Source organism: Strongylocentrotus purpuratus, unplaced genomic scaffold, assembly GCF_000002235.5.
Source record: "Strongylocentrotus purpuratus isolate Spur 01 unplaced genomic scaffold, Spur_5.0 spur5_contig_823, whole genome shotgun sequence".
Lineage (NCBI taxonomy): Eukaryota > Metazoa > Echinodermata > Echinoidea > Camarodonta > Strongylocentrotidae > Strongylocentrotus > Strongylocentrotus purpuratus.
In genome coordinates this window covers 316,779-460,957 of record NW_022145528.1, presented here as the reverse complement: position 1 = coordinate 460,957, position 144,179 = coordinate 316,779, and the positions used below count along the sequence as shown (strand labels likewise).

Genomic DNA, 144,179 nt, shown 5'->3' with positions numbered 1-144,179 from the left:
ATTATTTCCCTTTTTATTTTTGATTAATTTGGATTGGTAACTATTTATATCCGTCCTCCATTCATTACCACAAACTATTTCACTGGGCCCAACAGCTTTACAAGCTTGCTTTTATGTAATGTAGGTCCCATCATATTTCTCTCAGTTAAATCAGTACTCTATATTGACCACTTATCTTTGTGTTATTTATTATGTAATATTGATTTTTATTTTATCACACAAAAAAACAACTTGTACTTTATTTTGAAATGTATATGTAACATGAGAAATATGAAAAAAAATGAAATGAAATGAAAAATTATTTCATACTTTTACAATGATTCACATGCGATGCCCCCTCATGTGACTTTCATCAGAACATAATTGTTATTTATTATGTGTATAAATTTGTGTATCACGTTTTCCTATAATATAATCCACTACTTCCAAAAATTGAATGAAACATTAGAATGTTAACGATGTTTCAAGAGCTTCTGTCAATTAAACTTTTAAAAAATGTTAATGATGAATTTACTAGAAAAAATGTAGCATGCTTTTCATTGTTGGTTTTAAAAAAAAAGACTTATTTTTCAGTGATAACACATACCGGTATGGTTATTATCCTAAATTCCTAACTATAATCAGCATCTTCTCAATCAACTGTGAAAGCGGCTTCTAATTGTAGATAATTAATTGCTTGTAGAATAATTTAGAAATGAGGGATGGTTTGCTAGCTGAGCTCTTGATAATTGACACAATCGTTTGAGTTATCAATCAAATGTGAAAGGGGCATATCATGGTAGATAATTAATTAGCTGGCACACAATTTAGTCAAGGTTGTACAAAATTAATTGTTTGCAAAGTTGTTTAGACATGAGCGATGGTTTGGTAGCGGGAGCTCTTAATAATTGACAGAGAGATCAGAAAAAAACATGGGGAAGGGACACATATCAGGTAGATAAAGACTAATTAGAAGGCAAATAAATCGATGAAACGCTCGTTTAATAATCATGCCTTTCTCATTCAAAAGGAGTAATCACTTCCATATATACATTAAAGTCATCTTACTAATGTTTATTTTAAAGGTACTATGTCCCTTTTGCAGCCAACCTCAAATTCTGTAGAACTTTGCAGGAATTATGAATATGTCATGTATGACCTATCTGTGAAATTTAAACGTTAGCAGTGTCCTCATATTCAAATTATGCAAGGAAACCCGTTTACTTGCTAGACTTCACTGTCAGACACTATTGAGTGACTGACTGGCTTTTTTTCTTCTTTGGTAATAACATACATGAAAAGAGTTGTAAAGGGTACATGAGCATTTGTCTACATCAATAACCCACTTCTTGTGATGGCCAAGATTAAACTGATTGAATCTTTGCGCAGCACAAAACGTATGACCATTCGATACAATTGTCTGAAAATCAAGACTATTACTTTTGGGCTCTATAGCCCTAAAGTCGATTTGACAACTAATAGTTGTTATTTTCCCGCTTGAAGAAATTTTCAAGCCCCACCTTTTTTAGGGAAGTTCTAAATTAGTATTATCTTTCAAATGCAGTTGGAATTTAACTTTTTCATTTTTTTGGCCTGCAAATGGGACATATATGGTGGCCCTGAAGGGACATCGCGAAAAGACTAAATCGTGAAAAATATGCGATAAAATTCACGATATCGTCAATTTTATCGCATATTTTTCACGAAGAAATTCACGAAATCGTCAATTTCTTCGTGAAAAGTTCACGATAAAGTTCACGATAACACGATATCGTCAATTTCTTCGTGAAAAATATGCGATAAAGTTCACGATAAAATTCACGATTTCGTATATTTTATCGTGAACTTTATCTTAAACTTTTTTCTCCTGGCTTGGGCGCTTCGTAAACAAAACCAGCCCTAGCTTGATTGACATGAATTTGAAGACGATTAAATATTATGACGAGACGTTTTTACGATGATTTCTGTGAAAATGGTAGGTTTAACTTCATATTATGCTCTAGAGTCTATTTGTATTTTATCTTTGACAAGATAGGGATAAAAGTAATTGCACAGCGGAAAAATTACCCGGTATGCAATGGTCTAACGTTAGACTTAGAGATGCACTGTTTTTAATTCCCATACATTCATTTCCATGTTGTAATATCTAGGCCCTATTGAGTAATGTAATTGATCTAGATCTAGGCCTACTTTTATTAGTAGGCCTACGAACTGGCACACTCAATTTATCAAACTGAGTCAACAAAGACTGATAGAGTCCATTGCAATAGCACACTCGTACTCGTCGACTAGACGCAAACTGAGCTGAGCTGAGCTGAGCTGATTCAATTCAATGAAAAGTTAGATCTAGGCAAGCACCAGAGCTAGATCTACAAATCATGATCATGATTATAGATAAATCCAAGGGATCGTTTAACAATGTTAAGTCTCACTCTGAGATGCAATCATGCATGGCCCTAGATCTATGTGTTATTTATAATATTACTATGTCTGTGATACAGTGTAATAAATATCATTATTTTATGACATGATTAGGGGCGCTGGTCAGAGAATGAGGATCGTCTGCATAAACAAGGATATCCTAGAGTCGTAAAAACGGACAAATTGCCTTCGCGAACGTCTTTTTTTCATCGGCACTCTGCGGGTTTCAGGTTCCCAGCGCGGGCATCAGGGCATGCAAAAAAACAGATTCCTTGTAAGAAAATAACCCCAGTCTCCTTGGCGCTTGTTCAGAAACGTATCTAAAATTTGAGCTGTAACTCCGGCGTACTGGTGGGGGGGCTTGGGGGGGCGCCAGCCCCCCTCAAATAAAATTGAACCATGACTTATTTTCACAAGTAATGTATAAATGTTCGTGATATCATATGATTTTCAACAAAATGCTATAGTTTCTCCATTATTTCTTGCAAACTGACCCATTCCCAAATAGCCAGGAAGAGCATGTATGTTGTTTATTAGTCACTAAGGGCCTGATAGTGGCCACCAACAGTAACACTAATTCCTTACCAGAAGCTACTGTGCAAAACACGGTACTGTCGGGAGATAACATGCTACCCACCACTCGGGCTGAGCATGCACAGATTTGCGAACGAGCGTTCAATACTTACACCATGTAACACTGCACATATACCCTTAAGGGGCCCATGCAGTGGGGGGAATTGAATTCAGACAAGATTAAGAGTAGAGAACGGTATAACGAATCGTCTTAATCTTTCTCTAATAATTAATGAAACACAAAAATGATTTCAGACAAGGATTAAGAGTAATAATGTATTAAACGTCTAAGCTTCCGCGCTTAGCACGGGAGGGGGGGGGGGGGGAACTGAATTCAGACAAGGATTAAGAGTCGGGACCGGTACAATGAATTGTCTTCTTTCTCTAATAATTAAATTTAACGTCATAGCTTCCGCGCTTTGCGCGGGAGGGGCGAAACAAGCTTTAAGAGTTGAGAACAGTACAACGGATCGTCTTCTTTCTCTAATAATTTAATGAAGTGTAAAAGCTTCCGCGCTTCGCGCAGGAGGGGAAAACTGAAAAATAACTTAGTTCCTGGCCCCGGGTTTAAAGGGTAAAATTTGTAGACATTTGGACATTGACATTTTTATATTTGTCGGTAATAATATTGGTGGCTCGTTTTGTCGGTAATCGGCGGCCTCTACACCCTCCCCCCCCCCTCCCCCACTGAAAAAAATCTAGCAACGCCCCTGATAACGACACAGTTTATACACTCGAGATAATTTTTGCAAGTACTACTGGTGAAGTACCGACCACCGTATTTGTGCATTGTGCGGCATCAAAGCATCATTTATACAACTTCTCACGACGTGACAGATCACTTTTCTCTAACTTCTAACTAATCAGAGGGCCTCTTTTTTCTCCATGAAGTGCCGGTGGACATTAATGCGCCAAATGTGGTTCTCAAATTGCAAAAGATCCCTACTCTTGGAAGGGGTAGGAGAAAGCAATTTTACGTCATATTACTCCAGGAAGTGCCTGAAAATGCGTCTAATTTGGTTCTAAAATTGCAAATGCTTCTTACTCTGGGAGGAGGCCAGGACCCCCTCCCAGACCCACCCCCTGCTTGGTCGCTCCGCTCCCTCGCCGTTAAAGCCTCGTTCTGTTACTTCATCGTTTTACATATATTTCACCCCATGCCATTTTGTGCCCCCCCTCCCCCCGGTAAGAAATTCCTGGATCCGCCACTGATGCCCATACCCCATGAGCTTCAGGGGCTTTGCCCCTTGAACCCCACCGGGGCTTTGCCCCTAGACCCCACTTTGAGAAACGTAATTCAGCGGGGCCTGCATGTTAGAGTGGGGTGATTCAGATTTTTTTTTTTGTCAGCCCCCCCCAAACGTTTTTGCTCATTACGCCACTGCCTACTATAACATACCGGTACCCAAAATGAGGTAAATATTCATTAAATGTCCAAATAAGATCATGAGTTAAAAGTCATTACCGGTATGTTTATTACCTGTTTCGTGTCAGTTTTTTTTGTTATTTTTGGAGTATTTTTCGGAAAAACAATGATATTACTATACACTTTTTCTCAGGTTTCACGGCAAACCGCTGCACAATACAAGTGCATATCGATGGTGAGTTGCGGGCGGGCGCACGACTGTGTGAAGTTATCTACCGTAATGAGGATCCAAGACATAACTTCACACAGGCGCGCATCCGCCCGCAACCCACCATCGGTTTGCACTTGTATTGTGCAGCGGTTTGCCGTGAAAAAGTGTAGGTATACTGATATCATCGTTTTTCCGAAAAATACTCCAAAAATAACAAGAAAATTGACACGAAACAGGTAATAAACATAACAACTTTTAATTCACGATTTTTATTTGGACATTTAATGAATATTTACTTCATTTTGGGTATGTTTTGCCAGAGTTACGGGTCAAATTTTGGATAGGTTTCTAAACAAGCGCCATCTTCTTTTATGGGTTGTCCGTCTTCTCGAGGATTTATCGCCCCTAATGTGAAAGTCTCTGTACAAACTTAAGTCAATGTAAAATGCATCAATAAAAACATTGCGGAATCCGTTTTTCGCATCACCAACGCGCGGATTGGAAATTGGAAACGTCTGCGAAAATGCAGATGATCCTTATTCTTGTACCAGCTTCCCTACTGAATATTGAAGCCCTAAACAAATTTCGCTTCAAAATGATCATGAAGTGGCTCAAAAAAGTAATAATCTTTGAGTGACCGGTTTTACCATACTTATTTTCCTGAATAGACTAGGCTTAGGCCCTAGTTTATAAAAACCGTTAGGAAAACGCAAAGTTTGATTTCGATTTCCAATCATAAATAACGTGATAATCAGACAGACGATTGGCTTGTAAAAGTCACGGGATTCCTGACTGACCTAACAGAGGCTAAGCTAAAGGTTTAAAATTATGATTGCAGCATGAGCTAAATCCATGATTTTGTTTCAGAATCTGAGGCAATGTTACCGAGTCACTTTAAGTTAGATCTATATTACTATTAGGTATTCACTAGTCTATTTAGCGAATTACGGCTAGCACCCAGGCCAGGGGCCCGTTTCTCGAAACCGTCATAAGTCTAACTTCTTGACCAAATCAGCTTTAGTAAGCTACTTGTCCGCTACATGTTTCAAGAAGACCTCTTTGCCAAGATTAAGGACAACATCCTGACTAAGTACTACCGTATGTATTTATGACGCCTCTGACACGGTTATATCTCTGTCATAAACTTGATAAAAACATAAGACTCATAACTTTTTAGTCGATGGGCAGCGAACTCGTAGTCCTACGATGCATGAAGTCTAACCGTAAACGCTAAAGGGTAATCCAATCACAGTGTGATTATCTTACAAAAATTCATCTCTTGTAGTAAAAAAAAAAGTGTTATGATGTTTTTCTTTTTCTTTTATAATGTGCAAAGTTTATCACTAGATTTTGTTTGCATATGTTTCTTTTATTATTCATTCAACAGATTACCTGGTTGGCATTCATACAAGCAAGCCCTACAACTTGTAGTACAACTGCCATGTATCAACACTCCATACAAACCAGCTCAGGATGATGGGAACTAAGCTGAATGTATCCTTATTAAGTGTATGCGTTGAAATGATAACAAAATAAAAATTATCTTAGATAATGACGGGTTATAGATTGCTAAGCTGCTGTTACAGACACTGATGTTGTTTCCCTTCATATCCCTCGCATTCCCTTCTCTTTAACAACCCCTGGGGGCTGGCCTAAGATGTTGTTTTCTTTATGAAGGAGTGTTACTACAGTCGAACGACTGGTAATACTTTTCTTTTAAATTGTCCTTGCTAAAAACCTAGTTGATACATATGATAATATAGTTGGGAGAATTCCGGAATTAAGCAGATCATTTTTTCAAATTTTGATCATTAATGATAGCCTGTTTTCACTCAAACTTTCAGATTATCTTTAAATGTATATCAAGCATTGAAGTCACTACCTTATCACCATTTTCTATCATCTGAACAATGTTAACAAGAACCTTAAATGAAGCTTGCACAAGAAATACTTTTATTTGTAAAGGTATGAACTAGAAATGTCCAATAGACACCAGTTTAAATATAAAAAGGACTACTTTATTTTTAAGACCTGTTAGAATTGTCAATGGAGAATTGGGCAGTTACCCTTTTTGTTTAAAAGTTGAAATGCAGTGTACATGTACATACCACATGTATGCTCATCTAAAGGTCTGTTAAAATGAGATCTGCTTACTATTCATAAGGACCGCTATTCATTAGGACCTCTTTCATAAGGACCACTATTCATAATTTGAGAAAAGGGTCATTATTCATTAGGGTCATTATTCATACATGTAAGAACCGCTATTCATAATCGAATAGGAGGGTTGCTTTTCATAATGTGAGAAGAGGGTGGCTATTCATGATGCGGAATGAGGGTCGCTATTCAAAATACTAGAAGAGGGTCATTATTCATAAGGACCGCTATTCATAAGGACCGCTATTCATAAGGACCGCTTTCATAAGGACCACTATTCATAATTTGAGAAAAGGGTGATTATTCATTAGGGTCATTATTCATACATGTAAGAACCGCTATTCATAATCGAAGAAGGGGATCGCTATAATACGAGAAGAGGGCGGCTATTCATAATACGAGAAGGGGGTCGCTATTCATAATACGAGAAGAGGGTGGCTATTCATAATACAATAAGAGGGTCGCTATTCATTTTAATTAATATAACCAGGCGCTGATCCAGGGGGGGCCAGCGGGCCTTGCCCCCCCCCCCCCCCCCCAAAAAAAAAAGAAAGAGAGAGAAGGAAAAGAAGGGAAAGAGGGGAGAAAGAGAAAGAAAGAAGAGTTGCAAAAAGCCCTTGCCTCCACCCCTTCCCCCACCCCCCACAACGGGGGGAAGGAAGGGAAAGGGAAATAGGAGAGCTAAAAGGGAACAAAAAAGAGGAAGAAAAAAAGAAGGGGAGAACAGTTACAATTTTTCCCGCCAATAAGGTGTAGATCGGGGGGGGGGGGGGGGGGCTCGGTTTATTTCTAATTCGATACCGGTGATTTACAAATGCTGCTGAAATGACATAATTTTCAGAGATTTTTCCCTCAATGTTTAGTAAATTATACTTTTTTATGCGTTTGTTGGAAAATGGCAAATTCATGAAGAAAGAAAGAAAGAATAGTGACCTGCCTTTGTCACAAAATAATAAGGTATACAAATATGCTCATCTGACTGTAATTATTGCCCAAAGCCCCTGAGCTTCAGGGGCTCTGCCCCCTGGAGCTAACCTAATTTGTGTCCTGTCAATGTCACAAATAAGGTATCAAAAGATGCTAATCTGACCGTAATTTATTGCCCAAAACCCCTGAGCTTCTGGGGGCTCCGCCCCTGGACCCCACGCCAATTCGTGACCCGTCAGTGTCACAAATAGGGTATAAAAATATGCTCATCGATGGTAATTTAATGTATAAAACTCCTGAGCTTCTAGGGGCTCCACCCCTTGACCCCCGCAGGGGCTTCCCCCAAGACCCCACGCTAATTTATGCAATGCTCTACCTAATTTGTACCTACCCCCCCCCCCTCACCTACTTTAGAAACGTTCAGCGAGGCCTGCATGTAAGAGTGGGGTGGTGCGGATATTTTTTGTCTATCCCCTTGACGAAAATTGTTGGTAATATGTACTTGTCCTAAGGGAATGCTGCAGGGAGGGTGGGCCGAATGGCGCAGCGTGGTCGGACTGATTGGGGGTAGGGGTGATGTACATTATTGTAGCACGCCTTTTTGTCTCGCCTGCGTAGCAAAAAGCGAGACATAGGCGCCGCTTTTCCGGTGACGGCGGCGGCGACGGCGACGGCGACGGCGTCAACATCAAAAACTTAACCTAAGGTTAAGTTTTTGAATTTTTAGTATAATTTTTAAAGTATAAGTTCTTAGTCAATTAAACTTTGACTATAGGGTAATCAAGTATCCCCAATCATGTGAGTAGAATTTCAGATCACAAAGTCAAGGTCAAAGGTCATTTCAGGTCAACAGACTTGGACTATGTTGTAGCATCATCATCGAAAACTTAACCTAAGGTTAAGTTTTTGAATTTTTGATATAATTTTGAAAGTATAAGTTCTTAGTCAATGAAACTTGGACTATAGGGTTATCAAGTCTCCCCAATTATGTGAGTAGAATTTCAGGTCACTAAGTTAAGGTCAAAGGCCATTTAAGGTCAACAAACTTAGACTTTGTTGTGGCATCAACATTAAGATTTTCAAAATGCTTCTTCTTCGTTATTTTTCAACTGATTTTGATTCTGATTGTTTCATATGATAGGGCTAGGAGGGAATTTAAAATTTCTACACAGAATCGTGAAATTCATTATCTATGCTAATTTATGCAAATTTATTCGAAATCACAAAAAAGGCTTCTTCTCCTTCATTTCTCGACCGATTTTGATTTGGTTTGCTTTATATTGTAGAGCTAACTTTGGTACACTAAACATCTGCACAGAATTTTGAAATTGTTCTCCATTAATTAATTATGGTAATTTATGCAAATTTATTCCAAAAATAACAAAAATTGCTTCTTTTCCCTCATTTCTTGACCGATTTTGCCTTATCTGGTAGAGCTAAATTTGGAACAATAAACTTCTACACAGAATTGTGAAATTTTGCTCCATTGATTATTTATGGTACTTTATGCAAATGAAATGAAATTATGTCCTTTCCAGGGCATCGAATTTCTATTTTTTGACCAGTTCAAAAGTGTACCACATAAAATTTACGATATTTGTTGTTGTGAGATGCGGATGAGCGCTACGTCATTGACGTTCTGGTTTATCATATTGAATTGCGTTATGCAGGCGAGACCGCCGAGAGCGTTTCCCTTGTTTCTTTATTTCTTCAAAAATGTTTGTTTTCAATAAATGTTTTCGACAAATATTCAAGGCCATGTATCATTCCCCCCCCCCCATCGCTATGCCACAGCCATGGGAGTGGGGGTGTCCCCTTTTCAAAATTCCCCTTGTTATTATTTTGTTTGCTTATTTAATTTTTATGAATAACGACCCTCATTCCGTATTATGAATAGCGACCCTCTTCCCGTATTATGAATAGCAACCTTCTTCCCGTATTATGAATAGCAACCTTCTTCCCGTATTATGAATAGCGATCCTCATTCCGCATTATGAATCAAGCAAGGTTACCACTTCTATAATATTGGCATCAAGAGAACTGTACTGGTATATTGGTATGCTTACGAGTCTTAATGTTCTTTTAATCAGGAACAATGTCACAGACCTAAATGTATGACCTTTGAAAAATTTTAAGTCATACATATTTTCAAGTCATTGTAAATGTGCAATTCATTTGATTTCAACCCCAAAAGTGTTCTGCAATACTTCACTTTATGTGTAAACCATTGGTAGGATCTTAACACATGAGTAACTAGTATTCCAAAGCTAACCTCTTGATATAATAGATGTGAAAACAGTTATTTAGTGTATATGTGGATGCTTTTCTAAGTTTAAAAAAAAATAGTTTTGCTCCTTGATTTCACAAATTCTATAATGCACAGTACTTTACCAGATTGCCTCTTACGGTAGCAGGGTATTCATGGAGCATTATCGAGATGGCATCAGGAAGAGAGGTATGAACTATGAAACAATTTTTGTATACGTGATGTTTTTGTATTTGTTATAATTTTATTCATGGATGTACCTAACCCGAAATATAAATCTTTCAAAAACCTGGAACATTTCTTAATAACATAAAACCCACCTTCATGTATCATTGCTTTGAATGGCATGCTCATAAAATATCTGATAATGCTATTGCATAATTTTAAATCAACTGTTGGGGCCTCCTAATATTATTATAGTATATATTTAATTGTATTTAGGGTTTAAACTGTGATATATTTATCTTTCCCTTTATAGTGTTCGGCAGGTGAAGCGCATTTGTAGAATCCTCAGACTTCGACGCCACTGCCCAGAATCATCTGAGCATGACATTGCCCGAGCTATTTGTCCGATGCCCTCTCGCCTTATCCTTGCTGATCACACTGTCCAACACTGCAATGTCATCAAGCTGCTCGGAGTGTTTATGCAGTCCAATATCAAATGGGACACTCATGATTGATGTCCCATTTGCAGGCCAAAACAAATGAAAAGGTTAAATTCCATGACATTTGAAAGATAATACTAATTTAGAATTGCCCTAAAGAAAGTTGGGCTTGAAAAAGTCTTCAAATGGGCCAATAAGTAACAGTCTTGATGTTCAGACCATTGTACCGAATGGTCATCTGTTTTATGCTGCGCAAAGATTCAATCAGTTTAATTTTGGCCGTCACAAGAAGTGGGTTATTGATGTAGACAAATGTTAATGTACCCTTTACAGCTCATTTCATGTATGTTATTACCAGAGAAGAAAAAAAAGCCAGTCAGACACTCAATAGTGTCTGACAGTGAAGTCTAGCAAGTAAACGGGTTTCCTTGCATAATTTGAATATTAGGACACTGCTAACGTTTACATTTTACAGATAGGACATACATGACATATTCATAATTCCTGCAAAGTTCTACAGAATTTGAGGTTGGCTGCAAAAGGGACATAGTACCTTTAATATGAGGATTTTTTTTTATTTTTTAATTTTGTATATATATATTTTTTTTTGGGGGGGGTCTTTAGTAAAGATTAACTTTACTTTTATACCTCCGGCACATATTACAGCAGGAAGCATTAAGGTTAATTGTTCAATTTTTCTTTGAAAAAATACATCAGTACAACAAAATTTAATCAAATTTGGCAGGGATTATTCATGAGAAATGATAGGTTGTTGAGGTACCTTGCCCCTCAACGGAACCCCCGAAAATGTCCATACATGTATATAGCAATTTCTTTACTTTGACTCTAAAACTTAATGCTGGCACTCAATAAAATTTGACATTTTGAGAGGGGATCTGAATTTGTTTGTATTGATTACCTTGCCCCTCATGAGGACTCGGGGGCAGTGCTCCCCTAAGGGTCTCAATTGTGGAAAATTATTACTTTTAGGTCTCTTGTACGTAGTGTTGCCAGATGTTTATGCATGGGGGGGGGGGGGTATATTAAAGAAATAATCATCTGTGGTACATTTTCGATGTAGGTACCCAAGGGCACAAGTGATAATATAGTAATATAGTATAGTAATAATTGATGTGGCCACTAATTTTACAGGCTCTGTTAAACACAAGGTCCATTGATCTCTTGTTATACATGTGTATGTTGTAATAAAGGTATTGAAATGATATTGATACGCAATTATGGTTCAAGGGGAAAAAATACTTGCGTTCATTCCAAAGTTTTCTCTCCACTATTTATACATGTAAATTGTTTAGCAATTGTTCGGCTCTCACATTGCTGAAGCAAATGGTCATTTGATGCCATATAAGATACTCATATGTTTGCAATTTTCCATTCTCAAATAAGCAGGGGCGGCGATCCCGTCCCCCCCTCAATTTTTTAAGGGGGGGGGGATCATCCCCCCCTGAAAAATTGAAAAAGTGAGAAAAAAAGTGTATAGCAAATACTGACTAAAGACTGTAACAAACTTTTAGGCTCTGGAGGGCCCTAGAGTGCAGCGTTTAGACAAATAAAAATGCAAAAATCTTCTCGCTCTGGAGCTACGCTCCCCCGCATAATATTCTTCGAAGTGTACAGTAAATATTCTCGAAAAGTGAAGTGTGAAACAGGTATATTGCTTGTTTTTATACTATTCTTTTGCTAATTAAAGTATGTAATTTGTTAATACAACAAAACTTCAAAAACCTGTGAGGTGATAGTCACTTCCGTAACCTCTACCCCTCTCGTTCTCTTTGCTCCCTCGCCTTGGCGTAATGATGAGGGGGGGGGGGGCTTGGGGGCAATTGCCCCCGTGATAAAATTCAAACTTGATTTATTTCTAACTCGATACCAGTGATTTACAAATGTTGCTGAAATGGCATGGCTCTGCCCCCTGGACCCCACCAGGGGCTCTACGACGAGCCCCTGGATGCTCATCTGACCGTTATTAAATGCCTGAAACCCATGAGCTTCACGGGCCTACGCCCCTGGACCACATACCAATTTACGCTCCACTTGCTATGCTCGCTTTGCTCTACCTAATAAAATACTTTAGCCTCCCCCTCTATGAAAAACGTTCCGTGAGGCCTGCATGTACAATGTTAGAGTGGGGATGCAGATTAGTTTTCTCCCCCCCCCCCAACGTTTTTGTTCAATATACGCCACTGCTCCCCCGTCCTTCGCATTTCGTCCCCCCCGGTCATGAAAAGAAATCGCCACCCCTGCAAATAAGCATTACCGCCAATTATGTTATTAAATGTACTTCTGTTTTGTCTTCCACACTAAATAGATGGGCATTTTTAAGCACATTTTTTAAATGTTCTTGAAAATCTATTACAAAAGCTGTGTGTATCAACTACAGATCTATTTTCCTATGTTCATACTTGTTTATACAGTTTATATTAAAATAACCTAACAAATGTTACCATAATCATGTTTGGTGTTGGTTATTACTTCATGTGTCAACAAACACTACACGTTTCAAGTGTAATCAGTTTTTGAGAGGTTTCAAGAAATGTAAAGTGTTAGCAGCCCAAGTTTTGTGGCAAAAATTAACACACACTTCTGCAAATATTTTTTAAAACAAATATGTTTGAAGATGAATATTGATGACAGAATGCCCTATTTGAGTTTATTGTTGTAGGCAGAAAACCCCAATTTCAGTTTCTTAAATTTTGCAGTTTTTGTTTCAATATCACTTTATTAACAAACATGATTATAGTACATACACTTGTATAGATACTACAAGTAGAAAAGAGAAGAAGCCCAGGTCATGTTTTATTATTAACAATGCAGGGCTAATACTTCATATTATTCCTAATGGAATTTGTGATGCATAATGTAGACAAATATTAACGGACACGTTTAACATATCGTCTGTTTGGGGTCACAAGGGTCCTGACTCCATGTCAAAGTAATACAGATCAATGCCACTGTGGCTCCAAACAGACAATGCATTCAAAATTAATAAATAGAATTTAGAAACGATATATGTGACTGATATGTGTAAATTACATTATAGAGAGAGAAAACAAATTGATTTTATCTGAACTCTACATTCATACAAAAGCTGTAGAACAAGTATGAATGATGAATTAAGCATAACAAGAAACATGACCAAGAGGAATGATAGGAAGCAGAATGAGAAGAAGAAATAAGAATGAGAGAGGAAAAGGGGGCAGAAGAAGAAAGAAAAGAAGAAAAATAGACAGAAAGAGAATAAAAAGGGAGAAAAGAGAAGAAAGAAAGAAAAGGAGGGGATCAAGAAACAGGAAGAAAAAGAGTAAGAATGTGGAATATGCATTTATTAAGACTTCAGAAGGCTGTGGCCCTCCTAACATGGCTTATCCTTAGAGCAGTATATTGTAAAGGAAGAAGTTACTGCAATCTTTGATACGGTGTAAAATACGTTCAGAAATTATACAGACGTGTCCTTGTAACAAACACAATCAAATAATTGGATCAAATTACCATAAAAAATGAGTGCTTCAGAGCATGTTTGTGGCTTTTTGAAAAGATGTTGCTGCATATAGAGTTTTGGCAAGAACTGGATTAGGAGTTGAATGATCATGATCGATGATCGTAACTTGGTCAACATCCCAATTAATTACTAATTTAATTCTTCCTTTTCTCTCTACTGTGATTCACGAGAGACCAGACAGCTATAATACAAAATAGTGGACACAAGATATATCATTTAAACCATGAGCGTTTATTCAAATCCGTGCTAAAATCTAGCCAGGAAATATTCCAATAACAGTCACATGTTAACAATTAAGGTAGTCTATTTATAAAGCGAAAGACTGCCGCTTTTCAAATTACACTACATTATCATCAAACTTGTCGAATGCGTTGATGTTATTGTCAATGATGATGAACCGACGATGTCAAAGAAACAATTAGGGTCTATTCTGTTGATGACGACAAAGGTAGAGTTTTTGATGATCTCGAAGAAACAAGATTTGACGATGTGGAAAAGAAGACCGAAGTTTCTGACGATGTCGAAGAAACAAGAAGAGACGATGTGGAAAAGAATAGCAAAGTTTCTGACGATGTGGAAGGTAAGCGTAAATCCTGATCTTCAAACAAAGAACGGAAATCGACAGTGTAAATATACATACTGGGGTTTGTATACTGTTAAACAGAAAGATGGCGTGGTCTTCATACAAAGAAACGATGTCGATGATGGCGAAAGTAAAGTTATCATGATGATTATGAACAAAGAAACGAATGGTCGATGTCAAAGGTAGAGTTCTGATGATGAATGAAGACACGGAAGGTCAATGTTGAGGATAAAAAAGGAAAATGGCGACTTTCAAACAACCAAAATAAGGTTTTCAGCACAAAAGTGATGATGCAGGCAAGTCAGTCAAACTGTTGCTTTATTGATATATTGCCGAAACAACACAATACAAAAGAAATATCACTGGATACTGAATGGTGCCAAATCGAGGAGGAACAAATAAGCAAAGGTCCTCCCGTTACCACTTTCTCCCATTGCCAAACAGTACTGTTGATCAATTAAATCCAATTGCGTCACATCTATTTCATGCTTGTAGTCAGTAGTTCCTGCAATAATAACATAAAGAATACATTTTTGATTACACAGAGAAACAGAATTTAGACAATTATTTGGCAGAGAGATTTTCAGGATTGAAGACAAGTTTGATTTTGCTCCAGAAGTTTGGATCTATCACTGCATCAGTGTCATAAATTATCAATTATCTCCAAGCTCCGATACAGTTTTACATATTGTTAGTGTTACCACGGTTAACAGTCCGTGTCTGCATGCATGGGCCTGGCCATGTACAATTTTTGGTTTATTTTTTAAATAAATATCTTTCAAACCCTGCTCTGCAGTTGCAGTACCATCACTCTGGAAACAATATTTGACCTAGGCCACACATACCAGCATTAGTGTACTTTTTTGTATTACCTCTATTGATTCTCAACATTTTAAACAACACTGTACAAAACTCAACTGAGATCACTCAAAATAAATTGGTACTTTAGTGACAATTGATGACACCTATATAGCAGTAAAATAGTCTTTTCAACTAACCGATGTTAGAAAAAATTCTTTGAAAATTAAAATCGCGAGTCTACTGTCAAACTTGCCGATCATATCAGCCACTTCGTACTCATTGTGTCCACGAGTGTGTAATTGTGTGCAATCGATTGCCCTCTCAGCACGTATGCAGCGCTATAGAGGTCTACTAGTGCTACTATGCTTGGGGTCCAGACAACTCGCCACAAAGACAACCCGCCCCAAGACAACCCGCCACAATACCCTGGACATCTCGCCACAATACCCTGGACAACTCGCCACAGGCGAGTTGTCCATGGTGGGGTGCCTTTTCGGACAACTCGCCAGACTTTTTTCCCCTCATGATTTCTAGATCTAAAATCCCTCATCTTCATGATCTTAGATGAAATTGTCATTTTATTTGTTCATTATTCTTTTATAAACACTGTCATGACAGGAAACATGGAAATTGTGAGTATTTTGAGAGCTGTTCTAAAGAATAAAGATGATTTTCCTTGCGCTTGCAACAAGACCCGCAACAAGAATCTATTTTGGACTGTGCGAAACTAACCTAGAAAATCTAGAAATAAACCATATTTCAATTTTATTTCGCGGGTCAACTGCCCCCTCCCCCATCAGGACGCCAGTGCTTCCAGTACCCTTTCATGAATTCCTACCATTAAAAATTATCAGAAGAGAAAAAGGACATGTACAAAGGATAAAGGGGCCCTTTAGGGGAACCTGAAAAAGTGAGGGCACAGTGTCCCCCCCCCCCCATGAAGAATGCCGCCTCTGACGAAACTAACCCAGAAAATCTAGAAATAGATCACATTTCAATTTTATTTCGCAGGTCAAATAACCTCCCCCCCCCCCCCCCCCCCCCTCATCAGTACACCAGTGCTTCCAGTATCCTACCATTAAACAATTTCTGAGACAGAAAGATGCAGCTGCTATAGACCTCGAGATCTAAATACCAAGTTATCCCAATGATATGGCGATCGTACGCCTTCGGTTTGTCAAAAATATATTATTGTTGCAAGGGAAATCAGCTTTATTCTTTATTCTTTGTAATGACTGTGTTTATAAAAGCACGAAAATCATGAAAAATGACAATTTCATCTAAGATGAGGGATTTTAAATCTAGAAAACATGAGGGGAAAAAAGTGTGGCGAGTTGTCCGAAAAGGCACCCCACCCTGGACAACTCGCCTGTGGCGAGTTGTCCAGGGTATTGTGGCGAGATGTCCAGGGTATTGTGGCGGGTTGTCTTGGGGCAGGTTGTCTTTGTGGCGAGTTGTCTGGAATTCCTATGCTTTACTGGAATGACCTAGGCTAGGCCCTAGCTTAATTAATAATTCATGTTGTTGCAAGCATTGAAAAAAATATTAAAAATAAAATGTCTGCCAATGCAATAATCACTGGAGCCTATAGTCTACATGTAGGTCTGCATCAGCTGCATGCAGCTAGCTAGTGCACTAGACCGAATTTTCTGTCTCTCTCGTTCGTTAGCCTCTTATTGGGGTAGGGTCGGCTCTCTCTAAAGTGAGAGCCGACCCGAGAGCCGACCCTACCCCAATATGAGAGGGAGCCGACCCTACCCTAATAAGACTTAAGAGGCTAACGAACGAAAGAGACAGAAAATTCGGTCTAGAATGCACTAGAATGCTACTATTATATTCTGCTAGCCGCTGCTACCTATTACTTATTAGTATTAGTTCTACATCGACTCTGTCAGTCTTTGTTGACTCAGTTTGAGAAATTGAGTGTGCTAGTACGTAGGCCTACTAATAAAAGTAGACTTCTAGGCCTAGATCTAGATCAATTACATTACTCAATAGTCTATTACAACATGGAAATGAATGTATGGGAAAAAACAGTGCATCTCTAGATCTAACTGTTAGACCATTAATTAATTGCATACCGGGTAATTTTTCAGCTGTGCAATTACTTTCATCCCTATCTTGTCAAAGATAAAATACAAATAGAGCATAATATGAAGTTAAACCTACCATTTTCACAGAAATCATCGTAAAAACGTCTCGTCATAATATTTAATCGTCTTCATTCAATCAAGCTAGGGCTGGTTTTGTTTACGAAGCGCCCAAGCCAGGAGAAAAAAGTTTAAGATAAAGTTCACGATAAAATATACGAAATCGTGAATTTTATCGTGAACTTTTCACGATAAAGTTCACGATATCGTGAATTTTATCGCCAATTTTTCACGACGAAATTGACGATATCGTGAATTTCGTGAATTTCGTCGTGAAAAATTGGCGATAAAATTCACGATATCGTGAACTTTATCGTGAAAAGTTCACGATTTAGTCGATTCGCGATGTCCCTTCAGAGCCACCATAGACTTAGTACCTTTAAAGTCAATTCTGAAAGGAGCTGATCATTGTAGATAATCAATCACCTTGCAGAAATGTTTTGACATGAGTGATTGTTGTACAAAATTAATTGTTTGCATAGTTGTTTGGAAATGAGTGATGCTTTGCTGGTGGGAGCCCCTAATAAGTGACACAGAGATCAGTAAAAAATAAAATGGCCCTAAACCTATTCCCAAAACCCAATTGCATACCTAACCCTATCCCTAAATCTTGAATGAATTAAAGTCCAGAGCAATTGTCGCTGGAGCAATGTTAGATCATCAGTTAAAGCATAGATATAGTACATCCATGGTCAAATCTGTGCAAAAAATGCTTGAACAATTAAGGAAAGAAAGGCCTCTTCTTGAAGTTGGGCCTTGCAAACGATTCATCGTTCCCCTGCACGAGTGCGCGGAGATAACGAATGTGCCCTGCTAACGTCTGCTCTTAATTAGTAAAACATCCATCATTCTTTGCGATCATCAACACAGCATGACTGCTGCTCGCTTGGCCGGCATGTGCTCTGTTCTCATTCACGAAATATGTACGCTGTAATTTCGTTTCATATTAATGTCTTGAGGAGGTCATACATACAGTATGTACATGTACATGTATGTTTAATGGTACCAGTATACTTGAGTTTAATATACAGAGGCTTTCTTAATGTTGTGTATAAGAAGGGCACCATGTAAGGTTTGGAGTTACATGTAACTGCTTATCAGTTTGAGGCATATTATTGGCGGTCGTTATTTTGCCTGACTGCTAATAAAGCATAAATGCTTGTACATGTAAGTAAGCAACCAGACGGCCAACGGCTTTAGGTCCTCTCCGAGGGACCTGGTAATGAGGATTAATGCCTTACCAAAGGGCACTAGCGCATCGCCTTGGTTTCGAACCCGGGTCACCAGATTACAAAAACACTACCGACTGAGCTATCGCGCCTCCTTAGATTATGCAAATGAAAGCAGGCTATTCTGAAAATCGTAAATGCTATTTCAATATTTCATGTATAAAACTGAAATGAATTACATGCATTACAGTGTATTTTGAGGCTTTGTCCCCCTTATATATGGTTCTTTGGTGAACTTTGCAATTTTTTTCAGATTAACCGCTACCTTTTTTCTTTTTCTTTGTAGGCTAGCCTGTTAATCACTATACACAACCTTACTTATACAGTGTACATGCACATATAAACAATATGGTTCTTTTGGGGGTGTAAACTTCACCGGTTTAGAATAAAGAAAACAAATATGGATAGATACACTCAAAATTACTCAGGGATTGAAAAAATCTTCATGTGAGTAATATTCCTATTACAATAGCACACCATTCCAGACTGTTTAGTGTTAAAATCCATTATACCCAAAATACATACCCTAGTAGATTTTTAAAAATCCCTCGTCGCAGCAGAGTATGGTAGATTTATTTCATCATAAAAATAACCATGTCAAGCATATTACTAAGACACTTAAGGGAAATTACTAGTAGGGAAAAATGAAATGAGAGGGGGAAAGAACCTGTCTTCCAAGTTGAACCACTTAGGATTAATGAAAACCATTTATTATGCTGTCAAGAGCAATTCATGACAAAATGAGTTCACACTCTTAATTCTACTACATGTAGTGTTTTCCTCTGATCTGATGAGAACCGTTATAATATACCATACAGCATGTGCTTCTCAGGGCAGTTCGTCGGCCGGCTGGCAGAAGGGCGTTAGCGCCCAAGCGACTCAAAAAAACTACTTTCCGAATTATTCGCTTTTAAAGATTTTTTTTACATTTAAACTGCTTTCCGTCCCGCAAAATTGGTTTAAAACTTTAAAGAAATGTTATAGTAGAACACGGCCACAATTATTTTGGGGGAAATAAGTCAGTTTTTAAAAGTTTGAGGCGATTTAGTGCTAACGCCCTTCTGCTTAACATTTCATTTTTTACCTAAAATTCGAGCTAACGCCCTTCTGCCAGCCAGGCGACGAGTTAGTGACAAAATAAGTTCACACTCTTCATTTCACTGCATGTAGCGTTTTCCTCTGATCTAATGAAAACTAATATGCTTTCAAGGGCACTTCATGACCAAAACGAGTTCACACTCTCAGTTCTACTGGCTGAAAACATTCTGTATTATGGATCAAAATACAAACAAGCATTCAGAGAGAAGCTGTACTTGTAGTACAATACAGTTTCCTTCAGTGGTTTTTTATCCAAAGAAAGTAGAAAGGTGGACAAAGGATGGGATACTATTAAAAATGGAAAGAAGATAAATCATATTCAGAGAAATAATGAAGTCCCGATACAAAGGAAGAAATTGATGAGGAAACTAAGAAATATCTAGAGGAGGAAAAAAGGCAGATCATGGCAATAATTTGAATTGAGGATGTTCAAAAAGTAAATGTAATGTAATGTGCACACAATCATTTATAGGAACAGTGTCCCGTTCAGCGTACAACAACATTAAGCATTATACCTAGCACAGGGGGTTCATTCATTATCTGAAGAAGCATAATAACGTCCCCTCATACAATATCACATTCATTTACGGCGTCTCCTTTCTGATAAATCAGTCTGATGGGTGCAATTAATGAAAGCGAGACGACTTGAGCTCGATCGAGATCCACCATACCAGCAGCATGCCCCGTATCTCTCCGTTGTATCGAGTACCATCAAAATTCTAACTGCATTCTCAAGTTGCATATATTTTTATCAGTTATTATTTATGAAAACATTATCCTCGAGTGTGTTTGTTTCTGCGGTTTGGATACACAACATTGCTTTCACATGCAGATTTATGACAATCACAGTAGGACGACGGCCCCATAGTTGTCCAGTTGTTGCAACAAAAAAAGGCTACGCTTGTAGACATGAAACAAAAAATATTTCCATTCAATGACGGCAGTTTCATATAGCCTTCTAGATAATTTAATGAAGCATCTCCTATGCAACTCCCTAGGAAGGTGGATCGATAAAACTTATTTCTATTGACTTTTTTTACTTTCAAATAGGTTTAAGTTTTCAATACTGGTAACCTTTATTTACAGTATGAGCAAAGTGTCCATTATAAACAATTACATGCACTGTATGTAAGTGTATGAAAGTATGACGGATGAAGCTGCTTTGTTATAAATATAAGAATATTCATGGCTACTTCCTTGACATCTCCTCCGTTCTAAAGTTTAAGATCTATTATCATCCAATCTTCCATCCAATCTTCATTTTAATGGACCTGGAATTGATTCTAGATTTTTACCACATACATGTAAATGTATGCCAGCCTTTCTATTTTTTAACGAAATGAGAAATGAGCATTTCATGTGAATATGTCTAATAGGCAACAACTCCTCCTCCTCCTCCCCCTTCTCCTTCTTCTTCCATTTCACTTTAAGGGAGCAAGTCTTCAATTCAGCCATGATATACATGTACATGTAATATGTGTTAAAAACTTACCTCTTGGCTGGAGCAGATTAAATGGCTTCACTTTAGATTTCTGCAAAGATTTAAAAAAAATAAAAAGGAACATGTAGAAATATATTTTATAATGAAAGTCAATATCTGATTAACTTGTAAATGAAGATATCTAAGTTGCTCTTTTAAAGGGAGTATAGCATGAGGAGACTACGTGTCTTTCCTGTGGCCTGACTCGGGCATCATATGACTACGGACTACGTGACCGCAGCAATCACGTGCGTGCGAGAACTTTGGTCTGTTTCGCAAATGCTAGCGCGCGCTGACCATCTAGAGATTAAGTCATGACTACCGTTAATCAAGTCCATTCGTTTACATGCAGTTGTCCAAAAGAAGACGGTAGACGGCGTTAACCAGTATTTGCCAAGCTATACTCCCTTTAAATGACTGTTCAAATATCTTGTTTCAAATTTGTGAATATATATTCTTCTTGCATTATTTCATACTGGAGGCTAATAGTATAAAGTATTACTCAGAAGTCATCATCGTCATCCCCATTACATTCCTCCTCCTCTTCCTTCATTCCTCCTCCTCCTCATCAATCATCATTCTCGATAGACGTTTCTACATGAAAGTCATCATCATGATTATCATCAGACCTCACCATCATCATCATCATCACCACCATCATCTTCATCGCCAAAATCATCAACACCACCATCATCTTCATCACCAAATTCATCATCACCACCATCATCTTCATCGCCAAAATCATCATCACCACCATCATCTTCATCACCACCATCATCATCATCACCATCGAAATCATCATAATCATCACCACCATTATCATCATCGTCACCATCATCTTCATCACCACCATCATCATCATCACCATCAAAATCATCATAATCATCACCACCATCATCATCATCATCATCATCATCATCATCATCATCATCACCACCACCACCACCACCACCATCTTCATCATCATAAACCTGTAATATTCAAAAGCAAGGATTTATCAAGTCCTACAGGGCAACAAAATGAAATCAAACAAAAAAGATTTTCCCTTTCTGTTCATACCCACTCTGAATGACAGGAGCCTGCTATTTGTTCAGCTTCATAAAAAGTTTGACAGGCAAATGCTTTTAATTCCAAGGTATATGATAGATGATCAATGTTTGTATTATTCTTTGAGTATTGATCATAAGTCTCAAGTTTTCATTTATTTTTAGTTTCATAAAGATTTATGACTGGGCTAGGGAACCCGTCCAGATAATGTATAGCTCATCCTGAAACTCCTTTGCGAAGATGTCTGATAAATATAGTGACATATCATAGCCTACTTGCCAGTTGTTTGGACAATAGTTTGACAAAAATCAAACTCTTATTCAATCGTCATCTGCGATAGAAATACAAGAAATTTCAAAACTTACTTTCATTAACGGATTCAGTCAAATCAGACAAATATAAAAACAAAAGCATTATCACAAGTACAAATACGATCATCTCTCCTCCCCCCCCCCCCCCCCGCCAACTCCCCACACACAGTCTCATACACTTTTTTTTCTTCAAATTCTTTAATAAAAGAAAAATGAAGTGGTATCATCATTTCTAATAAATTGAATTGAAGCATGGAGGCAAGACTAAATGACATTTTAGTAGGACCCACAGGTTTACACAGCTGCTGATGCGCTGCTCCAATTCTGACAGACTGAATCGCAAAAAATCGACCAGAATTTACTTATAGCGGATGCAATTGGAGTGAAGGATTGTGATTGGATCAATAGGCCTGTCATCATCAGCTCGAGATTGCCAAATAGCCCGCTAATTCTGATTTGGGAAATAATCCTGAAGTTATAAATCGCGTCTTCAAACTTGAAACTCAAGCTCAAGATATTTTGCTCGGCGTTTCGCTGATAGCACAAGTCTTTGGGACTGGTGAAGACGCACTGGACAAACAGCGGGATATTTTACAAACTAGCCCAAGATATCTTGGGATAATTATCTCAACCAAATATCCCACTTCAACTTCGGGCTGATGAAGACGCAAATTAACTGGACAATTGGCAATCGGGATAGTTCAAATAGCGGGACATTCGGCAATCTCGAGCTGATGATGAAGGCCTATAGAGCATCGGTCGTTGGATCTATATGACCACAGATAGCTCAGTTGAATTAAAATTGTAAATTTGACTCAAGAGTACTCCTGCTTGAAGGTAACTTAACAAATTCTGGGTCGATACTACTACTACTATGACTGTCTGCTCAATCAAATGTGGTAAGGCAGTATAAGTTGCTCTCAAAAGAGTCAATACCGTACTAATTCTTTTTTCACTTAACAGAGCAATTTCGCTTAAAAGCATAGAAAAGGCTCAAAGGGGTGTGCGTAAAATGTAGTTTCATTACTCAGAAACTAAACAATTTTTACAATCCAGTTCTAAATTTATTTATTTTGAAGTCAGGGAATTCCAGAAGTCGTAGATTTAGAAATGTTCCTAATTGAACCCTTTTACCAGGCTCACAACAATTTGATGCAAATGCTTTTTATTTCCGACAACTAAAACCAAATCTACTCCGTGAGTGGGGAGGATCGGTTGAAAGTGACAAGATAAATGCTTTTTATTACGAAATGCCCCGCCTCCTCATGAGCCAAACCAGGTCGGTAAGTGCTCTTGAATAGATTGAATACACCGCTGAAGAGGGGGAGTAACTTTATTGAGAGGCAGACTATTATGACAGAATCTTCTTCAATCTCGCTATAAATACTCTTCTTGAAAAATCATCACAGCCTTCCTTTTATCATTGTGTTAATGGTTCATGTGTATGTAAAATAGGATTGCTTTATTTTTCTTTTTTTCTTCCTTCTGTTTGTGAACTAGTTCATGAGAAGCTAAAGCTAAACCTAACCTAAACTAAATCACAAGTTCACAACCTTATAACTCTATATCTCTGACAAAATAAAAGCCCACAGCTATCAAATGTCAGATCATCATTATTGCAGCCTTACATGAAAATCATAAAGTGTACATAATGTACTTACAGGTGTATTGATGCAATCTAATATTGTTACCGGTAAATAAAATATTGATTTTTTTTTTCTTCTTCTTTTTTTTTCTTCTTTTCTTTCTTTCTTCTTCAAGAAATGAAGAAAAGGTGTGAGGGAGGGGGGGGGGGGGCTTCAATGTTGCAACCGCCGTTTATTATTGCCCCTCTCTCTCCCTTGGAAGCAAGACACACACTCATGACTCTAATGAATGAAAACAAGAATAGATAGATGTCTCAATCAGGAACATGAATTTCCTCCTCGGGACACAGAAGGGCAGGAAATTTGATTAACCAACAAGATGAAGTACATCCTAGCGGCATCCCACCTGTGAAAGTTAGTTCCCATCTCTCAAGGGGAAGTGCTATTGATTTAGGACCTACTTTAAGACGTGATTATAGCAAGAGTATCCAGTGGCTACTAAAGTCAGTATTAGACCTGGGGGGTGTTTCACAAAGATAACAAAAAGTCGAACTTAACTCTGAAGTTGGACTTAAAAATTATAGAGAGCCATTTGTAGCCTTAAAATAAATAAATTCACAAGCGAAAATTCTAGTATTTTACACTTTTAAAAAATTCCACATCAAGAACATGAAATCTCCTTGATAATAGAAAATATGAAGGATTTGAATCAACATTTTATGCCTATTGAAATAACTTTTACAGAATATTTTCATAGGTGCTAACGGCTTTCCATAATTGTTAAGTCCCACTTAGAGGTAAGTTCAAATTAAGATCTTTGTGAAACACCCCCTGGTCACTATTGAATCGATCATGCCAAAATATCCAATGGAACATTGACGGTGATTTTATTAGAACAAGCTATGGACATGATCATGCAATGTACAGTGTAGCGATAGTATTAGACAGAGGCTTTTGTAATTTCTGTAACGATACAAGGAAAAAAGAAATCGTAGAAGGATTTGAAAAAATGAAAAGACTTTAAAACATCTTGACTAGAAGTCTAGAATCTAGAAATTCAGTTCAGATACAATAGATTGCCACAAGGAGAAGATGTATTACCTCATACAGTATTTCCACTCGAGGCCTAGCCAAATATAGAGGGCTTGGTAACTGATACATGTATTAACTGATCTCTCATAGGGACTGGTATTAAAGAGGGACTGGTATTAAAGAGGAACCAGATGGCGAAGAGGTAACATTAAACCCGCAAGTTTCCGTCATCCACAAAATGCGATCGTACATGAAATATGAAAAGAAGTCATGATTTGAAGCACTCTTTTACTGACACGTCTTCCTTCTTCCTCTTAAAGGGGGTGTAGCATGACAGGACTACATGTACTGTACATGTACGCTGAGCTGCCAACCTTGTGCGACCAAAAAAAGGAATCATGATGGCAAAAAAAAAGGAATTCATAAAAACAAAACTTACAACCATGCCTGACCCACTTCCAATGCAGAAATGTTCATTCATCATGCTGTTTTGTCCATACAAGCAGGTAATTTTTTTGGTGGTTATTTTGGTATTATCGGCATTTCATTTTTTTGAGAATATTTTTCTCTTCGAGTATGTTTTAAAATTAGTTTTCTATTGAATTTGTGATCAAATCACCTTTTGAGGGCAGTTGTTTCACTAGCGGTATGTAAAAAAAAAATAAAAAATAAATAAAATAAAAAAAAATAAATAAAAAAAAAAATAATTAAAATAATTATTAAAAAAAGTATTTACGAAGAAAAAAAGTTATACCGTAATTTGGAAGGGAAAACGGAGTAATTCCGGCAAAAAACGGAATGGTTGGCAGCTCTGTGTACATGTCTTTCCCGTGGCCTGACTCGGGGCCAATCGGGTATATACAAAATGTATGACTACAGACGACAGGACAGCAGTATTCATGCGTGGGCAACATACGCGAAACCGAAGCGTGAGGAAAACTTCGGTCTGTTTCGCGAACACTAGCACACGCCGACCGTTAATCAAGTCCATTCGTTTACATGCAGTTGTCCAAAAGAGGTCGTAGATGCCGTTAACCAGTATTTGCCGTGCTACAACCCCTTTAACATGTACAGTGCTTGGTCGACAGTCCAAGTTACATGCAGGGTAAAGGGTTAAAGGCTTCGGAGCCACATGTACCTGTCCTGTATGTACCCTACAATGTACAACAACATTGTTATGGGGTAGCATACAGTACTACTGAAGATCTACCGGTAATCCACTTGAAAAATGCCATTTGAGGGCCATTTCACACAAGCTGAAAAATGATATTTGTAAATCGCATACAACACATATGTATGAGGACTGTATATAAAAAAAGGTGTGTAATACAAGTTTAATACAGAATGAGAGATGCTGTAAATACAGGCGAAATTCATGGGAGGGATTTTAAAAGTGACAGTTTACTTTAAAATATGAAACAATGCCAAAACCCCAGCTTCAAAACTGTTGCACACGTACAGTGTGCACACGTACATACATGTATATGTACATTATATGACATTTGTATAGGCCTGAATAAAATTGCATTCACTCTTATTCATTGGTTTTTTCACATTTCCTTTGGTCATCTAGCTTTGAAAACATCACCTTTATACATGTATCATGTATGTACATTGTATATGTACATTTATTTATTTATTTATTTATTTCTGATATTTATACAGGGTGGCACATATCACCAATTTGGTGGTCTTTCATGAGGCCCTGTTTGGTAATAATAAAACAAATAACAGCATCAAAAACAAAATAGATAAATACACAAGCATACAAACAGGTAAAATACAAATTAATACATTACATACATGTTGACAAGGAACCTTCACGAACATATCGTACAATGTACCGAAACTGGACAAGGAAAAATATTAGTTTTCATGCTATTTTCCAAGGATTTATGGTATCGCTTTCGGTGAAAAGGAAGTACTTTGAGTAGCACCAGCCAAAAACTACAGAAGAAGTTGTGCATGTAGTTTCTATATCAGATGGTGTGATGCTTGTACATGGTTAAGATGGGAAAAGGATCTATTTCAAAATCATGTTCAATGACCGACTGTATTCATTGTACCTACAGGTATGAGCAATTCAGCATACATTTCACATGTATAATACAGATACATTATGGATCAACAGTGTATAAGAAACTACACAGAAACGAAGGGAAAGACATCCCCCCCCCCCCCTGCAACCCAGTTAAATATTCTCTTTTATTATTAGCAAAAAGAAAAGGCGAAGAAAGGGGAAGACAAAATTAACTATTTTTCTCCAGCAACAAACACATACCAGCATGCATGCACATGTATTTTTCCCTTAGAAATCCTGCAGGCCTCCAAAGAATTGTGAAAGGGTTGGTCGTGATGTGTTTTAATGTTTATGGACTGCTTTATAATGTTTTCATTTTCCAATAGGAAGGGGCCAATGCAACCACCCCCTTCCCCCTTTACCTTCAGTGATATACATGTGACTGTGAGGAATGCTATAGCAAGAAGCATACAACATTCGCTTTTGTAACTCATGCCAAATATATTCAGATATGGGGGTGGAGGGGGATTGAAGAAAAAAAGCACCTCCCGATCCCCTGATGTGCCTAATATAAATACATCATCATGTACACATACATTGTGTATATAAAGCAGCCTACAACATAAATCAGGGATGCCAGTTAGAATTGATCAGAGGGCCTGAAAATCACCTAAAATGAGCTATTTTGTACACAAAAAACGGCCTAAACTATGGTCTGAAATTAACTTGCCAGGGCCTGAATTCAGGCTATTGCCTGAAAACTGGCATCCCCGATACATGTAGGTACATGCACATTGTACATTACTAAATAGAGCCTATATTTACAGTTAATGTACAAACTTGGCTTATTTCCTGGTCAAATCTTGAACACACCCCTTGAAAAAGAACGCTTTTGTTTTGCATTCCTCTTGAAGATGCTGTATTTCCCTTCAAATCTAACGTTACATGACAGTAAGCTTTGCATGGCGCATCAAGGAAACCTCAAGGGCCGCAGGGCTTAGAATAATACCGGGTGAGACTTCCTTGTTGAGGTTATTTGTTTCAACATACAGTACACACAACAACGTAACAATGTCCTAGGTACTTAAAAACACACATGTAGTATCGATCGTGTAAAAATACAAGCCTACAATGTTAGTTAACATACCCTGTGACTGTGTATATCAAATAATATGCAATATACCAGTAATCACATACAACCACACTACATTTTAAAGCCCCGCTGTACTACTTATAGCTACTTGCGCCCTCTATATATCAAACAATGAAGAATCAGTGCCTATTGGTCCCCCATGATCCCCTTTTTCTCATGTTAATTGAGAGCTGATTTGATGAGATAACCACTTGTCAGTGACCTTGCAGGGAGGTCTAATTCCCCCTGGCCAAACTAGTACAGATGGGCTTTAAACTACATAGTACATGATGTGTATCCCTGCCAGAGCAGCAATAATATAAGGCAGGTATTTGTTTTGATATCTATAAAATGCACCCTTTGAATAATTGGATTTTAATTTTTAAAGTGTCGATATTCAAACTGAATGCTTGCATTGACAAACTAAACTGAAACATGTAATGGACACGGCCAAGAATGGTGAGCAAAACTGAGTTGTTGGTTTCAGTATTAAGTACACTCATGTAACAATGTCCAAGGTACATACAGATGTACAAATACATTGTACACTGTATACTGTTCAAGCAGTATCGGTCTTGCAAAATGTTGTTTGGAAGGTACAAAACTGTATATTTTATAAAGGTAATAGATTCAAATAGGATGCTAGTATGTGGACACCTACCGTACATGTATTATTACAGCCCAATCAGAGTAGACCTAAATAGAAAATACTTGCACCCCAGAAGACCAGATAAAATAATGCTTTTCTAAACCTACATGTATTCATCTTTTTTCCCAATCCCGTTTAAGATAGCCCAATTCCCTTGTACCTTGCTATGAACCCCGAAATGCTTGAAGGCCAATCTTATGCAGCTGACAGAATATATGACTGGTTGCCTGCACCTCAGAGTAAATACATGAGGCCTGTTTTCATTGGCTCAAGTTTGTCAAATAACCCACAATTTTAACTATCCCGATCGCAAATTAACCAGTTAATTTGCGTCATCATCAGTCCGCAGTTGCAATTAGCAGGATGTTTGGTCAAGAAAATATCCCAAGAAATATTGGTCGTTTCCAAAATATTCCTCTATTTGGGAAATAGCAGGCTAATTTGCACCCGTCCGAGCTAGTTTGTGATGAGCGTATTGGTCTGGTGAAGAGGCAATTTCGAGCTTCTGGATAATATTCAGAGTCTGAAAATAGTGGGTTATTTGGCAAACTTGAGCTGATGAAAACAAGTCTAGAGTATAAATTAAAAACATGTACATGTAGTTCTATCTAAAGAGTACTCTCATCAATTCTACGGCCTTCTCTCTTGCCTTCTTCCCTCATCCTCTATCATGCCATTAGCATAGATGCACTCCAGCAAAAAGCAAAACTGATGCAATTTGTAATGCATGGGACTGAAGGGGACTAAAAGTATCCTGGAGACATGGACAGAGAAAGAAAAGTGAATGAAACTTAAAATTTATACTGTATATAACAACTAATGCATATTCAATGCCAATTAGCAAAGAAAGTGCTCTTACTCTTTTACTTTAGGATTTCTCTATCTTAGGGTTAATTATTCCTAACTCCCTACTTGTTAATTTGTTGGGCCTCTTCATCAAGCATAATCAATATCTTATTAATAATTGCTAATGTTGAGAAAAAATATATTCCAAAATTTGGAATATAAAAAAGGGAGTAGTAGATAAAAATGTAATAGAGATGTAAAAAAAGACAAGGAAAACGGATACATTTTCATCACAAAGGGATAAGTAAAATGACTCTTCTCTAACTATCATCATCCATTATCTCAGTTGGATGTACAGGCCGCTAATATACCTTCTTTTGAACCCCAAAGTGCTCGGGGGCCCAGTTTGCACCGACAGAAATATGCCTGCGTCTCAGAGTATACATAGAGTCTAAAGAATACCCTCATTAATTCTATGGCCTTCTCCTCTCCTGCCCCCTCTCATCCTCCATCATGCCATTAGCATAGATGCGCTCCGGTAGAGTCTCCATCTTTAGATAGATGATGAAGTATGGAGCTCGTGAACTGCACTGTTTGCTAACTAATTCTCCCTCATGCTTCCCTTGGGGATATGGAGAGTTCCTTAGGTATGAAATTCACAACTTGAGCAAACTCGAAAACATCCATCATATTTTGGAACTTGATCATGTTGTTAAAGATGAATCTGACTTCTGGTCATGCGATTGCATCGTAAAAGAAACATTGTGGAATCGATCAGAAAAGGTTGATCATCTAGCATATAAGTCTTGGTGTGTACTGCAAGGTTCTGGAATCATCAAAATGACAAGAAATTTGGCCCAGTCTTGGTAAAGTTACAAACACTGTACACAGAAAGATATTTATGGGACTACACAAACCTGTGGCGTAAGAATCCGTCCCGATTTTTAAGATGTTACATGCCATATTTTCAATATATTATTTAAGGCATTTGAAGAGCCATGCTTTTCATAGAACATTTTTCATCTGATGTACTTCCACACTTGCATTTATAATACAATGATAACACTTACAAATAATTTGTCACCTCTTCCCAGAACTCAACCTTCTCTTTAAGTACGTTGTTCATACAGTAGATAACACCAAGGGCCTGGTAAAAGCACAGCTTTTGGTCAACCATAAATCAGGGATAGCATTTTTTCAATTTTAAACGCGTTTAAAAGCACATGCCTCCATTTTGTACGTTCTAATATTAATACACAGTGTAAATCAAATTGTGGGCAAATCAGAAGTGGATGAATTTCCGCTAATTAGATTTGTACAGTGCCGGGGATGAGAGAGAGCGGGCAAAATAATAACAAGGAGCATTCATACTGCTAGCAAAAACCGTAAGTACATGTTGTTTCTCACATTCTAGAGTTTTGTTGGAAGGTACAAGGCAAATACCCATAGATGCAGCGTGAAGCCTGCATAGAAATACCCACCTCTAGAGTGTTAGTTTTCAAAACTCGAGCCGAAACTCTAGTCGGTTTTGGCAGGGTACAGGTAAACGGTTGCTCTCAAATCATTGGATGTTTGAGGATTGCTTTACCTGACTGCTAAGTAAGGAGGCATGTACATACATGTATGCTTGTAAGTAAGTAACCAGGGGACAGACAGCTTTAAGTCCTCTCCGAGGGACTTGGTAATGAGGATTAAAGCCTTCACCAAGGGCAATAGCGCATTGACTTGGGTTTCGAACCTGGTACATTGTAGCTACGAGAGTACGAGACGACTGCTCTACCACCTCTAGGAGATTGGTGAGGTTATACTTGTTCACTTCTGAGCTATATCCATGGGAGTAGCGACAAGTTGCACATGCACACTACTAACAAAAAAATCTGAATGCTTTGATGGGCAAGCAAACACTGACAGTTTTATACAGGTTTTTCCAGTAGTGTAAACGCAGAGCTACCAAGTGTCATGCAGCATTTTGAGGGTCTAAAAACGCTCTCACGCACAACGCGCGATTAAAAAAAAAACGCTTTACGTACGTTATACCCCGAGTCATGAAAACGTCACGCATAGCTGATCTTTGAACTTGGCATTTCTGTAAACGTAGTTTGTAAAACAATTTTTTTTTTCAAATTGTTTTTTGCAGTGTAAATGAGCCTGAAGTTTGACCAGTCCAAGGTCACAGAATTACATTGATGTCTGTGCGCAACCACGATCCTCGTTCGAAAATTGATTGAATAATTGCGAGTATGATTGAGAGTAATCTGATTACCTGTGAATACTGTCATTGCATCAATGAATTAATCTTCATGAAGATTTGGCTTAATGTTATTCTAAAATTAGAAGTTGCATGATGGTCTGAATATCGCAAGGCAAAAATAAAAGCTACAGTAATAAAAGTGTGATTGAGTACATGAAATGTACTTTGATGGGATGTCAAGGTCATTTCACAGTGTACTGTAAATAAGCATAAGTGGATGGGGAAGGTATCAAAATTAATTTCTTGGGGGAAATTTCCCCTCGTTGAACATTGAATTATAAAATGGCAAATGAAAATATAAATTAATGCTAATGAATTGAACCGCAAATGCATGGTTTTTAACCTAAAGTGGCTGGACAGTATACACTAAACCTCGATAGTCAAGTTGTACAGTATAGGCTTACTCTCTTATTTCCACGTCAAATTTCACTCCAAATGGCGTCAGCTGGGAGTCAACTCTATTCCTAGTTAAAGTGACACGGATTCCGAATCAATTTGACTCGGATTGTGTGACATCAGCTGAGAATTGACTCAATTCAGAGTCAAGATGACTCCTTTTCCGTGTCACTTTAACTAGGAATAGAGTTGACTCCCAGCTGACGCCATTTAGAGTGAAATTTGACGCTGTGGAAATAAGAGTGTACACATTGCATATTTATATTTATATAAAAGTTTTAACCTACAGAGAAACTCATTAACAGGAGGCGTTTTGAAAAAGTGCTAAACGGATAAGCTGCCCTTGAACCCTCTCTTTATCTCTGGCTACCCTCTTGCCCCTGCTGCCATAAAATTACAATAAACAAACAAATAAGGAAAATGCATCTTTAAAACAAAAGAACAAAGGTAAGTATTAAACAATCACAGAAAGTTTTTGGAAACCCATGGCCTACAAAAGTACACTTTAATACTACACCTCCCCCCCCCCCCCCCCCCCCCCCCCCCCAGCCACCACCACTCCACTAAACAAAAACAGCCAGAAAACAAGACTAGCACAAGGAATATATGGAGCACTGGTAACTAACTAACTACATATCATCACTATCAAGAAGACTGGTGTTCCAACACAACATCTGTCAGCATGGGCCCATTATTACGATAGCCATTGGTTTCACGCAGTAACAATCTAATTATGTAGTACGATTCTTGGCTTCTAATGAAGGAACCCCTCCCTACAAGAATGATGAGGGTTAGAATATCAAACTTGGTTGGTTACATGTACAATGAAGATGTCGAGGATCATTTGCATATTCTGTATTCATTGCTAAACCTTACAATCTGCTCAAAATATACAAAACTTTATATAACTTATTCCAGGATTGCATTGTAGATCCTTATAAAAGGATCACTTTAGCTAATTCTCGTTATCAAACTGATTCAGTAATAAACAATGTACAGCGTATATCAGGATGTACATGTATATTACTTTATTTGAGACGTTTTCATTTCTTTTCAACAAAACCTTTGCCTGCATGTACATGTATGTGTATGTTGTTCAATCACTCTATCTTTTAACATCCAGTTTGGACCCTTAAATGTTGCAGTGAACAAAATAAGTCAAGACGAAGGAAATTTTTCACTACAAATGCTGATTCCCCCCCCCCCCCTTCTCCCACAGCAGTTCTCTTCATAAGAATACATTTTAAATTATAAAGTCTATACAACACTTTGCAGACTCTACAGCTGAGGGGAAATGATATTTAGGCTGTAATTTGAATTCGAAGACAAACAACCCCAGTTTCCCCCGTCTATTAATGGGGAGGGCCTCCTCTTGATATTTGGAGGCAAATTATGGAGATATTTCCAAAATGTGATCAATTTAAATTGCTCTGACGGGCTTGTGCCTATCAGTGTGTGAAATGCAATTGTGACAAAAATGGAATATCTGCCAATATGGCGCCAGGAATACAGTACCGAGTCTATTACATAGTGTCTCTGTTGCATTCTAAGCATATGTATAGTTTCTCTGTCATTGTCTCAATGTTAACTTAGTTTTCCTCATGATCGACTCTGTGATAGGATTTTTTTTTTCTTCAAGATTCTGCATCAACTCAATATCCCTTGATTGATTTGTAAATATGACTTGAAGTGTAGCCCTGGTTGACTCAGTAAAAACTGCAGGCAAATAACTAGAAGATATCGTTGTTGATGCCTGTTAACATACAAAATTATTTTGTTTGATTGTTTTAAAAGGGTTGAAATGACTGGTTCATTTATAAAAGGTAATTCAGAAATCAGAAATGAGCATCGTTTTTTTCATGTCATGTATTCATTTACTTTAAATATCTTTACCTCTCACTTCCTTTCTCTATTAATTTGTTAAACAACCATCAAATCATCTCCCATTGGCCCCTTGTTATATAGATGCTCATATAAATATAGTCATCTTCTACTTTAATCCTCAATATTGAAATATACATGTACATTGTATACCGGTACAGCCTAATACTTCTTAGATTGAAAAATAAAGTTTTTCTCAGACCATGATTTTCAATACATGTACAGTTAATGCTATCTAAAAAATGAAGAATATAATAATACAAAACAATACTGCACTGTAGTGTCAGTACATCTCTCTGGTATATTAAGTATATTTATTTAAAAGTGTAACACCTAGTAATTAAACACCATCACTGTAAAACCACACTAAACTATCCCTTCACTGTTCATTAAACCGAATCAAATCAAAGTATTACCACTGTTTTAATATGCCCTTCAAACCATGTGATTAAAATTCTTCAGATGTCCTAGAACCAAGTACACCAGCCTGCTGGCCTGGAGCGCCACTTCTCTTTCATCAAGCACTGGTGGTGTGTGTTTCTCTTTGCCAGATCTCCCAATTTGATTCATTCCCAACATGTATAAATAGTCTGTCATCTGATTCTCTCTCGTCCACTCTAGGCCTGTCCTCATCAGCTCAAGATTGCCAAATATCCCCCTATTTGAACTATCCCGATCGCAAATTATCAAGTTGATTTGCGTTTTCATCAGCCAGAAGTTGAAATTAGCGGGATATTTGGTCAAGATATTCATCCCAATACATCTTGGGCTACTTTGCAAAATATCTTGTTATTTGTCCTGTGCGTCTTCACTAGCCAAAGACGCGCACTATGCGTGAACGCTGAGCAAAATATCCCGAGCTAATTCTCGAGCTGATGAAGACACGATGTGTAACTTTGGGATTATTTCCCAAATCAGAAATAGGGGGCTATTTGACAATCTCGAGCTGATGAGGACAGGCCTTCTGGGTAGAGGGTTTTAATGAGATTGCAGGGTTGAAATTTCTCCAATCACTAGATGAAATCGCTTCTCCAGGTCCGCACAGTAACTTAAAGGTATACACCAATTTTGGAAACGCCCCCCTCTCAAAAAATGAAATGGAAGCTCTTGTTACCGACCATGTGAAAGAATATGTTTTGACTAATCTGTGATGATATATATTTTGCCGAGAAACCGCCTCCTAATTGACATATTTGGTAAATTATCATATCTATCCGGCCTGGATAGATCGCATAGTCCCATATAAATATTTCTGTGTACAGTGCTTGCAACTTTACCAAGACTGGGCCAAATGTCTTATCATTTTGATGATTCCAGAACCTTGGAGTACATGCTATATGATCAACTTTTTCTGATTGATTCCACAACGTTTCTTTTACAATGCATTCGCATGACCAGAATTGATCTATACATGTACAGTACCTTTAAAGGCCCCCATCAGTGTGAATGTTATCGTTTCTTATTGTGTTTATTACTATAATGAATATTATTATTGTAATTGATATCAATGTCAACGTGATCAACATCATTAATATTATTTTGTTTATTTTTGTTTCTTAATTGTAATGTATATTTGAATAATATTTTTTCTTTATTTTCCTTTTTTTCTTCTTTCTTTTTGTTCTTCCTTTTATTGTTACACTGCATAAGGGGTTCATGATCTCCACATTTTCATTATTACATTGAAGAATGATAGATAATCTATAATTTGATGAATCAAAAAGCCAAAAGATCAAGGCTAACACGTGATAAGATTAATTGTTTTAATCCAAGTGATGAGCGAAAAAATCACAAACTGGGGGCAATTTGGGCCAACGACTCTTTTTAAAAGCATCTGAAAATGATGAAGAGAATGCTACTTGAAATGGTACCTAAAAAAGGGCCTAAAAGTTGCTAAAACTGCCAAGTGGTCAGGATGATGGAAGACGACTGGATTTTTACCCCCTTACAGTACTTCCACCACTTACAGTGTATTATGGTACAGAGTTCTGTCAGTGTCACTGCAACAGACTGGCCATGCACCCCCATCGTTACATAAAGTTTCCTTTAGTGAATGGAATCATAGATTGCATTCCCTTCATTAGAAGGCTATGAAGCGCTTAATTCCAAAAGGAGCTAGATCCACTTTTGATGAAAATTGAGTTATTAATATCAGAACTTTGTTCACTGAAGTACCCGTCTTTCAACACAATTATTTCCTAAATTTTGGAAGCAATTATGAAAAAATGCACCTTCTAATATCACTTTTCCTTTAATAGACGCCTGTACAAAATCTGGTAAACAATTTCTTTTTTCTCCGAAGTTAAAACAATGGATTTAGCTCCTTTTGGAATTAAACTCTTCATATTATGATGCAACAACAAATTTAATACGTCGGTAAAGAGACTAAAGCAAAGGCTAATTCAGATGTGATGTCGCAAAATCGCAGCAGCGCTACTGTCAGTAGGCGCTGGTCTGAGAATAAGGATCGTCCGCATATACAAGGATCGTCTTCGTAAACGCAGACAGACAATTGACTGTGCAGAGCGAAATGATGGTTCCTATTTTACAATAATGGCGAATTGAAAATATGAAACTGGCACAGCAATATCTTCATAAACAATGACAAATTCAATCGCAGATTCTAGATCTAGATCTACAGTAGTTATACGTATACAGTTCAACTTAGCCTTAGGAATAACATGACAAAGACTCATTCATTCACACAAAAATCTGACACCCTTACAGGCGAACCAAACCAAGCACAACACAGTCACACAGGCCAGGCACAGAAGGCAGTTCAGCTCAGCCTAGTCCCTCGCCAGCAAGCGCTAGGCACGGCCACGGTTTCGCTCATTCCGATCCCAGATCAGTCGAGTCACGAGCTCGCCCGCTCTACACTACATGCACTGCGCTGCTCACACATAAAAAAAATAAATAACACTAGAACTCACCTTGTAACTGCAGATAAAACTTAGACAAATTTCGGCAAATTAATTTAGTTGGTGAAATCAGCTCCTCTGAAATATATATAACCGTTTTAGTTATAATAAAACTGCAGTCAACGATGGAAACACGAGGAAAACAAGGATAACTTAAGTTCAAAGCTTAATTTCCGGGTTCACTCGATCTAAGATTGGTTGAACATCGCGTGTGCTGCAGATGCTGCTAGCTAGACGAACGGCGTTCGCTGTATAACATGCATGGTGAACTAGCAGCACGCGCACACGCTAATTTCTAAAACTCAGCTAGCTGTCGGCCCTCAACGTCCTAGGCCTTATATTCGGCAGCTCCTTGAAATTCTGGATCCGAGATCTGAAATCTATAACTTGTGCAAATAATTTGTCATTTTTTTCTCTCCAGTGTAGTGCAGCAGATGGCAGATTATACTGGTTAAGTGGATATGAAGAAAAGCAAGGTACCGTAACTCATGCATGATAATATCATGTATCAGCTAGCCTAGAACTTTAGTTTTACTTTTACTTTTATTTGCCCTGTTTTATTTTAGAAGTGACAAAAATAACCGTCTGCGTCTGGTAATCAGGTAGCCTAGACCCTAGGCCGAATCTATGGGACATCCTTTAGCCTAATAAAACTAACTTTCATTAGACCTAGATCTAGACTAGACTTAACTGTTTTTATAAGCTATTCAAAATTAACTAATCACGCTAATCCTACCAACAGATTGGAGGAGTCTCAACTCAGCGGAACAGCCGTCGATTTCATTAGGCTAATTACTAATACTAGTCTAGTCTAGGCCTAGACCGAAAGCTTCAGTCTCTACAATCGTCGGTTGTTCCACTGAGACTACGTCTGGCTCCACTAGACCTCCGGTTATAGAGACAGAACGACTGCCTATGCCAGCCTGTGTTGAACTTATTCCGCTAGATTTTAGCCGCTAGGCCCCTCCCACAAACTTGCCACGGCCGTATAGTTATGCCCCCAAAATCCCCCAAAATGTCATTTTACCTCGTTCATTTCCAATTTTAAATTAGGCCTAGGCTATAATACATCGGTTCCACTTACTAACTTGATTGATATAATCCGTTTAATGGTCCCTTTTAAGGAAATTATCGGTCAAAATCGACATCCATGTTGAAAATCTTGCAAGCCGTGTTAAACTCTCGCTGCCTTCAATCTCATCCCTTCTAGTCTACGCCGAAGGCAAAATGATTATGAAGGAAAAACTGTGCGCCATCTACACGTTCGTAATGGCGTTATCACAGTTTTTCCTTCATAATCATTTTGCCTTCGGCGTAGACTAGAAGGGATGAGATTGACGGCAGCGAGAGTTTAACACGGCTTGCAAGATTTTCAACATGGATGTCGATTTTGACCGATAATTTCCTTAAAAGGGACCATTAAACGGATTATATCAATCAAGTTAGTAAGTGGAACCGATGTATTATAGCCTAGGCCTAATTTAAAATTGGAAATGAACGAGGTAAAATGACATTTTGGGGGATTTTGGGGGCATAACAATACGGCCGTGGCAAGTTTGTGGGAGGGGCCTAGCGGCTAAAATCTAGCGGAATAAGTTCAACACAGGCTGGCATAGGCAGTCGTTCAGTCTCTATAACCAGAGGTCTAGTGGAGCCAGACGTAGTCTCAGTGGAACAACCGACGATTATAGAGACTGAAGCTTTCGGTCTAGTCTAGGCCCTAATATCACTTTAACTTTAGTTTATCAATAGGCCTAACGTTAGGCCATAGAGATTAGATCTAGTAGATCTAGTATAGACCTCTATATCTCAATGGCCTAGGCCTATCAAAATTATCATTATCAAAGTTCAGACTCGGTCAAAGAGTCGAGACTGAACTTGAACTTTGACAGTTTGACTTTGTAATGAAGGCTAGCCTAGAGTAGTAGAGGCTAGACCCTATGGGCCATGCTCTAGAGTTAAGAGGGTAGGGTCTAAGTTAAGTTACAAATTATATTTTTTTAAACTTGATTTAGATTTTAGGCCTAGATCTAGATTTCGGTCTAGATTCTAGAACTCCAAAAAGTCAAAAACGCTTTCTCTTTTGCAAAAATTGATTTGCGCCAAAGTGATGCCTAGACATTTTGTTGGGATTAGCGGAGTGAGAGAATAAATTGAATGTATCAAATGAAATGCATTGCATATGCTTTTTGCAGAAGCTAAGTCACACGCACACACACACACGCGCACAAATGTTTTTTGATATTCAAAAGTTGATATTTGATAGTTTATGTGTGGCATGATTAATTTTGTTAGGGATGTTATTTGGATCTGCAAAGACCGAATTAATAATACCCAAATCCCAATTGTTTTAGATCTATTCAAACATCACACAAGCAACTTTGGCGCAAATCAATTTTTGCACTCTCGCAAACAATGCCTCCTGTTCATCCAAGCGTGAACACCACACAAAAATGATACCAAATGATTTGGGATAAAACACTCTTTTATATTAAGATGTATAGACCCTAGGCCTAATCATTTACTGTACATAAATTATTTTTTAAATAATTAGCAATTTTCTTCTTCTAGGTGTAAACTTTTTTTTGGACTCACACTGTAGTTCAAATTAGGAGTTCAGTCAGCAATTGTCACTGGATTAAATATTAAATTTATGCTGTACAAACTACAATCTGACCATGCACTATCATCCTTTGCTTTCCAGGTAAAAGCAAGGTGCCTATATCAGCCATCAGGAACTGATCTACAGAGCGGAACTTTGACAGACTGTATACATCGTGTGTCTCAGAGAGTAAAAGTGGATTGAATGCCATGGCTCATCACACAAGTCCAGAAGATTACTCGGCCGACCTTAGGTACTTCTCATCTCTTTTCATCAAGGAAATACTGAACAGAATCATCTCAAGCTCTTCATCCCCATCATCTCCCACCCAGCCAGTGGTCTGTGATCCTGCTTATTCCTACATAGACCAGGCAATTCCAGGATGTGACAAAGATAGTGCGACTAATGCCGACAGAATGGTGAATGGTGCAAAGAGACTGCCTCTAGCCAAAAGGGTAACCTTTGGTGAAGATGTTACTGTTGTATGTTATGAACAGACTTCTGAAGGAGAAGATGAGAGCAGAGAGACCAGATTTTTGATGATGGAAGTTGATCCAAAGAAGGAAACTGTCATTGACAAGAAAGAGGAAGATGTTGGAAGTGAGCATGATGATAGAGAAGACTCCAAGGAAGACAATGCAGATGGAAATATATTGAAGAGGAAGTGCATTAGCAGTGTCTTGATAATGGAAGTTGATCAAAAGAAGGAAACTGTCATTGACAAGAAAGAGGAAGATGTTGGAAATGAGCATGATGATAGCGAAGACTACAAGGAAGCCAATGCAGATGGGAATATTTTGAAGAGGAAGCGCATTAGCAGTGTCTTGAAGGATGACTTCTTGATTCCCACTAAGGTCATGAATTCTGAGGTAGGTTCTCTCTTTGGTCACCAGAATGAAAATGGGGCAGAAGCCCATGGGAGCCACTTTCACAGGAATAAGAACATAGCCAAGGTAGAGGCCGACCAAGCAGAAGTGGAGGCCAACCAGTTGGTCAGTAACCCATCTGAAGTGGATAGTACAGTTCAAGGTAATCCAACAGCTGATTCTCTGTGCCATGATGATGATGATACTGTCTTGAATGATACACTTCCAAGTAAACTGTCATCTTCAAATGATGACATCATCGATGATTGCAGATTTGTACTGCAAAGCATTGTGGACACCACCCTCCATCAAACAGTGCAGAACATCAAGTCAGATGAGAACTTCGAGGTAGAGGCCGACCAAGCAGAAGAGGATGCCAACCAGTTGGTTAGTTACACATCTGAAGTGGATAGTACAGTTCTAGGTAATCCAACAGCTGATTCTTTGTGCCCAGATGATGATGATACTCTTCCAAGTGAACTGTCATCTTTAAATGATGATATCATCGATGATTGCAGATCTGTACTGCAAAGCATTGTGGACACCACCCTTCATCAAACAGTGCAGAACATCAAGTCAGATGAGAACTTAGACGGCACTTCAGATACCACTGAACAACCACCTATCAAGAAGATAAAGCTTGCCCTTCCATCTGACCTTCGAACCTCTAAGAACTCCTTTTCCAACTCCCCTGGTTCAGGCCCAGTCTGTCCAGAGGAAATGGAATCTTCTAGCAACCCATCTGAAGTGGATACAGTTTGTAGTACAGTTCAAGGCAATCCAACAGCTGATTCTCTGTGCCAAGATGATGATAATACTGTCTTGAATGATGCTCTTCCAAGTGAACTGTCATCTTCAAATGATGACATCATTGATGCCCTTCCATCTGACCTTCAAACCTCTAAGAACTCCTTTACCAACTCACTTGTTCCAGGCCTACTCTGTAAAGAGGGAATAGAATCTTCTAACAACAATATGCCCCACCTTGTCGACACATCTACTGCAGATGTAAAACAACTGCCTGTCTCTGAGACCACAAACATCAAAGCATGCAGTATAAAGGCCACAGTTTTGTGTGATGACCTTAGTCTTGGCCTATCCTCAGAAAAGGAAAGTGAAAATGGCGACGGGGTTCTGCAAGGTGCTTCAACTGATTCAACTGGTGTGTCTACATCTACCCCTGATGTGATGGCCGATGAAGATAAAGACAGCACAACCGTCATGGAACCAGCAGGAGTGTCTTCAACACTTCTTAAAACAAGCAATGTGAGAGAAAATGACAACCTCACATCCAATGATGACCTTTCGGGAGAAGTTTGTCCGCCCACATCTTCTCAAGATGTGGAGTTAGGTGAGGACGTCCTGAACATCACATCCAAGGATGAGTCCAATGCTTATTCAAGTATTCTCATCCAAGATTTGTACCTTGATGATTCAGTGGAATGTTCCGAACAATCAGAAGCTATCAAGTCAGATTTCCATTGCAACAAAGAAGATGTTCGGCTCCCATCTTCAGCCGATGTAGAAGTAGTAAGATCAGAAGATGTCTATGTAGATGCCATAGAGCCATCTCTTCGAGAGGATATTATGCCTTCTCCTGGATCAAGTGGTGATGACTTCACCTGCACCTTCCAGAAGGCATCCCAGGTGCTTGCCAGCAGTCAGGATGAAATGACTTGCTGGCATGAGTCGAGGAAATGTGATGACCTGTCACCCGAAGACCTTGATCTTATGACAACTGAAGATCTGCAAGTAACACCTTTTGTCTCGGTCAGACAAGAGACGGTGGATGAGGTAGTCGTAGGTGACTGGAAAGCTCTCCCTGATGAAGATGACAGCATGTTAAAGGTACCAGAGATACCTGAGGAAGGTCACCCTGATATCGGCCAAGAGCCACAGATCAACCTTCAATACGATGATAGTAAAGCCAAAGAATCACCTATGGAGGATTCTGAGCATCAGTTCCTGCAAGTTTTGGGGCTGTCCCCAAAACAGAAAATGAATAAATGTGAAGAACAGAGGGAATCTTGCCACAGTGCTGCCTTACCAACATGCAAGATGGACACTGAATTCAAGGATATTGAAGCGAAAGAAGAATATGACCCATGTATTCCACTGCTACATCCAATATCTGGATATCTTGGATGTTCACTAATTGAGAATTCTAGGCGGCTTAATTCCACTTCAAAAGTGGGGATCGTCGCAGAAATGAACAGGGCTGAACTGCTGTACGGGAACCTTGAATGTTCGCCAATTGAGGGTTCTGAGATGGAATCCTCTTCAAGTTTGGAGACAGCTGCAGAGCTGAGCAGGGACGAGGTGAAAGTCAACAATGACCAGACAGTTCCTTCTCTTCAGACACCTGTACAAGACAATCCCTGCATTGACCAACTTCTGGAGTTGGAAGAATCCATCTTCACTGAACAAGGTAATGATGCTTTTATAACAGTGGCATATCCAAAATATCTATTTTCTCCCTGAAGTACAATTTTTTTCAAATTTTCTTATGCAAAAAAGTAAATCTTTCTTGTGTCTTTAGGGTCTAAAAATACAACTGGGGGAGGGGGGGGGGGGGGAGGGGGTTGCACAGTGAGAGGGTTCAGTCATTTGTTGTACTCCATACATGTAAGTACTAATGCCAGATATGCTTTTGGCGGATGGGGATTGTGCGGGGGAGGCTATACTGCCATTTTGAAGTTTTGCTCGCTTTATGATAATACACACTTTTACATCCAAGTCCTATTTTTTTGTGGAAATATTTCATTCACCATGTGCGTCTGTAAACAGTTCTTTCATACTGTTTAGATGCCACCAAACTTTCTCTTTTCATACATCTTTTGCTCTACCGCAGTATGCATCAAATAACAATTACACATGTTTGACCAAATTAGGGTGCGTTCAAGCGATTTTTAAAAAAGCTAGAATCACAAAAATGAATCACAAATTAAAACGCCGTTAAAAAACATGGTTACTGCGGGAGAGCATTCAGGCGATTTTTCATCAACGCTGATTCCTGCTCAATTTGAGCCCAGCCACTGACCCAGTTTGACCCAGGAAGTATACAGTAGGTTAACTTAGCCGCGTGCTTTCTGAATTTGTTTACTGTCGGCCAAACCGTAAGCCGGCCAGGATAATGATGTTATAGAATCATGATTGAGATCTCCGTCCGTTCAAGCGATTTTTAGTGAACCAGGAAACAAAATGCATCTTTTTCACTGTTTCATGTTTGCTTTTTGAAACACGTTTATTTTTACAACCAATGAAAAATCGCTAGAACGCAACCGTGTTTTAAACTAAACTTCTTTGAAAACCCTGTTTCTAGGGCAAAAAAGTGTCGCTTAGAACGCACCCTAAGAAAGGTACATTTAATTTATCAAAATTATTTGACTTTTTTCAACAGATGCCAAGCTCCAGGATGGTCCAATGAAACAAAGCATTCCTGTCCTAGAGGAGGCACCATATATTGAAGGTAAATTACTAAATTGACATTTCTATTACCATTTTCAAGTGAGTGATATAGAATATGTGAAAGTACCTAATATTCCTTTTTTTCCATTTTTAAAAAATCTCTCTTGCTTTATCTCTTACATTCTCTCCTTTTCTCTCTCTCTTTCTTTCTCTATGTATCTACCCTCTCTCATTCTTTGATGGTATCTTTATATGCACATATTCCAATCTCCCCCCCCCCCCTCTCTCTCTCTCTCTCTCTATTTTATCTACCATATTCATATTTTCATATAATGAATCTAATCACGAAACACACATTCATCACAACAATAATAGCATTGACACCTATCCCCACTCTCATATTTTTTCCATTTTGTTCAGACATGGAAGTTAAATTTATTTCTGATCATCTCCAAATAGTGGTTTAAGCTAGTTCATCCTGTCGTGTGAATGGCACTTTTTGTTATGAAATTCACTTTTTGACACCTTGACACAACTCACTTGCATTATTTTTTTCCGTTGTGTTCAGACATGAAAGATAAACCTATTCCCAATCATCTCCAAACAGAGGTTTCAGGTGGTTTACCGCATCGCGTGTGAATCATGCTTCATCATGCAATTCATTTTTCTCACTATTATCCCCTTTGACACCTAACCCATCTCTCGTCATTTATATCATTGTGTTTAGACGAGGAAGATAAACCTGTGTGAATGATGATTAAATATGAAATCCATCTTCCCAGTCATAGTCACACTGATGCCTAACCCACTTTCATTGTGTTCAGAATAGAAAGATAAGTACATGTTAAGTCCCTGGAAGAAGAAAAAAACACTAACCCACCTCTCGCCGTTTATTTCATTGTGTTCAGACGAGGAAGATAAACCCATTCCGGATCACCTTCAAACCTTGGGCCAGCCCGCAGCAGGTGTTTTCCTGTGGAACCATTCTCTTGCGGATCCGTCCCTGACACCCTCTCTCACGCCGGATTGTCAAAGCAACCTTCAACACGCAGGTAATGAGATTCTTTGAAGAGAAGGTCGAGTTCAAATAATCTGTGACACTGCTCATTCAATTTATTCTTAATGCATGTGGATCATGTTCATAGCACTCCTGTCTCATGGAGATAGCAATATTTGCTCCGGAATTATGCTAAAACTAGAGTTATTTTTAATATTTAGACCAACTTTTATTTATTCTTAATGCATGTCGATCATATTCATAGTACCACTGTCATATGGAACTAGAGATACTTGCTCCGGAATTATGCTCATAATTTTTGTAAAACTAGAGGTATTTTCATTATTTGGGCCAAATTTTCATACCATGCTAGGTGTAGTCTCATGTATGTACTAATAGCTGTGTTCATTGTTTTTCACTGTAACTGAATTTAGGCAAGAGTGATGATTCTCTTTCTCTTTCTCTTTCTCTTTCCCTTTCTCTTTCTCTTTCTCTTTTCCTCTCTCACTCTATCACTATTCTATTCTTCCACACTTAATCCATACATGCCAACTGTTCAGATTAAAGAGGAACATTCCTCTTTTTGGGAGAAGATAATTATCATTTTAATGCAGGTGTTCCTCTTCCTGTACAAATTTGTCTGTAGTATTGAATAGGAGAGTTAGGATTGTTCCTCTTTTTTTTGAAAATAGCATAATTTGTACAGATTTCTGATTTTCAAATGTTGGCATGTATGTTAATCTGTGTCCATCCTATGTTCTCTGTTTCTCTTGTATGTCTATTTTTCCTACTTTTTAATGTTTACATTCAATATTTTCCATAACTCATTAAAGGCCTCGTATTTTCCATGTTATTATCTCCTTTTCACGATGTCCAAACAGATATGAAGACATATTTCGTGTTATCTACATCAAATCATTTCATGAATCTTGAGAGAAAGGAAAGTTACCGTAAATCTCTGTGTATAAGGCGCACTTTTTTGCCGCCGAAAAAATTGAAAGTCGGGGGTGCGCCTTATACACAGGTACAGAAAAAAAAAAGTTTTTTTTTTCTTTTTAGTTTTTTAGTTTTTTAGTTTCGATTTATGGCGCTATGCCTGGCAATGTCTCCCAGCTCAGTAATCAGTGTGTTGACTCACCACAATATAACAAATGGTGTACCACAAGGTGCACCGTTGGTACCATATTTACTCTTTTGTTTTTAATTTACATTAATGATCTTACACATTCTTATAAAAACGACATTGTTACTATTATTTGTGACAAGTTCACAAGCACAAATCAGCGCCTTCAACTGCACCTCGATGTAAAATGAAGGTCCTTCCCCGCGTGGGTTTTCGGTAACAAAACAACAACAAAAACTTTTTTTTTTTTTTTTTTTTTTTCCCAAAATAGGGGTGCGCCTTATACACAGGTGCGCCTTATACACGGAGATTTACGGTAATCATATTGCACTGTAACTCTTTGATATTTTGACAGTGTCAGTTATCACCTTCCATTTACCTGTAGATAGATTATGCAACATGGCCCAAGTATTAACAGCTTACATTGTTCTATGAAGACACTGATTTTTGTTCTATACAATGTTTTTTGTACTACAGCAGAAAACCTCAACCAAACCCCGCCCATTACCCCGGTGCGCTCTCTACCAGTATGTCAACGTAAGAGAAGGGTGGGGCTCTCAAGACGCCAGCTTGTGTACCCACTGCATGCAAGAACATTCTCAAGAAAATAGGAACACACCTTCCACCTGCATGACCACGCCCAATATCCTAGTACTCCTTCTATCGGTGTACCAGCATTGGAGGAGGTTATAGGGCTCTCTAGCATGTCTATCCATTACCTGCAAGCCCTCTCAAGAAAGTAGGAACACACCCGACCACACCCACTACCCCAGGAAGCGCTCTACCGGTGTACCAGCATTGGAGGAGGGTGGGGCTCTCTAGCATGTCTATCCATTACCTGCAAGCCCTCTCAAGAAAGTAGGGACACACCCGACCACACCCACTACCCCAGGAAGCACTCTACTGGTGTTCCAGCATTGGAGGAGGATGGGCTCTCTAGCATGTCTATCCATGACATGCAAGCGCTCTAAAGAAAGTAGGAACACATCCAGCCACACCCACTACCACAAGAAGCGCTCTGCCAGTGTCTTATCGTAGACATTAGTTTGTCTACCCCTTACATGCAAAGTAGAAACTTACCTTTGTATACTTATGTATATAGCTGCAATGGGAGTCTAGAATATGATTCTTCATGCCCTTTAAGATTCAGAATGATGAGTTCTTTTTCAGCTTCTGCTAATTTTGTTGCTCAGAAATGTTGAACTAAGGCCTAAAAAAAAAGATGTTGTATCGCCCTTTGCGACCGACCCAAAAATCTTGAAATCTACGGTCAGCTTTTTAAAACAGTTTTTTGTTTTTACCGTTTTTTAGGAAAAAAATGTATCAAAACATTCAAAACTTAGAAATATCAGCCCAAAGAGGGAGTTAAAAAAGATTTCCAACCGACCGACCCATGTTTTGGCACCCAAAGGGCAATAAAACATCTTCTTCTTTTTAGGCCTAATGGAACAGCACTAATTTCTTTTGTCCTACTTCACAAATCATTTTCTTAACCAAGCTAAAAAGAGAATGCAAAATGTGCGTTTTGTTTCAAGTGGAATCAAGTATATAATTTGAATGCATGTTTAACAGTCTTTAATGGTGATATCAATGTTTCCATTTATGTTTTCACCACTGTGGTCATTTAACTTATGTACTGTAGAAATGCACATTTATAGCATTCTTATATGTTTGTGCAAATTGTGTAGTATCTATTAACGTATATATATATATATAAATACTGAGAATGTACATATAGATTTATTTACGTCAGATCTGTTTTACATGTAAATCTGCAAATACAGAGTAATATATATTAAGAACACATACATATAATTTATTATACTAAATGCCAGTTCTATTTCTAGTTCTATGAAAGAACCTGATATAGAGCCGTAAAAGGTGTTTTGTATTATATTATAATGATACATACTTGCCAAACTACTGAATATTCTTTTCAATATGTATATTTAAAGCAAACAAAGATAGTTGATTAGCAATATTGTGTTATAGAATATTTATTCATACAAACCACTACCGGTATTAATTTGTCAGTTTTAAATTGACATTACAGAGAGTACAAATGAGCCTGTTCTTTTCTATCAACTGTAAATATATGTATTTGCCTATATATTGATCGAGGTCATTTTTGGAGGTCCTGATATATTAAATTTTTATGATACATTGGATTTCTTTTTCTTCTTTTTTTCATTTTGTAATTTCGATTTTTAGAAAAATAGAAAATAGAACTTTGGCATTGGAAATATTAAATGAATATTCAAGGCTGCCAGTTCATAGTACAAATAGCTGCGGCAGATCATAAAACTCTCGCAGGAAATAGAGATATTGGCACATGACTTCCTTGTTTCACAACCAGCCACAAAGAACACACCTGCGGGGTCTCTGCATCGGACCAGGATAAATATGATGGATGAGTTTATAATATGACAAACGGGATCGTTTGTCTTTGCCCAATCCCTCTCTCTCTCTCTGTTCCTCCACGAACAAGTTTGGCCAACCGCGGCAGGTGATGATTTTGTGATGATACAACTGAAACTGATCGGTCTCCTTGCTTGGGTGGTGTTGTATTTGTATAGAAATCTTTAAACGTGTCGAGAGAGTACATTTCGATTGTTCTTTAAACCGTGAAGACTTTTTTTAATGTACTATTAGAATATTTTGCAGTATGATTGTTAATTTCATATGCTGTCTTATTTTAATATTGCATATTTTCATATTATAATTATAACAGCATCATTTACTCGTACGTTCAAAACATAACAGGGGCCTAGTGTATTTTTTTCTTTCTCCTCAATCTTATATTTTATTGCAATATGCCAGTATCTTTGAAGATATAACATTCCTCTTTTAAAGCGTATTGAATTTGAAATTGATGCTGCCCATTGTTTACTTTTCGAGGTGACAGATTATACAAGTTAGTCATTTTGAAGCCTACTGACTTTTGAAATGTGGAGCTATTGTTTACATGTCGATATGTTTTTAGTGCCCCTTTTTAACAATGGAAACCAAAGACTATTTGTGTTTGTTGAAGTTTTTAACTCCGTAAAGATTTATTTATTACTGATTTTTTTTTTTTTTTAAAGATTGCTTAGAAATTATTGTTGCGCCATACCAAGAGGACTTTTATCTTTGAATAAAGGTGTGAAAAGTTTAAAATAATTTCTCTTTTAAGGACTTTGTTTTTATTGCAACAGGAGTGATGTTAAAGAGCAATAGAGGCTGGAAAAAGGGAAAGGAGAACAAGAGAGGAGAGAGATAAAGGGAGAAAGAAAGACAGAGAGAGAGACAGGGGAGAGGAAGGGAGGCAGAAAGACCGAGAGAGACAGGGGAGAAGAGAGAGAGGAGGAGAGAGAGAGAGAGAGAGAGAGAAAGGAAGAAAGACAGAGAGAGACAGGGGAGAGGAGGAGTGAGAGGAAGAGACAGAGAGAGAGTGAGAGAGAGAGAAAGGAAGAAAGATAGAGAGAGAGAGACAGGGGAGAGAGAAAGGGGGAGTTTCGATATATATATCTTATATGGTATGATGAAGTAATTCTTGGAATGATCGGAGAGGGGGGGGGGGGGGGGGGGGGGGGGGGGGGGGGGGGGGGCGGTACATAGAATGCACGGACTTGCTGAAAAACAGCCATTGGCTGAAGCAAGTGATCCGTGTTGAAATAAAATAAAATGAAATGAAATGAAATGAAATGAACAAGCTGATTTGCCATCCGGATTGGAGACATTAAAAAAAAAAAAAGGTGAAACAAATCATCAGGTTTACAGCCAAAACCAAAAGAAATTGAAGAGTTGCAATCGATAGTTGAGATTGATACCAAACCAATTTTTTTACAAAACTATATGCATTTAAAAGGCGCCAATGTGAATCCAATTGTAAATACAGCGCTTTGACGAATAAACGTCTGGACTTTTTATAAACACATAATATATGTACAAGGTTTTCTATCATATAGATTAAGGAAAACTTGTCGGTTTGTGAAACTGAGTACCGTGCGGTCATAAAACGATGTTGGCTTATAACCGAGAGTTACTTTTTATAATATTCTGGATAATTGTATAATGCCAAATGAAAACCGATACATGATAATACCACGCAAGAATAGGCAAGGTTGACTTTTATATCAGATTTAAAAGTAATAAATCAAAATGGGAAAGTCGATTAACTCTTTCATCGTAGTTTATTAACCAACGAGTGGGCACCTTCTCTACTTTTTGCATAGAATAATGAAGTACAACATTTGGTATACATCAGTGCAATAAAATAAATATATTTTTCAAAACAAACGAAAACGTTACTCTGTTATTATAAGTTACTATGTATATTGCTGTTCTAAAGTTATTGTAGAGTCGACTCAATTATCGCAATTAATTTACAGCCGGTGTTTATTGCTATAATACACTTTTCCACGATCTGACATAAGGCCTTAAAAAAAGATCCTGTAGGTGCCAAAACATGGGTCGGTCGGTCAGAAATCTTTTTTCTTTTTTCAACTCCATCTTTGGGCTTACATTTCTCAGTTTTGAATGCTTTAAAACATTTTTGTTTTCTTTAAAAAATAAATTCTTTTAAATGCCGACCGTAGATTACAAGATTTTGGCGTCGGTCGCAAAGGGCAATACAACTCTCTTTTTTGTTAGGCCTAAGGGTGGAAAATGTTTCAGTAACTAGACTATTGCAGAACAGACACATTGCAAGGGACAGAATAATTGTAATACTTGAAATATCGAAAATGCATGGTCACTTATACATTTTCACATTTGAATACAGATGTAGTAGGCCTAATCAAAGCTTTAGTGAGTGAGGAATGGCATTTTTAACGTGTTTATGCATGACATTATTAACGGTAAGTAGGCGAAGGAGGTTTATAAATATCAAGAACGGAATAATATTCTATAGGGGGATGGGATGGGGTAACTTCGGGCCCGCAAGTTCCGATAATTGATTGGGGGGGGGGGGGGGGGACTGGTGTGATATTTCCCAGGGCTGAGACTTTGAGAATCGAGCCCAGCAGAGTCGCTTAAAATATTTTTCCCCTGATAATTCTTACTGGAAAATAGTATTTCGGGAATACTGTGGAACCCTCCAAAATAGCTCATTGACTTTGATTACAAAAATTCCCTGACTAAATTTTTTTGTTCCTGTCCCTGTATCCGAAAATGAAAAAAGGGCAACGTACCGAGGGTAGGGGGGGGGGGGGGGCTTCAAGAGAGACCCCCCCCCCCCATAAGGCCGCCCCTATGCCCCTGTTATCACATTCTTGTTTCTTTATAGCCTACACGCTGATTATCATAATTATAAGACATCGCATCCTTAACTGACTATTTTAACGTTTACAATGATCTCCTTAGGTAAACACATCTGTTCAGAAGAGGAAATCTTTGCAGATTTTTGCCGGGTAGGTCTATATTGAAAACTCCAACTATAAATTGTACTTCGCATGCATTTATATCGTCCGATCTCAGCTAGGGGGAATAAGCTGAGGGCTTTGCATGCATACTCGTGTCAATGAAATAAGAATCGACTGATTTGAGTGACATTGGAGTAGCAAGTTTCCTATCCATTCTACTGTTACATCGGCTATGCGAGTACGGATTATTATCCGGAACCGAATGCAACCATTTCACGATGTATTTGTCCCTCGATGTTGTCTTGTCACTAAAAATAGTCGGCAGTTGAATTACAGTGGATAGAACTTTCGATGGAGATCCGGTTACCCGTTCCCGAAATGTAACGTCGGTATCCGAATACGTAAACGTGCGGTCCCAGTTCTGCGTGATGGTTTCGGCTGTGTTCGGATACCATCGGACGTCGCACCGAGTCATTTTGGCCGATTTGCGTTTGACTTGCTCCTCTCGCCGATCGCACATCGGCGCTGGACTCGCCCTGACTCCGGGAAAGTCCGGCAACTTTCGGCTATTCTTCGTAGAATGGACGTATCTGTCTTCGCTATTTTCAGCACCACCCCTGCTGGTGAACAACTGCCTGTATTGCTTGTATATCATGTGTGCCGTAGAACCTTTTGTTGGTGACGTTGCCAAGTTACATGGTGGCAGCGACGTCGGTACGTTTTCCGAAGTCTTTCCGAGCGTTTCGGCTGTTTTCGGCGGATCTTGGTTGCCGAGGGGTGCTTGGATGTTCTCGCTGCATAAGGAGTTGACATGTTGGTTGTACATCTTGCGAGGGGTTCCGTGAAATTCTGAAATAAGGGGCATAAATAATAATGAAAGTATTAGTAAATATCACAGATTTTTTGTAAGAACAAAAACAAGTTCATATCGTTGTCATTGATCATGATTCCATAATTGGCGGCAGGAGAAAATAAGTTCTATTGCCCCCCCCCCCCCAAAAAAAAAAAAAAAAATCACTTTAGAACTTTCGATTAACTCTGTCATTCTCAATTGTTTTTCTTTCAAAAATAATATTTCTTCCGTCTCTCTCTGTCTCTCTTTCTTCCTTTTCCCTTTTCTCCACCTTCGTCTTCTCCTATCCTGTTGTCTCTCTTATCCTTCCACCCTTCTCCTCATCTATTTCTCCTCTGTCTTCATTGTATCTCTCCCCTCTTCAATATAAGTTTCCATCTTTCTCTTACTTATCTTTCCTCTTTTCATAATTTCTAACCTAGCTGATTGTCTTCTCCTTCTCCATCTTCCATCCACCTCCTCTTCTTCTTCGATTCTTCCTCCTTTATCATCTCTCCTTTCCATCCATTCTTTGTTCCCCATCTTCTTACTTTTCTCAGTGTTCTTCTTGTTCTCTTCTCCTCTGACTCCCATAATCACCATCTTCACCATCATCACCATTCTCTTCCTCCCCCTCCTTACCGTCATCTTCCTCGTTTTCCTTCTTCTCTGTCTCCTCCTCTTCGTTATCAAACTTGTCCTCAACATCACCATCATCGTCATCACCACCACCACCATCATAATCGTCATTATCATTACCACTACCACTACCACCACCACTACCACTACCATCATCATCACCATCGTCATCACCACCACCATCATAATCGTCATCATCACTACCACTACCACCACCACCACCACCACCACCACTACCATCATCTTCGTCCTCACCACCACCATCATAATCTTCACCATCACTACCACTACCACCACTACTACCATCATCATCATCATCGTCATCACCACCACCATCATAATCGTCATCATCACTACCACTACCATCACCCCTACCATCATCATCATCATCGTCATCACCACCACCATCATAATCGTCATCGTCATCACCACCACCACCACTACCATCATCATAATCGTCATCACCACTACCACCAAAACTACCATCATCATCATCGTCATCACCACCACCATCATAATCGTTATCATCACTACCACTACCACCACCACTACCATCATCATCATCGTCATCACCACCACCATCATAATTGCCATCATCACTACCACTACCATCATCATCATCGTCATCACCACCACCATCATAATTGTCATCATCACTACTACCATCATCATCATTATCATCACCAGCCACCCACCAAACGCTTACCTGATGCATTGAGGCTGTATCTATTGTAGGTATCACCATATTCGATGGTCGGTAGAGTCAGGCGGAGGGTCTTTTTTTGAGCCTGTTCTCGATCGCCTCCTGCACCGCCAAACAAGAAGTTGCTGTAACTTCCCAAGATTTGCGTACTGAATTGGGCCGACGGGTACTGAATATTGGTTATTGCCGCCATTTTAGACCCTTCCTGCAGCTATTATCCAGAATCAGTCTTTAATGAAGATTGGATTCTCCGTCTCGAGAGAGCGAGATTCCGAAAAGCGAAATACCCTTCTGATAGATTCCACCAAATTATGAATGAAACTGCACTTCTCGCTCCTCGAAATACACAACGAATTGGATTCGGAAATTATCTGTAACCAACAATTTTAATGTTTAGTAGCTATCAAAGGCGCATAGGCCTCTGGTGAAATAGAGGTTGTCAATGCTTTCAAGTCAAAACTCGCCTTGTGTGATTTATCACTACAATAGCTAATCCTAATACAACAAAATCCTTTACAATTTCCCAGGAATGTCACAACAAAATCAACAGAATTTACAGCAAAACACCTTATCAGAAATATCAAAATCATTAACTGTCATCATCGATGATTGCGAAGGCTTCCATGAAGAGAATCGGTAAATGCAACAACAGAGAAGATAATTCTAGTTGAGACATCCAACTCCCTGCACAAGTATTATGATATTTAGCCGGATCCGTCGTCATGAAACTGGTATTAAAACTTTTTCAGCACCTGCGTGTATGACTGTCGCTGTTGTATTTTCCACACGGCACCGAAGATGCGTTGCTAAGCAACGCCACGGTTGGTGATGTTGCAACCTTTCCCCGCAGATGAATTATTTGTGGTATTGTAATGTGTTGGCGTTCATGCACTTATGCCAACTTGGCGCTATGAATAAATTGAATACTTTTGCCTTTTCCAGCTTCCATGTATATTCTAAGCTATTAAAATTAGTTATAAGGCATCATTTTCACTATAGTACTTTTCACCTTTGCCATCATCATCACTTTCCTTCTCAATCTCACTTTCCATTTTCATTTTTTTCATCAAGCATATGAATTGTTTTTATTTGTACTTTTGCCCGTTCTAGTACACCATTTTCACTCGTTTCTGTGTCGGACTTTGTCGTTTTTATTTATTCATATTCTTCTTTTCCCCTTTCGTCTTTTTTCATCTCCAGAGCCCCGTCTTACAAAGGGTTGAGCGAGAGAGAGAGAGAGAGAGAGAGAGAGAGAGAGAGAGAGAAATAGAGAGAGAGAGAGAGGGGGGGGGGGGAACCATCTAGAATTGTGGCATAGATGCCCCCACCCCCGTGACGCCAAATTCGAACATGATGACGCAGTTTCGGCATCATTGAAATTTAATTTATCAACTTATTTGTTTAAACCTATGACTATCACCCGAACATGTCCTTTCACACCTGGCTTGACACCGACTACCATAACATCACTGATGCGACCGGTTACCATAGCAACACGTATACGGATGACGACGATGATGATGCCATGAACTACCAGGAAGAGATGGAGATGAGCTCTATTTTCTTGTTTACTAATGATCACTATATTTGATAACTGCTATCATTTTATCGGAGATTGCATACCTGCACGTTTTTGTCAAACCTTTTTTGCTGCATCCCCAGACATGTTTGGTTTTTATTGAATATCTGAATAAATACAATACATTGAAACCTGTCTATAAAGACCAACCAATGGAGACAAGAAAAACGGTCTTTATAGGCAGGTGGTCTTCGTGTTCAGGTGCCTATAGTACACGTTTTAATGAGAAACCATTTTCAAGGGAAACAAAAATTGTGTTTTTTGTAGTTTTTTTTGTTGTCAGTAAAGCAGGTTTGACTGTACAACACAAACTTCTCAGATTTGGTCGCATCCCAAATCATTCCATGTGGGAAACTGTTTGATGGATATTTTAGGAGGCTATACTGATAATGGAAATTATGAATACCAATCCATTACTCACATTCAAAACAAAGAACAAAAGAATTCCAATCAAAATCTCAGATTCTTGGATTACACTCATTGTTAAAACTCAAACGAAACTTACTTTCAGAAAATCGAGGTCGCATATTTTCGATTTAGAGATCGTTTTAATCATAATTTTCTTCATTTTTATTAATTTTATACTGCCATCAAGACCATTATAGTCAGAGACCCGGAACTAAAGGGGTCGAAGGGCCCTTTGTTAGTAATGTTGTTAGCAAGAAGCGTAATGAACAAAAGAAGAAAGGAAGAAAAATAAAAAGGACGTGGAGGAGGAGGAGGAGAAGAAGAAGAAGATGAAGAAGAATGAATGAGACGAAGGAGAGGAATAAGAAGAAGAAGAAAAACAAGGAAGGATTAATGATTGTGGCTGCAGTTTCTTTCTGAAGCTCTTTTAATTCAATTTCGTGTTTCTGAATAGCGCCATCTCTGAATGAATGGTTGCCCCCTTGAATATTTTTCTTTCTTCATAGAATAAGTTGTCGATATCTTTCTCTGCTTAACTTATTCGCAAAGGGACGGGATGTAAATGATACGGAAGAGGGTAGGGGTGGGGATTCGTTCCTATTGTAGGCCACAAGTTGCCCAATTAACTGCTACTAAGAAATATGCTAGACGTGTTTTCAAGAAATAATGATCGATTTGTCATCATAATTATGAAGCAGAGCAGGACAAAGAAAATGAATATAACATAAGCCAATTATTGTATACTTGTGTACTTTGTATTGTGGTTTAATGAAAGATTTAAAATTGACGGCGAGTGTATTTTAATTTTAATTTTTCATTGAACCATTTTTTTCCTTGATGTTAGAATGTTATAAATCAAGGAAATAATTTGATTTGTGTGTGCATTTAAGCTCTAGAGGCCCTCTAGTGTTTGTTTATCTGTGGATATTATATTTGTTTGTACTCGCCATGACATTTTACAATAATATTTTGCTCATGTTTGTTTAAAGTCTTGAATTTTGGACTTTGATGGAATGGCGTATTGTATTCAGAAAATAAATTTTATTTGATATGTGAGATAAATAAAACAAAATTAAAACAAATCTCTCTATCTCTCTCTCTCTCTCTCTCTCTCTTTCTCTCTCTCTATACTTGTTTTTATCAGGGTATTATCTCTAACCGAGATGGGGAGGGGTCGAGACTCAAAGAGGAAGGGGAATTGGAGAAACTGAGAGAAGGGAGAAACTTATGAGAGATGGGGGCAGAGGGGAAAGAGGGGGTGGATATATATATATATATAAAGTGTAATATAGAGAATGGAGTAGAAGTTTATGTTCGTAGATACAGAAAGAAAGGACCATCATATTTTGTGAGAAACAGAGAAGGTGGGGGAGGGGGGGGGGGGGGTAACGCAAACGTAGAGTTACCCACAGATTTCAATGTCTATTTTTCTTGTGGGATCTCAAATATATCATCAGCGCACCAGACGGAAGGAAGCTATAAGCAACCAACCCCGCAGAGATGGTTCCCCTCCATTAAAACAAGATTAAGCAGTGTGTCGCTTAACAATATACTCAATAAACTATCACATCGTTACCGATGCATCTTTAATCGATAATTTGCCTTGTGCTTCCCCGCTGGTACTATTCAATATTCAATGCTCTGTGTGGACATAGAATGAAAGGAAAGAGTAAGTGTAATAAGTGTAGGCCTAATATGAAAGCCCACCCGCGCGTGTTACACTGATACACTCTCTGTTGCCGTGGAACCAATTATTAGGGGACCTTTTTGATCGGCACTGTATAGACCCCCTCACAGAGTACATACAACGGCTTTCTCATATATATCAAGATTCGGATCTGCAGGAATTGGAATAAAGTAGACGAATTGCAATCAGCTAGTACAACTAAAACAACAGAAGTAGGGAAATATACTCCAACGAGAAAATTTGTTATACTCCAACGAGTGATGTACTTTCGATGTGTCGGGAAGACCGTCCCGTCCCGGCCCGGCAGACATAACTTTCTCAAGTTATGATGGCGCTGCATTTTGTGACAATCAGGAGACTTGAGAATACCTTTTCTTTGTGCGTCTTTTCAGGTAGGTTCAACGTATTTTGAATATTATCTTCGATACGTAAACATAGACCTACATGTATTAAAGATGGCTTAATTTCCAAATTTAGATGAATTTAAATATTTTCGAATTATATCGCTGCATTTTGGGAAAGACTGTACTCAATATGATAACCCTACATTCTGATAAACAAATGCTCTTACGATGTTATCTCATCATAGTTCATTGTCAAGTCTTTTATTTACTGTCAAATTTCGTTCAAAAACGACTTTGCGTTTTCTGTGCGAGATAATACAGATAAACACTGAGAAATAAAGCTTAACATTTGCACACTAAAACGTCAGCATAACCGGAGCTTATAGGGTCTAAATTAAATTGAATATTTTAGGGTTCAACTTTTAAGAGTTGCAATTTTAAATATGCTTCCTTAACCCAGGGGTCAAATTATAACATTTTAAGCTTGAAATGTACACCCTTTTACATGTTTTATGAATGCTGATTTTCATCTTGGTACAAATTTAGAGACATGCAGTCTAAGAGAGCTGCACCCATTACAAGCTTTAATTTTTCTTTATGGCTTCCTTCGTTTTGTCAATATATTTGTTGTTGTACATGATACATGGAGTACCGATATATATATATTGTATTTGTTTATGATTGTTAATGATTCAGAAATAGGTTTGACTTGAGTAGAGTTGAATTGAGTCTTCGTGATTGAATGAGACGAATCTGGTTGGTTAGGCATCTAAAGTTTGCTGCTCGCGAAAGATGGTTCTGTTATGGATAAAACATTGGAGACACGAATAATATTGTGGTAGAGTTTCATAACAGGACCCGATCGAAAGAAGTTAGAGTAGTACTTGCTGAAGTTGACTTGCGTTAGTTTTATACCAAGCAACTGCCATTTTATGTCATGGATTAAACAGTGGAGACACGAATAATATTGTGGTAGAGTTTTAAAACAGAACCCGATCGAAAGAAGTTAGAGTAGTATTTGCTGAATTTGATTTGCGTTAGTTTGATACCAAACAACTGCCATTTTCTTTTTCATCTTTATCACGTTTTGAGTGAGTTCGATGAGAGCGGGATTACCATTGCTACGGGTTCAATAGATCAGCCGGCTATGGGGGGTATTATTTGGAAGACGTAACAATAGGAAGGGGTGATAAACTTGCTTAGTCTAGGGAGCTCAAACACTGAATGGAACAAAAACTTTTACGAACATCTACAGCAAATAATTTCGATAGACGACATTAATTGGAGAATCGTTTCCTTGTCCATCTGGAATTCTGGATACATGGATTGTTCGGGTAATTATATGGTCTACCTGTAATCGTGTAATTATTATGTAAACGTACATTGTACATTGTAAAGCGCTTTGAGAGGGCCTTCGGTCCTGAAATGCGCTATAAAAGAACGAACTATTATTATTATTATTATTACCTCCTTAATTTCTTTTATGCCAAGTCTGAATTTAAATCGATTAATGAAGTTTGGAAATGGATGATTATCAAATATCTTTGTATCAAATTATTTGTCCGAAATTACAAGAAAGAATATTTTAATTAACTGGTTAACCGCCTACAGCACTGCAAATGTTTTAAAATCTCCCCTTTTTTAAAGTTAAAATAAATAAATTGATATTCATAAATAAAGTCCTGGCTGGCAACTTTTTTATGGTAGATAGTTGTTTTAAACATATTTAGTCAAAAGTATTTCGTTTTTTTTTTCTTTGGTAAAGACGAAACCTCGCAGAGTTAATACATAATATAGGAGCAAATCTACCAAAAGGTGATTATCTGCCTAAAATCTCCATGCATTCGAATATTTTTTGCTGGAAAATGACGCTAATATACCGCTAAACGGTGTAATCATACAAAGATTTTACGTGATAGACGGGAGTACGATAAAAAGCTTACTCAAATTGGTGTGGTCTGCGTTAAATTTATTAAATCCGTTTGCAAGATATAAGTTGCATTTTCCGTTCACGATTTCTGTCTGCTACAGAATACCAGCAGTGTATATCAAGGAAGACTAGATCCAGACAATGAAAGACACAAGAAACTAGTGAACCCGAACAATTTATTGATGAGAGTCTCATCATGGACAATGATGTTTACACGTTTCTTACAATGACCATTGAAAAGGCAAAGCCATGGATTGATAATAGTCATTGCCAGACGGGTCTAGAGGGGTACTGAGAGGGCGGGTGTGTGTGTGTGGGGGGGGGGGGGGGGGAGGGGGAGAGTAAGCCGCGACGGATGAGGAGAGACAACTATAGAAGGGATAATAATGGGACTTCGGAGCTGTGGTGGTTGAAGTCAATGGTCGAGTAATAGGGGCATGGAGTACACCCCCTCCAAAAAAAAAATCGAATGGCGAATTTGTTAAAAAAAATTAAACACACCAAAAGACAAAAATAAAAATGAGAAAAATACAAAGAAAAGAGAGAAAAAGAGACCGTGAGGGCATGGTAATTATGAAGATGATTACGACCCTTCCCATACACGAACATAATACACCCTGCCACCCGAAGGCCTCGTTTTCTCGCATTAGTAAGTCCAATGCTGTCCCACCCCCTTAACACCAGTGCCCTTCAATGCCTCAAAATTTGGCTACGCCACTTGTTCCACCCTAACCATGTTCCAACAGAGGTTCCATGAACAACACTTCTTTGGAAAGGCAGAAGAAACAAGTGGATGACCTCCTTCATGAGAGGGGGTCGATAAAGGCAATTGATTGTCCAAATTTTCCTTGAACATTATTGTTCATGGTGGAAATATTCATGAGCTTTGGCTTTGGAAACCTTTTCATCTTCCAGATGTTTCCACTGGGTCCATAGAAGTAATTCATAATTGTAAAAGTCCTCTCGAGTCTGCTCTGTACAGCTTTGTTGAAGAGGCGATCGAGCTAATATTCAATTTTTTCGAAGCTCATGACATGATGATACTTTCAATATTTTTTGTAATAAGTTTTTCCTTTCAAACATTGTATTTCTTATAATTGTCGTGTGATAACTCAGTAATTGTGGACAAGAGGTTAGATTTATGAAGCAACCACAGCTGTAGTTGCATTAAGTGGTCAAATATGCTGCAGGATCAAGGGGAGGGGGGGGGGGGGGGCTGACGATTTGGTAATAATATAGGCCTATATGTCAAACTGGGTTTTGCCCGGGGGGATGTCCCTTATCGTTTTATATCATAATGATCCTATATTCCGTTTATTTTCCCATTATTCAAGTTCCCCACTTGATTAACTTGAAAATTATTATAACTATTGAACAGCTATCATTGAGTGAACAATTTTATGTTGTTATTATATGCAAATATGTAAATCCTACATTACCAATCATGTTTAGCAAATTGTTATTCAAAATATAATTGCTTGGTCGACCATTTCTGTATAGGCAAATGCTCAATAAAATGCTATTTTCTTTTAATAAGTAAAATAGCATCGGACAACTACAGATATTCATAAAGGTTTGCCAGCTATTATCATCATTTCCTTAAGTCACAATAAGAAAGGAATAGGAAGTTCCCGGGCGTTAAGGCAAAAATCCATATTTTGACACCTTTCTCACTACATTATAACGATCTCTTGACTCGTCTTCCAATCAACATACCACTCGAGACTATTATAACAGCGCTCTACTTTCGCTTGATTAAATAGGTTAAACACCTAGAGTGCTCAAAAATATCGATTTTCATCTTGAGGCAAATTTGGAGTACCTATAACTTCAGCCCCTTCGAGTCTTCATTGTAATGCGCAAACGAACGTGTATGTTATTGTCTTATACCGCAACCCCAGTCAGACAGTTGCGACCGATACCGGACCGATAAAAAACTGAACATAAAATTTATAATATACACCGAGTAGCCAAGAAACGATCGGTCACACCGAGACCGTTCCCAGATCGAACACAAACTTACATTACTCGATTGGTGCTGAATCAGTTTGGAGTGATATCTTGGTCACACCAACCAAAAAGACCGACCTCACATCGACTATACACAGCGTTCAAGAATTTATATTACCACAAAATGCCCCAAGAATCGGTCGGTTATGAATTATGAATTGGCCATTCTCGTAACGTAATCAGATTCAATGCACAAATAAATGTTAAGTGCCTCGTTATAAATTAGTTGACAAACCTTTGACAAAATGATAATTGTATTTCAAAAGTCAGAATCCGAATTGCATACATAACGTGTTGGTCGGACAAGTCATAGCAACAACAATTAGGCAATTCGCGTTCTGATTATTGAAATTCATATAAGTATTCCTAACAAGCGAAATACATAATTTGTAACAACAAGACAAAGATTTGTTCATTAAACTTACATTACGGGAATGGTCTATTGGTTTGGCGGTGTGCCTGAGGTACTCATGTTGTGGTCTGTACCGCAAAAGGGTCGCTGGGGTCAAGCGTGTGGGACCGCGAAAGGTAACACGGCGTTGCCACGACGACGGGACGCTGTACGGCTTTCATGTACATTGTATTAGGATTCATGTGCACGGTGGAATCATGTACCATCGATTTTTTTTATAAACAAAGAAAAGGGATTCGGTGCTGGGGCAGGGTGTCAGCTTTCACTTTTGTTCCCCAGTATATGACTATAGTGGAAGTTCACCGGTGGGTTCTTTTGCGTGGGAATAATTTATGATCAGAGTTCGTCGTCATGTCTCCAAATCTCTTTGGATCTAAAGTGCTTCAAAAAGGTTAGAGTTGGGCATTTTTTAATGATTTATGTCAGAGGTCACATTTGTTTTTAAATTCTCTGCGAATCAGGGTCATAATATTTCTATATTCTTAACTTATTACATCGTTGGACTAATTTGTATTCAGAGATCGTCATCGCCATCATCACAATCAGTTATCTTTTGGATCTATAAAGATTCAGAGCTGGGATTTAAAAAGGATCGCATTTGTTTTAAATTCTGCGCGAATCAGGGTCATAATATTCAATATTGATATATTCTTAATCTATTACATCGTTGGATTAATTTGTATTCAGAGATCGTCATCATCACCGTCATCATAATCATATATCTTTCGGATCTAAAGGGATTCAGAGCCGAGGTTCGAGTTGGGATTTTAAAAAGGATCGCATTTGTTTTTAAAATATTGTGTATAACAATCTGACATACTTCCTTTATATTCCTCTGTTCATGAGGCTACCATTGGATTAATTCATGTTTTGAGACCGTTATTGTTGTGACCTACGTATTATTTGGATCTAAAGTGATTGAAAGAGATTACATTCTAATTTCTCATGCGTCATGATATTTATATCTTCCTTTATTTTCTACTTTTCTTCTATTGTCGACGTACGAGTTGCGAGCTTCAAAGCCGATGTGCGAATTACGATTTAGTAAATAAATCGGAAGAATCATAATTGTTTTCCTTAGAACCATTCCAGGATCATAATATTCATACTCTCTATACTTATACCTGTGAAATATCAATCGTTGGATTAGTTTGTGTTCCGAGATCGTCATCAACTTTTTACTTCATACTTCAAAGAGGTAGAAGTTTGGATAATATTCTTCATACCGGAAGCAAGTAGGATATAACTTTTGTTTAAAGTTCGGCATAATTATAAAAATGTCATGAGTCATGATGATTATGTCTTTTCTATGGCTATTTAGTCCAAATTGTTTTTGTTTTTGTTTTTTTACTCACCGTGTAGGTAGGTAGCTTTTTAACTTTCTTAGAGAATATTTCAGTCTAGGTCTAGGCCACAATAGACAGGTTTAACTGTATTTTGTCCCATGCCTCACAGATTATTTGAACTATTTTAGTAGGCCTATATCCCGATGGTTGCACATTATAGGCATATATACCTTGGATTAGACTATCTATAAATCAAAATTTTAATTTTAATTCTAATGTTATGGGTTAGATGGATTTTATCTTATTTTTCGTTCGTTTGTTCTTTCTTTCTGGACCACTATGAATAACAGAGCCATCCTTATAACGGTCTACATAGAGCAATCCAATCGTATTCTGTTTTAAGAACTATTTATTTATGTTAATGTTATATATGGAATACAAACTCAAATCAAACCTGTTTATTGTCTATTACATTTCATAGTTTACAAATTTAATAAATAGATCCCCCAAATACACACAGTGTGCCTTGGAAGGCTGTTCTGTACAATGATGTTCATGATACAATGGAGACATCACGGTAAAAGTAACACTAATAGAATATAGGATCAACGTGGACATTCTTCAAAAGATAAGGCGAAACTGGGAAATCTCTTACTCTGCTTTATTCTCTTTTTTTCCTCAAGAATAATATCCCCATTTCCCCCTCTCTCTCTCTCATCCCTCTCTCAGTAGTTCCATTATATCTCTTGAAAAATAATCGTAAACCTAAGTTGCAGATTAGCAGACTGAATGGAACTAAATCCGCGTGATCCGATCCCACATCGAATTCATTAAGTTGTTTCATTAAATCGTTTGTGCAATAAAAACATGATTAAATATGTATAAACTCTTTCCAATCTCTCTCATCACAGACACAAATCTAGAAGAAATCCGTTTAACTCTCAATTAGTTGCAGGCATACAATTACATAGGCTGGCTCTGACTTTAGGGCTGAAAGGGATATTTGAGTTTTGGTAGAAAGTTCAGTATTAATCAAACTGAAGTTTAGTAGACAAACTCTTCACCATTACATTAAAAACTCATAAAATTATTACTGCACCATGCTCGAAAGGTATAAACAAATTACAAACGACTTAGTAATAAGCCTGTTAAAATTAAAAAGAACCGGTAAACCACATGAGGGCATTCTGTAAAAAGTCATTGGTTTTAACCATTTCGAAAAACGAAATTGGGAATGTATGTTTTGTTAAAATAATGATTAAATAGAGAGATCATCGACAACTATTTAAAAACATCTGTTTTAAAAGTGTAAGCATTTTTTGTGTCTCTCAACGGCTGGTTCAAAAACTATCATATATAAAAATTAAAAAAATTGTGGGACCCCACAAAATATAAGATTTCCCGGCGAAATTCGCTAGATTGTAATTCCAATCCATTTACTTTGCTTTTAAGTTAGCTCAGATCAGCTTTGCCATGCCATTTATCATTCAACTTTCCCGTTTTTGTATTCTCAATTTGGATTTTCTCATTTTGTTTCAACTCCAGGTGTTTTTACGGAGCTTATGCTAACTTGACATATCTGCGAGGAAAGTCTAAGAGTCAACAGCAATAGCCGCATCGTGATACGCACCGGGAAACCATTCTTTCATCGTCATCGTCACCACCATCTTATAGTTATATTCCTGCCAACAGTGCGTGACATCATTACTGGAATGAATTCCTTTTGGGGATCGCGTTGACTACTACTTTTGAAGAAAGTTATAATAGGCCTTCTTTTGTTTAGGCCCTGTTGAAATACTTGCATCGATCATGGCTACAGAGGACAAGCAGATTCAGTACAGTCCTCAGGTAACACCGCGATCAGCCGCTGGGTCAAACGGTGATGACGAAACAGGCGAAGAGGTCAAACCAGAGGAACAACAAGTTCCGCAAGAAGGGTTAACCCAAGCCGAAGAAAATACGACCACTGAGCCGAACGAGTTTGAACTTCCATCGGTAACAGGCAACGATGTTGAGACTGGTGGGTCCAAAGTCGATGGCCCCAGCGAGGCCAAGGAACAGATCACACTCGTTCTTCCTTCAGTCGCTGGGTTGGTCCTGCACCCAGAAAAGGGCGAAGTTGGGAATGATGGACTCACCGAGAGCGTCATTCTCGATGATGACAATGAGGAAGAACTTCACCTACCGCACATTGAAGTCAGTCAGTCGGGGAAACCTTCGGGGGAGGCGGGCCTTCCCACTTGGAATGGCGACGCGGAATCGCCCACCATGCAGCTGTCCCAGAAACCGCGAAGGGAAATTACCGCCGAGAACGCGCATCCGAAGTGTTTCGGGAACGTCGGCGCGGCGGGGTTATCGCGTGTATTCACGTCCGGCAGTTTCTGCCCTGAACTTTCAATTCGCGCCATGGCTCCCAAAGTTCCATCTAACGACCTGCCTGTGGAATACAAGCCCTCACTGCCGAACTTTAGAGAGAGAAGCAAACATGTTGAGAGGAGCAGGACAATTCCGGATATGCCGCGGAGGCAGAAAGATACCTTCAAGATGCCCGAAATACGGTCATCAAAAGTGTCCCTGTTTGCGCGGGACGGCGAACGAGCAAAGAATCTTCAATTTGGTCCTGCTTCCACGTGGAACTTGGACCGGTCTAGGACTGATATGAACGGGAGCAAATCCAGGCTCCGCGAAAAACTTCAGGAAGAGCAGAAACGTCCAGAAAGCGAAAGCGACGAGTTAACGCCATCGGAATCGGGTGAGATGGGACAGAAGATTCATCAATGGTTTAAGAAAGACCGCAAGAAAGATTCGAAGAACAATGGACACGGCAACGCTAGGAACTCAAAACGCTCAAAGAACATGTGGGACGCTGGAATACAAACGCGCGTACATCGAGGACTCGCCTCCTCCATGATCAAACCGAACGAAAGTATAGGGAACTATTTGAATGATGTAACGTCAAGCCGGTTTCCTGAAGTCGAGACCCGGCAAATCGTAGCAACGAAATCATGAAACGGTACAAAGTTAAGCATTACTCATTGCGTTGGGATATTATGCATGTTGCACACGAGGCGTTTTGTGGATTACGAACTACTGCACGGTGCGGCCTTAGGTCCATGCTCTAATTATTAACGTGCCACGTACCAAAAGTAAATGCACAATTGTCATTGTTCTTAACATAATCTGAAGAAGAAAACAAATCTTTGGATGGCTTCTGACAGTGCAAGGTTAGCTCAATTCGAGCATATTGTTTAACTGTTTCATTACATACTAATACGCAATCATTGGTCATTTACGTTTCTTACAGTGGAATATAATTTGCTAGAATTTTTTTTAAACATGGATTTAAAGTACTCACCCGAAGAAAATTCACTGATAATTATGGACAAATTATATATGGATGGAAAGATTTTCTCTTGAAAGACACGAATAATTTGCTGAAAATTAGATATCATGGAAAGGCGTAAAATGCAATTTTGTGGCTAGCAGTGTCTCGCATGTGACGTCACGAATCTTGACGCTCTACGGAGGACCGCTGAAAATCTTGATCTCAAAATTAACAGTTTTGAGAGATGATTACTGCGGACCCCAAACATATTTTGAAGAGGGTAGTTGTTACATTCGATCAGTAAGGCTTCCCCTTCGCAATGGTATTAATTTTGCATCAATGTTCAAAACACTTTTGATCCTTCAGGTGACTACTTTAAGCACTTAAATAATACAACGCACATAATTTTGTCACTCGCTCTTCTCTTGCCACGGGAATGATGTATTTGGATGATTGTCTTGGAACTATGGAATTTTTATTTATGCTGTGGACCTTTCCCAAATGATCTTGTGATCTCAAATTTCAATTACTACTCGTGGGCAAGGCCAAGGTATTTTTTATTCATATATAATTATTATTGTCATTATCATTATTATTAATATTATTATTTTTTGTTTTTTGTTGGGGGGGGGGGGGGGGGGGGGGTTCTCATTTTGATGTCCCATATTCGTTACGAAGAATGAATAAAACTTCTAGCAAACAACATCGCAAGTGGCATTTTTCTTGATGTTAAGTCTGGTCCGAGCTCTATCTAGTTCAATACAGTGTGACCCATTAAAAACGGACTAGCATATTTCCAATAATGTGGGGCGAAAATCACTGGTACCAGTAGATAGAGAACCTGTTTCGATGTGAAATGTTACCAACATTGCTAAAGTCGGTTGAGTATCTTTTTAAATCATTATTATTATCATTTATTCATTTTTAATTCTATACCCATTTTTTTTTGCGAAACAATGTCGGTGCCATCTACCGGCAGTACCCCTTGCAGAAATGATTTTAGGAAAAAAAAACCTGTATCAAATTTGTAATTGTTGGTATCATTTTTCATGCAAAATGATTCTCTTTATTTTGTACCCGCATATTTGACCCCACATCAGTGGAGGCACGCTTGTACGTTTGTATTGGGTCACCCTGTACAGGGCTTTTAACTGGATAGGATCATTGGGTATACTTAAACTTTAGGTTTTTTTGTAACATAATGGGGCAAATTACCTTGGACTTTTCCGTAATACGTTTTACAGATAGGACAGTATATGATTATGCATGTACATATAAAGTCTGTTATGCTGTAATATTGAAAAGATAACATCGCAATAGAGTCGATTATGTATAACGATTTGATGTAAATGGGGAAAAGTTTTGAAATACTAGATCTCACTTGATTATGCTGTGTCCTTTATCTCAATAAATTATTCTAAAAAATTTAAAGTTAATTCTCTACTAAAAATATATCCAGTTTTAGAGGAGTTAGGCACTTAGTCGAAATCATGAAATAATCATATCTGTAATCATAATGGTATAATATTATGTCTGCATTGGTCTAAGATATATCCCTTTGCCATAGTGTAATATGTGACAATGCATTGATCCTCTCTTACATTTTTTCTCATGACCCCCCCCCCCCCCATTTTTCTCTCGCCCCTATATCTCCCTCTCCCCTCTCTCTCTCTCTCTCTCTCACACACACACACACCCTCTCTCTCTCTCCCTATTTCTTTCTCAAGTTCTCTATCTTTCTCTACATCTCCTACCTTTCTCTCTCCCTCCCTCTTCCCTCCTCTCTCGCTAGCTGTCATTGAAGTTTTAATTTACATTCAGTATTTAAAAAGATAAATTGACAGTTCATAACGCTGTACGTTTCTACACCCGTTTTTTTTCTTCAGTTACACAAGGGCTTTAAGATGTCAAATGTACCAAGTGACATTGCTGTATAACTGCACACTTTTGTTTCATTCAGCTTCATCTTGCCTTTAACATTTGTAATCTTGCTTTATAATGAGGTACTATTCTAATACTCTAATTGATTTGAAGTGGATTTGTGGAAATGACGTCTTTGCTCCAAACTAATTATTTTTGCCAGTATTTTTTTCTTTCTATTAGGACCTGAATTGAAAGTGCAAATAAAAGTTCTTGTGATGATAAATAAATTCTGGTGTTTGTCTTTGAATAGTAATGCATGTTTTGTGAAAGAAAATAAATATGTCATGATTGAAAGTAATCAGAAGTATGATTAAATCAATAAATACAATTATTTTGAATTATATATTTTGGCACCAAGGCCATCTCAGAGAGAGAGAGAGAGAGAGGGGGGGGGGGGGAAAGAAAGATATCTATATATATAGAGAGAGAGAAAAAAAAAAGAAAGATATATATATAATATATATAGAGAGAGAAAGAAAGATACATTAAAAAAATATATATCGAGAGAAGATATATATATATATATATATATATATATATATATATATATATATATATATGTGTGTGTGTGTGTATACAGAGAGAGAATGTGGGTGTGTGTGAGAGAGAGAGAGAATGAGAGGGGATCAGTAAAGGACTGGGGAGAGAAAAAGAAGGTACCGCGGGAAAGAGAGATGAAGACAGATAGTCAGGAGCAGGTTTACACAGGATGAGGGGGGAGAAAGAGAAAGAAAGAAAAAGAAAGAGAGAGAGAAAGAAAGAAAGAGAGAGAAAGAAAGAGAGAGAGAAAGAAAGAAAGAGAGAGAAAGAAAGAGAGAGAAAGAAAGAGAGAGAAAGAGAGAGAGAGAGGGGGGGGGGTGGGGGAGTTTAGGACACTCTCACTCTGAGTTTCTATTCACATCTCCCGTTCGTAACTGAATACACATGTGATGTGATGGATACAAAATCTTTTCATTGTGCGAAACTGCTGATAAAAACCCTGATAAACCAGTTTACTAATGCATTTAAATTGTACCCATACTCCATTGACAGAGAAGGCGTTTCTTGACCACAAACTGAGGTTTTCCAACATAGCAGCAAGCAATTTACATGTATGCCATGTATATTTCACCCAATGAATTCTGCCAAACAGAACACATGAACAACATCGTTTGTCGAACATGGTTGTGGGAAGTAACAGTCCACAAATTGTATGTAACTATAATAATCTAAATGGTCTATTATATCAGTCACTCATCTATCATCAAGGCAAAACACATGAATTATTACTAAAATGACTTTACAACAACAGGGGGGGTGTTTCACAAAGACTAAGCTCGACTTTAAGTTGGAATTGACTATGGCGGGCCGTTCATGCCCGTTTCCTCTCATCATTTACTGGCATTTGTCTCTCAAGGAACGTACAAATCCTGGTCACAAATCTACAGTTTCAATAATTCATTATTGAAGGATAAGATATTATCTAAAGTTTATAATGGTGAGAGTAAACAGTGGCATGAATGGCCTGCCATTAAAGGGATAGTCGAGTTCTGTTGCAGAGGGCGCTAAAAAAAATAATTCTGTTGTGAGATAATGACAAACATATAATTTAAAAGACAAAATCATCTTTGTTTGATCAAAATCTGTTCAGAGACGGCTGAAATATTCATAAATATAACGATTTCTAATACTTGTGTACCACCACAAATATTAGATAATTTGAAAAAGCTGTTTGAAAAAACGAAACAGCGCCTTTTACGTCGTATTTCATCCAATACCAATATTGGCTTTTTTGTTGGCATTTTTGTGTTGGTTATATTACGCACAACCAGCCGGCCCAGGTATTGTTATTTTTAATTAAATAATTAATCAACGATCACCATATTTTTTTGAAAGTGGAGCTGAATTGGTATGATCGGATTGGCTAAATTTCACACATTTTGGGGTCTTAAATTACCTTCATAGCAATTTTAGGTTCTAAAAGGGCACTAGAAATGTCATAGATAAGAATAAGAGCAATAACGATGCACTTTGAAGGCATTTGCGGTCTGAAAACAGAACTCAACTATCCCTTTAAGCCCAACTTAAAGTCGATCTTAGTCTTTGTGAAACACTCCCCAGAACAGAAGGATCCCGCTGCACATATAGTGGGCTATATCTTGAAATAAGTCTCTATATTTTCCTCATTCACAGCAACACAAACCTGAAGACATACCGTAAATTTACAATAAAAGTTGATAGAGCATTCAATTTCCATAGACAGATTATCCATTTGACATTGGTTAACAATATCTTTCAAGGTGCAATATTCAAAGTTAGTTAATGAATACATTACTACAATAAATGTTAGGGAAATATTCAAGAATAATCTTTTACAGACAAAATAGAGAATATAGGAAAATATTGAACAATGTAATAAACTTAAAGATTTGAAAGCTGCATGCATTGCTCATCAAAAGTAGTTTTCACTTGAAGTACCTAGCTAATGTACCAGATGTACAAGAAATTATTTGCTGCAATGACAATTTTTCAAACAGTGAATCCCTTTAATAAACAGTAATATCTAGTCATAAACAATGTAGGTAGATATGTCAAGCAGCATCACAAATAAGATTAATGAAATAACACCATGTGTTAATTAATATCCATAAAACAATACATTGTTCATTTGTATTTGTAAATTAAAGCTCATAAACCCAGATGATCAAACATAAATTTACTCTCCAGTTGTAACAGCCACCGGGGCTCTGTCTTATACAAAGTTGTGATGGTCCAAATCAATCACAAGTCCTCAAATCAATCGCAAGTTTGCAGTCTCCTATCTCTTATGTACATAGTTGCGATTGATATCAATCGCAAAAAAAAGTAGCTATTAATTGCAACTTTTTAAGAGATGAAAACCTTCATAAGTACAAGTTCACCGACATCCCATTGAATCATGTTTAAAAATTAATATATGTATTTCAATGGGATGTCAGTGAAATTGTGCTTATGACAGTTTCGTGAATCGCTACCCAGGCGGACATGTGCGCTATATAATAAGCCATAATTACTATTATACGGATAGCAGCAATTCTACGATATTAAGACACACGTTTTAACATCCTATTCAGTCTTCGCAGTACATATACTGGCTAAGAAAGAAAGAAATGGATGGATTGATAAAACACTTTTACAATGACATTTGTTTACTATAGTTTACTTTGGGCTAGGGTTAGGGTTAGGTATATTGTTTGGTTCATGGCTGCGGTTTGGAAATGGAATATTGTAGGACATTGACAATAGAGGGATTTTGCCAGAGCATGTGTTGCACAACCGTTTGGAGGCACATAATGTACAACAATGTAAATATACAAAACAGGGTAGTCCTACTTAAAATAAAGGATACTTTATCTTGACTTGGGTATATATGATATGCTACTAATTAGGGTAGACCTCCTAGAATGAAAGAAAGTGAGACATTTCTCTTGATTTGGCTACTAAGCAGAGTGGACCTCCTTGAAATAAAGAATATTTTCTCTTGACGTAGGGTGTAACAATGTAAAGTTTGCTGGTAATTACAGCAATTCTCTTTTAAAGCCTGTCTGCACTAGTTTGGCCAGGAGGGATTAGACCTCAGTGCATGGTCACTGACAGGTGATTATCTCATCAATTCAGCTCTCACTTATAACATTAAAAAAGAGGATCATGGGGGACCAATGGTCACAGATTAGGCATTGTTTGCTATATAGAGGGCGCAAGTAGCTAAAGTAGTACAGTGGGGCTTTAAATAAAGGATATTTTCCCTTGACATAGGGTGTAACAATGTAAAGTTTGGCTGGTAATTAGAGCAAATTTCTTTTAAATAAAGGCTGCTTTAATTGTTTTGATTGCAAGGGTGATGAGGGCATGGTCAAGATGGTATCACTGGAATGTGTAACTGGGGTTGGGCGTCGCCCCGCACCACTGACCTACGAACTTCAAGACATCCTGACACTCAGTGCTGTGTGACATCTGGGGAAAGAAGACAAAAACACAAGGATAAATTCATATTTTCTTTGTTATTTTTAATGCGATCAACAAGTTTACTTATGAGATAACGAGATGGTGATGTTAAAGAGAAGGTTCAGTTCTGGGGAGAGGTGGAAAATAATTTGTGAGCGTTATCATTCTTATTATGCAAGTGTGGAAGAACATCAGATAAAAATTTTCCCTGAAAAGCATGGCTCTTCAAATGCCTTAATATTCTAAATATGACAAAAGCTCAAAAATGAGGCTTAATTTTTATGAAATATGTTTGTGTAGTCCCATATACATCTTTTTGTGTACAGTGCTTGTTACTTCACCAAGACTGGGCCAAAGTTCTTAACATTTTGATGACTCCCTTACAGTACACATTAATAATTATATGCTACATGATCAACTTTTTTCTGATCGATTCCACATCGTGTTTTTTACAATGCAATCACATGACCAGAACTCAACTTAAATCTTTAAGTGTCTGTATCTCGACGTACAAAATCATACCTCATCGATATTTTCTGTAAACATAATCGCACAAACACACAACCACCTGAAGCATTAAACAAAATTACTGACCTTTGTAGCCATAAGAAACTTGTTCCAGTCATCTTTGTTGGCTGCCTTGTCGGGGCGTTTGAAATCCAGTTTGTTACGCAGAACAGGGTAGCCTGAAAGGTGAAATAGAAAAGAAAAAATGAATGAGATCTAACTGTTGATTCTCTGGAATGACTTTGAGAGGATGAAGTGACACGTAGTTCCATTTATTTATTTTTTAAATTTATTTATTTATTTATTCATTCCACATTTTACATCGAAAAACAGTTTAAATTTTATTTATTGTTTTTATTATTATTTTTCATTTATTTATTTATTTTATTTTTTTTTGTGTGGAATGCATATATGTAATACCCCCAAAATTCAGCAAGGTAGAATGTTGCACTGGACTGGGATATAGTCGAAACTTCGATTTGATTTAGCGTTATCAAACCTGACCTTCATGTATCATACCAATCCTATAGAAAGTGAGTCTCAACTGATACCTAAATTGGCAAAGCAGAAATTTTATAGATGCTGCTTGTAAGTATCGGCTTGCATGGTGATGTAGAAAAATTACTGAGAGTCCTTTTCAGGACTCCTCAATCCTCCCTCTCTCTCACATGGTGCACCCGCAAGCCTACTGCAGAAATTTTATATTCTTACCTTACCTACAACATGATAGTTACCTTGAATTGGCAATGCATGTACATTCTTTAATTTTGTTGTCTACCTGTGATGATGTAAGTTAAATCTATTTAAACTGAGATTTGAAGAGATTTAAGCGGGACTGCACTACTTGTAGCTACTTGCGCCCTCTATATAGCAAACAATGCTTAAGCGGTACCCGTTGGTCCCCATGGTCCCCTTTTTCTTATGTTATTTGAGCGCTGATATGATGAGATAACCACCTGTCAGTGACCATGCTGGGTGGTCTAAATCCCTCCTGGCCAAACTAGTGCAGATGAGCTTTAAGAGAACTTAGAAGTAAGGACACCTGGGGGGGGGGGGGTGTTTCACAAAACTTGTCATCAGTGACAAATGACAGTTTTTGTTATAAGCTACTGAAATCCTTGCTTCTGATTGGTTATCAGCAGGTTTGTCACTGATTTGTGTCATTTGTCATTGAAAAAGTATTTGTGAAACAACGCGGCGTTGTGGCGTGCCCCTGTAATCCAGCATATAACGGAAGTTACAGACTCATTCAGCCGAGGACGCAGGTTCAAAACTGAGTCACGTCTTTTGGATGATGACGTTAAAAGTCGGTTCCCAGACGTAAATAATCGAATCTGATTGATACACGTCTGTGAAACCCCAATACACACACACACAAACCCCCGTTTTCTTACCTGTAATGACACAGGGTATTGATTTCATGCCTGAGTTGGCAGCGACCAGGGAGGCCACGTAGGTGTCTCTCTCGTCTTTATCCAGGACCTGTTCTACCTGCTGGTCCATGGAGATGGACAGGACCCACTCTTTCACCTCCTCACGAAGATCGTCCTGCATGTAACAAAATAGGATATATTGTTTCATTTTACAGTACTATTCTAACCCTTCTGCACTCCCATTTTGTTAAATAACTGACAAAAACAAATTTTCAAGTGATAACTGTTTTTCTTTTTCTTTCTTTTTCATCTTTAAAGAGAAGGTTGAGTTCTAGGAATAGTTGAACAATAATTTGTGAGCATTATCATTGTTATTATGCAAGTGTGAAAGAACATCAGATAAAACATGTTCCCAGAAAAGCATGGCTCTTCAAATGCCTCCATATTCTAAATATGGCATGTAACAGCATACAAATCGGGACAGATTTTTATGCCAATTTTTGCGTACAATTTGAAGGCATTAGTGAACTGGTTTACCGTATTTGCCGGCGATAAGGCCGCATAGGCCGCACCCCCAACTTTGACATTTCATAGAGGGAAAAAAAAAGAAAAAAAAAGAGAGAAAAAAAAACGGACCAAACAAAATAATTGTAATTTTCTCGTAGAACACCCTTTTTTTTTTACAAACTGATACCAAATTCATCAATATTCTTATAAATTTACAAGAAGTTTACCTAAAAAATGATCGTAATTTAGCAGATCTTCATCGATTTTTGAGCTAGTACTGTATCGCACGCAGATTTGGTATCCTACAATACCCCTACCATGTGCGGTGTAATCCGGAATTGCGTTTTCGACCTGCGCAGTTGTGTTGCGCGGCATCTGCTAGCTCCCTTCTTTTTCTTTTTTGGCGATGCAATGGTACAGACTTATCGATCTAGATCTATCGCCAGATTTTTATTAGAAAAATAAGTTATGCTTTTTTTTTGTCCTCATGTCAACTATGCATCATAAAATTGTTGGTAAGTTGTGTGGAGTTATTCTAGAATTGTCCTGTACCATTGTCTTTCATCCCTGTCCCATATGTCCAAATGGACGTGCTGTTTTGACGGCTGAATTTTGTTGTTATAGCGTAAAGGCCACATCCCGACTTTTTGATATTTTTTCTTGCAAAAACAATGCGGCCTTATCGCCGGCAAATACGGTATTAGGTGATTTTTTTTTATCTGACTCCCACCTGACTCACCAGGGGCGATAGTGAGAGTTAAAAAAAAGGTTTTATAATTCCGAGCATTTGCTCAAGGTGTTCAAGCAGGTCATGCAAAAACGGCACCTCACCCCCATAATTTTAAACTGGATATACATCGATCTTGGGCCTATTATAAAAAATCAACAAAAAAATCAAGAAGTTATCAGGTCTGCTCAGGGGTTATGTAATATCTTTGTTTGATCTGTTGTTGGTCTGGGCATCATCCCACAAAATGGTCATAAGTACAACTTCACCGACATCCCATTGAATCCTGTGTTAAATTTAGTACACACGCTTTAATGGGCCTCATCAGTGTTACTGAGGTATTATTAATTGCCTGGTTCATGTAGACAGGTAAAATTCACACTATTGAACAAATGTTGGAACAGGTAGTTTCTTTTTCTTTCAGGCAGGTCAACTCACAGCGATGTGTTGTTTCTCTGGGAGAGGTACTTCAAATGGAATGTCAGTATCCTGAAAATCAGTGTTGTCCAGGATATCCAGACTGCCTTCTTCAATGGCCTGAAAAAAAAGGAAGGAAAAGATTTAGCATTAATTAATGCAAGCTTGACACAAAAAAGATAGAAGATAATGTTTTGAGTCTTTATAAAAAGGCTGTTCTTTGATTTTGTAATATTAGGGATCTCTTAATCATAAAGGAAGTGGTTATGGTATCTTGGGTTATCAGATACAAAAAGACAACCCCTATTACTACAAACACACTTTTGAAAAAAGACATTAAATTACTGATTACAAGTCGTTCTTGAGATATCGCGATAAGAAGGCTACATCTAGAATTTCAGAAATTGACCTCTGTGACCTTTCACCTTTGACGTATTAGCCCAAAATCTGATCAGATTGTCTTCCTATGGTAATACATATTATCATCAAGTTTGAGCCTTATATCTCTAGTGGTTCTAGATATTTGACCAATGACAAGGCTAACAGTTGGAATTTTAGAGGTTGAGTTCTATGACCTGTGACCCTTGATGTTTGACCTAGTTACTCCAAAATTCAAAGTAGATTGTTTTCCTATGGCCATACATATTATCACGAAGTTTGAGCCTCATATCTCTAGTGGTTCTTTAGATATTACGATAACGAGGCCAACACCTGGATTTTCATACAGTTGACCTCTGTGAACTACATGTATTACTCCAAAATATAATCAGACCGTCTTCCTATGGTGATACATACTATCATCAAGTTTGAAGTTCATATCTCATGTGGTTCTTGAGATATTGCGTTAACAAGAAAGCTGCGACGTACGTATGGACAACCCTTGAAACAAAATGCATCTGGCACCACCGTTGGTGGGCAGAGGCATACAAAAATTACCCAAACTTACCTCGGTCAGATCCAAGAACCTGTTGAGGAACACAAAGGCCATGCTGTACATGTTCTGCGCTCTGGCTTGAACTCCGGCTTCGTAGAATGCTTTGTCTGCTGGGACGTACATATTATCACGAAGTTTGAGCCTCATATCTCTAGTGGTTCTTTAGATATTACGATAACGAGGCCAACACCTGGATTTTCATACAGTTGACCTCTGTGAACTACATGTATTACTCCAAAATATAATCAGACCGTCTTCCTATGGTGATACATACTATCATCAAGTTTGAAGTTCATATCTCATGTGGTTCTTGAGATATTGCGTTAACAAGAAAGCTGCGACGTACGTATGGACAACCCTTGAAACAAAATGCATCTGGCACCACCGTTGGTGGGCAGAGGCATACAAAAATTACCCAAACTTACCTCGGTCAGATCCAAGAACCTGTTGAGGAACACAAAGGCCATGCTGTACATGTTCTGCGCTCTGGCTTGAACTCCGGCTTCGTAGAATGCTTTGTCTGCTGGGACGACGTCACTGTGACGTAAGAGAGCTATGGAGAGCTTAGCTGCTACGGGCTCCTACATTGACAAGGTCACAGGGTAGAACAGGAGTGGATGAATTAATGATTTAGAAAGGAGATCTCGTACAAGAGTATTGCCAACCCTGGGGCAACTACCCATAAGGACAATTGTCCCCCAGTGAGACAACGATCCACAAGGACACCTACCCAACAGACAAACCCAATTACCTTCAGGAAACTCCAACGGGTGGCATTAAATAAAGGGCTAGATACCTGGAGGTTTTGGTTTAGAAGGCAGCCGTCGGAAGTTGATGATGTGGATAATTGTCAGAATGGTCTCAAACCCCCCATCCCTCTTGCACCCCCCCCCCCTCAGGATAAATCTATATATCCCCACCTTCACCATCTTCTTCTGAGCCACCCCCCCCCTCACCCATGACCCTACCCCATTCTACCCCACCCCCCCCCTGCTCCTTCAATCACCATATTCTTCTTTCTTACCAGATTCTTCTGTGCCATGCAAGTACTCTTGACATCGTCTACCACCCACCCCTCCTCTGTGACCCTACCCCATTCCACCCCCCCTCTCCTCCATGACCCCTACCCCATTCCACCCCCCCTCTCCTCCATGACCCCTACCCCATTCAACCCCCCCCCCCCCCCTCCCTGCTTCTTCTTCATCATCATCCTCTTTCTTACCAGGTTCTTCTGAGCCATGCACGCACTCTAAACATTGTCTCACCCCACCCCTCCTCTGTGGCCCTACCCCTCCCCCCCCCCTCCCTGCTTCTTCCATCACCATCATCCTCTTTCTTACCAGGTTCTTTTGAGCCATGCATGCGCTCTTGACATTGTCTCAACCCCCCCCCCCCTCCACCCAATCCTCTCCTTCATGACCCTACCCATTCTACCCCCCCCTTCCCTGCTTCTTCGATCACCATGCACCCTCTTTCTTACCAGGTTCTTCTGTGCCATGCATGCACTCCTGTTGGCATAGTAGTGGGCGACGGTTAGCATCGTTTCAAACTCCTGATGAGGTGCGGTGTTTGCCATCTGTGTCTGTTGCATGTTCTCACACTGTAGATGACAGCAATAGAAATAGATTTAATGTAAATACTGTTAGTATTAGCAATACTATTTATTCATTTTACAAATGTAATAGCGCTTTAACAAACAAAATACAATGACAAACAATTATATATTTCAAAAAAATTGCAATGAAAGGTAATGATCCAAACTTATTCTGATCAGTATTGGTTGAATTAATTTATCAATTATCAACTCGAAAATGGTATTATATCCTCCTTTAAATCTACTTGCACTATGGCATTATCAAACTAAAATACAAATTCATGGATTTAACTTACCAGATTTAGAAGTACATCTCTCAGATCAGCCCAGACTTTGTAAGAGTCTGGTTTATCAAGGTTAGGGGCTGCAAAGATCTCATTAGCAATGCGCTTGTAGATGTTGAAATTCTGAAATAAAGATGATGCAAAAAGCAGTGGATATATAAGCACTGAGAAAAAACATATAATTAAGTTTGAACCAAACACACCAAAGCAAGCAATCATAAATGGCAAACTTATAAATGCAACTAAATTCTTGGGACACTTGGCCTTGAAACACCTGGGGCATTAATTATTAAAGAAATATTCCTAGTCCTACTGAAGATTTTTTTTCTCCTATTTATCTCTCTCTCTCCCCCTCTCCTTCTTTTTCTTTCTTTCTTTCCTTCTCTACTTTTTACCAATTTCCTTATATCTTTTCTCCTCTTCTTATATTTTTGGTGATATTCTAATGCCTTTTATCACAGTGATTTGATGTTTTACCGCTGTTAATTTCAATTATTACATTGTTGTTTTTGTTTTTTCCTTGTTTTGCTTTTACTACTTCTAATGCATGTTATTCTTATATATTAGTTTTATACTGTTTCTTGTTATCCTTATTGAATATATTTCAATAAAATAAAAATTACATAAAAAAAGCGCTAAAATGTATGTGTCTTACCTGTGAATTGGGAGGTGCCCCGTGGTGAACATAGAGATCCAGGGCTTTGAAGAAGTTATTCTCCTTGATAAGGTGACTGGCGTACAAGGCTACATACTTGTGAAGTACCTTGTAGCCTTGCTTCTCAGCCGTTTCCATGCACTTCTCCCACTCGCCACGGTCCACGTACATGTCCAGGGCACCGATGATGTCCACCGTAGCCAACTGGAAAGAAATAATAAATTGAGAGCAAGCTGACAACAATGCGTCACAGACGGTAATACTTATATAATATTGGATGGCTTCGAGTGTGATACAAGAATATATTGCTCGAGCTATGACAATATTGAATGAGTCGGAGACGAGTCCAATATTGTCATATCGAGAGCAATATATTCTTGTATCACACACACAAAGCCATATAATATTATTATTATTATCTATATCAGACTGACTAGTGAAATAACAAAATTTGACTTACCTCAGTAAATATGGCTTTTTAAAAATGTGATATCGATTTCAATATCGATAGTTGAAGTTCCCAGATGACTGAGCAATACGAAAACAGTATTGGTCAGTCATTCGGGTACTGCGCTAAAGACATTGAATACACTGATTTATTGTATATTTACTACAATTTATTAGTATGCTTTGATTCCATCAATAAGGTCACAATAACTTGTTTAACCATATGACAATGCCTATATGGTTAAGTCGCCGGACTGTCGATCACAAGGTCCGCGGCTCTAATGTCCTTTGGCAAGACATTGATCTACATTTGCCACACTCAACCCAGGTGATGTAAACGGGTACCTGGCAGGAATTAATTCTTTGAAATGCTAGAGTGCCGCAATAGCAGCACAGCTAAAGCCGGGGTAATAATCTCCAAGTTTGGAAGCGCTTAGTGATTCTAATAAGCGCTATATAAAAATTGAGTATTATTATTATTATTATATGAAACTTACGGATTCTGCTCTTCCTTCGCTCTTGAGGAATTCCTTGTACTTGTCGTCCACATAGCGCTCGTAGCGAGGTTCAAGCTCCTTGGCCACCTTCTGAGCTCTGGCCCACTCCCCTCCATCCATCAGGGTATCGATGGCTTCCTTGATCAGGTCAAGACTTAGGTACAGCTCTGCAGCCTTCACGAGAGAGAAAAGGAAAAGATTTTACACCGTTGTGTATCCTTAAGAATGGCTTTCCACTGATTTCTAAGTTCCCGTAGTCAATTCAGTATGTGAATTAGGAGGAGGCGCGATAGCTCAGTTGGTAGAGCAGTGGTCTCGTAATCCGATGAAAACAAAAACCAAGTTGATGCGCTAGTGCCCTTTGGTAAGGCATTAATTAATCCTCACTACCACGTCCCTCGGAGATGACCTAAAGCCGTCGGTGCTCTGATTGCTTACTAACAATCATTTATGCGTTCTTAGCAGTCAGGTAAAATAACCACCACTAATTTCAATTTAAGTAAAAGTCATGGAATTCCTGACTGACCTAAGGTTTATAATTATCATTGCAGCATGAGCTAAACCCAGGATTTTGTTACAGAATCTGAGACAAAGTTACCCAATCCCTTTAAGTGTGGATAAAAGGTTGTAGGCGGTTGCCAGACTTACCATGTTGTGCTTGTTGATTTCTGCCAAGCGAGGGCACACTACCTTGGTGACGTCAAGAGCCTTGCTGGAATCCATGAACTTCATGGCTAACTCAGCAGCCTGTATGATAGACAAGACACAAATGCAATGTCAAAGTTCAGGGGAGTCTTTCACAAAGATCCTAAGTTGAACTTAAAAATTATGGAAAGCCATTAGCATCTTTGAAAGTATTTTGTAAAAGTTATTTTAAAAGGCATAGAATTTCAATTCAAATCATTCATATTTTCTATTATCAAAGAGATTTCATGTTCTTGATTTGGAATTCATGAAAAGTCTAAAATACTTGAATTTTTGCTTCGAATATATTTTATTTTAAGGCTACAAATGGCTCTCCATAAGTTTTAAGTCTAACTTAGAGATAAGTTTGACTTAGGATCTTTGTGAAACACCCCCCAGGTTTAAGAAAAAGAGTACCCCACTTTGCCAGAACCTTTATGCTGCATTTCACATTGTTTTCTCAAACCTAAGAAATTAGTGATCTGGGCTCTCTTGAATAGACCTTATCATTGATGGTAACTTACGGTCATTAATGGTATCTTCCATGAAAACCTTGATTTAGTTGGCTGTTGAATGATGTTGCCATGGTAGTTGATATAAATGGCAAAGTGTTATGTATGTTATGCCTGGGATCCCGATCTTAACCATCAATATCGCACAAGGTTTCAGATATCTTCTTTTCTTATATTCTGGTAAATTACAGGTCAACAAAATTGTGCTTGTTTCTTGAATATTTAGTGATTCATAATCATTTAAAATAACACAGTTTTGATTATTTTATTCTCAGTTTCATTATCGCACATCGTACTTTGAACTGCAAATCTACTATTTAAGTCTATAAATTCAGATAGAATATCCAAAACCTTAATGAACCTTACAATACCAAGTGAAATCAGATTGAAATAAAAGGACTATACAGTGAAACCTGTCTATAAAGACCACCCAAGGGAGACAAGAAAAGTGGTCTTTATAGGCAGGTGGTCTTTAAGTACAGGTTCCTTTAGTACATGTTTTAATGAGAAACCATTTTCAAGGGAAATAAAATATGTGGTCTTTATAGACAGGCGGTCTTTATGTACAGGTTCCTTTAGTACATGTTTCAATGAGAAACCATTTTCAAGGGAAATAAAAAAAGTGGTCTTTATAGGCAGGCGGTCTTTATGTACAGGTTCCTTTAGTACATGTTTCAATGAGAAACCATTTTCAAGGGAAATAAAAAATGTGGTCGTAGAAAGGTGGTCATTATTAAAAGCAGGTTTGATTATGTTATTACCTTGTTCCAGCATTGCGCCAGGAGATCAGTATCAGTAGTGAGTTGAGGCGTGAGTTTGAGATAACAGTCTACCGCCCTCGCATACTCTGCAGATGCTTCCCATTCTTTACCTTGCTGTACGAGGTTGTTAGACCCTCTGAAGGAGTCAAGAAGATATTGTGTGAAAATTATCATTACCGTAAATCTCCATGTATAAGACGCACCCCTATTTCTTTAATTTTTTTTGCTGAATTCGTAGGCAGCAAGCCATAGCCGTGTTAAAAAACGCAAGCAGGGAAGGGCCTTCATTTTACTGCGAGGTGCAGTTGAAGGCGTCAATTTGTGCTTGTGAACTTGTCACAAATAATAGTAACAATGTCGTTTTTAAAACTAAAGATGACAGACAAAATTCCTCTAAAGTCCAAACAGAAATCATGCCATACAGGTAGTGTTGTTCTAGTTTCTGTGTGGTGAGTCAACACACCTTTTATGACTGAGCTGGGAGACATTGCCAGGCACAGTACAGGTGGAGCGACATAAATCAACAACAAAAACAAAAACAAAAACAAAAATAAAAACAAAACAAAATTTGTTGTTGTTGTTGTTTTTTTTTTTTTTTGTACCTGTGTATATTTTTTTTTGGCAGGAAAAAAGTGACATCTTATAAACAGAGATTTACAGTATCTTTCAATAGAGAGAAATGCATTCATGAATAACATAAAACTGTTAATTTGTGTAGATAAATAAATATATCCTACAAGCCATCTTTCATTACATCCTTTAAATTAAACTAAAAGGTAAAGGGTAGATTTTAAAAGAGGTCCATCTATCCATAAGGATGAATGTATATTATGAAAATTCATCAAAGGCAATCTAATCTTTGTAATAAGTTCATTTGTATGAAAGTAGAAAAATAAGACATAAAAGAATGGTGAAACTTTGAAATTTATCGGATCCATAATAAGAGATTTATGAACGTTTTAAATGAGATCACTAAATCTATGCAAATCTCAAATTGGTCAATGAATTGTGATGTAGTCACAGACAACTCTCCTGTTTGTCATATACAAAAATATAAGTACTTTCTGTTTTTTCCCTACAAGGCTATGCTTCTGTCTCGGTTAAAATTGCTTTCTTTTACAAATAACTAGGATAAGGGTTATATTTCAAAGAATTACACAAAAAGAAATATAAGACCTACATGTATATCCACTCCTCTGATTAGTTATTAATTTGAAATTTTAACTGATTTGACAATTAGGAAAATGGGAAGAACATATTTAAACTAGATGGAATTCGACTGCGCGCAGTCGAAAATGATGCCTCCGTCATAGAGCAATTTTACAAACCAAAACAGAAGAAATTTCTCAAATTCAAGTTCAATTGTAATCCATTAACAGGTTCTCAGAATATCGTGATTAGGCCTACAAGCAATTTCTCATATACATATATGACCCTTTGATCTTTGACCTCATGACCCTAAAATCTACTCAGTTCATTGGCTCTGCAAGATGTCCTGAGTTAAATAGTAATCCATCTGTCAGTTCTAATGAGAATGAGTTCACAAGCTATTTTAGCATACATAATGACCCATGACCTTTGACCTCATGATCCCAAAATCAAATCAGTTCATCAGCTCTGCAAGTAACATACATGACCTAAGTTTGGCAGGAATCCATCAATCGGTTCTTGAGATAACGCGATCACGAGCTGTTTTTGCATACATAATGTGCGCTGTGACCTTTGACCTCGTGACCCCAAAATCTAATCAGTTCATCGGCTCTGCAAGTAACATACATGACCTAAGTTTGGCAGGAATCCATCAATCGGTTCTTGAGATAACGCGATCACGAGCTGTTTTTGCATACATAATGAGCCCTGTGACCTTTGACCTTTGACCTCGTGACCCCAAAATCTAATCAGTTCATTGGCTCTGCAAGATACATACATGACCAAAGTTTGGCAGGAATCCATAAATCGGTTCTTGAGATAACGCGATCACGAGCTGTTTTTGCATACATAATGAGCCCTGTGACCTTTGACCTTTGACCTCGTGACCCCAAAATCTAATCAGTTCATCGGCTCTGCAAGATACATACATGACCAAAGTTTGGTAGGAATCCATCAATCGGTTCTTCAGATAACGCGATCACGAGAACGGGACGTACGTACGTACGTACAGACGGACGGACGGACAACCCGAAAACATAATGCCTCCGGCTACTTCGTAACGGAGGCATAAAAAGCTATTTAAATGTTATAGCTGAATAATTACAACATGTATTATTTTACGATTATTTGATATTCGTTGTTGTAATAGTTAATTAGAACAGTCAAATAATATGAAGATTACTAAAAGCATTTATTTTATATATTATTGTATGTATATATAATTTGTGAAGTGAATTGTATGAGTCTCCAGACTTTTAATTCAGCATGTTTTTTAAATAATAAACCAGAATTTAATTCAATTTAATTTAATTTTTTTTTACGTATATAAATCTATCCTCTGATATATGTCTATAAATCCATTTCCCATTGAACCAAGCTAAATACCTACATGTAGAGGTGTCGTGGTCGAGTGGATATGTCACCGGACTGTGGATCACAAGGTCCGCGGCTCAAGTCCCGCCACGCCACTAATGTCCTTTAGCAAGACATTGATCTACATTTGCCACTCTCCACCCAGGTGTTAAATTGGTACCCGGTAGGATGCGAAAGCTAATGTGCTTAGATTAGCAAGTGTGCGCTTGTAGAAATGATGCCTGGCTGGAATGCTCCCCAGGGAGTGGAGAATGTGCATACATTGTGTTGCGGGTAAGCCTGAATCCGATGACCAGGGTAATAATATATATGTAAAGCCCTTTGAGAAGGCCTTTGGTCCTGAAAAGCGCTATATCGTCGGTGGGGTGACAAAACCTCGTATCCCAATTTTTTGAGATTTTGATTTTTTTGCATAATTTTGTACCTAATGGCCTACGACACCACCTGATAAATCCATGGAACGCCTCCTGTCTCGGTTTTTTTCACAAATTCCAAACAAAGGACGGTGTCACAGCACTAAATCTGTTGAGACAGGAAAGGTTTTTGCGCTCTCCTGAAAATTCATGATTTTTGAGATACAAGGTTTTGTCACCCCACCGATGATATAAGAACTAACTATTATGATTATGTACATTTTAGCTTTTGATATATAACTGTAAAGCAATTTTAGAGAGGCCTGCGGTCCTGAAAAGTGCTATATAAGAACGAACTATTATTATTATCTTTCTCTCTCGATCTTACCTCGTGCCTTTGTTCAGGACCTCTCTATCATATTCATCCTGTAGCTGTTGTAGTTTATGAGGGATATACTCCTTACAGACTCTTAGAGCGTCCTGCCACATCTCAGCATTCTAAACAGAATGAACAGAAAGATATAGAGTCAATCAAACCTGTCGATATTATGCATATTGATTACCGGTACATGTTAAAGGTAAAGGCCAGTTCTGGTCATGCGATTGCATTGTGCAAGAAATGTTGTGGAATCGATCAGAAAAGGTTGATCATCTAGCATATAAGTATTGGTGTGTACTGCAAGGTTCTGGAATCATCAAAATGATAAGAAATTTGGCCAAGTCTTGGTAAAGTTACAAGCACTGTACACAGAAAGGTGTATGGGACTACGCACCATATGCGTGATATCTATCCGGTCCGGATAGATATAATAATTTACCAAATATATCAATAAGTAGGCGGCAAAATTTGTATCATCACGTATTAGTCAAAACATATTCTTTCACATGATTGGTAATAAGAGCTTCCATTTCATTTTCATTTCATTAAGGGGGTACTGACATTCTGGTACTGAGTGTGTGTGGGAGTGGGGGGGGGGGGGGAGAGAGAATGCTCTAAAGTCTTTTTTTAATTATAATTCTTTTCTCCCCTCCACCCCCCCCCCAAATCTTGTTATTTTCCATGCAATGGAAGGAGGGAGGGGGCATGCTCCTGTGTGCGCCTCTGTAGCTACATCACTACCTGTAGAACAATCTAGAATTGAAGAGACCTTACCTTGTAGTACTTGACAGCCAGCTCGGGTCTCTGTGCCCTAAGGAGGAAGGACTCTGCTTTCTGGAACTCCTTCTGTTCAAAGGACTGCCTAGCCTGGCCCACCAGGACGTCAGAGACGCTCTCAGAGTCGTAGTCTTCGGCGATCCTCTGGGCCGAGTCCCAGTCCTGGTTGTGTACGTACCTGAGGAAAGAAAAAATACCCGGGAAGTTAAAAGGCAGGACTGACTGACGTGCAATCATCACCATTAGGCCTACAAAAAAAAGATGTTGTATTGCTCATTGCAACCGAACCCAAAATGTTGAAATTTATGGTCGGCCTTAAAAAATAAAAAATAAAAAATTCTACTGTTTTTTTAGAAAAAATATGTATTTAAAGCATTCAAAACTAAGAAATATCAGCCCAAAGAGGGTTTAAATTTAAAAATAATTAAAAAAAATTCTGACCGACCGACCCATGTTTTGGCACCTATAGGGCAATACAACATCTTTTTTTAAAGGCCTTATTACGACCATCCTTGTTAACCGGTTGACTAGCCAATTCCCTTGTGTGATATAAGTACCATCCAGTTTCCATGGGCAATAAGTAAACTTCATAGCACACGCCCACGGTTAGGATGCCAGACGTACATGTAGGCAGGTTTTTCAGCAATATTTTCTTAACCCTTGTTTCAAATCGATCAAAATATTCCCTAGGAAGTGGTGTGGCAGGTAAATTGCAATATCACAGTTGAAAGTATGAATTGACTTGAATGTATTCATTACCCTTTATGGTACCCTTGACAGAATGAAATTCCCCCCGGTACTTTTGTTTTGTAATTTGCCAGATAGACAGTATAAGCAGGCTTAGACATTACGATATCAACAAAACGTCTTTGCAAATCACTTTTGTTCCACTTTCAGTGTTGTCCTATGCTCTGTAAATATTCGTCCTTGAATTTAATACAGAGCAATAAATGGTTGAAAGATATCCACATATGAACAGTAACAAAATTGTCAGAGGTAACAAGAGGAACGACAGACAAAGAAGGATGGCATAAACTTGTGATGCACACAGCAGCGCATTAGCACCACCTGACTGAAAGAATTCAATTCCATTCAATTCAAATGAACATTTATTTTCTTACATTCAATTTGACAACATATTTGACACCTGTTCAAACAACACAATTTATACGTAGGAACATAAATATAATTACAGAATTTGTATTACAAGGAAGAAGGCGCGACTCCCTATAAGCATAGCTTGTAATGGGTACGCCCGAATACACAAATACATAATATACATTATAAATAAAAGAAAGGAAGAAAGGGATAGGCAAGGAGGAGAAGAGGATAGAGAGCTTGGAGAAAGAGAAGAGAAGAGGACTGCAACGTAGTAGCACTGGAGTGTATGGCATGCATAAACAACATAATGGCAAGATATAGACGAAGGGTATAATGTGGAAATATTAGACTGCATTTTTATAGGATAATACTGGATTTATCACCCCTGCTTCTGAAGAAGAAGAATAAATGTGATGTGGAAGAATGACTTACATGAGGACGGCCTCCTTGGGTTTGTTTGCCTTGATGAACTGTGCCTCTGCCTCCTTGTACTTGCCTTCATCTTCTAGAAACATGGCATGCTTGAGATGGATGTCACCCATCTTATTCTTCATTGCTGAACGGGCCAGGTCAAACGCAAACTCAAACGCACTGTATAGGAATGAAGAGGTTTACATTTCAAATGTGAACAGGGCATGTTAAAGGGAGAACAACACATGATTGAATTTTCTAGAAACATGGCATGCTTGAGGTGAATATCACTGCTGAACGGGCCAGGTCAAACGCAAACTCAAACGCACTGTACAGGAATGAAGAGGTTTACAGGTCGAATGTGAATAGGGCATGTCAACGGGACGTACTATGGAAACCTTGATTTTGATTGGCTGTTGAGCTCTGTTACCATGGTAAAGTTGATGGCAAAGTTACTATCAATGGTAAGTTTTATGCAACAGGGTCCAGATCTTTTGTCCAGTAATAAAAAAAAAATCTATCCCTATATATCCTTAATTTGATCTTAAGATAAAGAACACTTTTGGAAACGCCCCCCTCAAAAAATGAAATGAAAGCTTTACCAATCATGTGAAAGAATATGTTTTGACTTATATGTGATGATCGATCGGTACAAATTTTGCCAGGAAACCGCCTACTAATTGATATATTTGGTAAATTATTATATCTATCTGGACTGGATAGATATAGGGTAGTCCCATATACATCTTTCTGTGTACAGTGCTTGTAAATTTACCAAGACTGGGTCAAATTTCTTATCATTTTGATGATTCCAGAACCATGCAGTACACACCAATACTTGTATGCAAGATGATCAATCTTTTCCGATTGATTCTCGAACATTTCTTTCACAATGCAATTCCATGACCAGAACTCAACTTTATCTTTAAGCTTACCAATTGTCAGCAGCATAATCGATGGCAGCCTCCAGCAGCCCAAACTTGGTGAGCAGTTTGACGGCTGAATCTCCCCCGAGGCTCTTCGCCCAGAGGTAGGCCACTTGCTTGGAAGCATTGGCCCCTCCATTGGCCTTGGCGACCTGATGATCAGGACGAGATGGAAGAGGAAATACAATTAAATTCATATCAATTTCATCTATTATAAAAGGCAAGGATATTGTACAGTGGATAGTCCGGTTCCCCCCCCCCCCCCCCCCCCCCCCCCCCCCCACTTGGCTGTTTCTTCTTGAACAAAGAAGGTATTTCTCGGTCATTGAGAAACCACAACTTCCTAAAAGTTCATCTCCATTTTCGAAATTTTTGAAATCATATGAAATATAAAATTATTAAAAAGCCAAGTAATACCCCGTTCACACATAGACGCCGCTTCCACTACGATGGAAAAGTGGCTGAGAGCGTGGCCAATCGCGGCAATAATGCCCGGATTTGATGATTTTTGTTCAGATCGGAGTGATTGGCATGGTCTTCGAAAGGTAGCAGAGTTGTGTGAATGGGGTACAAGCGACAGGAAGCTGGTTCAAAACCACCATGCGAAGGGTCCTTACCAAGACCTGCCAACCTCTGGAGTTCAAAAACTGTATTCTTTAATCCTAAAAGTTGCATTTTACTGACAAAAATTGTATTAAAAAAACAAAAAAAACACCGATCAATGCCTCTTTAACAGTTCCTATATACAGGAAGAATTTTTTACGGATCATTGGTTGAATATGCATGAGTTTGTCATGGCTGGTGTGTTTGATGAACCAATGAATATCCCCAAATTGGCGATGTGAGATGCTTGTAGGATACTTACAGGAGAGAATGGGCATTTTGCGATTGAAAATGGCCCACACACGCAAAATCTTTTGTTTGTGTTTGGAAAATCATATTTATTTCTAAAAATCTTACGAAATACCACTTAATTGTACTGGTTGGCAGCTCTGCTTACCCTGTATGCTTCGTCCCATAGATCAGCTGTCCTGTACATGTTAACCGCAGCCTTCCAGTCCTTAGCTTCCAGGTAATGCTGCTCAGCTTGACGCATTGCCCCATCATTTTCAAGCTCCTATACAAGGAAAAAACAATGTTTTGTAGTATTGAAAAGATGGAAATGGAAATGGAGCAAAAGTTGCAAGGAAGTTGGTTTGCACAAATGTTTGTAGGTCAGTATAATGCTGCTCAGCCTGACGCATTGCCCCGTCATTTTCAAGCTCCTTTACAAGGAATAAAAAAATGTTTTGCAGTATTGAAAAGATGAAAATGGAGCAAAAGATGGAAGGAAGTTGGTTTACACAAATTTTCCACTTTGAATAGAAACCCTAGTCAACTACATTGTGTGAAGTACATTATATAGAACATGTACACTGTGCGTGTGTCACAAAAGTAGACTGCGGCAATCCACTGTCTGTACCATAAGTCACACAAAGCTGGTACAAAGTTAAACCAGGGGGTGTTTCACAAAGACTTGGATCGACTTTAATTTGGACTTCACTATGGCAGGCCATTTAATGCCACTGCTTGCTATCACCATTTACTGGCATCGGTCTTTCAAGGAACTTACAAAATCATGGTCACAAGTCTACAGAATTCACATCTTTTGATAATTCATTATTGAAGGAAAAAATATTGTCTAAAGATCATAATTGAGAGACCAATGGTGAGAGCAACCAGTGGCATGAACGGCCTGCCATAATAAGTCCAACTTAGAGTCGCTCTTAGTCTTTGTGAAACACTCCCCTGGGTTGTCTGTAAGACCATACCTTCGCAAGGTGGAGGTGAGTGTCCTGTAGCAGGTCAGGATGATGTTGCTTGACCAGTCGTATCATGTGGTCAAACTGACGCTGTTTCTTGTACATGGTGATGGCTAGATCGGGCTCCCGGACGGTCAAGTACAACCTGGACATAGGAAGACATATCATTACTGTAGAATCAGGTGCCCTGTTTTAGTAATCAATAGCTTAAAGTTGCTCAAGCTTGGGTATATAGAGGGCAGCACACTGAGCCAATGGGTATTGCGCTCCCGTGCGAACTAGTGTCCCTAATATGCGTAAGTCTGTACAGGAGCGTAAAACCTGTTGGCTCAGTGTTCGCCAAGTTGCCTACTTCATGAATGAGTAAATACCGACGCACGAACATCTTTAAGTGCTGAATTTCTATGACAAATTTGCTCTGAGCCAATCAAATACCACAATTACAATAGCTTATAACAGTATTTGTAACTTGTTATTGATAACATGTTTTATGAAACAAGGCCCAGAAGTTATCTCTTCATTGCTGTAAGCAAATTTGAATGCAAATCAGGCAAACAATGTTTGGAGACTTCATCTTACCTCTCAGCCTCCCTGAACTTGCCCTGTGCCTCCATCTCTTGAGCCTGGTTGACATAGAGAACTTTAATGTCTTCTCCTTTCATGCACGTCATAGCAAGCTGAAAATAAAATGGATATCTGTTAAAGATTTTTTATTTATTTATAAATGAATTATCAAATCTTGAATTTGCTACATTTATGAAGAAACATAGATTGGGATTGAATTTGAATGATGCAGCAAATGGTCATGTTGCTTTGTGAGAAAAGATGAAATAAAATGACCTTGTTTTTATGAATATCAAGATTGTCACAGCCTAATCACATTACCATCATCAATGTAATCATCAACACCATCATAATCAATATAGTCATCATCATCATATCACCAACATCATCAACAATATCATCACCATCATCACCAACATCATCATCATCATCACCAATATCATCACCATCATCATCACATCATCGTCATTACCACCATCATCACCATCACCACCATAGCGCTTTGATATAAATGTTTTATGAAAAGCGCTATATAAGTAAAAGTTATTATTATTATTATTATCCCTGTCACCACCACCGCTGACACCAACATCATTATCATCACCATCATCATCATCATCACTGTCATCATCACCACCACCACCCCTATACATCCCTATCACCACCACCACTGTCACCATCATCTTTATCATCACCATCATCATCACCACCACCACCACCACCACCACCACCACCACCACCATCATCATCACTATCATCATCACCACCACCACCACCCCTATACATCCCTATCACCACCACCACCACCATCATCATCCTCACTGTCATCATCACCATCACCACCCCTATACATCCCTATCACCACCACCACTGTCACCATCATCACTGTCACCACCACCATCATCATTATCATCACCATTATCATCACCATCATCATCACCACCACCACCACCATTCTCATCCCCTCCCTATCCCCTATCTCACCCTATGTGCCTCCTCCCACTTCCCAGCTGCAGTGTACATATCAATCGCCTCCTTAGTCTGCCCGGCCTGGATGAAGTACCTCTCGGCGTTCTCATAGTCGTGGATCGTCACGTAATGCCTGGCGATGACGGGGTAATAGCGTTCTCCGATGTCCGCTTCCTGGAGCTGGATGATCTGCTCCGCCTTGGCCCATTGGTGCGAGTCCACTGCGGCCTTGATTGCTTTGTGCGATGCACTGCATGTGGAAATAGATAAACCGTTGAATTGCCACTAGGGGATGTTTCACAAAGATTCTAAGTTGAACTTAACTCTAAGTTGGACTGACTTAAAAATTATGGATAGCCATTTGTAGCCTTAAAATAAAATACATTCAAAAGCAAAAAATTCAAGTGTTTTAGAGTTTTCATAAATTCCACATCAAGAACATGAAATCTCACATGATAATAGAAAATATGAATGATTTGAATCATCATTTTATGCCTTTTAAAATAACTTTTACAAAATATTTTTCAAAGATGCTATTGGCTTTCCATACTTGTTACGTCCAACTTAGAGATAAGTTCAACTTAGGATCTTTGTGAAACACCCACCAGGTCTACAACCAGTTTTTCTACTACCCAATTGGTCTATTCAAACATTTCTATACCTATCATTTGGTCTAATGTCTATATAGTTTAATCTCCAACTAGTCTACTACCAATTTGGCTTGTAAAAGTCATGGGGTTCTTGACTGACCTCAAGGTTTATAATTATGATTGCAGCATGAGCTAAATCCAAGATTTTGTTTAGAATCTGAGGCAAAGTTACCCAATACCTTTACAGACCGTCTGTACTAGTTTGGCCAGGAGGGATTAAACCACCCTGCTGGTCACTGACAGGTGGTTATCTTATCAACTCAACTCTCAAATAACATAAAGAAAAGAGGATCATGGGGGACCAATGGGAACCACTTAGGCATTATTTTCTATATAGAGGGAGCAAGTAGCTACAAGAAGTGCAGTGCAGCTTTAACTGGAATATATCTTCCAGATTCTACAACTGTGGTACGAGAACTTACCCTGCCTCGATGTAATGATTAATAGCAGCATCTAGCTGTTTCTGAGACACCAGGTGATCTCCCCATTCCTCTTCCAGCTTCACAACGTCACTAGGAAAGGCCTGACGCGCCAACTCAACAGCTGAAAGAATCGCAAAATATAATAGTAGACACAATGTAATAATCTGGAGGCTTCCTATTTTCAAGTGTATACTTTTTGTTGTCCTCCTTTTCTTGTTCAAATGCAATTATTACGAATGTACAATCTGAAGTTTTATTCAATTTTCAAGAATAAAATGATTTGAATTGAATTGAATTTTTAATTGAATATTGAGACTAGGGTGACTATTTCATCAGGTACTGTTGGGAAAATCTTGCACTGACTGGAAGAATAGAGGGGAGGAGGAGTAGGGTTAGAAGGAGGATTATGTGGATGAGTAGCTTAAGGAGTGGGATTTCTGAAAGTGGAATTGATCTCGGAGAGAACGAATTACTTTATAGAATATAGGACAGAGAGCTGTGGCCCTCCATGGTCGCCAGCGTCACAGGATATGTCCCATAGAGAGAGACTATTTGAAATAATTGAGCAAGGTGAGTTAAAGAGAAGGTTGAGTTCTGGGAAGAGGTGAAAAATAATTGGTGAGCGTTATCATTGTTATTATGCAAGTGTGGAAGAACTTCAGATAAAACATGTTCCCCGAAAAGCATGGCTCTTCAAATGCCTTCATATTCCATGGCATGTAACAGCATAAAAATCGGGACGAATTTCCGTGTAGTCCCATATAAATCTTTTTGTGCAGTGCTCGTAACTTTACCAGGCCTGGGCCAAATTTCTTATCATTTAGATGATTCCAGAACCTTGGAGTACACACCAATACTCATATGCTTGATGATCAACCTTTTCTGATTGATTCCACATCGTTTCTTTCACAATGCAATTGCATGACCAGAACTCACTTGTATCTTTAAGTATTCCTTTACATGCATTCCTTGATTAAAAGTATTTGGCTCTTTACAAATAATCTCTACATTCTCCTTCTGCTATTAAAGTGATCCCCCCCCCCTCCATTCTTTTTTAGCTTCACGACATCAGCCGGGAGGGAAGGCATTGCAGGCCAAATTAGGATAAGTTAAACTTAGGATCTTTGTGAAACACCCCCAAGATTCAAATATAAACATGGAATGAAATCCTTACCCCTTCTGTAAGACCTTCCTCTGCGGTAGCACTCGAGGGCTCTCTGCTCATCCCGCGTCTTCTCAAATAGATCTCCAGCCTACAGAAACAAGGAAAGCACATATTTGAACTTAGATGGTATCAGGCATGCTCAAGGAAACCATACAAAACACATTTTGTTGTAACTACAAATATTCAACAACAAAATTTGAGTTATTTAGTTATCTAGGTCCTAAACAGTGGAATATGATTCACCAAGTAATAACGAAAATCACAATTCATATCTTCCTTTAGAAAACAATATAAAATGTTACTACTAAATAGTTATTAATCATCATAGATGTTGATTTTTTATATCTGAACCCCCTTTCATTGTCTTCCTTTAGAAAACAATTTAAAATCTTACTATTAAATATTTATACAATAGGCTTGCGGTTGCACCATGTGAGAGAGAGGGAGGATTGGGAAGTCCTGAAAATAGGACTAAATAGTTATTAATCATCATAGTTGTTGATTTTTAATATCTGAACCACCTTTCATTGTTGTTTTAATTCCCCCCTTTATATATACATTTTTTTCTATTTCACTTTCTCTTGTCTTATAGATAGTTGAAGTGTCTGTACTTTGTTTATTTTACTTAATTTATTGCTGTGCGCTTATAATATTTTGTATTTCTGTAATGGTTGATCCAACTTTACAGGTTTTCGCAATCTTCATGGGAAGCCCTGCATATAACCTTTGTAAATATAGTTAAAATTTACTGTTACCTTGTATACTTTGATTATTATATTGCGAAATAAATTGAATTTAATTAAATTGAATTGAGGGTATGCTGTATGCCAAATGTTAAAAGCATTTGTACACATTTGTTGAAATGACATGTATCACTGTAAAGCATCAATATAAAGAAGATTTTTTTTTTTTTCTTCAGTCTGATATATTTTCAATAACGTACTAATATAACATAAAATATGCTTCAGGCCTGAGCCTATGCAGTTCAATTCTAAAACAAATCACACTGTTCCTTTTTTTTTTATAAGCACTTTCCACTCTAGAATTACTCTCTTTTATAGACTACTGATTTTTATATTCTATTTCAAAATAATAATAATAAAACAAGCATATAACTCCAACATGTAATGACTAAATACTTTTCAAATATAAGAAATATGACGAACCCTTTCATAGAATTCTCCCTTGATGAGTGTCGTCGCGATGCGTTGTACCAGCTCACGGTTATCCATCAACTCCTCGTTGCTTGTAACGAGTCGCGCTGCACGAGACGGCATCCCGGCCTTCATGTAGAGGCTTATGGCGGCGTGAACATCGCCCTCGTGCTCTTTGAGCTCGCCAGCCTTCTCCTCTTGCCGAGTATCCATCAGCCATTGGTAGTAGTTCCGCCGCAAGGTCTCCAGCTCAGGGTGACCCTTGACATGAAAGTGGCACAGAATGAATTAGCATGAGGTATCTCCTGGAGGAATATGTAGCCCCCTCTTTGACATCATCAGGACAGGGCCCTGTTTCATAAAACTTGTTATATACCTCACTTAAGTAATCCAGCAATCTGATTGGTCGAAATTGCATTCATAAACTTTAACTGTTCCCGAAAATTCCCGGTAACCATGGTTAAAAAACAGTTCAAAATCCCAATAACCATGGTTATTGGGAAAATAGGTCAGTCTCCATGGTTACCCCATAGGTTTACATGTTAAAAAATGGTCTGAGCGATCGAGGATACCGTACGTGTGCGAAGAATTGGTCGGTAATTTCAATACAATTGAATCTCGATCGATCTTACCGACAATTTTATCTTGCATTGTTGACATTAAGACGAAAATAAACTTCCAAAAACAAAAAAACAACATCTGCCGATAGATCTTGATCTAAATTCGTGCCAATATGCATTGCAAAAGTAAAAGAAGGGCCTGTTTAATGGAGCAGCCGCGAAGCTTCCACCACGCGAAGCCGTTTTCAATCCATTTTAATGTATATATAAGAAAAAACTGCTCTATATGGTAACAGAGCGCGATAGCCGAGCGGTTTAAGGCGGCGGTTTACGTTACATCACCATTGGTATGCAAGGGATCGAATCCCGTCTTTGACAATTTTTTTTTTTTTTTTTTTTTTTTTGCATATAAAAGTATTAATGACTGCTTTAATATTCGAGAAATAGTTGTTCTTATACGCTCTCGGGAAGGTTACAATTGGGCTATTGCCCTCGGCACGCCTCGGGGCAATAGCACAATTCTAACCTTCCCTTGAGCGTATAAAAACAACTATTTCTCTCAAAGCAGTCATTAATACTATACTATTAAAGGCATCGTTTAACAACGTTAAATCTGAGATATAGCCCTACCCGTTAGGGTATCAGTGTCTGTGATATGGTCATTAATACTTTTAATATAATATTGAAGGCTTAAAAAAGTTGCGCTTCAAAACGAGCATGAAGTGCCTCAAAAAAGTAAAATGCTTTGAGTGACAGGTTTTACCACACTCATTTACCCCAATAGAATGTAGTGTTATAAAAAACGTTTCCACTCCTGGATAGTTAGAAGAAAAAAATATTTATCAAATTAACCAAAAACCAAGGAATCTATCACAAGTATCTTTGTCATGATTAATAACAGGATATCAGTCATAGCAACAGGTTGTGACAAGAAGAAAGTGTAGAAGAAATACAATCTTACCTTTCCTTGAGCGACGTTGATAGCCTCATCCCACTTGTGGAGCTCCTGATACATCTCCATGGCTTCGTCAATAGCATTCTGAAGGGAACAATCAACCCAGAAATAATCAGCATCATAACAAAAGTAGTGCTTTGGTCAAACTTTTAATGGTCCGGTATCCGACCGTCAATGGCACTATCCGTTTTCAATTGGACGGTTTTGTTTTCCCGTTAAAATTTAAAAAAAAAAAAAAATAAAAAATAAATTATTGGAAAATCCAAAATGTACATAATTCGAAATTAGAGACTTTACTGACAGGCAGTCTTCGGAATAATGACTGGGTTTCATTTTGTTTATGAAGCTAATAAATCAAGTTTTGCCAACATTATAGTCATCATAAGTCAGCCCAGACTGTTGACTGTTAAATTGCAGAGCAACAACCTACACGATAACAATCAATTGCAAGATTGTAGATTGAGAAGTTGATGCGTAAAACTAAGTTCCCAGCCTTAAAATACATGCACAATATTTCACTGATGCCATTTATTAAAAAAATAAAAAATAAATATATATATATTTTTTTTTGAATGATTTTTTTAAAATATATATTTTTTTTTATCGTTTAACTGAAAACCGTTCGGTTTGGACTAGCGGTTAAACGGAATTGGAAATATCCGTGATGTTACAACACTAAACAAAAGTCTATATGTAGAGGGGTCATGGTGTAGTTGATATGTCACCGGACTGTGGATCACATGGTTCACTGTTCCTGTCCTGTCGTAATGTGTTTTGGCAAGACATTAATCTACATTTGCCACACTCCACCAAGGTGAAGTAAATGGGTACCCAGTAGGAAGAAATTCCTTGAATGCTTTAGCACCTTATCTTTGTATCAAGCGCAGTAGAGTATATTTACATAGTAGCAGCTGTGCCATATAAATGTACCTATCATTATTTGGCGGCCTGCATTTGTTTTGTACAATCATATTTTGACAAAAACCAAACAGAAGAACTCTCATTGTATAACACTACCACTCTAAAAACTCAATTACCTTTTTATTCTGTCAAAAAAAAATTGATAAAAATATGAAAACTTCTGCTGCCTTGCTTTTGTAATATTTCTAATTATACTCAAGCTAACTTTTATAAACGTCTAATTCCTGTTTAAGTCTTTGGGTCTTACTTGCTCAAGGTAGATAGTTTCTGCATCCCAGAAATCCTTATTGAGAGCAGCCAGCTTGGCTCGTACACTGTAATGATTCATACCGTCTTCTCCCTGTAAACATAAGAGAACATAGAATATATAAGGAAAATGAAAAGCCTTTCTCAATCCTTAACCTGTAAACATTACTTCAGAGGGGAGCTAGAACCTGTAAGGCAAACATCCTTTCCCAACAAGAATATTAATTCATAAGTTATTGATATCTCCAACCCAAACTCCGATAAACATCGTCAGAAATAAATGAAAACAAATGAAAAGTTGAGGTGTTAGATAAATCTTAGATAAGCTTCCTGATAGTCAAAATCAAACCTTTTAGGTGTAGAAGAAGACATACATTTTGAATAATTCGGCAATTGGTCTACTGGCTAGAGGTATCACAAAAATACATGTCAAGTATCTACAGACTTCTGATAATGCTATCAGCCAGACTCCTTTTTAAACATCAATTAATATTGCTCCCCTCTAAACTGTCATTTTGATCAAGTCAAAAGTGTGTTCCTGGTAAATTTTGTTGTTGTTTTTTATTTTTATTAAACTGAAGCGAACTAAGAAAACTGTGAAAAGACTACACAGAGATTAAAGGGACTGGGTAACTTTGTCTCAGATTCTGAAACAAAATCCTGGATTTAGCTCATGCTGCAAGGTCAGTCAGGAACCCCATGACTTTTATAAGCCGATCGGCTATCTGATTATCAAGATATTTGATTGGAAATCGAAATCAAATTTTGCGTTTTCCAAACGGTTTTCATAACACTACAGCCTATTGGGGAACACGAGTATGGTAAAATCGGTCACTCACAGATTTTTTACTTTTTTGAGGCACTTCTTGATCACTTTGAAGCGCAATTTGTTTAAGGTTTCAATATTACACCATATCACAGACACTGATAACACGTAGGGCCATATCTCAGATTTGACATTGTTAATGCCTTTAACTCTTATCCTGCCATAATGAATACAGCCTAATGCCACAGTTACCCCATTGTGCCAAACCTCAAATCCCCCTGTGCCAAATTAATTTTGATGCATCTCAGATTTAACAATGTTAAACAATGCCTTACCGTTTCTTTGCTGATCTCGCCAGCGAGCTTGTTTATCTTGCGAAGGTACCTGGCCTTGGCGACATCCCCGAGGGCAGCAAAGCAGCGCTCCGCGATGTGGAGCTGTTTGGCGCCCAGGGACAGCTTGGCCAGGGTCTTCCACATGGCCTCCGTCTCGGATGTCATCTCGAGGGTTTCCAGGAAGGCCACAGCTCTGGTGGAAAGAAGCATGGTGTTTGTTTGGAAAGTAGGAGATAAAGATGAACATGTCTAAAGCAAAGCCCAAAATAAAACTGAAGAATGGAGTGGGAGAATAACATTGGAAGTCATCAAATAAGCACAAAATGTAGATGTATGAGGAGGAGAAGGAGAAGGAGAAGAAGAAGATGGAGAAGAAGAAGATGGAGGAGAAGAAGGAGGAGGACAAGGATGAGAAGGAGGAGGAGAAGAAGGAGGAGAAGAAGGACAAGAGGGAGAAGGTAGAGACAAAAAAGAAGAAGAAGAAGAGGAAGAGGAAGAAGAAGAGAAAGAAGAAGAAGAAGAGAAAGAGGAAGAGGAAGAAGAAGAAGTAGAAGAAAAAGAAGAAGAAGAAGAGGAAGAAGAAGAAGAAGAGAAAGAGGAAGAGGAAGAAGAAGAAGTAGAAGAAGAAAAAGAAGAAGAAGAAGAGGAAGAGGAAGAGGAAGAGGAAGAGGAAGAAGAAAAGAAGAGAAGAAGAAGAAGAGAAGCAAAAGAATAGGTACACAAAAATTGCACCAACCTGGCATGATCCCCATCATCGATGGCCGTACCAAACTCAATCAGCCCCTCGTCAAGGGTGTAAGAAACGGAGGTGACGCCTTCGTTCACGATCACATCGGTCTTACCGTCGGCCCTCTCGAGATCGACAATGTCGCCCTGAAATAGTCGCACAATGTCACATCATTTTCCAAACTTCATGTTGAGACTATAAGAACATCGACTTTGTGCATATTATTTTCCAAAACAAATTTCAAGTTTCAAATTTCAAGTTTATTTTTCCACATCTCATTTTAAAACACAGCAAGTACATATTACTAAAGTGAAAATTACACAATAAAGGAAAAATACATATGGTAAATTTACATAAAAGTATATGGTTACATAAAATTGAACGATAACTTACATTAAAAAAGTTTCAACAAACGCAATGGAATGATATACACATAACATAATATACACAAGTCTACCATACACCCCCTGACCCGAATATGACTACATTTTAAAAGATAGTGCTATAGGATTTATAAATAGAATTCTAATGTTTGGCTTCCTGGGAAAAGCTTGAATTGATGTAAATAAAGTTTTTGGTATCGCACCCAATCGATAAAGATTTCATGCTCGATCTTGAAATTGAAAATAAGTCAGCTTAAAATCTTGAAACTAGCAGGATTTGAACCTGCCATCTACTGCTTGCCAGGCAGTGACTCGATCTACCACCAGGCCATCGCTGGTCCATGGCAAAATTAGCAGTAGATGACAGATTCAAATCCTGCTGGTTCCAAGATTTTTCTGACTTGTTTGCAATTACGAGATCGAGCATGCAATCTCTATCGACTGGGTGCAACCCCAAAACTTTCTTTACATCAATTTAAACTTCTCACAGGAGGCCTATACATTATAATTTTATTTGTAAATAGGTGAGTAGCTTTGTCCTGATTAAGGTTCCCAAAATATAATATGCATTATGCATAGTATTTAAAGTCTGGGGTACTCTAAAACGTTCTGATAGAAGAAAACCTGATTGACAGCAAGCTGCTGTAATGTCGCACTATTAATACACACATTCCAAATGACTTCCAGGGGGGCGTTTCACAAAACTTGCTTTACGTGAATTTGAAACCTTGATCCACCAAAGTATCTTTACCCCAAAATATTGGCGTATACGGTATTGGATCTAGGACTACGTGATGAAAAGAATATCTTACCTTCATAGGGAACATGGTGACTCTCTCAGGATGATCAATGTTGTACCAGACGCATAAGTTGCCTCTGTTCTGAGCAACTACAACATCACTCTGTGGCACCCACTGGCAACATTATGGAGAAACAAAGGAAATACGTTTGAAACACTAGACGTGTATCTGTTGTGTTGCATTAATTGGCAATCGTATTGATGAGCATGTATAATTGTTAGGGGTCCATAATCAATGTTGTACCACACACAAAGGTTGCCTCTGTTCCGAGCAACTACAACATCACTCTGTGGCATTCACTGGCAACATTATGGAGAAACAAAGGAAATACGTTTGAAACACTAGACGTGTATCTGCTCTATTGCATTGGCAATCATATTGATGAGCATGTATAACTGTAGAGTTCCTTTATCAATGTTGTACCACACACAAAGGTTGCCTCTGTTCTGAGACACTACAACATCACCCTGTGGCATCCACTGGCAACATTGCAAACAACAATATAAATAAGTAAGAAACATTACATCTCTTAAATTTTCTTTGTAATGACATAAATAATACAGATAAAATGTAAATAAAAAATTATGTCTAAAATATGTTATCAAATGAAAAGCAACTAAGAAGTGATTGTAAATAGTACAATCCTCTCCTTCTTATAGGTAAGAACAGTATTGGAAACGCCCCAATTTCAAAAAATGAAATGGCAGCTCTCATTACCAATCATGTGAAAGAACATGTTTTGACTAATACATGATGATAAAAAATTTGCCGGGAAACCGCCTACTAATTCATATATTTGGTAAATTTGTTTCTCTCATGGTCTGTGAGAGATATAGGGTAGTCCCATATACATCTTTCTGTGTATAGTGCTTGTAACTTTACGAAGAATGGGCCAAATTTCTTATCATTTTGATGATTCCAGAACCTTGCAGATGCTAGATGCTAGATGATCAACCTTTTCTGATCGATTCCACAACGTTTCTTTCACAATGCAATCGCATGACCATAACTGGTCTTTACCTTTAAAGGAAGGAACATCTTGTCTCTTACCATCAATTATGAATAATGCCATTTCTCTACCTTTTCAATGACTCAATGAGCTCTTTAATAAATATTTCAAAGTAGTAAAGGGGAGCATGACTACTTATATGATGGGTGGACTGATGAACATACCTGTACATAGCTGCTGTAGTTCAAAATAGTGGTCTTCAACTGAGTATCAACGTCAAACAGATGGAGCTGCGAAAGTTAGGCAAGAAAACAAAAAAGAATTGTATTTATTTATGACAGGTCATGTAAATAATAAAATTTGGAATCTCTTGTAACATGACTAACTACATAGACTCTTAATAGATAAAGATACGACTGGAGTTAGGGTAAGAGTTAGGGATATGGATAGGATTAGGGTTAGGGTTAGAATTATGACTAGGAGGATCAGCATTAGGATTAGGATTAGAGGTAGGGTCAGGGTTAGGGAGAGGGTTAGGTTTATGCTTAGAATGAGGATCAGGATTAGGATAAGATATGGTTGGAGGTAGGATCAGGGTTAGGCTCTAGCTAGGATCAAGATTAGTGTCGGGGTCACTTGAGTGAAGGAGCGTTCTCGAGTTGTTCCGCTTAATTACCCTAAGTTTCTTGTCCCTGTAGAGCAGCTTGTGTCCTGTCTCATTCAGTTCCAGCCAGTCCACCTTAGAGTCATGGGCCAGGTTAGCCACATTGAAGCCCAAGGCCAGGTTCACAATGGCTATGGTCTTCAGGTCTACAAGATAGGCCATCTTCTTGTTGTCATCTACGTTGAGCTGCTTGCGTTCGTTAAGCCTCACGCTGGTCAGAGGAAGTGAAAAATGGAAACAAGAGATAGTCAAAACTAATTCCACGGGTCCAACGGATCATTTTCAACCCAACAAGGTGAATGATAGCTATGGTCTTCTGGGGGCTGTTTCACAAAGACTAAGATCGACTTTATGTTGGACTTAACTATGGCAGGCCATTCATGCCACTGGTTGCTCTCAACATTGCTCATCCATGCCAAGAGGGTTACCATCATGCCCAAAGACATCCAGCTTTTTGGGTGGGGTGACGATCGCTCAATTATGATCTTTAGATAGTATTTTTTTCTTTCAATAATGAATTTCCGTTTTGGTTTAATAACATTTTGAGTGGACTATTAGGCTATTATTATTATTATTATTATTTTTTATCAAAAAAGGTAGATTTTGTAGATTTGTAACCATGATTTGTACGTCCCTTGGGAGACCAATGCCAGTAAATGGTGAGAGCAATTAGTGGCATGAATGGCCTGCCATAGTTAAGTCCAACTTAAAGTCGATCTTAGTCTGTGAAACACTCCCATGGTCTTCAGGTCTACAAGATAAGTAATTTTCCTGTTCTGTCTACGTTGAGTGGCTTGCACTTGTTAAACCTCACACTGGACAAAATATGAAGAAACATAGAATTAGGCAACCATCAACCCCCCCCCCCTCCTTCCCACAAACACACAAAATGATGACAAACTAGCGACTCTTGAATCCATTCACAAGAAGAACACATAGCAAGACCTAATTATATATAACATTGTACAGTGTTCCTTGTTCGAATGGATGTGGTCAATGACCTTCTGGTTACTGACCTGATAAGGTGAGGGTTAATGAACTCTGTCCTCACGCATCCCAAGATCTCATTGGCCCCGTACTCTACCAGGGTCAACTCACCGGCATTGAAGATCATACACACCTGGTCAAAGGTCAAAAGGTCAAAAGGTTGTTTCATCTAAGAACTAAGCATGTTGACATTCAAAAATTGTTTTTCACTTTCTCCTGAAAACGATACTTTGAAATTTCACGGGGATTAAATTTTTAATTATTGACAAGAATTTGGCTTCTACAATGCCGATTGAGGCAGGCCTGCAATCCAAAATAATCATAGATGCTACCAAACTTCTAAAAGTACAAACTCATATTTCATTTCTGATTTCACGTAAGATGCGGGTATTTTTACTCACATTCCTAATCTCAAAGAAGAACTTGATATCGCTTCCAAATACTTCAATGAAAGTTTTATTTCAATTTTTACAAATATTTCTATCTGCAAACTTGAGGCCTGCAAGTTTAGCATCGTCATAAACAAATACTTGGAAAGATACCAAATTAAAACTTTTCACACAAAAAATAGTTTTTGTTTAATGCTAAATATATTACTCATTGCAGATGAAGTATCGAAAATAATATGGCTAGTGATATTAATTTGTCTCGCAATGTATGGACAACAAGGGATCTAAAAGATCACGACGTTTTGTGCGCCGCTGCAGCCCTTCGTCAGGTGATAAAATATATTGTAAGCAAGAATGTTTTATACTCTACGGGTGGACCTGACAAAGTGTTGTAGCGGCGCTCGAAACGTCGCGATCTTTTAGATCCCTTGTTGACCATACATTGCGAGACAAACAAATATCACTAGCGCTATTATTTTTGATAGTATTTGTTTATTTACTCACGTTCTCATTCTCGAAGAAGAACTTCTCGTTGCCTCCGGTGTTCTGCCATGGGACCTCACTGAGCTTGTTGGAGCTGAGATCACCCAGGAGGAGGGTGTCTGACGTGTGGGCCACCAGGTAGCGGTCCTTGCCAAGGATACGCACCTCATCGATCTTAATAGATAGAAAGAAAGAAAGAGCAACGGTCACAAAAATGCTTGTATAAGTTTATCTGTGTATATGTACAGGTAAGGTATGATATGGTTATTCAGAGCCAAATAGAGAGAGAGAGAGAGAGAGAGAGAGAGAGAGAGAGAGAGAGAGAGAGAGGAGAGGAGAGAGGAGGGGGAGGGGAGAGAAGAGAAGGTATTGTGTAGAAAAGGAGAGAGAGAGAGAGAGAGAGAGAAAAGGACAGAGAGAGAGGTAGAATAAGAAAAACAGGGAGCGAGGAAGAAAGGAGGAAAGGGAAAGGGGAAGGGGGAGGGGTAGCTTGTTGGAGCTTAGATCACCCAAGGGAAGGATGTCGCTTGTGTGGGTCACCAATTAACATCTTTTGCCTCGGATACACACCTCATCAATCTCAAGACAGGTAAGGTATAATCACTGAGAGATTTTAAATGCAATTCATTACACAGAGTGTGATATATATAAAGATATAATATAATATTAGAAGAGAGGGAATGAGAGAGAGAGTGAGAGAGAGAGATGAGAGAGGGAGAGGGGGAGAGAGAGAGAGGGAGAGAGAGAGACATACAGAGGGGGGAAGAAATAAAGAGTGACAGCAGGAAAGGTTGGAAGGGAGAGAAGGAGAGGTGGGGTGAGAAGAGAAGAGAAGAGGACAGTGAGAGAGATAGAGGATAGAGAGAGAGAGAAATAGAGGATAGAGAGTGGGAGAAAAAGAGGGTAGAGAGAGAGAGTACACTGTGCCAGATTATCTTAGCTAAAACTCTATTTTAAGATACCTCATATCCATAGTGAGACTTGAGTACCACCCTCGTGCCCGAGGACAGGTTCTTGACTATGACCTGGCTCAGTCCTACGTAGGTCATCTCAAACTTGTTCTTGAAGATGGATCGACGGAGGCAACAGTCGAACAGCTCCACACCACCGCACAATGTACCCTGAGGACAGTGAGAAAATAAAACATACATTAAAACACAGGGGTGATAGTGAGCATTAAAAAAAAGTGGGGGGGTTTCCCCTCTCAACCACGCCCCCCTTGAGTAAAAAAAAAAGAAGAGGATTCTGGGGGGGGGGGAAATGGCATCTAACAACATTCCCCCTTTTGAGTAAGAAAATTGGGGAAAAATAGGGAAAAATAGAGAAAAATAGAGAAACTGAGGGAAAAATCAGGAAAATTGGGAGAAAATTGGGAGAAAAAAAAATCAATAAATATCGGGAAGAAAAAAAAAGTCAGGAAAAAATAGGGGAAACAATGAAGAATCAGGAAACCGATTTAAATCAGTGTTTTTATCAGGCCTGAAAACGTAACCTACTGTGAAAAATGTAAATAGGCATATCTACATCAGGCATTAAAATGTAACATCAACTTTAACTTTGATTGAATAAAACTATGAAGATATTTTGGTTGATTGATAGGGACACAAAGGAGGGATTAAATATTAAATTCGAACAATTCGTCTTGGAAACCTTAAATCTGTATAATTATATTTCAAAAATACCCCCGAGTCTAGCCATCCAGAATTTTGTTTCTTGTACAGCAGTAATATGATCAAGTCCAAAATGCTAGGAACTATAGTTGGGTGCTGGGGCATAGCAAGAACATTTTTAATGGGGGGGGGGGGCATTGATGGGCCTAATTTGCTGACAAACTATCTGAAAATTTGCAATCAAGCAGAATTAAGAAGGTAATTAATGAGATTTGGATGCATTCTGTAAAAATAAAAAAAATTATAACAATTTCTGTAAGAAAATTTTGAGGGATTTTAAGGGAGGGTGACACCCCCCCCCCCCCTCCTTCTCCCAGCAATGCAGGAGTGGGTCCAACATTGCATTTAAATGTACTTACTGCCACCAGTCTGGAACCATCTTTCTTCCATGCGAGGGTCGTGATGGTGTAGAGGTTTGGGATCTCCTTCATACGAGCCTCCTCCCACATGCCACGACGAGGGGCCCAGTTGAACACACGCAGTCTACAACAAGACAACAAACATATTCATACATTGAAACGAATACTGAACAGAAACTTGGAATAATCATGTATGTCTGATACCAACAAATAATTTAATAATTTATGAATAATTGATTTTAGATCATGGCTGTAACTTGTTCTATTTATATGATATTGATCGTTGTCATGAACCTTTTCTAGAATATATTTAAGTTAGTATAGTATTAATGACTGCTTTGAGAGAAATAGTTGTTTTATTACGCTCAAGGGAAGGTTAGAATAGCCCAATTGTAACCTTCCCGAGAGCGTATGAAAACAAATATTTCTCGAATATTAAAGCAGTCATTAATACTTTTATATGCCGAAAAAAAATAGACTAAAAAATAAAAAATAAAAAATACTTTTTTTTTTGGTCGAAGATGAGATTCGAACTCTTGCGTACAAAAGGTGATGTATCTAAAGTCAGCGCCTCAGACCTCTCGGCCATCGCGCGCTATTCCCATGCTTGGCAGTTTTGTACAATATATACATTAAAATGGATTGAAACCGGCTTCGCGTGTGATGAATGCTTCGCAAAAGCTCCATATACGGACTCTTCTTTTACTTTTGCAATGCATATTGGCACGAACTTAGATCAAGATCTATCGGCAGATGTTGTTTTTTTGTTTTTGGAAGTTTATTTTCGTCTTCATGTCAACAATGCAAGATAAAATTGTCGGTAAGATCGATCGAGATTCAATTGTATTGAAATTACCGACCAATCCTTCGCACACATACGGTATCCTCCATCGCTCAAACCATTTTTTAACATGTAAACCTATGGGGTAACCATGGAGGCTGACCTATTTTTTTAATAACCATGGTTATTAAAAATATTGAAATGTTTTAAGCATGGTTACCGGGAATTTTACAGGAACAGTTGAAGTTTATGAAAGCAATTCGACCAATCAGATGGCTGGATTTCTTAAGTGAGGTATATAATATTGTCTGTTGGGAGCCAGGGGAGTACAAATAATCAAATAATTCCCCTGGCTCTCAACAGAAAGATTAAATTATTTTACATTGTTATGTTATTTATGTTATTTGTCGATATTTGTCTATGATATGTTAATGTATTGTTATATTAAAAAAAAATGTGAGTCGTAAGACAATTTTTATGCCTTCATTCTATTTTGTGCATGACAATAAAGAAATGCAATAATCATGATAATAATAATAATAATAATAATATGTCTCGCTCACCCAGGGTAGCCTCATCAGTATTCATACTGTTCTCACTGAGGGCCCTGCAGTCATATCATTACCCTGGCTTGAGCCAAGCTACCATGAAAAGGCACTCAATCATTCAAGGAATTTCTTTGTACCCATTAACCTCACCTAGGTGGAGTGTGGCAAATATAGATTAAAGGTATAGACCAGTTCTGGTCATGCGAATGCATTGTGAAAGAAAAGAAAAGATCAGAAAAGGTTGATCATCTAGCATATAAGTATTGGTGTGTACTGCAAGGTTCTGGAATCATCAAAATGATAAGAAATTTGGCCTAGTCTTGGTCAAGTTACAAGCACTGTACACAAAAAGATGTATATGGGACTACCCAATATCTATCCAGTCCGGATAGATATAATAATTTACCAAATATATCAATTAGAAGACGGTTTTCCGGCTACCGGTCTACTGGCAAAATTTGTATCATCACGGAATAGACAACACATATTCTTTCACTTGATTGGTAATAAGAGCTTCCATTTCATTTTTTGAGAGGGGGGGGGGGCATTTCCAAAACTGGTCTGTACCTTTAATGTATTCCTAAAAGACATCAGTGTTGGATATCTTGGATGTAAAGCGATGCACAAAAAGACCGATAATTTTTATTTTGTGAGCCTTTGGACAGCTTTCATGAGGGTTCAAGAGACCAGATGGTTTGTTGGTCACCTTGGTTTGTCTATCTAATGGGGTGCCCCTGGACGTGACGTCATCTGATATTATGATCCAGTACAGAAAACTAACACCACTGATGTTATGTACATGGATCTTTGGCATAGCAGAGACTTTCAAAAACAAAATCGATTCAAAATGCATGGGGGTTGATTTCTTATAAATCTCTATCATAGTGTTCATCTCGTTTAAAATACCTTTTTTTCTCTTCTCAGAGTGGTCAACCTACCTATTATAGCTACCAACAACCACAGACTGGCCACCGGGATTATTGACAGCTACGGTGAACTCATGCTCCTCAGAGTCGCGACTGAAATCAAACTGCTGATTAACACGCCCTTCCTTGCTGTAAATTGCGATGCGCTTGTCGCAGCCGGCAGCCACGATGCTGTTCCCCGCCCAACAGAGGGCGTATGGAGGGCAGGCGTGGGTCGCGACCTTGCCCTGCGATTCCCCGGACCCCTCGTCTTCAAGGAAGTATCGGACGATGGAGCCATCAGCATGGCCAGACAGGACACCCTTACCTGAAAGGCTGCAATTCATACAAATGAAAGAAAACAATAAAGAATGTGCCTCTGTTTTACTTCGGCCATCACAAATCAGCAACACAATTAACTCTGTGAAATGTTGATGACTCATGAAAATGCAAGTACATGGTAAGTACCCATTTTAAGTAGTTTCAAAGATGTTGTACGTGCATGACCCTTGTTTACCATAATTTCTGAAAATGTAATCCTCTTTTCTTTAAATCACAGTAAATTAATTAACAGAATTAATTTCAATCGAGACTGCAAACAAACAATATCAATAACAATAATTAATATTTGAGTAACGAGTAAAGAAAGAGCAGGAAATCTGAGTGAGTTTTCCTAACACATGAGTATGACATGTAGTCTCATATGGGCTAAACTTTAGAAAGTTTGTGATTTCAAGCAATTTTTTCTTCTTCATTTGGTCTACACTGCTGGTCCAATCTATCCATATGTACTGCATAATAATAATGATAATACCTCTCATTTATAATATGCCTATATTATTACCCTGGTCATCGGATTCAGGCTTGCCCGCAACACAATGTATGCACATTTCCCACTCCGTGGGAAGCATTTCAGCCAGTCGCCTATTTACAAGCGCCACTTACTAATCCAACCACATTAACTTTCGCATCCTACCGGGTACCCATTTAACACCTGGGTGGAAAGTGGCAAATGTAAATCAATCTCTTGCCAAAGGACATTAGTGCCGCAGCGGGACTTGAACTAATATGCCACTTTGAAAGACTTTAGGCAAGATTTTCCAGATTTGTCATTTGGTTCCTGCAACGTACTCTAAATTCACTTCAAGAACCCTGGCTACGACAGGAACTCCGGTACACTTACTTTGGGGCGAGTGAGACCACGTAGGAGTCCGTCCCGTAGACCGTGGAGGACTTGTTGGTCTTGGTGTTGGCCACCCTGACCTTGCCGTCTGCCAGACCAAACACGATGTTGCCGTCCGGCGGCCAGATTAGACAGGTCACTGCACTCTGCTGGACAAACTTGTTGCAGATCACCTTCTTGGAATCCCTGTAAAACAAGTAATTATATAAATTGTTAACCGTAGCATCACCACAAACATTTAACTAAAAGGTCTACATGAAAGGCAGGTTTCAACATTGTTGCAAAAATCTGTATGCTGTGTAATTTCAAAGTTGGTATTCTTGAAACTGCATTCCCACGATAATGATTTTGCTCATCTATACTGTTTGTTTGCCAGATTGTAAAGTGCACAGACACAACTCTATTTTAAAGAAATATATGCTCACATATTGCGAACATAATATTGCTATGTATCTTCAAGATATTCTCTGATACAAGATATTATCAACTGAAAGATGACATCTATTTTTCATGAAACAGTTGCAGCACAGTTTAGAAGGATGACACAATAAATATGAGCAATATTGTTTGAGACAACTGTGGATTGGCACCTGATTTCAATGCTTCTAGCTGGACGATGCTCCACTAGAACAAACGTCTCATACTTTGGTTGCTTTCTTCACCTAACTGCAGTCACTCATCTGCCACAAGTGCAATTTTGCACAAAACAATGGGCTCCCATTGATGGTCAACAGAATGTCTGAGCATACATGGTGACTCGCAGAGATTATTTGTGTGGCATATATATATATAAAAGTTTAAAAAACACAAACCTGGGAGTTGTTTCACAAAGATCCTAATTCGAACTAACTCTAAGTTTGACTTAAAAATGATGGAGAGCCATTTGTAGCCTTAAAATTAAATATTTCCAAAATCAAAAATTGAAGTATTTTAGACTTTTAATGATTCTACATCAAGAACATGAAACCTCCTTGATAATAGAAAATATGAATGATTTGAATCAACATTTTATGCCTTTTGAATAAATTTTACAAAATATTTTCAATGATCCAAACGTAACGGCTTTCCATAATTGTTAAGTCCACCTTAGGGATAAGTTCAACTTACAATCTTGAAACACCCCCTGAACATGACATGATAACATTATAGCCGACTTACCAATCTTCCCCTATCTTGTACACAAAGATGATGTTGTCGGTCTGTCCTATAGCAATCTTAGTCGAGTCCGGCGAGAAGGCCAAAGCTTTGACTGTGTAGCTCTTCTTGCCATACTATAAAGGAAGAGGTTAATAATAATAATAATAATAATAATAAAAACGTTACTAATACAAAGCGCTTACGACCAAAGCCTCTCAGCGCTATAACAAACAAAATAGACTGATAAACAATTACACATCAAACAAAACAAAAAAAATACAAATAAACCTACAAATTACAATACATACAGAATACGCATCAAAGTGAACACAATTAATTAATCATCGAAAGCAATTTTGAATAAATGTGTCTTAAGACTAGTTTTGAATAGGTTAACACTTTGACAGTTTTTGACATTAAAGGTTGAATGGCTCAAATGATTCCATGGAAATATTTCAATTGCGACAGTCTGGAGATAATGAATAAACTGAGTTGTATCTCGCAATTATTTCATATCTTGTAGGCCTAGAAACATCCCTGTTTGTTCTATGAAACTGCAGCATTTAATTTTTTTTTTAATACAAGATATCTTAGGAGGCAATAATGGTATTGAAATTCCTTTGAAAGTAGTTTTTTTTTAGCTCTGATGATGTCCATAATTTCAGGGTTATTTGTAGTATTACGTTACAAAATTAATTTATACTGTTATTCCTAAGAATGAACATCGAGACTCCCCTTAATAAAAGTTTGATCATCTGTCTTGATAGTCAAGTCAAGAGGGATATTTCTACGCCCTAACAATATCAACTTCTTTCCCAATCATGAGAAACTGCTAAATAATACCTTTGACTAATTGAAACTTTACATTTTATTAAAGTTACCTTTGAATCAAGAGGTTTGGTGCCAAACTTATCTCTCGATCCTCTCCCCCTGTTCATCAACTTCTTTCCTAATCATGAGAAACTGCTAAATAATACCTTTGACTAATGATTCGATCTTTAAATTTTATTAAAGTTACCTTTGAATCAAGAGGTTTGGTGCCAAATTTATCTCTCCTCTCCCCCTGTTCATCAAAGAGAAGGACCACCCTATCCACTGTACACACTGCAAGCTTGGTGTTGTTTGGCGCCCAAGCCATCGCAGTAATTTTGGCTGCCCCATCCTACAAAAAGAAGGAAGAAATAGCAATAAATGTTGAAGATACAGATATATTAGACTAGAATATTAAAAATCTGACACTTGTCACACAGCTTATACAACTGTAAGTCAATTGTTTTCGTTAATAGTGAAAACAAAAAACTAAAATATGCACATGTTGGATTGGATAATGATATTCCGCATTTATATAGCTTTACAGATATGTCATTACCCCGGTCATTGGATTCAGGCTTGCCAGCACACAATGTATGCACATTCTCTACTCCCTGGGGAGCATTCCAGCCAGGCGTCATTCTACAGAGTACAGACCCTCACAATGCTGAGCAAACTATATTAACTCAGGCAATGGGAGAGCCTAACTCACTTCACTACGTGCACAGCGCTCAATCCAATGCGGAAAGTTCTATGTGTATGTTATGCAATTGTATTGTAATTGTGCAGCGGTTTGTAGTGGAACCTGTGAGAAAGTGTATCATAATTTCTTCGTTTCTAGGAAAAATACTCCAAAAAAGATTTTAAAATTGACACAAAAGGGGAAGAAACATAACTTTTAAATCATGACTATTAGTTTAACAATTGGTCCGAAAAAATGGATCGTCCGCATTAACGAGGATCCTCTTCATAAACGTGGACAGACGCGTCCGTAAAAATAAGGATCGTCGGCATGTTCGCAGACGTTTCACATTTCTGATCTGCACGTTGGCGATGCGAAAAACGGATTCTGCAATGATTTTCTTGATGCATTTTACATTGACTTTGTAAAGAGACTTTCACGTTGTGAGTGATAAATCCTTGGTAAGACGGACAACCCATAAACGTAGACGGGGAAGTGGGGTTATTTTATTTCAACTTAACACACGCGCGCGTCTGACCGTCGGGACGGTATGTAATACACCAGTTTACGGTTATGGGCGCCATTTTAATTTACGAGTAAACAAACCATTAACCTCTTGAGGTCAGTGGTTTACGCATAAATTATGATAGCGCCCATATGATGTGAGCGCACAGCGCAAGCAGTGTCATCAATGCCTGTGCCTGTGCGGTGCGCTTACATCATCTTTGCATGGGCGCCATCTTAATTTACGCGTAAACCACTGACCTCAAGAGGTCAATGGCGCCCATGTCTGTGCATGTGCACTGTAACCTTAAAGTTAAACTGGTGTATTGTATTGTGCTGCAGTTTGCCGTGAATCCTGTGAGAAAGTGCATAGGTCTAGACTATTATAGACATAGATCTAAGTCTTTGTTTTTAGGAAAAATACTCTGAAAAGATAGGCCTAAGAAAATTGACATGAAACTGAAAGAGGTAACAAACATCGTCTTTTAAATAATGTCTTTATTTGGACATTTGATAATGAATTTGATTTCATTCTGAACTAGCGCCCAAAACACATAGTCTAAGTCATAACCATTTAAATTACAATCAAGACAACTTGGGAATGGCAAGTTAACTCTGCACGGCACGGAAAGATTTGGGTAATGATCTTCACAACATCACACACACCCGAGCTGTCCCCGTGCTTGACAACAAAGTGTAGCGTCCGTATCGACGGGCAAAAACAATTTTAATCTAACTTCATTTTCAAGCTCTTTGATTCATACCTGTGGGTTAAGCAGCGTTTTCAAGTGCTTTAACTGCATTACTTCTCTTCTGAGTCATCCATTAACAATAAAAAGTCACAAATTCTTGAGATTTTCTCTGGGTTTGTAGACGGTACCGTTAACAATTTTCGGCCGCTCAGGAATGCAATTATAATTTTCTGGTCAATAGATGGCGCTAATAATTTTTTATACATCCCACATGCAGTGCCAAACACAACAATAGTTTTAAACGTAGCTCATGTCAAGACATGCAGCCTATTTCCAATCTGAGGTTTTAACTTATTACATTTGTTTAAAGATATTTTTAGATGGATGAAATGCGGTGAAAGACAAACACATGAGGGAATCTTATAGGAGGGGAGGGATTGTTTTTGTCCTCTATCTCTGTCTCTCTCGATCTCTCCTCTCTCTCCTTGTTTCGATTCGATTCGGCTGGGGGCAGGCGCGTACGCAGGATTTGTTCAAGGGGGGGTTTTAACATTTATAAATCGGGCCGAAAATTTCGCAACGACTCAGCCAGCCGCTAAATAAGCGGGGGGGGGGGGGGGGGGGGGGGGGGGGGGGTAAGAGGTCCCGTTTTTTTTTGTCCAAAAAAATCGCAAGGACTCAGCCGACCGCTGAATAAGGGGGGGGGGGGGGGGGGGGGGGGGGTACTTTTTTTCTTTTTTTTGGTATCGAAATTTGAAAATTTGACACTTTGCTCCGTTGGGGGGGGGGGGGGGTAAGGTCATCTTTTTGAGGTCAGCCATGGGAATATTTTTTTTTTTTTTTTTATATAAAAAAAAAAAAAAAAAAAATCCAAAAGGGGGGGGGGGGGGGGGGGGTTTTAGGGAAATTTTAGGGGGGGTTTACACACAAAAAAATACCAAGGGGGGGGGGGGTTTAACCCCCCCCCCCCTGTGTACGCGCCTGGCTGGGGGTACGCCCTGCCATAAAGCTTTCGCATTTGATATATCCCCTACTTACCTAGAATATAAATTATTCTAATGTCCCATTTTATTTTCGTTCTTTTATAGAACAACCTGTAATACATATTTCAAATATATAGGCTCACTAAAATTTAAACAGATTTAAAAACAAATATAATAAAACACCTCAATCATAGCTTAAAGGAAATTCAAAGTTTTGGGATATTTTGAAAATTGGCTGGATGGTGATTCTTTACAATTTTGATATCATGTGGATGCCCCTGTGGATCTTATATAAGCACTAGAAAATTTAGCCCCTAAAACACTTCTGCTTTCAAGAATATCAAAATTTACCGGTCGGCTCTCGGTAAATTTTGATAAATTTCAAATCGCACCTACGGCCATACAATGATAGCTGCGACCATGAAAATCTCAGAATATGTAGTTGTGATATATGATTTCAATACGGGAATAGCCAATCGGTCGAATTTTAGTCAAGAAACATTGTTTTATGGCTTAATTAATATTTTGACTTTGAGAGGGAGCTATATATACAACATAATGAACTTATTATTTACGATTTCATAACGTTGGACTCGATTTCAACCGAGACAACGATCACTGAATATTTTAGGGTCGCACATGCTTCCAATATGTTCATTTGAACCAAATTAATGACCCCCATACGAACACTTTGTATTACCTTTAATAAAATCATGAAAAAGTGCACATAATCCTCCTATCTAGGGGTATCGGATGGTATCGGTGGTATCGGATGTGGTAGCGCCTGATTACAATAATTTCAGGATGTAGAAAGACCTATAGTTGCATTCTTCTTTAATACTTCCGATGATGATTGACCTATAATTGGATTGAGTTTATTTCACAGAGGAAGTCACCAGGGCCATAAAACGTCCCCAGAAAGATCGATTGTTTTTTAATACCATTTTACCCTAAAAAATCACCGTATTTACCCCTTAAAAAACAATAATATCGGTTCTTGGTCATCGCAAGTTTAATGAGGCCTGCATGCATGTTGACCCGTCTTTATCTAATTTTTAAAAGTCAATTACAATTGTTAGCTTATGAACTTGGGCAAAAAAGCAGCTTACTAAATGAGCACTGATTCTTAAAATGCAATCCTAATGGGTAAGCGTTATGTAAATTTGAATGCCATTTTACCCTAAAAAACACACAATGATTTAACCCTTAAAAAACAATGATATCGGTTCTTGGTCATCGAAAGTTTAATGAGGCCTGCGTGTATAGGCCCGTCTTTATCTAATTTTTGAAAGTCAATTATAATTGTTAGCTTATAAACTTGGGCCAAAAGCATGTTACTATTAAATGAGCAGCGATTCTTAAAATGTAATCCTAATGGGTAAGCGTTATGTAAATTTGAATGCCATTTTACCCTAAAAAAAACACAATGATTTAACCCTTAAAAAAACAAAGATATCGGTTCTTGGTCATCGCAAGTTTAATGAGGTCTACATGAATTTTGAATGCGGATAATAATTTAAGAGTTCAAGGTTCATTTTATTTCTTTCTTTCACAACATTTTTACATATAATAATAGAACAAAAAACAGCATAAGAAAAAACAATTTAAGTGCAATTTTAAGTCGATATATAATCCAATTGAAAGAAAGTGGAGACCTTAGAAAACTACACATGTCTTTATTCCTCTCCTTATCTCCTCCAAAATAGCAGATTGAGTTGGTTTCACAGAGGAAGTTACCAGGGCCATACAACAGGCGCGGATCCAGGATTTCTTAGGGGAGGGGGCCCAACTTTTTTTGTTTTGCTCCGGAAAATTTGAAAATCGCGCCGGCCGAAAAGTCGCTCAGTGGGGGGGGGGGGGGGGGGGGGGGGGGACTACGAGTAAGCGTTATGTAAATTTGAAAGCCATTTTACCCTAAAAAACAACAATGATTTAACCCTTAAAAAACAATGATATCGGTTCTTGGTCATCGCAAGTTTAATGAGGCCTGCGTGTAGGCCCGTCTTTATCTAATTTGTAAAAGTCAGTTATAAGTGTTAGCTTATAAACTTGAGCAGCTATTCTTAAAATGCAATCCTATCGAGCGAGTAAGCGTTACATAAATTTGAATACATTTTACCCTTTAAAACAAATTTATTTACCCTAAATTCGAAAAAAAACAATATATAATATCGGTTCTTGGTCATCGCAAGTTTCATGAGGCCTGCATGCGTGTAGGCCCGTCTTAGCAGGTTACTAAATGAGCAGCGATTCTTAAAATGCAATCCTATCGGAGTAAGCGTTATGTAAATTTGAATGCCATTTTACCCTTTAAAAAAACAATGATTTACTCTTTTTAAAAAAAATCTCACAACAATGTGCTTTAAATATCAGGTACCTTCAAATAGACCAAAGGCGCACATTATTGTAAGAGTGTCTTTATTTCTCTCATTTTCTCCTCCAAAATAGCAAGTTACTAATCTGAAAATAAATAAGCCAAGTTATTTTGTGGCAATGTCCTTTCGTGACTATCAAAACCCTTTTGACTAATACATTCCTTCTTTGTTTTTTATGTACTTTTCTTTGTCTTTCTTTTTCCTTTTATTTTTTTAGCCATTCGCTTGGCCGTATCCCTGCATGAAGACCACTGATCACGAAAATCCAAGATCTGATATTTTAATGCCACGATTTTGTTGTAATACAGTGAAACCTGCTTTAGTGACCACCTGTCTACAAAGACCACTTTTGTTGTTTCCCTTGAAAATGTTTTTTTCATTGAAACATGTACTAAAGAAACCTGTTTTTAAAGACCACCTGTCTACAAAGACCACTTTTTGTGTTTACATTGGGCGGTCGCTATAAACAGGTTTGATTGTACATACACACGTCTTTTACGAGGGCTTGATTTCAATTTTTATTCTAATAAGGCACAATGAAGAAAGAGGAAGTGAAAATATCGAAAGTGTCCGGAAAATTTTATATCCCCATTTTCCACAAGCCGGCGAATCTTGGGACAATAAAAGTTTTGGAGACCTATAAATCTTACAAAAAGCGTTCAAAAGAAACATAAACCTATTCTTCAAAAAAATCTTAAGGAAATCGAAATGTAAACATGATGACAACGCAGACTGTTTGTTCGCATGACAATCACATTTTTGAAGAGTCAGAATGGGAATAGGAAGGAAGCAAGAAGGTTTACGATTAGCCTATATTGTGAAAATGTGTTCAAACAAGATTAGATAACAAAATGGTGGTGGTATAACTTGCGACGTGAAAGTAAGAGAGAGAGAGAGAGAGAGAGAGAGAGAGAGAGAGAGAGAGAGAGGAAGGGAGAGAGAGAGAGAGAGAGAGAGAGAGAGAGAGAGCCTAAATATACTCCGAAGTTTAACTATTTCACATCATAGATTAAACATTCACATTTCAAGGATGCAAACGCCACAAAATATATACCTGATATTCTGAATTCTTATCTTGTGGTAGACCTTGTGAGTTTTCGTTTCCACTTTCAAAATATGTAATGATCTTTTTATAGTTCGTTTCTCATTTTGTACTATGCACATTCAAACTCATTTTTCATGTATGATGACAATTATCAAGAGGCGCATCCAACGTAGGACATAGGACCCCCCCCCCCCCATGAGGGCGTAGTAGGGGGGGGGGGGGTCGGCACTGGTGTCTCAGGAGGAGGTAGGGCGTGTAGGTGGGTGAAATGCGAGACGACAAGAGCATAAGGCATGTTATATTGCCCTTTTCGACCGACCCCAAAATCTTGAAATCTACGGTCGGCTTTTTTTTAACCGTTTTTTAGTAGAAAAAAATGTATTAAAGCATTCAAAAGAGGGAGTTTTTTTTTTTTTTTTAGTAAAACAAACACAAAGATTTCCTACCGACCGACCATGTTTTGGCACCTAAAGGGCAATACAACATATTTTTTAGGCCTAATTAACATAGGAGAAGATGTGAGAGGGGGGTCATTAATTTTATGAAGTACCCTATACGAGGCGGCGACACGTACCCACGTAATACACTCGCCACGCACGTCACACCGGCTATTCAAGTTCTTTAAAAGTAAGAAGTCGTTAAGGAGATCATTGTGGGCTTGCTTTGCATTGTGAATGAACAAGCTGCTAAAAAAAGGGAATTTTCGTGGGGAAGAAATTAACCTTTTTAAAAATTATTCCTAAAGGCTATAAGTACCTATCAACAAAACTGATTGTTGTAATCCCCCGCAAAATCGATGATAATTATCATTATTTCGTGCTTGTAAAGGGTTTAGACTTTTATACCTTATTTGGTGAGCTTGCCGGTTCTTTAAAAGTAAGAAGTCGTTAAGAAGATCATTGTGGGCTTGCTTTGTATTGTGAATGAACAAGCTGCTGAGAAAAGGAATTTTCATGGGGAAGGAAATAAGCTTTTATTCCTAAAGGCTATAGCTACCAACAAAACTTACTGTTGTAATCTCCCGCAAAATCGATGATAATTATCATTATTATTGCTTGTAAAGGGTTTAGACTCTTATTTATTTTGGTGAGCTTTTCGACTCAACCCCCTCTCCAAACTATCATTCGCATCGTGATGACGACAATGTCCTGATGATTACCCTCGAATGTAACCCTTTTATTCCAACTCAATTCTTTACAGAGGCGTATCAAGGATTTTTTTAAAAGGGGGGGGGGGAGCACAAATATTCAACTAATTTTCTGACCTAAAAAGAATTCGTCATCATTTTGTTTGGGGGTGGGGGCACGTGTTTACTCCAAAAATACTCTGTTTTTATGACAAGTAAGTAAGAACAAAAAACAGCAGCACGCAAGCAAACAAATAAGGCATTTTTGTACTTTAGATATACCACTTGAGTTACAAGGGACGGGGGGGGGGGGAGTGTCAAATGTGCCTACCCCTTTAATTCGCTAGATGTTCTTTCAATAGTTCCAGTAAAAAGACGAAACAATGTCCACGTTTACTGTTCTTATCCCGGGTTGGCGTGAAGTTGGTTTGTGCTGGTGCCCAAAACTGACGTATAAGACACAAATTTCTTTATATTCGTTAAATAATACTGTCAGGTAATCCTATTTTTAAATTAATACGATTTTTACATGAATTCAAGAGAGATAAATAAAGTATAATACATATCCAAAGCAATCTGGGAATACATTGAAATGTTGGAATGTTTAACTGACCAAGCATAACAATAAAGAAGCTCTTGATGAACTGCCAGAATAAAAAATAAAAAATTAAAAAAAACTTGTTAATACTTGTTTCTTACTTTTAGCGCCTTACCAGAAAATGACCAAAGCTCTTGCACTATTAGTATTACCCCTTCACATTCCCCACTCCTTGGGGAGGATTCCAGCACATGATTGAGTAAATATTTCCCCTTCACCTATTGTTATTTTGTGTGACCAAAAACCTACCTAATACTTGCCCAACAAACTTTAGTTTACCCAACGTGATCAAAGTAGTGGAAATATTTGGCAACCTTTTTCCCAACCCTTAATTCCAGTAATATTGGTAAATACAGTCGAACCTGTCTATAGCGACCGCCCAATTAAGGGAAACACAAAAAGTGGCCTTTGTAGACAGGTGGTCTTTGTACACAGGTTCTTTTAGTACATGATTCAATGAGAAACCATTTTCAAGGGTAACAACAAATTTGGCCTTTGTAGACTGGTGGTCTTTGTAGACAGGTGGTCACTAAAGCAGGTTTGGCTGCATAATGACCAATAAAGAGGTGAAGATTATTGTCACAAATAATTAATGAAGCTTTCTTAAGCTTAAGTAGTTAAAAATAACTTTAAAATGTGTAAATGTTTAAACAAATAGTGGTTGCCCAACCTAATTGTTTCTAATATCTTAAGTGTGTATTATGTTTGATAAATTTAGCAATATGTTTCCGGCGCTATGCTCCTCCCTGCAATTTTGACCAACATAATTGACCTTTAATGCTTGCACTCTGACATTATGATGATCAAATACTGCCTTGCCCAACTTCAACAAAGGCGTGTATATATATACTTATAGCTACCTCACAAGTAGGCCCGCCCGGATATATAAAGTTACTTTAAAACCAATCACATGCAGATTTAATGACGTTATAAGAAAGATAACGAGTCAATAAGTAGATGACGTATGACTGAACAATATGAACCTTGTTCTTAACGACCAATTAAGGGGTTGGGGTACAACCATTCGGTACACATATTTAGCATAACCTATACACACACAAAAATGTACCCCTTTCGAATTTCCAACCACCAAGAACTGTACCGTAACTGAACTAAAATGTAATTTCTGTCCTCTTTTGCCCCATCTCTCTTTCTCTCTCTCTCTCTCTCTCTCTCTCTCTCTTACTATTGCATGTAAAAAAAAAAATGCCTCCGCCCCTTTAAACAAAAAAGAATGACACCTCCTCCGCGTTTAGTCATACACCTATGCCATAGCAATTACTAAATGCTTGATTTATTTCTTGAAATATCTCTACACATTCTGTTGAGACATAGTAAAAACGTTCAGTAAAGAAGAACAAACTATTCTCTTAAAATGGGCATTAGTGAATCACTATCATAATTATAAGCTAATTAAAAATCTTTTAATTTGTAGTGTCAAAATTTACAACAAACTGCAGTGAGTTGGTAAAGGTACGTTGGTACTTAGATGAAAGCTGCGAAGATGATGTAAGCTGTAACGAATCTCCTTTGACAATCGTCCAGTATTGTTTCCTTAATCATTAAGGAAAATAATAAAAATACATTTTGAAGAGATATCACGTTAATAGCTGTTGCAATATACCGTTTAGTTTTGTTCTTTTTATTACCCTTCTGGGATCTCTTTGACCGGTTTACAAACATAAATGTCCAGGAATGCTAACCAACTGATAAATACAATTATTTTTATGGAAACTACTTTTGCATATTTTGGGGGATTTATTTTATTTCAACTACAAAGTCATGCACGAAGAAGCCCATCCAATGCATGGCCTTGAACTCGCATACTCCTAGGCCCGAATTCACAAAGCAAGGTTTGAGCTCAGACCAAGGTTTAAGCTCAAACCTCCTTTTGTTTCGCCAAACCTCCTTTTGTTCTTTACAAACCAGGTTTGTAAAAAACGCGTAAAACGAGTCATATGACGTACGAAAACCAAGGTTTGTCGACAAACCTCCTTTGTGAATTCGTCATTTTTATTATACAAATTATTTGTTCAGAAGTGCTGTTACACGATTGCATTTTTTTTTAAAGGAATCAGTTTAAGAACAGCAGTCCATTTTCGTAAAGTAACAACATTTATACGATTACGATAAGAATTATTTCATTCACCTGTATGTTACCAGTATTTCAATAGTCAGAATGCAGATTGAATATATTACGTGTTGTTAGGTAGGGCGAGCCATAATGTTTGTCCTACCTAGCAACAACTAATGTATGTAATTTGAATTCTGACTAATGAAACACAATTATTCGTAAAAGGTGAATGAAATAATTCGTATCGAAGCGCTTCACGAAGACGTATGCATAAATTTGGTTTACATTACGAAAATGGCCTATTCCAGTACAATATTTTCATTAATATCAGTACTCTAATGTATAGCCTATAGCGTGTTTGAATCATGCAACACAATGCTACAGATATATTATTACCCCGGTCATCGGATTCAGTCTTGCCCGCACACAATGCAGGCGCGTACGCAGGGGGGGGGGGGGGGGGGGGGGGGGGGTTTGGGGGGTTAAACCCCCCCTTTGGTATTTTTATGTGTATAAACCCCCCCTAAAAAAAACCTAAAACCCCCCCCCCCCCTTGTATTTTTTTTTTTTTTTTTATTATTTAAAAAAAAAAAAAAAAAAAAAATTATCCCCATGAATGACCTAAAGCAGGTGACCTTACCCCTCTCCCAACGGAGCAAAATGTCAAATTTTCAAATTTCGAGGTCAAAAAAAAAAAAAAAAGTGTCCTCTTACCCCCCCCCCCCCCCCCCCCCCCCCCCCCCCCCCCCCCCCCCCCCCCGCTTATTCAGCGGTCGGCTGAGTCGTTGCGAAATTTTCGGCCCGATTTATGAATGTTAAAACCCCCCCCCCTTGAAAAAATCCTGCGTACGCGCCTGACACAATGTATGCACATTCTCCACTCCCTGGGTAGCATTCCAGGCGTCATTTTACAAACGCTCAAAATGCTGAGCAAACTACATTTAATTTAACTTTCGTATCCTTCCGGGTACCCATAACACCTGGATGGAGAGTGGCAGATGCAGATTAACGTCTTGCCAAAGGACGTTAGTGTTGGGCTGGGCTTTGAACCCCGTACCTTGTTCTCTGCAGTCGGGTGACTTATCCACTAGACCACAACACTCTTTAGTGTGGTTCCTTAATTAGGAATGACTTTCACTATCAAAAATAATATATTACACAGTCCCGTGAAATCATGTTGAAAGTGGATGTAAATATCAAGTTCGTAACTGAATCGAATGATAGGGAAGCCCCCTCAGAATTTAGGACAAATTTTCCTCATGTGGAGAATAATCAAAGGCTCGAGGTTATGTTATCATGCGGTGATATTCCGGGTAGGACGTCGTGGATTATTGCACATAACGGATATTCTTTGGATCATTATTTACCGACAAATTTTGGCGGCAAAATTTCGCAACCTTTTCGAACATTAACCACTGTTTTACACTAATTTCCGATATGTCTTTATATGGCTAAAATATGATGTTCATATATTCTTAATTCAGATATTGATTTCACTCAATTCGAGAGGGATGTATAGTAGGATATTCATTTTTTTAAAAATCAATTTAATTTCATATAAATGTAAAAGGTTCATATTGAGATAATTGTAACCAATCTAACTACGCTTTTAACCAACACAAGTGTATTTAATATTTTCCTTGACAATATTAAATTATTAATTATTGACTGATTACTTTGACGAGTTATTCTGTAAATCTTCAGGATAAATTGAACACTATATACAGTAGACTAACGGTTGCACCATGTGAGAAAGGGGGAGGATTGGGGAGTCCTGAAAAGGACTGTTGGTGATCTCTCTTTTAGCTGATAGTTCTAAAGAGAACTATAGCGCCGGTTCGAGAGGATGGGTAGTAGGAGGGGCTTTATACCGCAATGCATCATACATGATGACAATGATGATGATGATGATGATGATGATGATGATGATGATGATGATTGCGATTGTAATGGTGGTGATGAGGATTATGAAGACGATGATGATGATGATGATGATGATGATGATGATGGTGATGATACTGATGATGATGGTGACGGTGATGGTGGTGGTGGTGATGATTGTGATGATGATGGTGATGATGGGATAGAATAAAATAAATGAAAGCAAAACAGAGACAGGATAACTCGTAGCAAAGCATTTATAACATATAAAACTAATCATAAATCTATTTTACCATTAAAACGCCGAATTCGTCAGTTTCAAAAATATTATAATTACAAAAAGTTTGAGGTTTCACTTCTGCAAGGTTAAACAAAAAGAAAATACATTTGATATCAACAGAGTGCAAAAAAACGGACGGAGTTTCTACTTTCCATTGTTTCTATACTCTGGCCGACTCCCCGGAAAAAGGTGGGTTACGATTTTTCCTGAATTAGGTCACTTAAACATGAACTTCTGTTTGTTCAGGGATATATTTATTTAAACATGTTAGGAAAGGAAGGACAAGCGCAGTGAATTTCCTGAATTTTTCCTTAATTAGGTCACTGCTTCCGTAAACTCGTGTTTGTTCAAAGATATATTTATTCAAATATGTTAAACAGAATGGACGCATAATCTATCCGGAATTCAATTTATGAAATATGAAATATCCTTGATAACAGAAAATATGAATGATTTGAAACAACTTGTTATGCCTTTCAAAATAACTTTTATAAAATATTTTCATAGATGCCAACGGCTTTCCATAATCATTGTTAATTAAGTCCAACTTAGAGATAAGTTCAACTTAGGATCTTTGTGAAACACTCCCCTGATCATATTTTTAAAGATTATGATATAATCACCAAGTTAAAAAAAAAAAATTAAATTGTCTAGACAATGATGAGGCTTTTATATCGTACAGTGTGTTCTTGTTACTACAACAACGGGGACTTTTTGGGTAATAAAGGAAGGACCGCAGGAGGAAGACCAAACAAAATGGATTTATGGGGGCATTCTTTGCTTTGCTTTAATAGCTACGTTTTAATTTGTATAATGTTTTGGTTGCCAGATTTTTAGACTGGAGTGGTTTGAGAAAACACCTTCTTAAATGTTTATTTTAGATCAGGCCAGATATGATTCATAACGCGAAGTGATGATGAAGCAGTCTCGTCGGGATTTACAGGGTAAAAACCCCGAGCCATTCACTTTCTTCTTCTTCTCTCTCTCTCTCTCTCCCTCTCTCTCTCTCTCTCTTACTAATACAGGGCGGTTCCAGGTTTTTGTTTTGAGGGAGGGAGGCACAAAAGTGTTAAAAGATGTTAGAAAACTTCTTCAAGTCATGTAGCTCATTTGTTACTACATAGTTAGGCCCCTTTAACATGTAAAAAGGTGCTTAACAATTTAAAGGAGCAACCTTTCCTTGCAGTGTTGAACTTCTTTTGTCCTAACTTCTCTCTCTCTCTCTCTCTCTCTCTCTCTCTCTCTCTCTCTCTTCTCTCTCTCTCTCTCTTTCTCACACACATCCATACATACACACACTCTCTCGCTTTCTTTTTCCCCCTCTCTTTCTCTATTTTCCTCTCTCTCTCCATCTCTCACAATCTCTCTCTCACTTTATACAAGCAAACTACATCGTTTGCTGAGAGCAGTAATAATATGTTCTCGCAGCGTTTCCCTTGGTATGTTAATAAACGGTTGTTATCGAAAAGTTTCCTTTTCAAGTGAAATCAACAGTAAAGAAGCATTTAGAAACTGACGTGTATTTCTGATTAAGTAGCAATCAAACAGATTTTCAGATTTATTCTTGCGATCATTTTGTTTAGTTTAGGCTAAAACAATTACGTGAGTAGCGTAATGAGTACCTTAAGCAACCCCCTTTTAAAAGAATAACAAAATATCCTCAATATTTACGTTTTTATCTTTTTGGATAATGAGAAAAATGAGAAGAGAAATATATAGAACCCCCTTGCTATTTCTATAGAACCATTTTACTTTTACTGCTGTTTCAATTTCAGTTTCAATTCAAGTTTTATTTTCATTTCCAACAGAACAATTACGGTTTATCATCAATTATGACAAGAAAATAAACATAGAAATCAAATGAACATTCATATTATAATGCATTTTGCGAATCATTAATTTACTTACAAAAGAGAATGCACACATTTGCTTTAAGTTATGCTTTTATGTTTTTAAAGTAAAAGCTCTGGAAATGGAGGGATCCAATGAAAAGTAAGGCTCGTAGAATGTGGATCCCTCAAATAATGATAATCATAAACTTACGTAATAAATACATATAAATTTGATGATAAAAAGAATATTTATAACAATATGCATATCGTAAATTAGGGTGAACATGTAAATGCCAACAGAGAATCACAGCGAAGAATTACCTGACTAGACAGGACACAAAAGCATAAACATAAATATACAAGAAAATTGTCCTAGTATGAGCGCTCTCATTATTAGCACAAAATGTGTTGTTTCAAAGAGATTTTATTTCAGGTCAATTCGTTTATGGGATTGAATGATGAAACATTGGAAAGGTACCTATTTTCAAAAATACAAAAACAAAAAGGGCATAAAAAGGAATTACAAGGTTCCTATATGGAATATTTAGTAGTTTTGTATACCATTTAGGGTTTTAATTGCTTTCATTTAAAAAAGAAAAAACCTCAAGCTCTTAATTTGAAGACGCGTTACTATTTTGTTGTCTCTAATTGTGATTCAGTCATACAATTTGACAGAAAAATGGACCACAAAATGACCCCCCCCCCCGGGTTCACCCGCTAAAGGATTAATATGGCTAGACCAATGATGTGGGATGTGGCTGTGATTTTGAGGAACTTGAACCCTATAAGCTATGCTTTTTATTCAGTTCCTTTTTCACATGTAATTTCGAAATTATCTAGTGTAAATGCAATATAAACTTATGCCGTGTAGATGTCTTTATCGTTCATGAATCTATTCTTTCCATATGATATAATTATGGTTTGTTAAAGGGATGTCCCATTTGCAGCCAACATCAAGTTATGTAGAACTTCGCAGGAACTATGAACATGTCACGTATGTTCTATCTGTGAAATGTAAACGTTAGCAGTGTCCTTTTATTAAAACCCGTTTACTTTCTAGACTTCACCGTCAGACACTATTGAGTGAATGCGTGACTTTTTTCGCACAGCACAAAATGGACCATTCGGTACAAGGGTCTGAAAATCAGACTTTTACTTAAGTGATTGCGATCAAGTAAGTCGAATTGACAACTATAAATGGTCGTTATTTTCCCACTTAAAGACATTTTCAAGCCCTTTCGTTTTGCGGGAAGTTCTAAATTAGTATTATCTTTCGAATGCCGTTGGAATTTTACAATTTTGTTTGGCCTGCAAATGGGACATAGTACCTTTGAATTTGATGTATTATTTTTAATGTGACATAAAAGGAACTAAACTGAAGCTGAACTTGAACTGATGAACTCTATGCAACCATACAATCTAAGACATTTTGTTTAAATCAAAGTCTAGACCAGGCTACAATTTTGATACGTCCGATCCAGTTTATTGTGACGTCACAATGCTACAAAATATAGTCAATATTTAATGCTTACAATGTATTAGGTGACGAAAAGTATGGTAGCAGAGATTTGCCCATATTTGGTCATGCGACCTTGAATGTTGGCGGAAATAAGACCCGAAAATAGGATTTTAGTTCGGAAGCGGATAGTGTTTATATTACACCTTTTGGTATGGCGTAGCGTGTGGGACCACCAGTATTGAGGGGGCACTGTTGCATTTAGTTTGTGGGGGGGGGGGGGGGGTGCGGGACATGGACAGAAAACACGACTTGAAAATAGGACGTTAGTCGGAAACGGATAGTATTGATCAGTAACCTTTAGCAGTCACGTATCTTGGGTGTTATACGGGGGGGGGGGGGCGGTGGGGCGGACGGGAGAAGGGATTCGAAAAATGGACTTTAGTCGGAAGCGGAAAGTGTCTATCCTGCACTTTTTTTTGGAGTTGTGAAGCTTCAGTCAAGTCAGTGGCAGTATTAGCCTCTTGTCGATGGCCCTCGCGTTGTTGGAGTCCGTAAATTAGGCCTAAAAAAAAAAATTGATGACTTGGCGTAACGGGTCACTGAAAATTAGGGTAGGTAGGGCGATTTTTTTTTTTTTTTTTTTTTTTTTTTGGTTGTTGTTGTTGCTTATATTTGCATACATGAAATTAGCCATTCATACACATATACATACATACAGTGGCGTAGATAGGTCCTCAGACCTTGGGGATGATCTGATCAGGGATATCTGATGAGAGGGGTAGACCACAATATGTTCAAATAACTCCACGCACACACACACACATATATGGACACACACACTGTGTGAGCAAAGTGAGCAAGAAATTGTTGAAATCTTGATCACCTTGGGACCTGGGGGATGCATACATACACCTGCCCCCCCCCCCCCTGCATACATACATGTACATGTACATACACCCTCATGCACATAAAATGCAAACATACGAACGCATTAATAGATTTCGAACAGACCCCAGCCTGAGATATCTCAGACACTGTCTTCAACAGGATAAACAGGTGAATAGACCCTATGTAGGTTTAGAAGGGGCTGTTCACAAATATTAGTATTTTCACAATGTATTGACTAGCATTTTTATAACTTGTCTAGAGGTAACATGTTAACATGTTAACATGTATCCAAAATCTTGAAGAATGAGGGTTGAAAAGAATAGCCAATTACAACTTGTGAAAATATTTACAATTGTGAATGGCTCTGTAATAACAAACAGTTAAAAAATGTCTCCAGTATTTCAGAATCCTTTATCAAAAAAAAAAAAAAAAAAAAAAAAAATTAAAAAAAAAAAAAAAATTAAAAAAAAAAAAAATTAAAAAAAAAAAAAAATTAAAAAAAAAAAAAAAAAAAAAAAAAAAAGCGTAGGGTCGGCGATAAAAATAGGGTCGGGCGGGTTACGCCAAGTCATCAATTTTTTTTTTTAGGCCTTATGGCGAGCGAAGCGAGCCAGAGAAACCGAGCGCAATCGCTGCGGTCTAGACATGCATAATTCAGTAGGAAATCGGTCTCATGAATATATAATTCAGATCACTTGTCAAGAGGCCCTCGCTCGCGCTCGGTCTCTCTGTCTCGCTTCGCTCGCCAGAATTCACGGACTCCAACAACGCGAGGGCCATCGACAAGAGGCTATGACAGTATCGGATGGGGGGGGGGGGGGGGTGCCGCCGGCAGTTTTATGGATGAAATGCGAGAGACCAAGATGTAGAACGATCGAGAAGAAGGTGGTTTGGGATTGAGGGGTCCGTATCATCTTGTTTTTTGCGTCGCCTTACGGTCTTTAACTCTCTCTCTCTTTATTTATTTATATTATATTTCTCTCTCTTTCTCTCGATTCTCCCTCAGTTTCTCGCTCTCACTTTCTCTCTCTTTATCACTCCCCCTCTCTTTCTTCCTACCGCTCCCCCTTCATCATTCGATGGAATGGGGAGGGTGCCCTCGCTGCTACACCACGTGCATTCCGAATCATTCTCTCCATTCTATGCGACACTCTTTGATCAATTTGGGGGAATGATGTATAGTCTCGACTCTCGAAGATAAAACAGCCCGCCCCCGTAGTTTTTTTTTTCTTCATCTTCCCGGTGCGGCGTTTGAATATTAGAATAGAGAAAATAGTGGGGCACACGTTGAACCAACATGAACACAAAATGGGATTCCCAGTTTAAGTGCTACATTGACCTACCTTTTTAGCGATATCAAAATAATTACAAAGTCAATAACGGCAGCAATAATAAACATATTCTTCAAACACATCGGTTTTCTTCAGGAATGCATGTGGTACATACGTAATTCAGCCCACATGAAATATTTGATTCATAAATTCACGATTTCATTTTCGTTTTTATTTCAAATAAACTTAAACGGACTATTTAACATTATGAAAAGATAATGAAAAATCAGCCTAGCAAGATGATTGTAGACAGACTTTTGTTTTTGTGACAATGTAAATAAAGTTCATGTGAAACTATGTCTCTACACTGTGAAAAGATTCGGCAATATTTTTCCCACACTTTGCCCAACGTTGTGCAAATAGTCAACCCAGCCATTTATTGGGCAATATTTTGCCCAGTGGTATTGGTAAACGTCAGTACCCAACTCCACACGTGCATAGTTGTCTTGTATTATGCCCAACATAGCTAGTCAAGATTGTCCCAACAAGTGGGTTACCGTCGTCGTGCAGTTGAAGAGTCATATCTTTGCTCAAAATGTAGTCAAATATTGCCCATGCAACAAAAGAATTACCAACGTAACTTTACTCATTTTTTTCACAGTGTATAGTTATGATAATATACCCAATAAGGTTATTCATACAGCAGTTTAAAGATATTTCTTAGTACTCAACATGAAATGTAACAAGAGGAAGCAAAACCCTCACTATAAAAGTCGATCATTTTCCTCAAAATTGATAGCTATGATAATATACCTAATAAGGTTATTCATACAGCAGATTAAAGAGATTTCTTACTACTCAACATGAAAACGAATAATCGGAAGCAAAAACCCACTTTAAATGTCGATCATATCCCCCAAAATGTTCACACACATTATTTGTATTGTGCAAGAATAACGAAATTTAATGAACATCCACGACATCTACAGCCAAGTCAGATATAAATTTGAACCTTAAGGGTGGGCATTCTGGATCTATATCAGTCCGAAAATTCGGTGATCTTTGACAAGACAAAAAGAAGAAGTAGAAGAAGGAGGAGGAGGAGGAGGAGGAGGAGGAGAAGAAGAAGAAAAAATAAGATTAAGAAAACGAAGAAGGAGAAGAAGGAAGGAAGAAGAAGAAGAAAGAAATAATGAAAGAAATAGAAGATCATCAGCTCATAGTTCCTCATCTTCTTTTCCTTCTCTTTCCTGCCCCGCCGGGATCCGCCACTAAAGACTACTAGACATACCTGCGCTAACTCCCAGAAAAGAAACTTCTACGCTGTTTAGTCGGAAACAGCCGAGCGGAACTGTTTCGGGGACTCACCACGGTAACCGGACCCGAGGACGCATAAAAGCCAGGAATTTGTCGAAAGGGACTCAAAATTGTTACCGTCCATTGTGAAGCAAAGACAAGCTCTGACGTTTGGAGGCAATCTTTTAACAAAAGCTGGTGGACAAAAAGAAAGACAAAAAACCGCTTTGTAACACTTGGATGCTTATCTACGAAAGGTGCTTGATTTATCTATTCTAATAGCGCATCGGTCCCTGAAAGATTTTCTTGTAATACCTGCTTAGTAGTGAAAGTGAGAGTCAGAGGTTTAGATACACTCGGCTGCCAGATCACTTTTGGATTCGCTTCAGAACAGATCGCTATTCCCATCGCGTTCAAGCAAGGAATAATTTTTACTTTATATTATCAGCAACTGTGAAAATAAACCATCACCATGTTCGCTAGGTTAGCACAGCGCGCATTCTCCGTTTCGGCCAGGAGTTCGGCAAACCTTCTCGGAGTCGCGTCATCGGAGGCGACGTCGATGACCACCACGGGCCGCATCGGCAGGTGTTTGAGGAAATCGCTGTTGAGGAATTTCCCAGAAGACGATCTGCTTAGCTGCTTCGACAACATGAGTATACAGAAGAGATATTTGGGAACGTCTGCGATGAAGACAACACCGGTTGTTCCTCAGCTTCAAGTCTCAGCAGGTGAAAAATTTAAACGAATTGGGAAAATAGTAGTAATGGTAAAATCATAAATTTTAGCTAGGGTACCTTCTTATGGGATAGAGGTCTATCTCCACAAGGGATAATATCCTACTTTTACGAAGATACTTCAAGAAATATAATATATACAGTGTGTATTATAGACTCCAATCATCGTGTTTTGTTCTGTTCAAAATAGGCCTATATAATGTACAATATGGGGCATCTTGAAACGTTGATTAACAACAATGGAGGGGGAAAATTATTACATCTTCTTTAAATGTGTTGTGATGAGGTAATGTACCATGCTTGAATCTCTTGATGTTTATTAACCCCATATAAAATACATGATACTGTAAATTATTATGATAACATAGCCTTTATAATAAACTTCACCTTCTGCCTGCATTTACTAGGCAACTAAACATTTACGGTCACAAATTAACCGTGAAGTAAAATTAACTAACTTTAAGAAAAACAAAAATGACGAAAGGAATTTGACCAACCATTTCATTTTCTCATTTCATGAACAGACGACTATGAAGTTGACCCCGAACTCGTTACAAGGTACGTTGTCCGGCCGTCGGAGATCGACGACTGCGGCGACATCCTGAAGCTGGTACGAGGGCTCGCGGAGTGGGAGGGGACCATTGACCAGGTCGAAATCACCGAGGAAGGTAGATACAATCGCTTTAAAAAAAATTACTTAAAAAAATAATTAAAAAAAAAAAAAAAAAAAAAAAAAAAAAAAAAAAAAATCATTTTTGTTCCCGGAACCATCCGATAACAAGTTGTAAATTATCTTCAATATCACTCTTTGCTGTTGATTGTTTTGACATTTTATGATTGTATCCCTACTTTTGTTTTCTTTCTGTCTTTATTTAAATACAAGACATGCCCCTAGATCTTTCTCTATGCGAATCTATATATCTGATTTCAAACAGCGATAGTCTTTATGGATCAATAGCATTGACAAGTTTAAAGTATGGTGTGTTTTCTCGCATTTATATATATTGGTTTATGACAGATACCTCACAAGTGTTCTCTCTCTGGAGAATAGGCATATAATCCTCTTACTTAAATGATCCTCTTTGTAGATCTGAAAAAAGACGGCTTCGGATCGAACCCTTGCTACCAGTGTGTCTTGCTCGAGGCTTTTGAAGATGATGGTGACCACAGTGTCATAGGCTATGCCATGTTTAGTGGGGGCTACTGCGCATGGAAGGGGCGCACCATCACGTGGGAAGACCTTTTCATTCATCATGATTATAGAGGTAAGTTATATCCCTAACCAACAAAACTAACACTTATATATCAAATCAAACAAATACCAGGAGAAGAAAACGAAAGAAGAAAATAAAATATCGTCATCCTCAGCAGCACGACTACCACCACCCCCATCACCAACACCATCACCACCACCACCACCACCACCACCAACAACAACAACTAATTGATAATAAAAATAAACAAGGTAATGCATGTAATTTAATGAATAATAAACTCTCTTAAAAAATATACTTGAAAATCTGATTGAACAGAATACATCTTGAGGGAAAAGGAAAAAAATTCACATTAGTTTATCAAAACCCAACTATATAGCAAACGAAAGACAAAAATCATATCGGGAAGATGGAAACATGGGGCAACGAAATTGCTTTTGAATCTATGAGCTTTTATTGACAACTTTCCTTTGATCTTCCGAGTCAATGTAGGTTTTATATCAATCCTGTCAATAGATTTAAATTTATCTTTGGGCCAAGACTTCTACAAATGTTAATTTTAGTTTTATTCTAATTCTCAAGATTGTTATCGGCCTATTGTTTCGGTCGCATATCACTAATATTCTCATTTTATTTTTTGTCTTTGCAGCAAAAGGACTTGGGGCTGTACTACTCCATGAAGTATGTAAGGTGAGTTTCATGATGTTTTGGTCTTGCAAATATAATTGGAGAAGAAAAAATCATGGTAGATCTATAGAGCACCAGTACTGATCAGTTCTTACATTTTTGTTTGAGGTTGTATACAAACTACTATATTCATCCAAAGGATAAAAGGATAAAAGAAAACTTGTTTATCCTGTTTTGTAAGTTAAGATCATTTTCAAATGAATTGTACCGATTCAAATTCAAATCACACTTAAGAAACTAAATGTTTTCATTTCCACAATAACAGAGAACTAATGTGTGACAATAATTGAAGTCATTAAACAAAAATCATCATCTATCACCTTATCTTCTCAAGAAGCCATCATGATAATCCTGTATGATCTCTCTTTCAATTTCTAGATGGGTTACCTGGACGGCTGCAAGTACATCAGCGGCTACGTCGATATCGAGAATGATCGGGCAAAGCAGTGGTACGAAGACATCGGATTCGAAAACCAGACTCAGAAACATGGCTACAACATCATGTCCATGGCCGGCAACTCGCTGCAACATTACGTCACCGACCACAAACCCATCGAGAAGCTTGGAAGGAGAGGCGTGCATGTTTCGTCGCTTGTTACAAATTGAGTTTATAAGTTCTTATGTATTACTGATTTTAAAGACAACATTGAGTTTGTTTTTCAATGTGCAATATTACAAGTATTATGTTTTCAACTGTATATATATTATATCAATGAAGTAGTTAACGTGTCATGTGGTCTCGGTTGTTTCTGATTTAGTTTGAAAGAAGAGCACGCATTATACAGGTGATGAGAAATATTCCTGTATAACTTTATTTGTTAGCATATTGTATTCTGATATCAATAACACTTCTTTGCCAACACGTAATGCTGATAGTAATACCGCGTCGAGTATTATTTCAAAACAAAATATGTATATATTTTTTTTGGGGGGGGGGGGGGGAGAAGAAGCAGAAGAAGAAGAAGAAGAAGAAGAAGAAGAAGAAGAAGAAGACGAAGAAGACGCAGAAGAAGAAGAAATATTACAACGATACAGACCTACGGCTGGATATCACATCTCCATATTTACTACTAGATTTTTTAGTTCAATGCAGTTTCTATACAAATCTTGCAATCCTATGTCAACAGCGAGAAAGAACAAAACTGCGAAATATGAAATTCTTCGAACTAAGTTGATATAGAAATGGACAAAGGTCAAGGGAAAGGTCATTTCATAGTGCGAGTGGCGAACTGTTTAAACATTCCAATCATATGACGTCACAATGCCAAAGACCTTGCTCAGATGCTGTTTTCTCTGCACGGCTCGAGCCTAAAGAGAATGTATTCTGTAAGAAAACAAAACCTTGAAAAAATATTTATGCAAGCACGATATGATATTTGTGTATTTATTTATTTAAAGTATTTAAAATGTATGTACTACTTTCTTATCATATGTACATTTTGACTTCGCCTCATATTTTGTAATGAATAAATCTCCCTTTTTATGAACAATAATACATAATCAAGAGTCTAAGTATTCTAATATGAAAAATACTTCACAGGTGAGTTACTTGTTATTACTCATGGAATCAACATTATATGGAGTGGAGAGACAGAAAGAGACAGAGAGAAGAAAGACAAAGATACAGAGAAAGAGAGATAGAACGACAGAGAGACAGAGAGACAGAGAGATAGAAAGACAGAGAGATAGAAAGACAGAGAGACAGAGAGACAGAGAGACAGAGAGACAGAGAGAGAGAGAGAGTGTGTGTGTGTGTGAGAGAGAGAGAGAGAGAGATCGAAAAAGCCTAGATAGATAACAGAGAGCGTGTGGGAGGGAGGTGTATATATTAGCGAGAGATATTGTTTTTTATAAGGCAGATACCTTTTCCAGGTAAGAGGAAAAGACGAAATTGATGTAAAAGAGGAAAGGAATACATGAAATATGAGAGGAATTAGGGATCGGGGTTGAGACGGGGAGAGAGACGGCCGGGAGAGAGAGAGAGAGAAAGAGGAGAGAGAGAGAGAGAGAGAGAGAGAGAGAGAGAAGGGGTGGGGAGAGGTGTAAATTCCTGCATTTTTTCAATATTTTTTTCCAACTACCACACCATTTTTAAAATGGTAGGTCTGGAAAAATACTACACCCGGAAGATCGAATGCTGTCAATTAAATAAAACAGTATTCACGCACCGTGTACTCGTCTATGACAACGCAACCTATGACAAACGATGCTAAAAGCTGAACGCTACAAGGAATTCTTACTTTATTTGGAATGCACCAGAGTTATCTGTGGATTCGAGTTCAATAAACGCTTTGGATTCTACTAGGAAGGTGAGAACATGGTCGATTTCCGGAATCATAGACCCCTATATCTTCGTCATCACGAATACATGCCGCTGCGATTGTTTACATACAGGGAAAGTGCATGTTTGCGAAACGCCCACTTTAGCCTAGTTATCAGACTGAGGGGAAAATTTATTGTTGATCACACTTCGTGGCGTGTGCGTTCCGTCAGGTCTCAATTAGTAAAACAAATATCGGGGGGGGGGGGGGGGGAGGAGTGGGTTATATTATCAGAAAGATGTTTAAATCTGGTAACAGTGCGAATCTGAATTATTTACTGTATACTCTTTGTTGAAATAATTGTTAAACATTGTGTTTCATATTGTACTGTTAATGAGAAGGAAATAAATGTTAATAAATACAAAATACCAATATTACGTGGCAGTCCTCGATTGATATTGTTTCTAATACTTTTGTAACCATAATTAATCGTTGTGGGAAACAATATTTGCATTACCATTTCTGATATTCTTTCTTCATTCTCTTATTCTCCTCCTAGCCCCTCCTTCTCCTCACCTTCTCCTCTCCCTTTTCATCCCCTTCTCCTTCTCTGAGTCTTTTCCTATTTAATTTTCCTTTTCTTCTTCTTCTTTCTCTTCTTCCTATAGTATTCATTGTATTCTTCTTAATCATCATCTTCCTATTATTTTTTAATGTCATTATTTTCTCCAAGTGCACCTTAATATTCACCCGAAAATAAGTATTGTGTTTATTATTGTAGGCCTAGCTACCATTTATTTTTGTAAAATTCGTCAAACTTCCGTTAATTTTGTTAACTCACATAATTCTCTCATTTGCTGAATCGTACACTAAAAGCGGTTATTCACATTATTTTCTACCGTAGGTTTGATTCAACATTCATTAACATTTTATTGAAACGTAAAGAACTACATACACTTTCTGCAGGATACATCATTACAGAGACACCTTCGACACCGACATGGCTTCAGTCGACGAATATGCGCATGATAAGGAACCCATGGTCATTGATCACGGATCGTTTGAAATACAAGCGGGGTTCGCCGAAGAAGACTGTCCTCGGACCGTCTTCCAATCCATCGTCGGAAGACCCCGGCACCAAGGGGTGTTAGATGATCTGGTAAACAATTTATAAGATAAAAACGTGGATCCGAATCTAATGATTGGTTGAAAGCGTACACGTGACCAGGCAGTTATTTTTCCTCACGCGTAATTTGGATAATGACCGGTCATGATTCAATTCTAATGATCGGTCATTAGTAAAATCATGTTATAAAACATCATTTTATAAACCAAGTAATAAACAGCATTTTGTTCTGGCATTAGTAAAATTACTGTCACTAGGTATCTTCAAAACAGACCAAACACCCTCGGCTACCGCCTCTGGCGTGTTAGACTGTTCCAAAGGTACCTTGTGTGGAAATTCTTACTAATGCCCTAGCTGCTGTGTATTATTTGTATATTTAAACTGATTTGAATGAGGGGGCGGGGGAGGTAGGGTGCCTTGACCAAATAGGCAGACAGTATATGGCTTACATTTTCCAGTAAGCAAGCGATTTAAAAAAAATAGGACAAAAAGAAAGAGAGAAAAAGTTACTCATATCTCTAAAAGCTGAAATGTTAAATGTCAATTTAAAAGGGCCGAGGAGTGACCACTCTTTAAAAATGTCAGATTGTTTCTTTTAACCTGTTAGATTCAACCTTTATAGTGTTGGATCCAGCATGTTCAAAGTGTTAATCTACCATTTTGAAAGAGTGGTCACTCCTCGGCCTTTTAAATGGTGATTTAACATTTCAGTTTTTAGAGTGACTGATTTGCCGTCAGCCTGTAAGAAAATTCCCCAAGTAGTATGTTTCTCAATATTTTGTAATGATTATATGAAAATGGCTTTTGATTGTAAATCATTTTATTTCATTGTAAACTAATACTCTCAGCCTTCACTGCTGGTCATCATTTCAATAGTAATAATAGTGGGTTCTAATTGTATAGCGCTCGTGTCTATCATACGTGACACTCCTGGCGCTCCCGATTATTACCCTGGCTTTAGCACGGCTGCCATACGGCGCTATACGGCGCTCTAGCATTTCAAGGAATAAATTCCTGCCAGTAACCCATTTACATCACCCGGGTCGAGTGTGGCAAATGTAGATCAATGTCTTGCCAAAGGACATTAGTCCATATAAGATAAGTAAGTAAGTAAATAAATAAATAAATGAATATATTAATACATTAATAAGTAAATAAATGATTCTTTTCGCTTAGACTACTAAGCTCAACTTTCGGGATAGCTATGTCGGGGAGGAGGCACAGAACAGGCGGGGAGTGCTTACCCTTACCTACCCGATCGAACGAGGTATCATCACCAAATGGGATGATATGGAAGCCGTTTGGAGTCATACATTTTCTGAAATAAAGTTCAACCCACAGGACGAGGGGGCTGTGCTGTCACAAATACCCAACAATCCAAAGCCAAACAAGGAGAAAACGGCCGAGGTAAGTAGGAAAATACGGATCTAATTATAGAGTGTGGGTGATGGGAGCTGGGCAGGGACAGTTCGACTGGTCTTTAGAGTGAGTTGAGTTTGAATTTGAGTTTGAATTTGAAAGTTTATTATCCAAACAAAAATTACATCAATATAACAATCAAATGTGAATGGTTAACATCGAAAGGATAAATGGGACCAGAAAATATTCTACATCTAGGGTAAAAATGTTCTGTGATTAAATACAAAGCTTTGGTATTTTACACTAAATAAAAGATAAAGAATTATATAAAACATAATATTTACAAAAAGTCAAGAACCTTGGTTCAAAAGGAAGATTTCTAAAAACCGGATTTCAATGTCAAGCCTGTTAAGTATTATATAACTTCTTCCTCTTTTGTTTTTCGATTGAGGGGTCATGATTATTGCCATATAATCATTTCCGTTTTGTGTGAGTGTAATGTCACCACTGTGTGCTGTATAGAAACAGAAAACAACAAAGCCAATACCCCCCCCCCCCCCGACGACGTAGTGTAAATTAAAGACACTGGCGAAAGTGGCGCCACCCCCCCCCCCCTTCCCACCATCCCGGTCTACCCCTCAAATGCAAGAGTCCGTGTGGAAGATGTATTTGGGGTTACACCAAATTTATACAACTTTAATATATTTAGTATAAGCTACACTTCAAACTGAAATGATTAATAAGAACTTCAAAGTACGAGTGACAAGGTTTTAAAAATTGTAGATATAGCAACCATACATCATTTTGAAAACTCCGCCACTGCTCGGCCATTTTAACAGTAATTGTTTGAACACTTTCATTTTTAGAATGCTTAAGATGTATAGTGAAACTCAGGAAGCTAACTCGGTGAACATGCAACCCTTTTTGTCCAATTATGTAGATATTTTTTGAGAAGTTCCAAAGCCCTGGGATCTGTCTAGCGAATCAGGCTGCTCTTGCCCTCTTTTCTTTGGGTAAGACGTGCGGACTCATCGTGGATTCTGGACATGGCGTCACCCATGTAGTGCCGATCCATCCAGAGAAACCCCCTCCCTCCTACTACTCTTCAAATGGACCTTGCTGGCAGGGACTTGGACGAAGCTTTGTTCTCTCATCTTGTTGACGAACATAAATACAACGGTAATTCAGATTCGTATGTTCTTGATGGTTGTGTTTGCGTGATACAATCATAAACACAAAATATGAGGAAAAAGTTGAAGGTGCATGTCATGGAACATAGTGGTTCATTCAACTTGACTCTCAAGACAAGGGTTGAGGGTCCGAATCTAACGTCCCTTCACAAGAAATTAACAAAAGAAGAAAGTCTCAGGTCTAAGTTTTCATTTGTTAAACGTGATCTAAGACCCAAGGTTAGGTTTAACTGAATTAGTAGACAACGTGTATAGAATACAGACCGAAGCTTAGGCCCCCTCTTTATGTTGACACGATAGCTTTGTTTCTCCACAGGTAGACTAGCGGACCTCCGTGTCGTCAAGGAAAAGCTTTGTTACGTCGCGCTCGATCCTGACAACGAAAGCCAGGCCCGTACACCACCGATGTACTCTTCCGATCAGAACACCTACGAGCTCCCCAGTGGCGAGACGATCACCGTCGACCCCGCAGAGCGCTATAGAATCCCTGAAGCTCTCTTCAATCCAAGCATCATCAAGAAAGACTTCTTTGGTATTCACGAGATGGCCTACAACAGCATCAGTGGCCTTCAGACCGATGTCCGCGAGGACCTTCTTAGGTTGGGTCTACCTAGTAGGGGGTTCTACGCTGTTTCCGGGATTTAAGGAGAGAATGAAGCGGGAGCTGACTGCCTTAGCTCCTCCCTCCATGAAGGTCTCTATCGTTGCAACCCCTGACAGGAAATATTCCGTCTGGATCGGAGGTTCAATCTTTGCTTCAAGAAATCCTGACTATATTGAAAACGCATTGGATTAAGAAACAGGAGTATGAGGAGATCGGACCGATGTGGTCCATCGGAAGTACCTATAGGTTGTATCCGCGGATGCTACTCCGCGATCTTTGTTCTATATCTACAAACCCTTGCTATTTTCGCGGCAATATGAATTTGAATGTGTATGTGGAGTTCACCTAATAATTATGTTTCAAAACAACTTAGGCTTATTACGATGACACAATTCAGTCGGGGTCGGGTTTTCCGAGAATAGATTTATACTGACGTTACTGACTTTAAGCAAAGTACTTTGAAAATGCTTTGTTTGTCTACCATTTAATATATTTTTCATAATATATTGGAGACGTTTTATCGTGGAGAAGAAAACAATCTTCACAGAAAGTTTTTAGAATGTCTTATAATATGACGTTGTTTATATAGAGACTTGGCTTGCAAGTTTTATTCTCTTTACCTTTAAAGGTAACATGTCGTTGGCTCGAAGGTTCACGATTCTAATATACCCATGTATTGTTTTTTTTTTTAGGAATTATGAACCTATAAGTTTTTAGAAAAAAGAGTGCTATCCTTCTTTTTATATGTCTGTGTATGTATTGAAATACATAATGAATAAGTCAATAATGGTAAATGATCATAAGGTTTTATTTACATAGGGTAGCCACGTTAGTGCTAATACTGCTCTTCCCAAGGGCCCTGTAATTACCCCCCCCCACCCCCACCATTTATAAATATTATGAACCCATCTTGTACATCGGGTCAAGAGGGAGAAAATAATGTGGGCAGAATAGAATATTCAAGGATGTAAGCAACCGGCAAAGTTCGAACCGAGGACCTTTCATAATTATGAGAGTCAAAAGACATCACCAATATACCGTGGTGCCCGCCCCCCCCCCCCCCAATCATTGGGAGACTAGATAGATTTGCATTTAACATAAGTAAAACTAATTAATATACAAATGGATGATGTCTCATTATCATTTTGATAAATACTATTAATCCATACCTATACGAAAAGGAAATAAATAAATAATCTAAAACGTCAAACGGATGAACCCTTCCAAAACACGAAACCATTCCTTAAATTTCAATTTTGCTCTATTATCAATGTCATCATTCTGTGTATTCCTGTTTGATTGGAACGTATGCACGTGTACTTATTCGTGAAGTTTATTTCTTGTTAATAATTATCTTTTCTGTTTAAAAAATATTGTGGTTTTCAAAGCGTACGTCAATCAGGATAAGAAACTGATAGTCCTATTTCATGAAGAACATTAAAATCATATTTACATCTCTCTTTGATGTAGTACTATATCGGCCAAAATACCTTTAAACAAACAAATCACCAGTTCAATTTTACATTTCCGTGCGTGAACCCTTTCTCTCTCTCTCTCTCTCTATATATATATATATATATATATATAGGCTATATATATATATATATATATATATATATATATATATCTTTCTCTCTATGCCTCTCTATATCTACAAGCTATATTTACCACTCTCCATTCCTCTCTCTTTCTCTATCCACAAGCTATATTTACCACTCTCCATTCCCCTCACTCTCTTTTCTCTCTCTCTCTCTCTCTCTATCTCTCTCTCTCTATCTCTCTCTCTTTCTCTCTATATATATGTATCTCTCTCTCTATCTCTCTTTTTACAAGCTATATTTACCACATCCTTCACTCTCCATTCCTTTCTCTCTCTCTCTCTCTCTCTCTCTAGATATATATATATATATATATATATATATATATATGTATATATATATCTCTCTCTCTATCCACAAGCTATATTTCCCACTCTTCTCCCACTCGTCACCCCCTCTCTGTCTATCCCTCACCCCCACTCTCTCTATCCACAAGCTATATTTCCCACTCTCCTCCAACTCTTAATTCTTCTCAGTCCCGTCCACAGTTGCTGCCAGCTATATAGGGCCATATTTTTATATGTATGTCATAGTTGGTTTTAGCCTGTTCGAGGGCACATGCCCCTCTTCTGGAACTAGTTCTATACCAAATTTCCTTATTTTTTACTAAAAAGGACATGCAGCGACTGGAGGCGGTCGAAATGTGGTGCTGGCGAAAAATTACTAGGTGTGTCTTGGAGGGACAGAGTTTCGAATGAAGAGGTGTTACATCGAGCTCAAAAAAGGCGGGTGCTGATTCAAACGATTAGAGAGAGACAGAAGAAATGGCTTGGACACATAATGCGACATGCATGATGAGGGCTTGATGCTCAGAGTCATACAGGTCGTATTCATGGAAAGAAGAAGAGGAGAAGACCTCGTAAAGGCTTTCTAGACGATGTAATCACACAATGTGGAGCAACAGGGTATGAAACGATGAAACGGTTGGCTCGAGACCGAGGAACTTGGAGAGAAACTTGGAGAGACACTTGATATAGAATTTTGAATGGGTCACTGAACCTGTCATAAACTACTGACAGATCACTATTGATGATGATTCTGTTAAACATTACCACACTCGTGCACAAAATAATTTGTATCAAAATGTATTATACTGCATATACATAAATCTCCATATTATTTTAACTATTATTATTTATTTGGCATTTCAAACATACAATAGAAGGTACAATAGAATGGCACATAGGATACAAAGTATGAAAGAAAAAAAATTGACTTACCCTGCTGCACCTCTAACCCGTAAGTCTTTTTTTTTTCCGACTCCAGGAAATGCATCAGGGAATGCCTAAAATATCATACATAATCAGATTAAAAAAAAAAAAAAAAAAGACTAATTGATGACAATGATAAACTTAAGCTTGATAAATTGCAATATGTTATCTCAGGTGTCACTGGCATCTGTCTAAGTGAAGCAAAAAAGAAAAGTAAGTATATGTTGTATATATATATATATATATATATTAGATAGCTTAGACAGATACCGAGGTGTGATTGGTCCAGAGCTTGTCACGTGATATCATTTGTGAGGATCCAAATTGTTATATTTTCCTGGCCGGTCACTTTTCGGTGTTATATTAACCAGCTGGTGAAATGAATATATTTTTAATCAATGCATGTCGCCCTCTTGAGGACTGTATGTCACCAATTACACACATTACACCATTACCGAGGGTCATTTAATTTTTTCAATATTTTTTTTTCATGAATTTTTTTTTCCCTTGAAATTATTTTTTTCCACATTTTCTTTTTTTTCCCAAAAAATGCTTTTTTAGGTAATTTTTTTTTCCCGAAAAATGCTTTTTTGGGTAAGAATTTTTTTTCCCCAAAATTTGTTTGTAATTTTTTTTTTCTTTCTTGAACTATCTCGACAGATTATTTTTCCGTAATTTCCGAAAAAAAGGGGAAAAAAAAAATTTCGGGTAAATTTTTTTGGACCCCCCCCCCCCCACACAAAAAAAAGGGCTATCTAATATAACAGTTATTGACTGGCAGGGGGTATATAACATTCTT

The 144,179-nt window shown here is 38.1% G+C and overlaps 7 protein-coding genes and 2 long non-coding RNA genes across 9 annotated transcripts; 6 read left to right on the top strand and 3 right to left on the bottom strand.

Moving 5' to 3' along the window:
• The first annotated feature begins 1,784 nt into the window (after positions 1–1,784).
• Positions 1,785–10,725, top strand: LOC115922706. The gene is made up of 4 exons (XR_004063567.1): positions 1,785–1,954; positions 5,938–6,044; positions 10,018–10,089; positions 10,379–10,725. It is a non-coding gene; the product is annotated as an uncharacterized LOC115922706 (long non-coding RNA).
• A 3,507-nt stretch (positions 10,726–14,232) lies between these two features.
• On the bottom strand, positions 14,233–17,732 carry LOC115922704. The gene is made up of 2 exons (XR_004063566.1): positions 17,576–17,732; positions 14,233–15,110 (listed from the first exon to the last, which is right to left on the bottom strand). It is a non-coding gene; the product is annotated as an uncharacterized LOC115922704 (long non-coding RNA).
• Positions 17,733–40,495: 22,763 nt separating this feature from the next.
• On the top strand, positions 40,496–47,211 carry LOC115922699. The gene is made up of 4 exons (XM_030982088.1): positions 40,496–43,271; positions 44,244–44,312; positions 45,160–45,303; positions 46,849–47,211. Exons 1-4 carry the CDS (start codon positions 40,517–40,519, stop codon positions 46,980–46,982), a joined length of 3,102 nt encoding a protein of 1,033 aa, XP_030837948.1. The 5' UTR covers positions 40,496–40,516; the 3' UTR covers positions 46,983–47,211.
• A 4,566-nt stretch (positions 47,212–51,777) lies between these two features.
• LOC105446985 lies at positions 51,778–54,288 on the bottom strand. The gene is made up of 2 exons (XM_030981883.1): positions 53,891–54,288; positions 51,778–52,562 (listed from the first exon to the last, which is right to left on the bottom strand). Exons 1-2 carry the CDS (start codon positions 54,078–54,080, stop codon positions 51,829–51,831), a joined length of 924 nt encoding a protein of 307 aa, XP_030837743.1. The 5' UTR covers positions 54,081–54,288; the 3' UTR covers positions 51,778–51,828.
• Positions 54,289–57,605: 3,317 nt separating this feature from the next.
• Positions 57,606–66,649, top strand: LOC105446430. Its single transcript, XM_030982079.1, has 2 exons — positions 57,606–57,953; positions 65,089–66,649. The coding sequence occupies exon 2, from the start codon at positions 65,353–65,355 to the stop codon at positions 66,550–66,552; it is 1,200 nt and encodes a 399-aa protein (XP_030837939.1). The 5' UTR covers positions 57,606–57,953; positions 65,089–65,352; the 3' UTR covers positions 66,553–66,649.
• A 6,012-nt stretch (positions 66,650–72,661) lies between these two features.
• On the bottom strand, positions 72,662–114,516 carry LOC115922691 (intraflagellar transport protein 172 homolog). The gene is made up of 38 exons (XM_030982067.1): positions 114,358–114,516; positions 112,616–112,759; positions 111,619–111,731; positions 110,461–110,646; positions 109,311–109,613; positions 107,044–107,167; positions 105,977–106,135; positions 105,036–105,188; positions 104,172–104,275; positions 103,168–103,366; positions 102,716–102,781; positions 101,555–101,656; positions 100,369–100,505; positions 99,633–99,825; positions 98,533–98,625; positions 97,371–97,448; positions 95,862–96,110; positions 94,705–94,783; positions 93,531–93,651; positions 92,474–92,708; positions 91,505–91,602; positions 90,935–91,070; positions 90,124–90,240; positions 89,133–89,275; positions 88,219–88,377; positions 86,683–86,863; positions 85,918–86,027; positions 82,654–82,789; positions 81,345–81,443; positions 80,697–80,870; positions 79,753–79,956; positions 79,110–79,220; positions 78,700–78,819; positions 77,645–77,800; positions 76,307–76,405; positions 74,656–74,809; positions 73,349–73,440; positions 72,662–72,763 (listed from the first exon to the last, which is right to left on the bottom strand). The coding sequence occupies exons 1-38, from the start codon at positions 114,394–114,396 to the stop codon at positions 72,674–72,676; spliced, it is 5,256 nt and encodes a 1,751-aa protein (XP_030837927.1). The 5' UTR covers positions 114,397–114,516; the 3' UTR covers positions 72,662–72,673.
• A 17,000-nt stretch (positions 114,517–131,516) lies between these two features.
• Positions 131,517–134,935, top strand: LOC593507 (diamine acetyltransferase 2). The gene is made up of 5 exons (XM_792979.4): positions 131,517–132,124; positions 132,655–132,798; positions 133,219–133,395; positions 133,994–134,034; positions 134,410–134,935. Exons 1-5 carry the CDS (start codon positions 131,866–131,868, stop codon positions 134,635–134,637), a joined length of 849 nt encoding a protein of 282 aa, XP_798072.1. The 5' UTR covers positions 131,517–131,865; the 3' UTR covers positions 134,638–134,935.
• A 1,339-nt stretch (positions 134,936–136,274) lies between these two features.
• LOC115918530 (actin-like) lies at positions 136,275–139,864 on the top strand (the record flags this gene model as incomplete). Its single annotated transcript, XM_030981898.1, has 4 exons — positions 136,275–136,340; positions 137,259–137,451; positions 138,595–138,825; positions 139,718–139,864. Coding segments are annotated over exons 2-4 (537 nt in total), but the record flags the coding sequence as incomplete, so codon positions are not given.
• A 2-nt stretch (positions 139,865–139,866) lies between these two features.
• Positions 139,867–140,763, top strand: LOC115922641 (actin, cytoskeletal 4-like). The gene is given in 3 exon segments (XM_030981889.1): positions 139,867–139,956; positions 140,284–140,561; positions 140,563–140,763. Coding segments are annotated over 3 exon segments (549 nt in total). The 5' UTR covers positions 139,867–139,886.
• The last annotated feature ends 3,416 nt before the right edge of the window (positions 140,764–144,179 follow it).

Bases quoted from the DNA above. Each gene is read 5' to 3' on its own strand.
- LOC115922691 (XM_030982067.1), bottom strand. From the start codon at position 114,396: ATGCAGTTAAAGCACTTGAAAACGCTGCTTAACCCACAG. The intron at 102,782-103,167 runs GTAATTAAGCGG...TAACTTTCGCAG, and splicing joins ACAGGGACAAGAAACTTAGG to CTCCATCTGTTTGACGTTGA. The intron at 78,820-79,109 runs GTAAGTTAAATC...TGTCATCTACAG, and splicing joins GAGATGTACTTCTAAATCTG to TGTGAGAACATGCAACAGAC.
- LOC115922699 (XM_030982088.1), top strand. From the start codon at position 40,517: ATGATGGAAGTTGATCCAAAGAAGGAAACTGTCATTGACAAGAAAGAG. The intron at 44,313-45,159 runs GTAAATTACTAA...CATTGTGTTCAG, and splicing joins GGAGGCACCATATATTGAAG to ACGAGGAAGATAAACCCATT. The intron at 45,304-46,848 runs GTAATGAGATTC...TTTGTACTACAG, and splicing joins AAGCAACCTTCAACACGCAG to CAGAAAACCTCAACCAAACC.
- LOC593507 (XM_792979.4), top strand. From the start codon at position 131,866: ATGTTCGCTAGGTTAGCACAGCGCGCATTCTCCGTTTCGGCCAGGAGT. The intron at 133,396-133,993 runs GTAAGTTATATC...TTGTCTTTGCAG, and splicing joins CATTCATCATGATTATAGAG to CAAAAGGACTTGGGGCTGTA. The intron at 134,035-134,409 runs GTGAGTTTCATG...TTCAATTTCTAG, and splicing joins TACTCCATGAAGTATGTAAG to ATGGGTTACCTGGACGGCTG.
- LOC105446985 (XM_030981883.1), bottom strand. From the start codon at position 54,080: ATGGCGGCAATAACCAATATTCAGTACCCGTCGGCCCAATTCAGTACG. The intron at 52,563-53,890 runs GTAAGCGTTTGG...CCCTTATTTCAG, and splicing joins ATACAGCCTCAATGCATCAG to AATTTCACGGAACCCCTCGC.
- LOC105446430 (XM_030982079.1), top strand. From the start codon at position 65,353: ATGGCTACAGAGGACAAGCAGATTCAGTACAGTCCTCAGGTAACACCG.